Genomic DNA, 144,179 nt, shown 5'->3' on the forward strand with positions numbered 1-144,179 from the left:
TGGATAATTACAGGAGGTGCTTCAGGATTTGAGCACCACTTGTGATGACGGAGACTTTTGTGGACTCCTGAGAGATCACTATGAGCTCCCCTGGTGTTTGGAAGCATACATTACAGATGGAAATTTTCCATCTTGGTGTATGGAGAAGAGAGAGAGAAAAAAAAAGTACCTTATTTATTGGCGTTTATTGGCACTTTTTTCCCCTTAAAATCAGCGGAACCGATCCTCCGCGATTTCTGGGCGGCTTTCAGCCGCCTTCGGCCTTTCTCATCGGCTTCCGGCTGCCTTCGGCACTTCTTGCGGCTTTCGGCCGCATTCGGCCCTTCTCGCGGCTTTCGGCCGCCTTCCGCCTTTCTCTGTGACTTTCGGCCGCCTTCGGCCTTTTTTGGCTTTTAAAAGTAAAACCTAACACTGAGGGGAAAACGATGCACAGGCTGCATGACAAGGCTGCAATGAGGACAGGCTGCATGACAAGGCTACAATGAGGACAGGCTGCATGACAAGGCTGCAATGAGGACAGGCTGCATGACAAGGCTGGAATGAGGACAGGCTGCATGACAAGGCTGCAGTGAGGACAGGCTGCATGACAAGGCTGGAATGAGGACAGGCTGCAATGACAAGGCTGCAAATGACACTGACAAGGCTTCAGATGGACACTGATAAGGCTGCATTGATGGACATTTAAATGTAAGTTTTTTTTCCTTAAATTTCCCTCCTAAAAGTTTTTTTCCTTAAAATTCCCTCCTAAACTTGGGGTGCGTGTTATACGCCGGCGCGTGTTATACGCCAATAAATACGGTATTGTATATTCGATGGGAATCATGATGAGTCCAGTCATTTGGAGACTCCTTGATGATCAGCAGAAATATCTTAGCCCTTGTCCACACGGTCGGAGATTCCGACAGAATGTGTCCGATCGGACCATTTTGTCGGATATTCCGACTGTGTGTGGTCTCTATCGGACTGTTTCCGTCGGAGTATCCAACGGACCAAGTTTTCCAACTTGTTGGTAAAATTTTCCGACAAAATGCTCTGATCGGACATACTCAGATCATGTGTAGGGAATTCCGATCGGACAAAGTGCCACGCATGCTCAGATCAAATTCCTACACCAAAGCTATTGGCTACTAGCCTGAACGTAGTCCCGTCGTAACGAAATAATGTCATCACGTCGGATTTTCCGACAACTTTGTCCGACCGTGTGTATGCAACAGTTTCGGGCAAAATCCGTCGGACAAAATCCAACGGATTTGGTTGTCGGAATCTCCGACCGTGTGTACAAGGGCTTAGTCATCCTTGGGGAAATAAGTGTCCATCTTATGCTATCTTTAGGGCAATATCATACAAAAGCCATTCATTTTATGAATGTTGTCCTGCAAAACAGAAGAATCTTATCCTAGAAAATACAGTATTTGCAACATGATCAAGGACTTTCCCTTTGATTTCCACTCTGAGTTGGTGTAGAGATTATTATCCTAGTTTAGGCTTTTAACAGGTTCACTTTAGAAATTGATCAACAAACCAACCCTACAAACAATTCATAACTCATTATGGGTCGCAAGCTCTTTGCATGCTATGTGCACAAATACATAACAATAGTTACACTTAAACTGAATATGTGATTATTTACAAAATAATGATATTGGCGACAATGATGTCAAATTTATTTTCTAAAAAGTGTAGGGATTTCTGTGTGTTAATACTACTGGCAGCAGTAGGGTTAATGTATATGGAACCATTTATGTAACCATTGTAGAAATCTTAAAATACTCCGCTTTGGGTTCTAAAGAGCTGCTGATAACTCATTTGTCTACTCCCCATTGCTGTGTATTCAATGATAGCTTAATGATAGTGGGATGGAGAAAGTCAGTAATTTAAAGCAACTGAGAACAACGTCTTTGCTGTGTATGCAATTGTTTCTGCTTATATAGGGAATATAGAGATGTAAAGTAATTTTACACAAAAAACGGAAGTATATGTGTATGTGCGTGTGTAAATACATACACAGATCAGCATAATAATGGAGACTAGAGGGAGGAAAGCTTTACTAAAATGTATGTTCAAGGGCCCGTTCACACCACTATCCCTGCATTTTTCATGCAGTAATGCAAGTGTGGTTGCATGTGTTGTATTCCAATTTTACATGCATTACAATATTCCTTTTTTATTTTTTATTTTACAACCATAAAGCGAAATTGGGAGGAGGTGTCATTAGAGGAAGCAAACCTGTTATTTTTTTCACAGGTGATTTAAATGCATAGCATTGCATTCACATAGTCTTTTTTACTGTACTGTAATGCAAAACAATGCTGTGAACTACTCTAACTTGAAATCATTGTTTTGAACTGTGTATGCGACAGGAATACATCGATTGTGAATGGGCCCTAATCTAACTTATTTTTCGTTTTGGATGGAGTGGGGAAGGATTAGAGCCTCTGTTGAGTTTTTATTGATGTTGTGTGTCCCCGCTAGGTAGATTCAGCCTTAATATGTGTCACTTCTGACAACTGTCACCAAGACAGAATGTGGTAAATGAAAAATATCAGAGTTGTCAGCAGAGGAAGAGGTGAGAGTCAATATTCCAGTTGGAACGCCTATTCCGTGACAACTGTTTAAGCGGGGAATTCCCTTTTCTTTGTATTAATTTTCTCTAATTTCATGTTGGGTCTTCATGACAGGAAACAAAAGGAAATCTCTCCAGTGAGACAGAGGCAGGATTTTCTTATGCTTTCACTTTTAATGATAATAATACACAGGACAAATAGACAGGGTTATTCTTCCTAATGGGGGCACAGGGCAATAAAAGCGTAACAGGTGTTCCAATCCATACCCATTCTGCCCAAAACGTAAAAAAAATAAAAATAAACAACTTTTAGGGTCGGTTCACACAGACTTTCAACACGACTTTTGGAGGCAACTTGGACACGACTTGAACACGACTTGGACACGACTTGGGGCGACTTACAACACGACTTTAAGTCGCCCCAGGCCAGGCGACTTTTGCCGCGGCCAATCAGAGAATGAGCTCTCAAGGGGGAACTCCACGCCAAATTTAAAAAAAAAACAGCATGGGTTCCCCCTCCGAGACAATACCAGGCCCTTAGGTCTGGTATGAATTTTAAAGGGAACCTCCTACGCCGAAAAAATGCCGTATAGACGGAGATCCGACTTGGGGGCGACCTCCATTGAAATCAATGGATACCAGTCGCCTACAAGTCGGATTGAAGTTGTACAGGAACCTTTTCTGAAGTCGGAGCGACTTCAGTAGTGTGCATTAAGACGGCTCTCATTCACTTACATTGATTTTTACATGTAGCACGACTTAAAGGGGTTGTAAAGTGAATTTTTTTTTAAAATAACAAACATGTTATACTTACCTCCACTGTGCAGCTCGTTTTGCACAGAGTGGCCCCGAACCTGCTCTTCTGGGGTACCTCGGCGGCTGTCTCTGCTTCCTCCCTCAGATGCTTCTCACGTTCATGCGAGCTCCCTCGCATGGTGAGAAGCATCTGCGGGCGCGCTCGCTGTATCACACGGCCCTGCCCCCCGGCGCTCCGTGTCAGTGGATGTGATTGACAGCAGCACGAGCCAATGGCTGCGCTGCTTTCCATCCATCCACTCCAGCCAATCAGCGGCCAGGCTTAACGGTGGAAAGGACGTCGGGGGACGAGCGGTGAGGGGTGAGGTAAGTAAAACGGGGGGCTGGTGGTGCAGGCACTGTCAGATGTTTTTTCACCTTAATGCATAGAGTGCATTAAGGTGAAAAAACATTTACCTTTACAACCCCTTTAAGGCGACTAGGGGCGACCTGAAGTCGGATCTGAGTCGCCCCTGTGTGAACCGAGCCTTAGTTATACTTTAACTCTTTTGTTATTTTAAAATGTTACATATACTGTAAATATTTGCAACACAAGCCATTTGAAGTTTTATTTTTATTAAAAATTACCATTCCAATTAAGCCTGCATTCACTGTGATTTTCTAAAGTTCAAATGTCCCTTTCTTGTATAATGCAACCTTTGGACTTTCTGTTCATTGTATGTGTGCAGAACCTCCAAGAAATATATTTAATTCCTATGTATTTTTTTTACAGACTGTATTTATACGTTTTTATTTTGGTTTTGAAAACTATCACGTTTCACATTGTACTGATCTAGATTGATATATAAACAATGCATGCAAGATAAATACCAAATATCCTTTGTTTACTGGTTAGAGGGGTAAGTGGTGCTGGAAACTGGATAGATGCTAGGGCTCTGCTAGTTAGCTTGCGTTGTATTGTCATTGGTAGATGATTATATATCGTATTACTCATTATCTGGGCCCCGCTTCTAGGAATTCTTTTGTAAGGATAGGCTGACTAATTTTTAAAGAATTCTGAGAAAAAGGAGTTTCTTTTTGATGAGATACTTTCTAAAGCTTCTTCCACACTATATACTGTACATTGCAAAGACTATATACATTGCAAGGATTATAGCTATAACATTTGCAAATTAATACCGTCTTCTAAAAAAATATTCCTGTGTTTTACTCTGAGGACCACAGATAAGCCCCATCTCTGCCATTGATTTAGATGAGTCTCTGCAATATATATTTTTACTGGCACTTGCCACTTATGGGGGTACTATAGCGGTTCCACCAGAATTCTGGGGGTGGGGGTGGGGTGGAGTGCTATAAGACATCAAAGCACCCATTGGCAAATCTCTCCAGTGAGACACAGACAGCAAAAGTTAAACTGCTAGGAGTTTTAAAGTAGAACTATAGGCAAAACTTAAAAAAATAATAATTTGGGATAGAGAAAAGGAAGGTTATACCTTTTTTTATTTTGCCATCTGTGTCCTATGGGGGAAATTTACCTTCAGCTCCTGTCCCATAGCCAAAACAGGAAGTGAGAGGAAATCCCTGCAAATTAAGTGAATAACTTCAAGTCCCTCAGGTCACCAGAACTAGTGTCCCCAATTGAAGATTCCCCCTCTATAACTTTTCTCGGGAGAAGCCAAGGTTTGGGATTTTCTTATGCTTTCACATTCAATGGTAATGATAAACAGGACAAATAGGGTGACTCTTCCTAATGGGGCCACAAACAGCATCCATTGGCACTTCCATTGGCTGCAATAAATGACATTTTTGTTTTTGGGTTAAGATATGCCACACTGCATGCACATTGGGATTAAAATTTGCTGCTTTTACAGGAGTTTTGCGTTTTGCCTGTAGAGGCAGCTCAGTGTTATCCTATATGTCCATGCACATTAGGACGATTAGAGGCACATTTTAGGCTCAGCGTTTAGAAGCAGAAAAAAAAAACACTTCTAGTTTGCATTGTTGAGAGCAGTTTTCTGGCATAAGAAAATGCTAAACGCCCCTAAACACCTGTGTAAAAACACTATATCAGCATTTTGTTTTCTGCCAAAAGAACTGACTTTTTTTTAAGCCCGGTGTGCATGAACCCTTAAATTGTTGACAGTTCTTAAAGTGGTTGTAAACCCTTACAAACCACTTTGACCTACAGGTAAGCCTAGATTAAGGCTTACCTGTAGGTCCAAGAAATATCTCCTAAACCTATACGGTTTAGGAGATATTTACCTGAAGACAGCCACCGCTGTCTACGGCGCATGCGCCATAGACAGCGGCGCGCAGGCGCACTGGGTAAGCCGCAGATCGCGGCAATATGCCATGAGTGACATCATCGCTGCTCCGGCAAATCACAGCGCCGGAGCAGCGAGACCCACGGAGACCCACCAAGAAGATGGACGCTCTGAACTACAGGGGACAGTGGTGACTTCGCTGGCTCCTGTGTCAGGTAAGTGACACATAATGGGCTACTATGCGATGCATAGTAGTCCATTATGCTTTACCTTTGCAGGGAATCAAAGAGGAAGTAAACCCATCAGGGTTTACTTCCTCTTTAAGGTGTATCTATGCCATGACAAATAATATTACAGATTTACCGTTGGAGGTAATTGCTTGCCTACTTATAACGGGGTCTGATGACCTGTAGTCCATTAATATATTCGTCTATTCTTGAATGAGACTTCTGTTATTTCTTTATTTAGCAATAAATATCACATGTCATGCAGGCTTTAATCAGATAGAAATACTGGCACAGAAATTAATTTGGTATGACGCACTGAGCCAGACTATTATTTGTACGTAGCTTGTATTCTGTGAAATGTGCTTTTTCGGAACAGGTTTTCAAAAGATTAAATTTGAAAAGCTATTAAATGTGCTACACGCTATAAGAGAAGCAACAAATGTCAAACAAGCAGTTCTTTGCTTGAGTGCATCGACTTTGTTACAAATCCAATACTCACTGTCTGCACTTGCAACATTTGCTCAGAGTTCATCCTTACAACATTATGGAGATGAAAGCTTTGTTTTAGGTTATACCCATATGGTGATATTTCAAGATACAGCTTGGCTGTGTTACACTTTGGTGCAACAGAATGCTTAATACCTGATACTGAAGGCCCAAATGTATGTGTGCTGGGTTGTTCTTCCAGTGCAGAATCTAAGCATAGTGCCCATTGATGTTGAATGCTGATACCTAGGGCTGGATACATACCTGTGCTTAGCAATTTTATGGCAAAGCAAGAAGTTTGGTTTAGGACCCATCCCATATATTTACCTTTCCTTTGCTCTTTTGCTACTCCACTGGACACCTAGAGCCAAAAACAATACCCAGTACTTTCCAGGTATGGAGGAGCATGGGAGACATCCTCGTGAGTCTATAGTCCAGTGTAAGCTATAACTTAAGAAATGAAAAGCTTTAATGGGATTTTTTTTTTTCACTCCCTGAAGCTAAAGGAGAGGCAAGGGAGTATGGAAGATATTCACGTGCTGCTGGGGAAGTCTCCATTAAAGTGAGTCTGCTGCAGTTTACTGCATGTGAAAAGGCCCTATTCAATTTTAAGCTATTTTTTTGGGCATGATTTTCACACTACATTTGGGGTGCAATTAACAATGCTAGCAGTCCTTTAGCTGTGGAAATGTTTTAATCCTGGTTATTAGTGGCTATTCCACGTTGTCTTCTACTGGCCTCTGGAGCTGTGAGCCCCGAGCGCGTAGCCTGTATGTTCTTCACTTCGTTTCTGGATGTCCGCCGAGAACTGCTAACGCCACTTCTGCTTCTGCGTTCCAGGGTGGTTAGCGTGGAGCTTCCCATACCATGGACAACACAGAATAGCCGCTAATAACCAGGATTAAAACATCTCCACAGATAAAGGACTGCTAGCGGAGCCTGCACCCCAGCACCAGCACACCCTAGGACATTTCAACCCCTGATGGGCACCGCCACCTTGTGAACCTGTGAACCAGTAAGTCAAACACTAACAAGTATTTATGTGATAGAACTACTAGAGTTGGCGCCTCCAACCCCCTTCTTTTTCCCTTTGCTTGCCTACAGAAGTTATGGACACCCTCTGAGGATGGCTACCTCCTCATTTTTAAATAAATACTGATTGCTTTAAATGTGCTATTTAAGCTAATATTGCACCATTTTACCAAGACATTACAATTATTTGGAGCGCTGAAATCCCTTCCTTTTTTGGACTTCTAAATGTTGAAGCCGGACTGGGTTTAGAAGTGACAGTAGTGAACAGAATGCAAAGATCCATGTTCTGGCTGAAAAAAAATCCCTGACAATATTGATCTATAATGCTACTCTCAGATTTCTCTCTCTCTTTTTGTGATTTAGTGCTGTCTATTGTACATTTACTTGTGCTGGAGGAAGAGCAGCTACACTCATAATCGTTGATGAGAGTTCATTATTTACATTATTTTCTTGTATTTGTGTGCAATGATGCGTTCATATTTATCATTTGACATTCAGAAATTGCTGCTGTATTCTAGTGTGGCTTTAAATAAGTAACAGTAATTCGGATGGAACTGTACAATAATTGTACTAATTACTGTTTATTGAGTTTGGTGCTAGAGGAAATTAGTTTTTTTTCTCTAGTGTCCCTATCTCCTCCTCTATTCAGCACACATCCTGATCTCCAGTACCCCTGATTTCCTCCTCTATTCAGCGCACATCCTCATCTCCAGTGCCCCTGATTTCCTCCTCTATTCAGCGCACATCCTCATCTCCAGTGCCCCTGATTTCCTCCTCTATTCAGCGCACATCCTCATCTCCAGTGCCCCTGATTTCCTCCTCTATTCAGCGCACATCCTCATCTCCAGTGCCCCTGATTTCCTCCTCTATTCAGCGCACATCCTCATCTCCAGTGCCCCTGATTTCCTCCTCTATTCAGCGCACATCCTCATCTCCAGTGCCCCTGATTTCCTCCTCTATTCAGCGCACATCCTCATCTCCAGTGCCCCTGATTTCCTCCTCTATTTAGCACACATCCTCATCTCCAGTTCCCCTGATTTCCTCCTATATTGAGCACACATCCTGATCTCCAGTGCCCCTGATTTCCTCCTATATTGAGCACACATCCTGATCTCCAGTGCCCCTGATTTCCTCCTATATTGAGCACACATCCTGATTTCCAGTGCCCCTGATTTCCTCCTATATTGAGCACACATCCTGATCTCCAGTGCCCCTGATTTCCTCCTATATTGAGCACACATCCTGATTTCCAGTGCCCCTGATTTCCTCCTATATTGAGCACACATCCTGATCTCCAGTGCCCCTGATTTCCTCCTCTAGTCAGCACACATCCTGATTTCCAGTGCCCCTGATTTCCTCCTATATTGAGCACACATCCTGATCTCCAGTGTCTCTGATCTCCTCCTCTGTACAGCACACAACTTGATCTCCTGTGTCCCTTATTCTCTCTCCTCTATAACACATCCTGATCTTTGTTGCCTCTGTTATCTTTCTCTGTTCCCACCAGTGCGAAGGTCTGAGGCGTGGCTGATGGGATGTCAACATGTTTATGACCATACAGCACACATTCTGATGGCCAGTGCCTCATCTCTTCCTCTTTATACAACACACACCTTGATCTTCAATGCTCCTGATCTCCTCTCCTGTATATCATACACAACGTGATCTACAGTGCCCCTGATCTCTATAAATTTCACTCTCAGGCTACATTCAAGGAAGCAGGAATCAGACCACGTATGCTTTAGGTAAGGTTTATTACTGGTGAAACAAATCCATCCAAAGAAGCAAAGGGGACACATGCAATTACAATCTCCATTGCCTCATTTCTTTTCCTTTATACAGCGAACATGCTAATCACCAGTGCTCTTCATTTCCTCCTCTATATGTCCTTCTTTCCAGAAAATGTAGGAGAGGGGTTTTCCTGGGGCTTTCCATGATTTCACTTGCATTACCACTTACACGTCCACTATATTTGCCACATTTCCCATTACAGCACACATTCTTATCTCCAGTGCCTGTGATGTCTCCGCTATACAGCACACATTCTGATCTTCAGTTCCTCATCTCTTTCCCTCTAAATAGATCTCTCTGATCACCAGTACCTTATTTCTTCCCTTCTATACAGCACACATTCTAAACTCTAGTGCCTCTGATGTTCTTCTCTATACATCTCATATTCTGATCTCCAGTGCCTCTGATGTTCTCCTCTATACAGTTCATGTTCTGATCTCCAGTGCCTATGATCTCCTCCTCTATACAGCACACATTCTAATCTCCAGTGCTTAATTTCTCCTCCTCTATATAGCTTACATGTTAAATACCAATGCCTCATCTATCCTCCCCTCTACAGCTCACATGTTAATCACCAGTGCCCTGATCTCCTCCTCTTATCCATTATACTACTCACTTTCCAGTGTTCTAGATAATTTAGGAGAGGTGTTTTCCTGGGGCTTTCTATGACTTCACTTACACTAACTCCATATTTGTAATACTTCAGCCATCCACCATATTTGCCACATTTTCCCATTAAAGAACAAATATTGGTGAATGTTAGCTGTTCTAGTGAATTTGCAGGCTAGTCTGACCTTTGAATGCCCTTCTAAAGTTTCCCAATTTGACACGTCTAGGTGTTCTAGGTGTGTCGAATGTCTTTCTTCTGCTTGTGCCGAATGCCTCTCTACTTCCCTCATTGCACTTAAACACAGAGCACAAACTCATGATTTGTCTATTGATAGGGCAAAGGCTGTGTGTAAGGGCAGCAGGGACACACTAGTTGCATAGCAGCTGGAAGAAGCAGCACTGAATGTGGGGGAGAGACAGGCATCCAACTCACCTGGCTTCTGTAGCTGCTAAATCATACAATTTAAATTCAACAGTGTGGCTAATGATGAGTGGGACATTTACCTTTTCTAAGGTAAGGAACGACAGGGGGAGCAGGTACCCAATTTTGATAGGTACCTGCTTCCACTTCTGCTCCAACCGCTTAGGCGATCAGAAGTTGTGGTTCTCCTCCCTTCCTCCTTCCCCCCCCCCGGAGTCTTCTGGGACACGTGGCAGGTCCCAGTTGACTGCTTGACCATTCAAATGCACAACGCTGCTCATGCATGCACAGTAGGGACAGCTTGCAGCTTCACAGCCGGGTGCCCATAGTTAAGATACCAGTGTCGAAGGAAAGAAGACAGCAGGTGAAACTGGCTGGGGTGAGCACACTGCTGGATCAGGTGAGTGGCTGTTTTTAAAAGTCATCAGCTACAGTTTTTGTAGCTGCTGACTTATTTTTTTCACAGGAGACTGGAACTCCTCTTTGAGTTCTGCATTAGTGCATTACAGACAATATTGACACCTTTCAGAATAATGTTTAATAATAGAAAAGGTAAAATAGTGCAAAAAATATATTTTGTTACAAATAAATGAACACAGAAACAATAAGGCAAAATGTAAAAAGAAATTAAGGGTGAAAATACTTAACAATCTCCTGGTTCTGAGCATTCAGCAGAGTCCAATCAATGAGCATAAGATGGATCAGTGGCTCTCATAGATTTTGGCTGATGTTCCTTTTTTTGAATGTAAAAGGAGAGCTCCCGACTGTGGATGCAGCCCCACTTTTCTGGTCCTTGAAGAGGGTGTGGACAGAAACGATCCCACCAGTGCGAAGGTCTGAGGCGTGGCTGATGGGATGTCAACATGTTTATGACCATGTAGTGGACACTCCAAAAATGCATGTTTTATGCGGGCATTAATATCTTTGAATACTTGCAGGTTGCATTTTGGTAACTTTATATAATATTGTCAAGCAGGAAATTACCCTTTGAATGAATACAAATATGATGGGTATCGGATTTCTCTTTCACCTACAAGAGGTGATATGTTCACTTTGCCTTTAGTACCTTTGAATATGCTGCTAATCGCCTGATACAGGTAAACATGTTCTTGTTCTGGGTGTACTTTTATCAGCATAGGAGTTATGAAATACACTGAACTTTTGATTCTTTGCTAATAACAAGTAACTAGAAATGAATGCGTATTCGGCTGTTCTACCAGCTGAGATATTTTTGACATGTGATAAACAGATTTTAGCGAAGTGGGATGTTTGTTAAGCTTCAAGTTACTCAAACCTGAAGGCTTGAATATTTTGAAATGCCACAAGACTGAGATTTGGATTGTGTTAGCCCTTGTACACACGGTCGGAGATTCCGACAACCAAATCCGTCAGATTTGGTCTGTCGGATTTTGTCCGATGGATCTTGTCCGAAACTGTTGCATACACACGGTCGGACAGTTCCGATCTTTCAGAACGTGATGACGTAATTTCGTTACGACGGGACTACGTTCAGGCTAGTAGCCAATAGCTTTGATGTAGGAATTTGATCTGAGCATGCGTGGCACTTTGTCCGATCGGAATTCTCTACACATCATCGGAGTATGTCCGATCGGAGCATTTTGTCAGAAAAAATTTCCAGCAAGTTGGAAAATTTGGTCCGAGGAATATTCCGGCGGAAACAGTCCGATGCAGACCACACACAGTCAGAATATCCAACAAAACATTCCGATCGGACACATTCCGTCTGAATCTCCGATCGTGTGTACAAGGGCTTAGAGTCTGTTAATCCTATCAAAGTACTGATAAGGGTGTTTGGAATGCAAAGTTTGTTAATTGTACAAGATGCCTTCCTGGGATTATGTAAAGGGAAAAAGTGCTTTTATGTGTCTCCTAGTGTTACACAATGTCATGGCTGACTTAGGAATTGTGAAGAACATGGCTGCCTTGGCCCTCTCATACAACCTTTTGGGGTGCCCGATTTGCATTATTATCGCATGCATCAGCATGGTGGCAGGGCCATATCTACGACTGTAAGCAGATATAAGCTACACTGTTCTTTGCTAAAAAACACACCATCAGGACAGTGACCAGGCTTTCACCAACAGCCTCCTGGTTACTGTTTCTGATAGGGTGACAGTGGGTGGGGCTCCTGATTACTATGATTGCTGCGACAGTCAATCACAGTGGTTAAATGATCACAAACTTTTCCACTCCATCTGGCTAAACAACAACAAAAAATAAACATGGATGACCCGCTCAAGAAGTCAAAATAAAATCAGAGGTTTTATCCCCATATTTTTTGTTGCTTAGTAACTCAAGCAAGAGGGTTGGCATGAAAGTCAGGTTACTGGGATTCACAGAAGAGGAAGTCAGCAGCCTCCCTGTTTTTCTTAGGAAAGGTTTCCTTGAAAAGACTTGCACAACAAAGATTTACAAGCAGAATTCCAGTGGGAGACATAAACATCCTAAAAATCCTGTTGAAGGCAGGCACTGTGTATATGTTTGTGTGTTTTCTGCATGGAGTCTGTAATATTCGCCTGCAGTTCTTTAAGCCGTTTCTTACTCTTTAATAACATTTACAGCTTTGTCAGTGAAAGCTAAAGCTACTTAACGACTCGCTGTGCTTTTAAAATCAATATTAGCCAGAGTGGCCTAGATAATTCTAACTGTGCAATATCATTGAGAGAATAAATAATTATATGTGTGTGCTTGAATGGCTGCGCAGTTTGTAGTGAATGGAACACAGTCTTTAGAGATGAAACATTTTGATACTGAAAATTCAATACTGGCTGAAAGATGGGTCGATAAAGCACATGAATGATATTTAAAGAGAAGCTGTCATAATTTGCATGTGCATCTGTGGAAATTGTAAGCACGGTCCATTAACATTTTCAAACTTTTCATTTTGTTGCATTGTATTACTATTGTACATGGGGATGTCAGATTTGCTTACTACATAGTATGCTATCTTGTAGTATGGTTTGCTGTGAACACTGAGGAAAGTCTATGGAAGGAAATTGGATTTCTATGAAGGCTGTTGAACTGCCTCTAATGCCACGTACACATGATTGGCCTGCCGGACTTTGCAGCGAAGGTCCGCTAGACTTTCCAAATGAGCGGACCTGCCCACACATGACCGGACTTTTGAAATGAACGAACTTGCCCACACACGGAGTAAAGTCCGTTAATTTTGTACGTGGCTCCAGGTAGACAGAACTAGCGAAGGGATGACCCCGCCCCTTATGATGTCAGTCCCAGGGCTGTGACAGCATAAGGGGCGGGGTCACCATGTGACATCACCCGGTCACCCTGCCCATTGTCCCTATATAAGTCGCCGAACAACACGTTCCTGCCATTACGGCCAGAGAGAGCGTCGTGTCAACATCGGAAGAAGGAAGAAGAAGAAGCAGAAGGCGGCGGCGACAGCGACAGAAGACCAGGCCAACGCTAGTAAAAGAGCTGGAAGAAGGAGGCGGAGGCCCGGGCAAGAAGAACTGAAGAGCAGGACAAGACCCCCAAAGTCGTAAGAAGACCCCCGGCCGTCGGCGGCGACGAAGGAGAAAGCTGGGCTCCTCCGCTAGTAAAAGAGCTAGTAAAAGACCAGAAGATAGTGGAGGAGTCCAGCGAGAAGACCCCCAAAGACGGAAGAAGAGAAGACCCCCGGAGCTGTCTAATAAAGTATTTTAAAAACCTGTGTTGTGTTTTTTTTAATGTACACTTTTTTTCCCCAGGTGAATGGGTAGGGGTACATTGTACCCTATATTCATTCACGTAGGGTGGGGGGCCGGAATCTGGGGGCCCCCTTATTAAAGGGGGCTCCCGGATTCTGATAAGCCCCCCACCCGCAGACCCCGACAACCAATGGCCAGGGTTGTCGGGAAGAGGCCCTTGTCCTCATCAACATGGGGACAAGGTGCTTAGGGGTGGGGGGGCCGCAGGGCCCCCTCTTCCCCAAAGCACCCCCCATGTGGAGGGAACGCGGCCTGGTACGGCTCAGGAGGAGGGTGGGGGGCGCTCGCTCATCCCCACCCCCTTCCCTGACCGGCCGGGCTGTGTGCTCGGATAAGGGTCTGCTATTAACTTTGGGGGGGACCCCACGCCGTTTTTTTTTGGTGTAGGGGTTCCCCTTTAATCCATACCAGGTGATGGGGCTAGCGAGGTGTCATTGACTTCCTTTGCTAGTTCCATCCACCTGGAGTCACGTTCAAAATGAACAGACTTTTCTCCGTGTGTGGGCAAGTCCATTAATTTCAAAAGTTCGGCGGACTAGCACACACACGGGTGGATTGACCAAGTCCACCGGCGAATCCAATCGTGTGTACGCGGCATAAGCAGCACTATTCCAACTTAGTTTATAAATCTTGGCCTTATTTGGTAAGGCAGTTGAAAGAGCAGCCATGATGTGCAAAGTGCAGCAGCTCATAACAACCAGTGAGATTTCAGATGACTAAGGCTAATCCAGATAATTGCCTTTAGCTTTCTAAGTACATTGTATTTTGCTGTATTGAAATAGATGCATTGGCTCTGTTTTAAGCTTCATATGGAAGGTGGTTGGCCATGTATGCTTCCATCTGACTTTTTTGTGGCTTCCTGTGCATGAAGAAGGGAAAGCAGGGGAGATTAGTGCAGTAGAGTTGGCAGATGCTGCCAATACTGCCTTTATTAGGGGGAATAGCATTGATCAGCATTGGTTTGTGATGCCAGCCTATTCAATTGTCACACTAGCCAGTGGCTAGGTAGATATAGATCATTGATACTAACTAGTGCATAGCTAAAACAAATGATGGTGTGCATACAGGACACACAGGACTTGTAGCAGGGTGGAGGAACCTGCACAAAATAGCGTGGATCTAGAGTAATGCTGCATACACATGAGCGGAATGTCCGACAGAAAAAGTCAGACAGGAGCTTTTCATAATATATTCCGATCGTGTGTATGCCCCATTGGACAACAAAAATTCTGACGGACCTAGAAATAGAATATGTTCTAAATATTTCCGATTGAACCAATTCCTATCGGCAAAACCGTTTGTCTGTATGCTGTTCTGACGGACCAAAAACAACGCATGAGCTGAAGCAAGTATGAGACGGAAGCTATTGGCTACAGGCTATTGAACTTCCTTTTTCTATTCCCATCATACGTGTTATACATCACTGCGTTCTTGACGGTCGGACTTTGGTGTGATCGTGTGTGCGCAAGGCAATTTCAGTGGAATTCCGTCAGAAAAACCTTAATGCCGCGTACACGCGACCGGACTTTCCGGCAGAATAGATCTGACTGAATCATTCCGTTGGATATTCCGGTTGTGTGTGGGATAATCCGATCGTTTTTCTTAAAAAAATGTCTGATGGACCTAGAAATAGAACATGTTTTAAATCCGTCCGACAGACTCAATTCCTATCCGGAAAACTGTTTGTCTGTATGCTGGTCCGACGGACCAAAGGGCAGCTATTGGCTACTGGCTATTGAACTTCCTTTTCTAGTCCCTTCGTACGTCATCACGTTCAAAACGAACAGACTTTCGAACTTTCGTAGTATAAATACAGCTGTTCTGTGAAGCCCTCAGAGGTTTGTTAGGGAACCTTAGTGAACAAATAGCATCATAAAGGCCAAGGAACCCACCAGAGAGGTCAGGGATAAAGTTGTGGAGAAGTTTAAAGCAGGGTTGGGTTATAAAAAAAATATCCCAAACTTTGAACATATCACGGGGCTCTGTTCAATCCATCATCCAAAAATGTAAAGAGTATGGCACAACTGCAAACCTACCAAGACATGGCCGTCCACCTAAACTGACAGTCCGTGCAAGGAGAGTATTAATCAGAGAAGCAGCCAAGAGGCCCATGGTAACTCTGGAGGAGCTGCAGAGATCCACAGCTCAGGTGAGAGAATCTGTCCACAGGACAACTATTAGTTGTGAACTCCACAAATTTGGCCTTTATGAAAGAGTGGCAAGAAGAAAGCAATTGTTGGAAGAAAGCCACAAGAAGTCCTGTTTGCAGTTTATGAGAAGCCATGGGGGACACAGCAAACGTGGAAGAAGGTGCTTTGGTCAGATGAGACCAAAATTTTACTTTTCAGAAAAAAGCAAAACGTGTGGCAGAAATCACTGTACATCACCCTGAACACACCATCCCCACTGTGAAACATAGTGGTGGCAGCATCATGTTGTGGGGATGCTCTTCTTCAGCAGGGAAAGGGAAGCTGGTCAAAGTTGATGGGAAGCTGGATGGAGCCAAATACAGGGCAATCTTGAAAGAAAACCTGTCTGCAGAAGACTTGAGACTGAGATAGAGGTTCACCTTCCAGCAGGACAATGACCCTAAACATACAGCCAGAGCTACAATGGAATAGTTTAGATCAGTGGTTCTCAACTCCTGTCCTCAGGCCAGATTTTAAGTATTACCTTGGAGAGATGCAGACTAGAATACTGCAATCATTGAGCAGCAAATTATATCACCTGTGATGTATTTCAGTTATCTTGTAAACCTGGTTTGTTAGCGGGTCCTGAGGGCAGGAGTTGAGAACCACTGGTTTAGATCAAATCATATTCATGTGTTAGAATGGCCTAATCAAAGTGCAGACCTAAATCCAATTGAGAATCTGTGACAAGACTTGAAAATTGCTGTTCACAGACGCTCTCCATCCAATCTGACAGAGCTTGAACTATTTTGCAAAAATGTCATTGTGCAAAGCTGGTAGAGACATCCCCAAAAAGACTTGCAGCTGTAATTGCAGCACAAGGTGGTTCTACAAAGTATTCTCTCAGGGGGCTGAATACAAATGCACGCCACACTTTTCACATATTTATTTGAAAACCATTTAGCATTTTCCTTTCACTTCACAATTATGTACCACTTTGTGTTGGTCTATCACATAAAATCCCAATAAAATATATTTATGTTTCTGGTTGCAACATGACAAAATGTGGAAAACGTCAAGGGGTATGAATACTTTTTCAAGGGACTGTACAATAGCAAATTTAGACAGCATGTACTGTAATAGAAATGTGGAAGAAAAAACATACAAACACGGAGAATATGCAAACTCCATGCAGATAGTGCCTTAGGCCGCGTACACACGAGCGGACTGTATGGCCTACTTAGTCCGTCATACAATCCGACGGACAGTCCGTCATACTTTCGAATGAACGGACTTGACCACACACGGATGCACAAACAGTCCGTCGAAAGCTTGCGCGCTGACGTGTACAGCACGTACGACGGGACTAGAAATAGGAAGTCCAATACACAGCAATGCACCCTTCCGCCGTGTAAATCCTTTCTGGGCATGCGCCATTCTTAGTCCGTCCAACTAGCACACTGACGACCGTATTGTCCGCTGAAACCAAAGTATGACGGACAGAATTACGGAAAATCCGAAATACTTAGTACGCCAGACTGCACGCTGAAAAAGTCTGCTGAAGCCCACACACGAGCGGACTGTCCGCTGAAATGTGTTTCGACGGACTAAGTAGGCCATACAGTCCGCCCGTATGTACGCGGCCTTAGACAAGATTCAAACTAAGGACCCCAGTGCTACAATGCAGAAGGGGGAAATAATAAGCCACTGTGCAACACTGCAACTCTTTAAATACATATTAAAAATGATGGCATCAGAATAGATGGTGAAGAAATGTTTTATGAATGCAGCTTCAGGTGGAAACCAAGGAGGACAGTCTTTCTCTAACGCCAAGAACTGAGAGATCCATATGACTGCCGATGTTATTTTTTCGGTCTGCTCGAAGTAGAGAGCAGAGAGCAATGACTGTCAGTCACCACTCTCCGCTCTGATCCTCCAGGGCTCATTGGAGGGCCAGGCAGAAGAGGAGACAGGAGTGGCTGGCTCCGGCTCCCATCCACACGCTGGAAGGTGGAGCCAGCTGTCAAACAGGCAGCTGAGTGGATCCTGACAGTATGGTCGGGATTTCTTCATAGCTTGGAGCAGCGACAGAAGGTAATATACGCTGACTCTGGGTCACAAAAGAGCAAAAGTAAGTACATTCCTGTGACCCACAAAAGAAATATGACCAAAAAATTTAATAAATATGTAAATGCGCACATATTCAGAAAACACTTTATTTAGTTCTATTCGATTATATAGACATTTCCTCTATACCTTCATTTATTTTAAAATATAGGGGTTTGTGTGCCTTATTTCTTCCCATAAATTATGTATTATATATTATGTATGATTGGATAATGCCAATGGTTCATTCTTTAAATGTAGAGACTGTTTTTCTTAAAAATATACCCGTTTGCACCAGTACATCAAGGAATCAATTATCATGATACATTTTACGTAGATTCACGTCTACACAAATGATTTTCTCATCTACAGTGCATTTTCTGTTTATGTGCTTAAAGCGCCATCTAGAGGCCATTTAACAAAGTGCTATATATATATATCAACCTATAATGTGCTTAAAGCGCCATCTAGAGGTCATTTAACAAAGTGCTATATATACATCAACCTAGAAAATATAATGTCTCCTAAAAATTCAAACTGAAATATTTACACGTAGCTGGCTCTGGAAAACATACCCACTCAAGTCGCCTGAAGCTAAATGCCTGAAGCTCAAAAAAGTTCTGGAGCTTCTTTTGTAGTTGTAATCGGGCAAATTGAAACATTTTTGGTGTGTTTTTATTCCCATGAAATGAATGGAAATGCACCATTTGAGCATTTTTGTGTGCATTTGCGTGTTTTGTCACATGTTTTTGCATAATTTTCTGCTCAAATGAAACCATTTAAAAAATATATAATAGATTATTATTATTATTATTATTAATAATAATAATAATAATAATAATAATAAAATAATAATAATAAACACCCAAACCCTACCCAAACTATTAATAATAATAATAATAATAATAATTATTATTATTTATTTATTGTTAGGGTTAGGGTGTTTAGTTAGGGCAGTGAGGGCAAAAAGAATTTCATCCTCTGCTGATTTTGTACGTTTGCACACTAACAAAGAAATGATAAGTCTATAATTTTAACTGTAGTTTTTTTTTTTTAACAGCGAGAGACAGAATAACAATACAAATATACAGAAAAACGCATTTCAAAAAAGTTATAAATTGATTTGCATTTTAATGAGTGAAATAAGTATTTGATCCCCTATCAATCAGCGAGATTTCTGTCTCCCAGGTGTCTTCTATACAGGTAATGGGCTGAGAATAGGAACACTCTCTTAAAGGGAGTGCTCCTAATCTCAGCTTGTTACCGGTATAAAAGACACCTGTCCACAGAAGCAATCAATCAGATTCCGATCTCTCCACCATGGCCAAGACCAAATAGCTGTCCAAGGATGTCGGGGACAAGATTGTAGACCTACACAAAGCTGGAATGGGCTACAAGACCATCGCCATGCAGCTTGGTGAGAGGGTGACAACAGTTGGTGCGATTATTCGCAAATGGAAGAAACACAAAACTGTCAATCTCCCTCAGTCTGGGGCTCCATGCAAGATCTCACGTCATGGACTTTCAATGATAATGAGAATGGTGAGGAATCAGCCCAGAACTACGCGGTAGAATGTTGCCAATGATCTTAAGGCGGCTGGGACCATAGTCACCAAGAAAACAATTGGTAACACACTACGCCGTGAAGGACTGAAATCCTGCACCGCCCACAAGGCCCCCCTACTCAAGCACATGTACAGTGGCATAGCCAGTCTCCAGACCGTAATCCCATAGAAAATATGTGGAGGGAGCTAAAGGTTCGAGTTACCAAACGTCAGCCTCGAAACCTTCATGAATTGGAGAGAATCTGCAAGGAGGAGTGGGACAAAATCCCTTCAGAGATGTGTTCGAACCTGGTGGCCAACTACAAGAAACGTCTGACCTCTGTGATTACCAACAAGGCTTTTGCCACCAAGTGTTAAGTCAAGTTTTGCAAAGGGGTCAAATACTTATTTTACTCATTAAAAAGCATATCAATTTACAATTTATAACTTTTTTGAAATGCGTTTTTTGTTGTTGTTGTTCTGTCTCTCGCTGTTAAAATAAACCTACCCCTAAAATTATAAACTGATCATTGCTTTGTCAGTGGGCAAACGTCCAAAATCAGCAGAGGATCAAATACTTTTTTCCTTCACTGTATTTATTTATTTATTTTAATTTTTTTTAGGGTTAGGGGTTAAGGTCAGGGCCTAATTATTTATATATTACTCCTAATATTCATTTTTTACATTTAGTTATGAGTATTTTTATTTATTTGTGTATTTATTTTACATTTATTTATTCATTTTATTATTATTAGTAGTGGTAGTATTATTAACACCCTAACCCTAACAACAAAAATAAATAAATAATCCTAAATAAATAATCCTAACCCCAACTCCTAATCCTAACTTAACCTTAACTCTAACCCCTTACCCTAACGAAAAAATAATAATAAATTAATAATAATAATAATAATAAAAATAAACGCTAATAGAAAAGCTAAAAAAGCTGATAAAAAAATACCTAGCAACAAATGATGCAACAAATAATAATTTTCTCTATTGGTTAATAAAAAAAAACACTAACAATGTGCAAGTTGTGCATAAAAACATGCCAAAATCGTGCATAAAAATGATGGTAAAATGCTTAAAGATGATACACTCAGGTGTGAGTGCAGCCTCACACTGGCATACACATGGCTGAGGAGTTGTGAGCTAGAGGTTGGTAGAGCCTGATGAGGAACTGAGAGACTAGCTCCCCATTAAGTCCTCTTTACTTTTGACTGACAGTGAATGGCAGTGGATGGATTCATAGCTGTTATTGGTCCAAAAAGCCTGCTGCAATTCACTGTCAATCACAAGCAAGATGGACTTGATGGGGAACTAGTCTCAGAGTTCTCCATCAGGCTCCATCATCCCAGTAGGCACAGTGGCTGTGAATGGTGGGCTGAACCGGATGTCAAACTCAGAGAACCTCTGCCCTAATGTCACCTTTTCCCTTCACTTAAGCCAATCAAGCGTAGATCATGCTTGTTTACCTGCTTACCCAACCACAGTAGCCGAGGAATGACAGCTCTGAACCTGGAAATGATGAAATGCTTGTCACTTCCAGGTTCATTAGTTGCAAAGGAGATTGGTGAACCAGTCTAGCTGGCAAGGTGGGGGCTGGCACCTTCTTAGTACTGTAAAAGTGATCACCTGGATCTACAGTTGTCCAGATTAATTTTAGTAAAAATCTGGTTGCAGACTGGTAAAAACTACCAAGCTTACGGCTGCAGCTCTAGCCAGGTCCAGGCCATTTATAGGCAGCCTATGGACAGCTAGTGGATAATAGTTAAGGGTTAGAAAGCATAATTTATATTTATATGGAAGAGTTCTAGTAACGTTCTCATTGTTGTGTAAAAGTGTTAGGGGTTTTATGACAGCTGGAAAATTTCAGGTTTTATTGAATATTTAAAGAGGGAGTCCGCCGTTTTTTTTTTTTTTTTTAAAGCCAGCAGGTACAAATACTGCAGCTGCTGACTTTTAAAATAATGACACTTACCCGCCCAGCGTGCCCACGATGTCGGCACCTGAAGCCGATCTCTCGATCGTCTCTCGGGTGCTGCCGCCGCCATCTTGGGTATGGGAATCAGGAAGTGGAGCCTTTCTGCTTCATTTCCCGGTTCCCTACTGCACATGCGCGAGTCGCGCTGCGCAATAAGGATGGTCCCCGCTGTCTCTGGGATCCGTGTGTTTCCCAACAGGGAGCGGGGGACCTTCGGAAAGGGGCGTAGATTCTGCGGAAAGGGGCGTACCTTCTGCAGAATCTACGCCGGAAGTGGGTGCAGATACCTGTACTGTACAGGTACCTGCACCCCCCTCCCCCCTGAAAGGTGCCAATTGTGGCGCCGGAGGAGGGGGAGGATTCCAATGAGCGGAAGGTCCACTTTAGGGTGGACCTCCGCTTTAACTTGAATTTACTATGTTGGTAAACATCTAACGGAAAGAACGAGGATTTTAACCACTTTGGTACTGGACACCTTCCTGCCCAGGCCAATTTTCAACTTTCAGCACTGTCACGCTTTGAATGCCAATTACTTAGTCAGGCAACACTGTAAATTTTTATCATTTTTTTGATACAGCTAGAGTTTTCTTATGGCGTATTGAATCACCACTGTTTTTTTTAATCTTATTTCTTGAGGACCTAAAAAATACCCCCAAATGACACCTTTAAACGTAGACAGTCCAAAGTATTTAGAGTCACTGTGAGTTTTTTGAAGTTGTTAGTTTTTTGTCATAAATTTCTGGAAAGATGAAAATAAAATTTGTTGTTTTTTTACAATTTTTTTTTTTTTTTTTTACATACTGTCACCAGAGCAGCACAGTGTCATCATAGTGATTTTTAAACTTTTTTTTCCATAATTTATTTTCTTTTTCTTTTTTTTTACAATCTGTTTTTACATACTGTGAGCAGAGCAGTACAGTGTTATCATAGTGACACTGTACTGCCCTGGGAAGGTGATCAAGATTTTTTTTCCAAATATGATGATCATCAGTATTACCTTGGAGAGATGCAGACTAGAATACTGCAATCATTGAGCAGTTAGGCTCCATTCACCGTTAGGCCCCTTTCACACATGCGGACGGTATGTCTGTATTTCATCCATCCGTTTGCGGATGAAATACAGACATACATGCATCCCTATGGGATAGCGGGTGTCATGCGGATGAACATCCGCAGACACCCGATATCGTCCGCCTCCGCTACTGTCCGATTCTGCAGACAGAGGAAAATCCTATTTTTCTATCCGTCTGCAGAGCGGATCGGATGAACACTGACAGACGGTCCGTGCTCATCCGATCCCCATAGAAGAGAGCGGAGAGCTGACAGGGCGGTCCCTGCACAGTGTGCGGAGACCGCCCTGTCCGCCGCCGGCTCAGCGGGGACAAACGGAGCGATCCCCGCTGAGCGAGCGGATCATCGCGGGGCGGATCATTACTGATCCGCCCCGTGTGAAAGGGGCCTTATAAGCAATAATTTTTATGAATGGCATCTATTTATTGCCAGTAGGTACTATTCTGTTTGGCCACAGCTATTTCATGATACAGATGTGCTGTGATTGGTCCTGCATGTACCATGTGATCACTGTGACCAATCACAGAGATCATACAGTAGTACAGAGTGGATGGTTATAAATTAAAGCCATTCATTGTGTACATCTGTCATGAATCACAGTGATCACATGGCACCGAGACATGCTCAGTACAACGATCTGTTATGCACCAAACACAGCGGGTGCCAGTTAGAACAGCAGCGTTGCTGCTAGAGTGCACAGGAGGCACGCAACTAGGAGGATGTCATATGATATCCACCCAGGATGGGAAAGCTGTTGCTTGGCTGTCATTTGACTATAGAATGGGCAGGAAGCAGTTAAAGCGGAGGTCCACCCTAAAGTGGACCTTCCGCTCATGGGAACCCTCCCCCCCTCCGGTGCCACAATTGGCACCTTTCAGGGGGGAGGGGGGTGCAGGTACCTGTACAGTACAGGTATCTGCACCCATTTCCGGGATAGCTCTCTGCGGAAAGGGGCGTAGATTACGCCCCTTTCCGAAAGTCCCCCCGCTGCCTGCTGGGAAACACACAGATCCCAGAGGCAGCGGGTCCATCCTTATTGCGCAGCGCGACTCGCGCATGCGCAGTAGGGAACCGGGAAATGAAGCCGAAAGGCTCCACTTCCTGATTCCCATACCCAAGATGGCAGCGGCAGCACCCGAGAGACGATCGAGAGATCGGCTTCGGGTGCCGACATCGCGGGCGCGCTGGACAGGTAAGTGTCACTATTTTAAAAGTCAGCAGCTGCAGTATTTGTAGCTTCTGGCTTTTAAAAAAAAAAAAAAAACTCGGACTCCCGGCGGACTCCCGCTTTAATGTTATTTTGCTGAAATAAAAGCTAAAATGTCCCCCCCCCCCCCCCTTTTTTCCTGCAGTGTGTATGGGTACAATATATACTTTGTTTCAATTTTTATTTTTAAGTGGAAAATATGTTTTACTGTGCAGGACTTTAGAGATTGTGTTTACTTAATATGTTTCTTAAACATTTGTTGCTAGATCTGCAATGAAGGTTGCTGACCTTATCATTTCACTGTTACAGCTTGCTGAAAATATCATAACACTTGTATCTTATTTATCTGTTTCAGTTGCCCTTTGATGTTTCCCGCAGCTGAGCTCAACAGGAAAATATGCCTTTGGTAAAGAGAAATATAGAACCCCGGCATTTATGCCGAGGAATACTGCCAGATGGAGTCACCAGTGAGCTGGAATGCGTCACCAATAGTACGCTGGCTGCCATAATAAAACAGCTGGGTAGTCTAAGTGAGTACATTGATTTTCTCTTTTCATTCATTTCTGTGATGTTATCCGCGGAGTATTTCTCTAGACAAGTATTAGTCATTTTTAATTTCGAATACAAACATTGTGGATAGAGCATTTGAAAAACTAGTTCTATGGAGCTCTTTTTTTTTTCCAGCCCTAACAGTATATATATATATACTGGTATGGATATTAAGAGGAACTCCACGCCAAAATGTAAAAAGAAAACAGCATGGGGTCCCACCCAAAACCCATACCAGGACCTTTGGGTCTGACATTGTTTTTAAGGGGAACTCTGCGCCAAAATTACAAAAAAAAATTGGCGTGGGGTCCTCCCCCCCAAAATCCATACCAGACCCTTATCCGAGCAAGCAGCCTGGCAGGCCAGGAAAGGGGGGGGGACGAGCAAGCACCCCCCTTCTGAACCATATTAGGCTGCTTGGCCTCAACATGGAGAGGGTGCTTTGGGGTCCATGTTGATGGGGACAAGAGCCTCTTTTGACAACCCTGGACATTGGTTGTCATGGTCTGTGGAATCTGGGAGCCCCTTTAACAAGGGAGCCCCCAGATCCTGGCCCCCCCATGTGAACGGGTATCGGGTACATTGTACCCCTACCCATTCACCAAAAAAAGTGTCAAAAAGTAAAAACCACAAGAGACAGTTTTTGACTAGTTACTTGTAAGTTACTAGTAACTTCTTATTAACTAGTTACCAACCGCCCGCCACAGCTGTACTGCGGGAGTTGACTCCCCTGCATGAATCGCCACCGTTGGTGCATGTGCAGCGATTTTTGGGCGCACGCGTGCCCATTCACGAGTGGGGGAGCCAACCAGCCAAACAGATCCCAGTTCTGTCAGGGGAGGAGAGAGAGATCGTCTGTTCCTAGTGATTAGGAACAATGATCTCTCTCCTCCTCCAGTCAGCACAGCCCCCATACAGGTAGAAACACCTCCCTAAGGAACACTTAACCCCTTGATCAACCCCTGATGTTAACCCCTTCCATGCCAGTGACATTTATACAGTAATCAGTGGCTATTTTTAGCTCTGATTGCTGTATAGATGTCAATGGTCCCAAAAAAGCATCAAAAGATCTAAATATTGCAGATCACCACATTACTAGTAAAAAATAAAAAATAAATAATAATAAAAATGGCATAAATCTATCTCATAGTTTGTAGATGCTATAACTTTTGTGCAAACAAATCAATATACGCTTATTGTGATTTTTTATACCAAAAATATGTAGCAGAATATATATTGGCTTAAACTTAGGAAGAAATTTGTTTTTAGTTTTATTACATTTTTTGGGGATATTTATTATAGCAAAAAGTAAAAAATATTGTTTTTCTTTTTTCAAAATTGTCGCTCTTTTTTTTGTTTAGAGTACAAAAACTAAAAACTGCAGAGGTGATCAAATACCACAAAAAGAAAGCTCTGTTTATGGGAAAAAAGGACATACATTTCATTTGGGTACAAAGCCATACGACCGCGCAATTGTCAGTTAAAGCGACGTAGTGCCGTATTGCAAAAAAAATGGCATTAGGGGGTAAATTCTTCCGGTCCTTAAGTGGTTAAAAAAGAAAAGTAAAAGTGTCCAGTAATGTCCATCCATCATTAATCACGCCGCTCGATGGACCCAAAAAATAGAAACATTTTTTAAAGTTCTGTCTCGATGGGAGGCCTCCCAGCTGTCAAAAACTAAAAAAAAAATCAGATTGAGACAGAAATACAGTTAAATCACACTTGTTTAATAATAAAAGTAAAAAGAACAAACATAGTCAAAACATAGCCAGAGTTCAGTAACCAGAACGGATAGTCAGCCAAGACAGAAGTCAGAGATAAAAGTAATGGAAGAGCATGCAGGATCTGGAGCCAGAAGAGATGTCAGCAAAGCCAGTTTTTAAACAGGAACACAGGAGATGTGTCAAGGCGAAGGCAGAGACCCTCTGGACTGGACAGCTTAAGTAGGCAGCACTAACGAGCAGGATATGAACAACAGCTGAGTAACTATATAAGAGCTGTCAAAGGGAAAAGACAGAAGTCGCCGGGAGGCCTCCCATGGCAGAGTTTTATCATTTTTTTTCTATTTTTTGGGTCCATCAGGTGGCGTGATTGATGATGGATGTACATCGCAGGACGCTTTTTTTTTTCTTTTTTAATAAAGGAATTGTCAAAAACTGTCTATTGTGGTTTTTACTTTTTCACACTTTTTTTGATGAATGGGTAGGGGTACAATGTACCCAATACCCATTCACATAGGCGGGGGGGGGGGCTGGATCTGGGAATCCCCTTGTTAAAGCCCCCCCACCCACAGACCCCGACAACCAATGGCCAGGGTTGTCGGGAAGGGCACCCTAAAGCACCCTCCCCATGTTGAGGGCATGTGGCCTGGCATGGTTAAGGAGAAGGGGGGGCACTTGCTTGTCTCCAGGCTGCATGCTCAGATAAGGGTCTGGTATGTATTTTGGGGGGACCCCATGCCAATTGACAGACTGGAAGGGCCTGGCATGGACGGGGGACGGGGGGTACACACGCGTTCTTTTGCTTGATTTTTTATCTATACTGCCAGGATCCGGCAATATTACAGCCACGAGCAAGTTTAGATTAAAATTTTCCTTTAGAAATTTTGTTTTTCTGTGGAACTTTTTCACACTTCACACAGATGCGCCACTTTACAGGCAGACTAAGGGGACACCCCGGGCATGATATTTAAAGAAATATTTAATTTTTATTGTTTCACTTTAAGCATTATTAAAATCACTGCTCCTGAAAAAACGTTAATTGTATATGTAATTTGCATTCATACATGACCCCTGGGGCAGTACCCGGGTCCCCATACACTTTTTATGGCAACAACTTGCATATAAGCCTTTAAAATTAGCACTTTTGATTTTTCATGTTCGTGTCTTATAGCCTTTAATAGGGTTTGCATGTTCGCTCAAACTTTTTGCCTGTTCGCATGTACCGCGGGGGAGGTGTTTAGCCCACTCCCTACTATATATACTGTATATACATAGTTACATTGGTCCAGCTTGGTATCCTACCTGGCTAATGCCTCTGGAAACAGAAGTCGCGGAAGAAGACAAAATAGAAAGTGGCCTGGTGCATGCAGTGATGTGCCTCCATCTATTCATTAATATCTCCATACAACCAATTTATTTGTCCTGGGACTGTAAATGAGGCACAGCACATACGGCCAATGAATAACTAGTTTCCAACATTGTTTACCATATACAAGCCATCTGGCAATACATAATTAACCCCTTGGTACAAGCCGCACTCAAATATGCGGCCTCTCAGCGGGCGGGTGGGCTTGGAGCTAAGTGGCTGCTTATTTGCTTGGATTGGGTCAAATATAGCTGTGCCGAGAGCGTGCTCCCGGGACAGTTACCGGCACCAACAGAAAGTTCCCTATCGCTGCTTGCGAATGGGAGTTTTCCGATAATGTGATTGCCATGAGAGCTAATCACGGCGGTCACATGATCATAAATCCCGCCTCCCTGCATCCTAAACCTCTTAACCGCACGCCGATATACGTCCTAACTTTGAAGAGGAATATCGTTGTTATAGCAGCAGCTAGCTGGTGATCGGATGCTTCTCCTTCCCCGCTATGGAGACGAGCGAGGGGAAGATGGCCCCCACCCGTCTCCATACCATTGCAGGGCGGAAGCAACGTTTCTTCGTGTAAATATGAGATCGGAGGTCTTTTTGACCCCAGATCTCATATTTAGGAGGTCCTGTCATGCTTCTTTTCTATTGAAAGGGATGTTTACATTCCTTGTAATAGGAATAAAAGTGACACCATTTTTTTTTAAAAGAACAGTGTACAAATAAAAAATAAATGTAAAATAAATTGAATTTATTTTTTTTTTTAAATGCGCCCCGTCCCGCCATGCTTACGTGCAGAAGCGAACGCATACTTCAGTAGCGCCCGCATATGAAAACAGTGTTCAAATCACACACATGAGGTATCACCGCGATCGGTAGAGCAAGAGCAATAATTCTAGCCCTAGACCCCCCTCTGTAATTTAAAACATGCAACCTGTAGAATTTTTTAAATGTCGCCTATAGAGATTTTTAAGGGTAAAAGTTTGTTGCCATTCCACAAGTGGGCACAATTTTGAAACGTGACATGTTGGGTATCAATTTACTCGGCGTAACATTATCTTTCACAATATAAAAAAAGTGGGCTAACTGTACTGTTGTCTTATAGTTGGGGGAGGATTAACATCTTAAAGGAGGCAAACCTTCCTAGTTTAGATAGGCCTGTTGTGCGCAGTTGGTTTAGTAGTTGGGAAAGCAGTTTTTGGAAGGCACGGTAGTTAAGATCATAGAGGTGAGGTAGTAAGGGGGCTAACTTCATCCCTAGGTATGGGATAGATTGACTCGTCCAAGAATAAGGAAAAGATCCTTCCAGTAGGGACTTTTGTCTGTTTGTGAGATTCAGCAGGAGGATCAGGGGTTGAAGAGTTTGGCAAGTTTCTTGTAAAATTCGTTAGTGTAGCCATCTTCTCCAGGTGATTTTGGGAGAGGGAGAGTATTGATTGATAAGCAGTGAGGCTGCATTGATGGGCACAGGTGAGGCTGCATTGATGGGCACAGGTGAGGCTGCATTGATGAGCACAGGTGAGGCTGCATTGATGGGCACAGATGAGGCTTCACTTATGGGCATTGATAAAGTTGTTGTTAATATTTATTTTTGTAACTTAATTCTGCATAAAACATTTAGGTGTCATTTCATGAGATAATTTATGAGGGCGTGTTAGGGTGGAATTAGGGGCAGGGTACAGGTTGGGTGGGGCAACTGGTGGCAAGTAACTCTTAGGGCCTGGATAGTAGCTCATGACTTTAAATTTTGAGCCCTGCCATTAGGTATGTTAAATGCCTGATGTTTTATCTTACAGATACTATGCATGCATCTACTCCTGAAGAGTGAACAAAGAGTCACGAAACGCTGTACAGTTACAATACAGTTCAATACAGGAGGAATCAGATTTTTGTTATGATTATGTATGGCCAGTTGGATTATATATAGTCGACACTATATTTAATTATGTATGAAATGCATTTATATGGATTCATTACAAATCAGCTTGTTACCATTTTATCCTTTTTTTGTATGCAATATTTATTCATTTATAAAACAACAATGTTGGAAACTAGTTATTCATTGGTTGTATGTGCTGTGCCTTCAAGTTCCAGGACAAATAAATTGGTTGTATGGAGAAATCGCTGAAGTAGACATGGCAACTCCAGTGTTCTCCACTTGCTTCTGGGTTCCGTGTTGAGCAGCCAGCCTGATGCATTGTGAATATAGGAGGTCAGATGCTTAGCACAGGTGCCATTCAGAGAATGCCTTATGTTTTCTGAATGAAGGCAAAGCATGCTCTGGTTGAGTAAGGTAGAGAGCCACCCGCCTCTTCACCTTATCCAATCAGAGAACGTTTACATTTATTCAGAACATGCAAAGCATTCTCTGAATGACACCCATGCCGAGCAGCCAACCTCCTGTGTTCAATAAGTGCGGCCAATTAGTGCTGGGACCCAGGAGCAAGTGGAGATCACTGAAGCAGCAGTGTCTTACTTAGTGATTCCCAGCTTCCAGGGGCATTGGCTAGTATGATATCTATACAGTTACATTTATTCAAGTTGGACCAGTATAGCTTTGTATAATATAGCCAAACGTGGAATTATTATTTGAGGAGAGTGCCGCTGATTTTCCAGGTCAATGCAAATATGGTATGGAAGATTAACTGAAAATGGCAGGGCTAGGCAGAAGCAGTAAATATAGAGCAGTCATGGCGAACCTTGACACCCCAGATGTTTTGGAATTACATTTCCCATGATGCTCAACTAAACTGCAGAGAGCATCATAGGAAATGTAGTTCCAAAACATCTGGGTTGCCAAGCTTCACCATCACTGATAGAGAGGAAAGGGACCCAAATAGCAGAACTAGGCATTGGTCAAGCAAAGGCACCACTGCTTAGAAAATCTTCTCCTCAATCATGCTTCACTAGCGAGATGATAAGCCCAGTGTGGACATTTTACCAGGTGATTCTAAACCTGTTTTACAACTGTGACATCACCCTAAAAAGACCCTTTCAGCACAGAAATATCAAAATTACTATTGCTGATTTTGAAGGTTTAGGGTCCTTTCACACTGATTAGGGTCCTTTCAGCACTGATCCGCCCCGTCAGGGCCGTCTTTAAGACAGGGCAAAAGGGGCAGCTGCCCAGGGCCCTGTCATTGTTGTGGGGCCCAAAGTAGCTGCCTCATACTTGACAACTATCCCAGTTTTCATTCCCTTGTCCCTTGAAGTTTTAGTCCTGTGCTGCTACTAATGCTGCCCAGCTCTGTCCTATTGTTGTGTACAGATGACTCACCTGCAGACCTGTGTTTACATGTAAATACTGGCATTCATATGTAAATAACAGTCACATGCATATGTAAATAGCTGAGGCCAACGGCATTGATATGTAAATAAAGGCAGCATTCATAGGTATATCATGCCCCCCCTGCAGTGAGGAGAAGATGTGCTGTAACCTATCGCAAACCAGTGAGCAGTATTACTGTACAGTAATCTCTAGCAGCCAATCAACAAGCAGAAATGTGCTGTAACCTCTAGCAACTAATCAGTGAGCTTTAAGGAGTGCTGTAACCTCTAGCAACCAGTCAGTAAGCAGTAATAATATACTGTAACCTCTGGCAACCAATCGCAATCGTTGCCTGATCTGATACAGTAAACTGGTTTTAAGTCTAGTTGCTATTTATTGTATGCCTCAGAGAAGGTGGAGAGCGAAATTGCATGGTGGGGGGGGGGGGCCCTAAGGAAATTTTTGCCCAGGGTCCAATCAATATTAAAGACGGCCCTGCGCCCCGTGGATATCGGCTTGCACAGCGTGGATCGCTGGAGCGATCTCCGCTGAGCAGGCAGAGGACAGGTCTGTCTCTGCACACTGCGCAGGGACGGACCTGTCACAACGCTGCTCTCCCCTATGGGAGATCGGGTGACGACGGACCGCAGTGTCCGTCATCACCCAAACTGATCTGATGACGGATGGAAAAATAGCCTTTTCCTCCGTCACACTTTTTCGGATCGGAGCGGCTCGGATGTCAGCGGACATGTCACCGCTGACATCCGACGCTCCATAGAGCTCTATGGAGCATCCGTTCAGGTCCGCCTGAAAGACTGACAGGCGGACCTGAACGGATCGTCCATGTGAAAGGACCCTTAGGCTTTAGAGCTGACATCCTAACCATTCCAGCACTTCTTGGGGAGTCCTCTTACCTGAAACAAGGGTGAACATATCAGGTCTCCTGTTCTCTAGTTGCATGCTTGTTCTCGGTATGTGACTCACCAACTAGTGAACAAGGATAATGATGACAGACTCTGTAGCTTGCACACTTCAAAACCAAGTCAGGAATAGCAGCTCCCATGTTTGCGGTGGTAGATTCCCTCTAAAGCCCCGTACACACGAGCGGACTTTTCAACATCCAAAGTCTGACGGAATGATTCCGGCAGACTATTCGATTGTGTGTGGGCTGCAACGGACTTTTGATTCGCAAAAGTCTGACAGACTTTAGAAATGGAACATGCTTCAAATTTTTCCGCCAGAACTCTGCCGGACCCAGTTCCTACCAAAAAATCCGCTCGTGTGTGTGCTATTCCGACGGACTAAAACCGACGCGAGGGCAGCTATTGGCTACTGGCTATGAACTTCCTTATTCGAGTCCAGTCGTACATCATCACGTTCGAATCTGTCGGAGTTTGGTGTGATTGTGTGTGGCCAAGTCCGCTCATTCGAAAAGTCCGTCAGAACTCTGTCGGAACTCCGTCAGAACTCCGTCGAAAGTCTGCCGGACTTAAGTCCTGTTGTGTGTACGCGGCATAAGGCATAGCAATGTGTGACAGGCAATATGATTTCAACCTCATTTCCAGCACATAGTTAACCAGCTTAGTTTACTTCCATTTTTTTTTTTCTTCCCTGTTACGCAGGTCGACATGCAGAGGACATCTTTGGGGAGCTTTTTAATGAAGCAAACAGTTTCTATATGAGGATGAATTCCCTGCAGGAGAGAGTGGACTTACTTGTCATCAAAGTAACTCAGTTGGACTCCACGGTGGAGGAAGGTGATTACTCACAGTTTAATACCACCATGGGTTATTATAGAACACTTATGTGTCCTGTCATTTAGACTGAAGCATCATTTCCCACAAAATGATTATGTTTATACCTCTTGGTACTTAGTTGTGTTGCGGAAACATTTTGGCACTGCTTCAATGTATGGAGAAGGACTAGCAACATTAACAGAGAGCACACAAGTGCTGTTATTTGTATCTTACAATAAAAAAGCATGTGCCACAAGAGGTCCATTAGAAAATTCAGTCACTCGTTGGGGACACAGGCACAAAAATAATTTGTCACAAAAAAAAAAAAAATTGGAAGTTATATGTGTTTCCTACATTTCTTTCTTTGCTAGAAATAATGAAACTTAAGGCTTTTGTGTGTTTATTTAATAAGACAGTGAAAAGATGATGACTCTTAGATGTACAGTTATCCATAGCAACAAACCAGCTTTTGATTTACTTCATTAAGAAATGAAATCAGACATCTGGTTACCATGGATTACTTCATTTTGCACATCAATATTGTATTTTGCACTGCTCTATCGGACAAGCCTCACTTTATTCATTGTAAAGATAATGTATAATTAATGATCATGATCAGTTATAAAACATAATTTCAAGTAATCGGTTATTGAAGGACAGACAGAAAATAGATGATGAATGAATAAATTAGACATGAGAAGGATATGAACAGATAAATGACTGAATGAACAATAACAATTACATAGTTACATAGTTGGTAAGGTTTAAAAAAGACACCAGTCCATCCAGTTCAACCTGTGGTGTGTATGTGCATGTGTTTAGGTCAATGGTAAATCGTATATCCCTGTATATTGTGATCATTAAGATGCTATCTAATTGTTTTTTTCCCTGCTGATACCACTGCTTGTGGAAGAGAATTCCACATCCTTATCGCTCTGACAGTAAAGAACCCTCTAAGCAGTTAAGACCCCTTTCACACCAGGGCATTTTGCAGGCGCTATAGCGTTAGAAATAGCACCTGCAATCCGCCCTAAAAAAGCTGCACCATTGTCTGTAGTGTGAAAGCCTGAGGGCTTTCACACTACAGCGGTGCGCTGGCAGGACGTCAGGGGAAAGTCCTGCCAGCAGCTTCTTTGGAGCGGTGAAGGAGCGGTGTGTTTATCGCTCCTCCACCGCTGCTCCCCATTGAAATCAATGGGGCAGCGCTGTAATACCGCCGGCAAAATGCCGCTATTGCGGTGTATTGCTGGTGGTTTTAACCCTTTCTCGGCCGCTAGCGGGGGGGTAAAAGCGCCCTGCTAGTGGCCGAAATGCGCCAAAAATCTGGTGGTAAAACGCCACTAAAAATTGCACGTTTTACTGCCGACACTATGGGCGGTGTGGTATGAAAGGGGTCTTAAGGTTGAACCGATTCTCTTCCAATTTCAGTGAATTGCCACATGTCTCTTTAAACTCTCTTCTAATGAAAATTTTTTTCCCTATGCTAGGGTCACCAGTAAGCTATTTGTACATCGCTATCATATCCCCTCTCAAGTGTATCCTCTCCAGACAGAATAAGTTCAATGCTTGTAGTCCTTCCTCATAACTGATGTCCTCTAGTCCCTTTATTAGCTTTGTTCTCCCTTCTTCTGAACTTTTTCCAGCACATCCTTCTTGAGGACTGGTGCACAGAACTGGACGGCATACTCAAGATGCAGCTGGACCAAAGTCTTGTAAAGTGGGAGAATTATCGTTTTATCCCTGGAGTACATCCCCTTTTTAATGCATGCTATAATTCTGTTGGCCTTGCTTGCAGCAGCTTGGCATTGCATGCCATTGCTCAGCCTGTCATCTACTAGGACCCCCAAGTCCTTTTTAATCCTGGATTTCCCCAGAGTAGTGATGGACGAACTTCCGACGGGACGTTTCGCGAACGCGAAACGCGAACGGACACAAACGTTCGCGAAAACGACCGTTCGCCGCGGGCTCCATTGACTTCAATGGGAGGCGAATTTCGCAAACCTTTAGGTCGAATTTGCGGCCACGGGGTAATTATTAGGGGGTAGCACGTAGTCCCACCACCTGGACAATAGCATAATACATGTATGAGGTGAATTTGGGATCGATAACTACAAGCATTTTTTTTTTATTTGGGAAATTGTTCTGACAATTCAGGACTATGGAGCTAATGAAGGCAATGGAGGAGAGGGAAGGTCAGGGACCAGGGTAGGCAAACAAGAGGGTGCAGGAGATACAGAGCACTGACAGCAGCACCGTAATACAGAGCACTGACATCAGCACCGTGACATACAGCGCTGACAGCAGCTCCGTGACATACAGCGCTGACAGCAGCTCCGTGACATACAGCGCTGACAGCAGCTCCGTGACATACAGCGCTGACAGCAGCTCCGTGACATACAGCGCTGACAGCAGCTCCGTGACATACAGCGCTGACAGCAGCACCGTGACATACAGCGCTGACAGCAGCTCCGTGACATACAGCGCTGACAGCAGCTCCGTGACATACAGCGCTGACAGCAGCTCCGTGACATACAGCACTGACAGCAGCTCCGTGACATACAGCGCTGACAGCAGCTCCGTGACATACAGCGCTGACAGCAGCACCGTGACATACAGCGCTGACAGCAGCTCCGTGACATACAGCGCTGACAGCAGCTCCGTGACATACAGCGCTGACAGCAGCTCCGTGACATACAGCGCTGACAGCAGCTCCGTGACATACAGCGCTGACAGCAGCTCCGTGACATACAGCGCTGACAGCAGCTCCGTGACATACAGCGCTGACAGCAGCTCCGTGACATACAGCGCTGACAGCAGCTCCGTGACATACAGCGCTGACAGCAGCTCCGTGACATACAGCGCTGACAGCAGCTCCGTGACATACAGCGCTGACAGCAGCACCGTAAGCAGCCCCAGGAGGAAGTCAGCACAGCACAGGGATGGTGTGATCCCCTCATAATAAGAACCCCCAGGAGGAAGTCAGCACAGCACAGGGATGGTGGGAGCCCCTCATAATAAGAACACCCAGGAGGAAGTCAGCACAGCACAGGGATGGTGGGAACCCCTCATAATAAGCAGCCCCAGTAGAAATATGACACCGCTCAACCTCTTCAAAGAGGAGGGTAGGGGCATATAGTACGGTGTGCTTTTTTGGGTCAGGGAAGTGAGCCAAATGAATTAAGAAGGTCTGTGTGCTTGATTCCAAAAATTGTTTATAGACATATACATGGTCTACTGATCACATGTGTTGAATTCCTCCGAGATCCATGCCTCATTCATTTTTAGAAATGTGAGGTAGTTAACACTGTGGTGAGCTAGGCGAGTACGCTTATCGGTCACAATCCCCCCTGCTGCGCTGAACGTCCTTTCGGACAGGACACTGGATGAGGGGCAAGCCAACAGTTCGATTGCAAATTGGGCAAGCTCTGGCCAGAGGTCAAGCCTGCCCACCCAGTAGTCTAGGGGTTCATCACTCCTCAGAGCGTCCACATCGGCCGTTAACCCAATGTAGTCGGACACCTGACGGTCTAGGCGTTCCCTGATGCTGGATCCGGATGACACCTGTCGATGGGTCGGCTGAAAGAATGACCTCATATCCGAAGTCACCAACACATCTTCAAACCGGCCTCTTCTTGCAGGCGCTGTTGGATTGGTACCCGCAAATCCTTCTCTGGGAGTGGGAATTGCTCCTCTGCCAGCGCACGCAAAAGCAGAATGCAGCATTTCTCGAAGCAAGGCCTGGAAGTGCTGCATTCTGACAGCCCTCTGCGACGGCGGTAACATTTCCGCCATTTTGTGTTTGTACCGGGGGTCTAAGTACGTTGCCACCCAGTACTGGTCCTTGACCCTCATGCTTTTTATACGGGGGTCCCTATTAAAACACTGGAGCATGAAGGCCCCCATTTGCACTAAAGTGGAAGCGGTGTGGTGGCCTGGCTCCTGCTCATCATCCAGGATAATGTCGTCCTCTTCATTCTCCTCTCCCCATCCTCGCACAACAGGGATCCCAGAAAGGTTTAAAGCATGCTCTTCTTGCTCCTGCTCATCCGCCCCGGCACCATCCTCCTCTGACTCCTCATCAGACTCCTGTTGTTGACTTGTCTCAGATAGAGTAGCCCCCCCTGGGAATTCATCCAGCATTGCGACTTCCTCATCTTCCCGCTCCTGCTCCTCCACAGCCTGATCAATGACACGACGCAATGCACGCTCCAGAAAGAAGGCATAAGGTACCATGTCACTGATGGCGCCATGGCTGCGACTGACCAGTTTGGTGATCTCCTCAAATGGCCGCAGAAGTCTGCATGTGTCGCGCATGAGCAGCCACTGGCGCGGTGAAAAAAAACCCAGCTCCCCAGAACCGTTTCTTTCGCAGAGTTCATACAGGTAGACGTTAACTGCACGTTTCTGCTGGAGCAGCCTATCAAGCATATAGAAGGTTGAGTTCCATCGCGTCGGGCAATCGCAAATAAGACGTCTGACCGGCAGATGGTGTCGCCGCTGAATGTCAGCAAGGCGAGCCATGGCCGTGTAAGATCTTCTGAAATGGGCCGAGATTTTCCTTGCCTGCCGCAAGATGTCCTGGACCCCAGGGTATTTGACAAGGAATCGCTGCACGACCAAGTTTAAGACGTGTGCCATGCACGGCACGTGCGTGATTTTGCCCTGTTTCAATGCGCTAAGCAGATTGGCACCGTTGTCACACACCACTTTACCAACTGTCAAATTGAGCGGTGTTAGCCACTCATCTGCCTGTGAACGCAAAGCTGAAAGGAGTGCCGGGCCAGTGTGGCTCTTTGCTTCCAGGCACAACAGACGCAGCACGGCATGGCAACGTCTCACCTGGCATGTGGAATAGGTTCTGGGGAGCTTGGGCGGTGCAGTGGAAGAGACGCTAGCAGCGGAAAAGGAGGAGGCAGCTGAGGAGGAGAGGGAGGAGGATGGAGTAGGAGGAGGAGAAGAAGAGTCAGGCCTGCATGCAATCCGTGGCGGTAAAACCAAATCTACACGGGTGCCACGGGTTACATGCTTGACGGCCGTCAGAAGGTTCACCCAGTGGGCAGTAAAACTGATATACCTTCCCTGCCCGTGTTTGCTAGACCACGTGTCTGTGGTCAGATGTATCTTGGCACCGACACTGTGTGCCAGAGATACATTCACTTGCCGCTGAACATGGCCATATAGCTCTGGGATGCCCTTCTCTGAGAAATACTTCCTTCCTGGGACCTTCCATTGTGGTGTTCCAATGGCCACAAATTTGCGAAAGGCCTCCGAGTCCACCAGTTTATATGGCAGTAGTTGGCGGGCTATGAGTTCTGACAAGCCAGCCGCCAACCGTTGGGCAAGAGGGTTATCCGGCGTCATCATTTTTTTACGCTCAAACATTAGGCCCACGGAAGCCTGCCTTTTTGCAGAAAAATGTGAGCTTGGCGTGATGGAAGGTGGAGTGGAGGACAATTGTGAGGAGAGAGGAGAAGGAGAAGTAGAAGACGAGGCTGGACGGTGAGAGCCTGCAGTGTGGCTTTGTGTGTTCCGTTGCTCCCACTGGGCTCGGTGATGGCTGCTCATGTGCCTTCTTAAGGCGGTCGTCCCTAGGTGAGTATTGGGCTTACCGCGACTAACGCGTTGACTGCAAAGATTGCAGATGGCAACGCTATTGTCAGCAGCGGACACGTTAAAAAAAGCCCACACTGCGGAGCCATGTGCCGGTGTCCTGGGAGCGCCAGATGTGACCGTACATGGTCGATGACTCGCTCCTGATACATTTGCAGTCTGCTTTGTCCCTGCTGTGCAATGTAAGTCATTGCTGCTTCTCCTCCCTATCTGCTGGTCCATATCTCCCTCTGAACTCCCCTCCTCTTCCTCTCTTGTGGGCACCCACGTGACATCACTAGACACGTCATCATCAACGTCACCTTCCCCACCGCTATAAGTAGAGTAGGCAGCAACACCGGGGACCAACCTCCTCCTTGGGCTGATCTGGGTACTGGCGTCAGACTGCTGAGTAGCGCTTGTTGCTACCTCCTCTTCCTGATCCAATACCAAGAGTGGCTGCGCATCAGAAATGTCCTCTTGATATGGATCGGAAAATAATTCCAGTGACTCAAGCGGAAGGTATGTGGTGGTGGTGGTGGTGGTCGTGTTGTTGGTGGTAGTGTCTTTGGGGGTGCACATAGCAGAGAGTGAAGAAGAGGGTGCAGATCGAGAGGATGAGGAGGGTGCAGAAGAGTAAGGCTGAGCGAGCCACTCAACCAAGTCTGGTGCATCCTTTAAAGTAATTGAACGCACCTTCTGCAACTTCCCACTTTGGCTCAAGCCTGTTGCTCCTGCCCTACCCCTACCACCCCTGCGGAAGGGCCTGCCTCTTCCTCTGCATGTCATTTTTTAAATGACCCTGTGACAAAACTCTTAGTCCCTATACCGCTGAAGGACTGCTGCAGTATAGGTGAGCGGTCAGCAGTGGTGCACGTCAACCCTATCTATTGTGGACCTATAGCGGTCCTTACAGAACAGCAGACTGTACCGCACTCAAGCCTATGTACCGTAGCACCCTATACCAAGTTACCAGTCCTTATAAGAACTTTTGTGGACCAAGCAGGTTGTGTATTAGTGTTTAGCAGACTGTACGTCAGTCCCTATACCGCTGAAGGACTGCTGCAGTATAGGGCAGCGGTCAGCAGTGGTGCACGTCAACCCTATCTATTGTGGACCGATAGCGGTCCTTACAGAACAGCAGACTGTACCGCACTCAAGCCTATGTACCGTAGCACCCTATACCAAGTTACCAGTCCTTATAAGAACTTTTGTGGACCAAGCAGGTTGTGTGTTAGTGTTTAGCAGACTGTGCGTCAGTCCCTATACCGCTGAAGGACTGCTGCAGTATAGGGCAGCGGTCAGCAGTAGTGCACGGCAACCCTATGTATTGTGGACCGATAGCGGTCCTTACAGAACAGCAGACTGTAACGCACTCAGGCCTATGTACCGTAGCACCCTATACCAAGTTACCAGTCCTTATAAGAACTTTTGTGGACCAAGCAGGTTGTGTGTTAGTGATTAGCAGACTGTACGTCAGTCCCTATACCAATGAAGGACTGCTGCAGTATAGGGCAGCGGTCAGCAGTAGTGCACGGCAACCCTATGTATTGTGGACCGATAGCGGTCCTTACAGAACAGCAGACTGTAACGCACTCAGGCCTATGTACCGTAGCACCCTATACCAAGTTACCAGTCCTTATAAAAACTTTTGTGGACCAAGCAGGTTGTGTGTTAGTGTTTAGCAGACTGTGCGTCAGTCCCTATACCGCTGAAGGACTGCTGCAGTATAGGGCAGCGGTCAGCAGTAGTGCACGGCAACCCTATGTATTGTGGACCGATAGCGGTCCTTACAGAACAGCAGACTGTAACGCACTCAGGCCTATGTACCGTAGCACCCTATACCAAGTTACCAGTCCTTATAAGAACTTTTGTGGACCAAGCAGGTTGTGTGTTAGTGATTAGCAGACTGTACGTCAGTCCCTATACCAATGAAGGACTGCTGCAGTATAGGGCAGCGGTCAGCAGTAGTGCACGGCAACCCTATGTATTGTGGACCGATAGCGGTCCTTACAGAACAGCAGACTGTAACGCACTCAGGCCTATGTACCGTAGCACCCTATACCAAGTTACCAGTCCTTATAAGAACTTTTGTGGAACAAGCAGGTTGTGTGTTAGTGATTAGCAGACTGTACGTCAGTCCCTATACCAATGAAGGACTGCTGCAGTATAGGGCAGCGGTCAGCAGTAGTGCACGGCAACCCTATGTATTGTGGACCGATAGCGGTCCTTACAGAACAGCAGACTGTAACGCACTCAGGCCTATGTACCGTAGCACCCTATACCAAGTTACCAGTCCTTATAAGAACTTTTGTGGACCAAGCAGGTTGTGTGTTAGTGATTAGCAGACTGTACGTCAGTCCCTATACCAATGAAGGACTGCTGCAGTATAGGGCAGCGGTCAGCAGTAGTGCACGGCAACCCTATGTATTGTGGACCGATAGCGGTCCTTACAGAACAGCAGACTGTACTGCACTCAGGCCTATGTACCGTAGCACCCTATACCAAGTTACCAGTCCTTATAAAAACTTTTGTGGACCAAGCAGGTTGTGTGTTAGTGTTTAGCAGACTGTGCGTCAGTCCCTATACCGCTGAAGGACTGCTGCAGTATAGGGCAGCGGTCAGCAGTAGTGCACGGCAACCCTATGTATTGTGGACCGATAGCGGTCCTTACAGAACAGCAGACTGTAACGCACTCAGGCCTATGTACCGTAGCACCCTATACCAAGTTACCAGTCCTTATAAGAACTTTTGTGGACCAAGCAGGTTGTGTGTTAGTGATTAGCAGACTGTACGTCAGTCCCTATACCAATGAAGGACTGCTGCAGTATAGGGCAGCGGTCAGCAGTAGTGCACGGCAACCCTATGTATTGTGGACCGATAGCGGTCCTTACAGAACAGCAGACTGTACCGCACCCAAGCCTATGTACCGTAGCACCCTAGACAGACCAAGTTACCAGTCCTGATAAAGAGCTTTGTGGAACAAGTGAGTTGTGAATGATTAGCAGACTGCAGCAGAAGGGCAGCAGTCAAGTATAATATTCTTTCTATATTTGGAAGAAAGAATATTATACGTGTACAAGCCTATTACCGTACCACTGATACCAGTCCTGAAAAGAACCTTTGTGGAACTAATAGTAACAGCAAGTCTTTAAAATTATCCTCACTGCCTGACACACTGCTTCCTGCCTGTCCCTATACAAATTGGCAAAAAAGAGTAGGCTGGAACGATTAGCTGGAACAGCTCTTTTGTGGACCTGATAGTAACAGCTAATGATGATGATGATGATGATGATGAAGAAAGACTAATCTGGCTGAGCTGTCCCTAAAATAGCAGCATACAGCGCTCTGTCCCTTTATCTAAACTGACAAAAGAAACTCAGGCTGCTGACCTAACACCTATACCAGTCCTGAAAAGAACTTTTGTGTACCAAATAGCTAGCGTTTTCTCTGTCCCTACTCCACACAGGATCCTTTCCCTACAGTGACAGAAGAAAGAATGTAAAATGGCCACCGGATCGGGTGTATTTATAGGTTAGGGGGAATGTCCAAGTGTCCATGAGCTGTCATGTCTCAATTGGTTGTCCTGTAACACATGATAAACGTGTCACGAAAGGTTAAAGTTCTTGTATACATTAAACACGTAAGTCCGCCGGGGCGAACGACGGAAAAAGGCGTTCGAACCCGCGGACGGCGAAAGTCGGAAATTCGCCGCGAAACGACCGCCGGGCGAACCGTTCGGCCATCACTACCCCAGAGGTTCTCCCTCTAGCAAGTAATTTTGTCCACCCCATTTTTTTTTTTTAGGTCTTCTTGTAAGGTTTTCAATTCCTGCGCAGAAGTTATTGCCCTGCTTAGCGTTGTGTCATCCGCAAATACTGAGATTGAACTATTTATCCCATCCTCTATATCATTTATTAATAAATTAAACAGAATTGGTCCCAGGACAGATCCCTGGGGGCCCCCACTTATCACACTGGACCATTCTTAGTACTCACAATTTATCACTATCTATCGCCACCCTTTGGACCCACCCCTGTAACCAGTTCTCTATCTAAGTACATAACCTATGGTGCCAACAAACATTTGTGGGGAACTGTATCAAATGCCTTTGCAAAATCCACATACACCACATTGACAGGCCTTCTTTTATCCAGATGACAGCTCACTTCTTAATAGAATGTTAACAGATTGGTCTAGCAAGAATGATCCTTCATGAATCCATGCTGATTACTACTAATGATACTATTTTCATTACATGAATGAATTATACATGTTAGATGCTCTAGTTTTCTATCATTTTTAGCAGTCCCCATCTTTTTTGCAATCTCTCACATGATTTTAAATTAAAAGAATATTCCAAAATAAAGCAAATGTAAATGGGTATATATGATTATTTGACCCAAGCTTGTGTTCGGAAAACTGGTAGGTTTGTTAGATTTGGACTGACATCCACAATAGTCACAATACAATATAGAGTCGGTAACCATAATGTCATACTGAATGGTGTCTCATGACTGCCACAACTAATGTCACTATACCTGTATATTGTTACCAACCAGAAAAAGTATTCCCTTTTGGTCACAAGAGATGACACACCTACCTTACTTCTAAGGACACCACTATGGATGTTCTTATTGGATTTACAATAAAGTCCTTGGAAAATATAGTGCTGGGTTTCATTTATGGATTGTATACCTTTCGTGGATTTCTGTTTTAATATGTTTATTTGAAATTCGAATAAACAAGAATAAACAAGAAAATACAATCTGCTCCTTGAGCGCCCTCGCAGGGGCTACAAAACATGAATACAAATCCAAAGGGCAAACCATCACATTGTACTTATAACAAAAGATAAGTAGGGGATGGTATCGAGACTGGCTACCGTACCGAACAACTTGTCCCCTTGTTGTCTCTGGGGGGAAAGCCCTTCTCCCACTACCCCCTTCCATGGGGGGCAGCAGTATTTGTTAGCAATGAGAGAGATTATAAAGAAGAGTGAAAGAGATAGGGAACAAAAGAAAGAAGGTTAGAGAGAAGAGAGGGAGGAGAAAGGAAGGGGGAAGCTCGGACGTGGACGCCTCGCTGAGGGGAGTCAGACCAAGCCCAGACATGCGGCTTGGAGCGCAGGGAACTCATAGGAGATCCACGGCTCCCAGATTTTTAGAAATTTAGCATGAGAATAATGTACAATACTGGACATGCGTTCTTGAAGTAGCATAGCAGTCATGTGGGTTTTAACCCCTTGGAAATCTACCCGTTGGGTCTTCCAGGCTTGGGCAATGGTCCGCTTGGCCGCTATAAAGAGATAGGTAGCCAGCTTCTGCTGAGGGCCTCGCAAACCAGGTATCGGACAATGAAGGAGAGCTAGCTTAGAATCCCTTCGGATCGTTAAGTGAAAGAGTGTCTACAGCAAACCAAAAACCCTAGACCAGAACCCCACCAGCCTTGGGCAGGCCCACCATGTGTCCTTTTTCGTGGATTTCTAGGGACTGCTTAACAGATATGCTAATCTCCTTAAGGCCTCCATTGGATAAATCTTTCAAAATCACATTTTCATGCTGTTGCTGCAGGCAATTACTCTTTTAGCAGTCCCATGAGTGACACGGTCCATAACACGATATGGCCCTTTTATTGGTACATTACCTTAGAAAGGAGTTTTGTTAGTCCATGCAAAACTCACTTTAGAGTGTTTGCGACATTATGTTGCGATGTATTGCAATATTATTATTACGATATGTTTAAAACCAACATTATGTTTTGATGAAGAAAGTTGTAAAACGTTGATAAAGACAATTCTCTTACAGAATGTCAGATTCACAGCTTTGTAAATATACCCAAATATATGCTGTGCCATTATTTACAATTTTTTTTATATCTATATCTTTTTTTTTCCTGTTTAACACAACATGAGAATTAAGAAGTTATACAGTACAGTATATTGCACATATCATACCTATCAACATAATAATGATATTTCCTATCTGTTTTTATGAATAATATATAATTAAAATAATAAAATAGAACAACTTGTTAATGGGAAACAGCTGTACAGGTTTATGTCTTAACAGTCACTAGCCCAAAATATCTTCCATCATAGAATCAAATTATTGCCAACTCGCACTTAGGAGCTACTATGAAACAAAATGACACATACGGTACATCCTACCTTCTGGGCTACACTGGATGTTTTAAAGAACATGTTAAAACTGGTTGAGGAATGTAAGAAAAATAAGACTTTGACATAAGATACCTTTTTTAAAAGAGTTTCAGTAAAATTAACAAAATTAAATGAAACAATTCCTCAGCTTTAAAGTGTGTCCAGCGTTGGTAAGTTAGACCATGGTGTGATGCTACAGCTTTGGTTGATTTTAGGTCCTGTTGATTAGAAAAAAATAAATGTGCTGTAATTGATATACTTCTATTTTCCACATATTATCACTGATCACAGCTTGTTTGAATGTTGAGAACCATATTTTTTTTGCTCATTATAAAAATGCAGGGGCATGGCTAGGTGTCAAAAGGACCAGGGGCTCCAGCCCGAAGTCCAAGGCCGGAAACGGGGGGGGGGGGGGGGGGGGCAGTTTTTTTTGGCTGGGCCGTGACACTGACAGTAGTGACCTACAAACACTGACCTACCTACACTAACCTACCTACACTGACGATAGTGACCTACCTACACTCACCTGCCTGACCTACATACACTGGACATTTACATACACTGACCTACATACACTAATGGTAGTGACCTACCTACACTGACTTGCCTGACCTACCTACACTGACTGACCTACACATACACTGACATTTACATACATTGACCTACCTAAACTGACATTCACCTACACTGACATTTACCTACACTAACATTAACATACACTGACCTACCTACACTGACATTAACATACACCGACCTACCTACACTGACCTACCTACACTGACATTAACATACACCGACCTACCTACACTGACCTACCTACACTGACATTAACATACACTGACCTACCTACACTGACATTTACATACACTGACATTTACATACACTGACCTACCTACACTGACCTACCTATACTGACATTAACATACACTGACATTTACATACACTGACCTATCTACAGTGAACTACCTACACTGACATTAACATACACTGACCTACCTACACTGACCTACCTACACTGACATTAACATACACTGACCTACCTACACTGACATTAACATACACTGACCTATCTACACTGACCTACCTACACTGACATTAACATGCACTCACCACATACACTGTCTGAGCTACCTCAGCCGTGGTGTGTGGTGTCACAGCAGCCAGTCCTCAGAGGAGGAGCCGAGGAGGAGAGGAGAGTGGCTCGCCCGAGCGCCAAGCAGGGATGTGGCGTGGCAGCCGCTTTGTAATTCCCGCCTTCTGGATCCAACAGCGCCTATGATGGACGTCACACGTCCCGCGGTTCCGGCATTGGACCAGTGGGACGTCCATCATAGACGTGCAGGCTCCAGAAGGTGGGACCTGCTATGGCACTCGGCCGCACTAAGCCACACTCGGCGTTGCTCGGGATCAGATGTCATGTGACCAAATGCTTCAAAGAAAGCTGATGTGAGAGGGGACAAGGGAGAGAGAAGGGAAGGACAGCCGGTGTTGGCTCAGTAACACCAGAGTCATTGCATCAAATATTGTATGACTGATGCCGCGTACACACGATCGGAATTCTCGTCGGAAAAGGCTCTGATGGTTTTCTCCACGGAATTCCAACGGAATTTGGCTCAAGCTGTCTTGCCTACACACGGTCACATCAAATTCCGATCGTTTATAACGCGGTGACGTACAACACGTACGACGAAACTAGAAAAAGGAAGTTCAATAGCCAGTAGCCAATAGCTTCTGTCTAGTAGTTGAATCTGAGCATGCGTGATTTTTGGCGTGTCGGAATTCCATACACATGATCGGAATTAGCGATAGAAAGTTTTTCCGCCCGGAAAATTGAGAACATGCTATCAATTTTTGGCTAGCGGAAATTTGGACAGCTAAATTCCGATGGAGCATACATACGGTCGCATTTTCCAATGAAAAGCTCTCATCTGTCTTTTTCTGGCCGGAATCCCGATCCTGTGTACGCGGCATTAACGTGTGGGGAAGTAGAAAAGTCAAATGCATGTTCAAGTGCTGGTCCTATAAGTTAGCGGTTAATTCTTCCATCCTCATATGGTTCAGTTTATCAGGGTGGGTAAGTATTTTTGTGATGGGATAAATCCTGAGGTTAGACATCGTCCAATGTTTCAAAACATTTTATGGAATTTCGTAGGATGAACACAACTTCCTTTTTTATTTTTGGAGCAGAGAAAGTATATTTGTAAAATAGAGACAGTGACTTACACCAGTGACTTCTGGAACAGGAGGTGTGGTGGATTTTTAAGTTGCGTTGCAGGCAGTGGCGTAACTAGAACCTTCAGGGCCCCGATGCAAGAAACCATGGAGGGCCCCCTGACCTCCAGCCAGGGATCTTCTGACTGATTCCGGGGGCAGCAGGACCTGGATAGGAGGGGGAACAAGTCCTCTCCATTTTCCTCCTGCAGTTACTTAATTCCTATCAGAGGGAGAGGAGGGGAAGCAGACTTTTAGTGGCTACAGGAGAAAAATGGAGGGGATGTGTTCCTCTAAATGCCCCCCTCCCCCATCTAGGTGTTCAGGGGCAACATGTGCGCTATCACAATTGTGAACCCTGTAGTTATGCCCCTGGGATGAGTGCCAGTGGTGGTGGTGGGGGATGGGATTAGTGGCAGCAGTGGTGTTTGAGGAGGGATAGGATCAGTGGCATCGGTGGTGGGGGATGGGATGAGTGGCAGTGGTGAGGGAGAGATGGGATGAGTGGCAGCGGTGGGGAGGATGGGAAGAGTGGCAGCGGTGGGGAGGATGGGATCAGTGGCAGCAGTGTTGGTTGGGTGGGGATGGGATCAGTAGTAGCGGTGGTGGGGAATGGGATGAGTGGCAGCATGAGTGGCAGTGGTGAAGGTGATGGGATAAGTGGCAAGAGTTGTGGTTAGGGGGTGGGATCAGTGATGGGGGGGTTGAATGGGATGAGTGGCAGATGTGGTGGTGGGAATGGGATCAGTGGCAAGGGTGATGGTTGGAGGGGGATGGGATGGGAGGAGTGGCAGTGGTGGTGGGAAGATGGAATCCGTGGTGAGGGTGATGGTTGGGGGGGTGGGATGGGATGAGTGGTGGGGAGGGGAATGGTATCAGTGGCAAGGATGGTCGTTGCTGGATGGTCATGGTGGGGTGGATCAGTGGCAGCAGTGGTTGTGGTGGTGTGGGGGGTATAAATGGTGGTGGTGTGGGGTAGGGGGAATCAGTGGCAGTAGTGGTGGTGTGGGGGGTATCAGAGGCAGTAGTGGTTGTGTGGTGGGTATCAGTGGCAGTAGTGGTGGTGTGGGGGGTATCAGTGGCAGTTGTGATGGTGTGTGGGTGGTATCAGTGGCAGTTGTGGTGGTGTGGGGGGTATCAGTGGCAGTTGTGGTGGTGTGCGGGGGTATCAGTGGCAGTTATGGTGGTGTGCGGGGGTATCAGTGGCAGTTGTGGTGGTGTGTGGGGGTATCAGTGGCAGTTGTGGTGGTGTGCGGGGGTATCAGTGGCAGTTGTGGTGGTGTGGGGGTATTAGTGACAGTAGTGCTGGTGTGGGGGGTATCAGTGGCAGTGTGCGGGGTATCAGCGGCAGTTGTGGTGGTGTGTGGGGGTATCAGTGGCAGTTGTGGTGGTGTGCAGGGGTATCAGTGGCAGTTGTGGTGGTGTGGGGGTATTAGTGACAGTAGTGCTGGTGTGGGGGGTATCAGTGGCAGTGTGGGGGGTATCAGTGGCAGTTGTGGTGGTGTGGGGGGTATCAGTGGCAGTTGTGGTGGTGTGGGGGGTATCAGTGGCAGTTGTGGTGGTGTGGGGGGGTATCAGTGGCAGTTGTGGTGGTGTGCGGGGGTATCAGTGGCAGTTGTGGTGGTGTGCGGGGGTATCAGTGGCAGTTGTGGTGGTGTGCGGGGGTATCAGTGGCAGTTGTGGTGGTGTGCGGGGGTATCAGTGGCAGTTGTGGTGGTGTGCGGGGGTATCAGTGGCAGTTGTGGTGGTGTGGGGGTATTAGTGACAGTAGTGCTGGTGTGGGGGGTATCAGTGGCAGTTGTGGTGGTGTGGGGGTATCAGTGGCAGTTGTGGTGGTGTGGGGGTATCAGTGGCAGTTGTGGTGGTGTGGGGGGTAACAGTGACAGTTGTGGTGGTGTGGGGGGTATCAGTGGTGTGGAGGGGGGATCAAGAGATGTGTGCCACTCACTTGTAGATCACTTGGTTCCCCCTCCTTGCTCGGTCTTGCTTGGGTGAGCAGGGAGGTTGGGCTGGGGCCTGTGATTGAAGGTGTGGACGGAGACGATGGGCGGAGCAAGCAGGGACAGAGAATTTGGGCGGAGACTGTGCGGGCAGAGGGAATGGGCGGAGAGGATGGGCGAAGCGGGCGGGGACTGTCCCCGATGAGTGCGGGAGCAGAGGATGGGCGGGGAGGATGGGCGGAGCAGTCGGAAAGGATGGGCGGAGCTTACCGGGACTCCGCGTAAATGACTATCTCCCGGGCGGCGGCGGGCCCCCTTACAGTGGCGGAGCTCAAGGGCCCAGTCGCAAATGCGACTGGTGCGACCCTGATAATTCCGCCACTGGTTGCAGGGTACTTTGGGGGCTCAATCACTACTGCCAGCCTTAATTGGAAGTAATGTGGGACTACATAATTCATTGTTACCACAATTATAGGATCATAATTAAAGTTATATGGGGGTTGAGGGACATATAGTTTCTTATAGATTTCGAGGATCAAGGCCTCACCAGCTGAAATGCGTTATTGGTTTTGTCATGACTAGATTTTTGCCGATAGTCTATAAACTGCTGTTGAAGGGTCTGTAACCGAGTTCCTTCTCTTTTCATCGATATGCTAAAAACTACAGATGAACCTTCCAAAACATCTGAAAAGGGCTGTCAGTAATTGGACACATCTGAATTTCAATTAATTCAGGCACTTCTGCCCTCTCCTCTCAGACACAGCGCCCAGACCCAAATGACCTACTTGTACAGAGCGTTATTTTCTAATGTGCCGCTCTGCAATCATTTTTAATTTATTAATCCGGGCCATGTGTTCATTAGGACACAATTAATCTGAAGAGGCGTAAATTGCATAGCATAATTAGTTATATTAAGGTTGTAAATAACATGCAGATCAAGGGGCCTTTACTGTAGGGGTTAAAATGGCTTAATAGAGACTGAATATGTCATATATATATATATATATATATATATATATATATGGATTGGTTGCATTCAGAATAGACATTTCTGTTTAGGATTATAGGATTAGGTCGTTGGGGTTGATTTACCAAAGCCAAATAGGCTGTTTACATTGCAAGGGAATTTTTCCTTAAAGTGGAACTTTAGGCCACAATTAAAATTGAGCGAACAGGCAGGAATTTGAATGCAGAAGAGACATGCTTTGCCTCTTCTGCATTAAAGTTGCTTACCTGCCCGAGCAGCTCACTGTACAAATTTGGAAATGCTGAATCTGACTGAACTTCCACACATGCACAAGGGTAATGTCATCCCTATCCAATAAAGGCGACCAGCGATCGAGACCCAGAAGTGGGGCGCCCGAAGATGTCAGTGGCCGGCCGGGAGAACTCGGGTGGCGCCTCATCTCTGAAGCCGAGGTGAGTATAGTTCCGCATTAACTTAGTGCATGAGGTGAAGCTCTGCTGACTTACGTCATCCAGTTTTGTACAATCAAAAATTAATTTTTTATGGTTTTTTTTGCACTGGATTGCGTGTTCTTTGCAAAGTGAATTTTCACTGCATTCACTAAGCTAAGAGAACATTCCTTTGCAAAGTGAAGGGCCATTTACCTTTTAGTAAACCAACTCCATTGTATCTTGCCATTTTGTTTTGGTCTGTAAAACGTTTGTAGCACTAGTAGTATTAGCAGTGTTTTGTTAAGGGGCCATTCACACCTAAGCATACATGTTGCTGTGCTCATGATATTGGGTATACAGTATATAGTTTCTCTTTAACAATACTGCAGCACAGATATCTGAACTAACCAAATGGAGAAAAATATGTTTTTTACCAGATAGGCAGTAAATTTCTGGTATTATATTGCAGAAGTAGTAGGCCCTTAAAGCAACCCTGTCATAAAAAGAAAATATATATATATACAACAGAAGCAACAATGTATAAAAGAAGGGCATGTCTTCCCTTTCTGGGCAGACATGAGTCAAACCTTTACTTTCTCGAAGAACTCCAAGTGTCACTACTATTTGTCAGTTGGGAGTGTGCTAGACAGAGCAAACCCTCACCGGTGCTCCTGTCAGCTGACATGTCCTGTACTGTAGGAGGAGCCACAGTGCCCAACAGGTGACAGTATCCAACATACCTGGGAAGTGTAGGATATTAGATAGTTCTCACTTAAAAACGTGCATTTGTTTAATTCCCTTTATCTAAGCAATACTAAAAGAAAAAACGAATCCTAAATCTGGGGTGATGTGGTGAACTACCTCACTGGCATTTAGAGTTCTCATGAGAAGTACTCTTGGACTCCAAGTCACATTACCTGTCAGGTCACTTGAGACTGCACAGAACATTCTGAAAAGTTCCTTATATTGCATAGGCTCCCAGCAGGCTGCAAAGTCTAAATTCCTATCATCATCATCATGAGTTAGACCGCTTTCACACTGAGGCATTTTTCAGGCGTTTTTCAGGCGCTTTAGCGTTAAAAACAGCGCCTGTAAAGCGCTTGAAAGAAGCCGCAACTGCAATCCCAATGCGAAAGCCCGAGTGCTTTTACACTGAGATCCCTTTCACACTTTGCAGCGCTTTTGGAGCGGTGAATACACCCACTCCTAAAGCGCCCCTTCCCATTGAAATCAATGGGAAGTGCCTGAAAAGCGCCTGAAAAGCGCCTGAAAAGCGCTTTTGGCAGCAGCATTTTGTGGCCGCTTTTAACCCTTTGTTTGGCTACTAGCAGGGGTTAAAAGCGCCCCAATAGCGCCCAAAAAACACTGGTAAAACGCTGCTAGTTTAAGCGGCGCTTTACGAGTGTTTTTTCAGGCGCTGACATTGTCAAAGGGCTCTTAAAGCACTCGGGCTTTCACATTGGGCTTCATAGGCGCATTTTTTAAACGCTAAAGCGCCTGAAAAACGCCCCAGTGTGAAAGGGGTCTTAATGTATGGATTATGGTCAAGGGATAGTTTAATGGTAAGTACCATACATGGGGATTATTTGTAATAATCTGGAGAAAACAAATGGGAAGAAACTTGGAATTTCCGTAAAAAAAGAAAAAAAAAAAAAAAGAAAAAAGAATAAACATATTAGGCAATCTTCTTTTTTTTTTTTAATGTTGCATGGCCACTACACTGTAGTTTCAATAACATTTGTGTACCTGTGTTCAGTTTCATTGCAGGACATTAATATGAGGAAAGCTTTTAAAAGCTCCACGGTGCAGAATCAACAAGTGGTGTCTCGGAATTCTATACCAAATCCAGTTATGGAGATGTACCAACGATGTGACAAGCCTCCACCTCTTAATATTCTCACCCCTTACAGGTGAACATTTGCCCTCTTAAAACACAATTTTCCAAAAGCCCAATAGATCTATTGAATCCTAATGTATTGGAAGTTTTTGGTTGATATACAGTTTTCTCCCACTTTTGTACATTCAGCCACAGGACCTGTGGATAACATCGGCATGTTTTGAAACACCAGAAATGTAATTGGTCATGTTGTTACCAGTAACTAAAAACTTGGAATTTGCAGTAATCAACTTGAAGCGTTAAACGTGAAAGTGGCAAGAGGGTTATTGTCAGTTATCAAATCTTACCACTTTAACTTCCAGTATTCTCTTGCATAGCAGAACTCAGTCTAAAGCAGCCCATAGATAATTCAGTTTTTTTTTTCGGTCAACCGCCATGTTAACTAAAAAAATAAAACTGACCTGATTTCCCAATCCACACATACTGTACAACACATTCAATGCGGATGGGGGAATCCTCCCCACTGAGCTATTGTACTCTGACAGCGGATAGACTTCCCCGCAGTCAGAATACACTGATCAGTGCTGCCGGCTATAGCCTGTGGCGCTGATTGAGCGGCATTCCAACAGGCTGGTTGCACAGAAGTCAAACGGTTGATTGACTTCAGTACAACCATTGTCCCCATACATGGATTGAAATTCAACTGATCCCTGCTGGACAAGCCAAATTTGGATACATGTATGGCTGGCTTAAGGAAGGGAAGCCCAGTAGTATAAGTTACTGTAATTGCTTTTTATACAGTGCTGTCAGTCTATATGCTTCAGGTGTTGAGCGCACAGAGATGCCCTGTTTAGTGTGCTGGTCATTGTCCAGCCAGCTGGCTAGTATAGGCAGGTGACAGCATAATAACCCTTAAAGCGGGAGTCCGCCGGGACTCCGCGTTTTTTTTTTTTTTTTAAAGCCAGCAGCTACAAATACTGCAGCTGCTGACTTTTAAAATAGTGACACTTACCTGTCCAGCGCGCCTGCGATGTCGGCACCCGAAGCCAATCTCTAGATCGTCTCTCGGGTCCTGCCGCCGCCATCTTGGGTATGGGAATCAGGAAATGGAGCCTTTTGGCTTCATTTCCCAGTTCCCTACTGCACATGCGCGAGTTGCGCTGCGCAATAAGGACGGTCCCCGCTGCCTCTGGGATCTGTGTGTTTCCCAGCAGGCAGCGGGGCACTTGCGGAAAGGGGCGGGCACTTGCGGAAAGGGGCGTAATCTACGCCCCTTTCCGCAGAGAGCTATCCCGGAAGTGGGTGCAGATACCTGTACTGTACAGGTATCTGCACCCCCCTCCCCCCTGAAAGGTGCCAATTGTGGAGCCGTAGGGGGGGAGGGTTCCGATGAGCGGAAGGTCCACTTTAGGGTGGACCTCCGCTTTAACTGTAGTGCAGGAATTTGTGATTTACAAAAGTGGCTAAATAGAGTCACAAACATTTTGGCAGGTGAAGCAGTTTACATATATATTTCTGTTTCAATATAGTTACATAGTTAGTAAGGTTTAATAAAGACACCAGTCCATCCAGTTCAACCTAAGCAAGTGTCTACAATTGTCCCTATCCCTGTACATTGCACACTCACATTGGTCTCCACCCTCAAGGAGCCCACAATCCAAGGTCCCCATTCATATACTAGGGCCAATTTTGGACAGAAGCCAATTAACCTACCTGCATGTCTTTGGATTGTGGGAGGAAACCGGAGTACCCAGAGGAAACCCACGCAGGCACAGGGAGAACATGCAAACTCCAGGCAGGAAGTGTCGTGGTTGGGATTTGATCCAGTGACCCCTCTTACTGCTAGGTGAGAGTGCTACCCACTGCACCACTGTGCCACCCTAAATATGTTTATTGTTTGTGATTAAATAAAATAGTGATTAAAGTATAATCATGTTGATGAGGATAAAGTGATTGTAAAACATAGGGATCATAATAAAACACCAAAATTCCATGTCACCAAAGTCTACTCGTGGTCTCCTGGGGGGGGGGGGGGGGCTCTTCTTCTGCAACCAACCCTTGGTGGTGGCTGTACGTATATATTTCAACCCTATATTAAAGCGGGAGTCCGCCGTTTTTTTTAAAAAAAAGCCAGCAGCTACAAATACTGCAGCTGCTGACTCTTAAAATAGTTACACTTACCCGCCCAGCGCGCCCGCGATGTCGTAACCTGAAGCCGATCTCTCGATCGTCTCTCGGGTGCTGCCGCCACCATCTTGGGTATGGGAATCAGAAAGTGGAGCCTTTCGGCTTCATTTCCCGGTTGCCTACTGCGCATGCGCGAGTCGCGCTGCGCAATAAGGATGGTCCCCGCTGTCTCTGGGATCCGTGTGTTTCCCAGCAGGCAGCGGGGGACTTTCGGAAAGGGGCGTAGATTCTGCGGAAAGGGGTGTACCTTCTCCAGAATGTACGCCGGAAGTGGGTGCAGATACCTGTACTGTACAGGTACCTGCACCCCCCTCCCCCCTGAAAGGTGCCAATTGTGGCGCCGGAGGGGGGGAGGATTCCAATGAGCGGAAGGTCCATTTTAGGGTGGACCTCTGCTTTAAGCGTTTTCGTTGGAGTTTAGCTTTAATGAGCCAGCAAGTTAGGAGGAATAAGGGAGAGTCAGTGACATCAAATGAAAGTCAAGACAGAAAAGGTTGTTTAGGATATGTTTTTTTATATTCAGTCCACACCTAAGCTTAAATTCTGTTGTAGTGCAAGCATTAAGGCTAATAGTAGATGAGTTTGTCTTCAAAGCGGCAGTAATAAGTAATAGCCATATGCAGAAATGTCCAACACAGCCAGTTTGATTTTTCTATTGTAATTATGTTCTGTGGATATTTGTGCTGGTCATTTCTGTACCGTTTGATGCCTGATAACTGTCTAGACATGTTGAGCTTATGTATGTATGAGCATAACCATACTGTATGTGTATGAGTATCATAACAGTCTACATCAGGGTCTCCAAACTGTGGTCCAGGGGCCACATCCGACCCGCTAAAAGAATTGATCTGACCTGTAGCTAAGGACAGTGGTGTATTCTCAATGTGCATAGACAGGATTCAGGTCAGAAGAGTCTGCCTATGATTTAATTTCCCCCAACCACCTGCAGTCTTCAGCACAGGTCCCCCCCTGCTGTGTTGTCATCATTATAAAGCCTGGTACACGCCACTACTTTTTTTTTTATTCAACCCAGTGGATTAAAAAAACAAAAACTGACAGCTCTGGTTGGAGCTGCTGCACTAACAATCCGATGTTAGTACAGTGATCTACCTTTCTGTTCTATTGTGTTCTGACAGGGGGATGGTCCCCTCACCAGAATACTCCACTCAGCACTCGCAGTTATTGGCTAAGAGCACTGATTAGTAGCCGGTCAGCTGCTGGTTTTCCAGCATGCACGTCCAACAAAAGCTGGCCGAACAGCTGGCTGCTGTCAGACCAGCTGCTATACACACACAGGCCGAATGTTGGCTGGTTTTTGTTGAAAATAAATTGGTTGTCTGGACTGCTACTAGCTTCCGGTGTCCAGACCTACTCCGCCTCCCAGCTCCCACCCTACTGCTACAGTCCTGTTGTAAGCCTTAAAGTAGTAAGGAGGACTATAAAAGAGGATCCAATGTAAGGGGAGACTCTGTCCGGGATCCTGATGTAGGGAACCCTGATGTAAATGGGGGATTTTGATGGGGTTGCTGGTTTAAGAGGATATACTGTTGGGGATCATGATGTAAGGGAGACTCTAATGGCAACTTTAATGTAAGTGAAGACTCTTTTGGGGATCCTGATGCAGGGAGGACTTTGATGGGAACCCTATTGGAAACAAGGAACTTTGATGAGGATCCAGATATAAATTAGTAGGGACTCTAATGGGGATCCTGATGTAAGAGGGAACTCAATCATTTATAAAATTTATTTTTTTTGACCCACTGCTATACACACATTTTTTGACCAGCTGCTATACACACACAGGCCGAATGTTGGCTGGTTTTTGTTGAAAATAAATTGGTTGTCTGGACTGCTACTAGACCTACTCCGCCTCCCAGCTCCCACCCTACTGCTACAGTGCTGTTGTAAGCCTTAGCCCTTGTACACACGGTCGGAGAATCCGTCGGAATGTGTCCTATCGGACCGCTTTGTCGGATAATCCGACTGTGTGTGGTCTGCATCGGACTGTTTCCATCGGAATATCCGTCGGACCAAATTTTCCAACTTGCTGGAAATATTTTCAGACAAACTGGTCCGATGGGACATACTCCGATCATGTGTAGAGAATTCCAATCGGACAAAGTGCCACGCATGCTCAGATCAAATTCCTACACCAAAGCTATTGGCTACTAGCCTGAACGTAGTCCAGTCGTAACGAAATAACGTTATGGTGTTCCGAACTATTGCATTTTCCGACAACTTCGTCCGACCGTGTGTATGCAACAGTTTCGGACAAGATCCGACGGACAGAATCCGTCGGATTTGGTTGTCGGAATCTGCGACCGTGTGTACAAGGGCTTACAGTAGTAAGGAGGACTATAAAAGAGGATCCAATGTAAGGGGAGCCTCTGTCAGGGATCCTGATGTAGGGAACCCTGATGTAAATGGGGGATTTTGATGGGGTTGCTGGTTTAAGAGGAGACTCTGTTGGGGATCTCGATGTAAGGGAGACTCTAATGGCAACTTTAATGTAAGTGAAGACTCTTTTGGGGATCCTGATGCAGGGAGGACTTCAATGGGAACCCTGTTGTAAACAAGAAACTCTGATGAGGATCCTGATATAAATTAGTAGGGACTCTAATAGGGATCCTGATGTAAGAGGGAACTCAATCATTTATAAAATTGATTATTTTTTGACTCACAAATATTTACAAACTATATGATGTGACCCTTCTACTAAAAAAAAAAAACTTGGAGACCCCGATCTACTGTACATAAAGATATATTTATGTTTAAATTAGTAGTCAATTGTAAGTGTAGTATATAGTACAGCTATCCACCACATGTTTCTTGTCTCTTCCTATATAAATATATTATTATCCCATAGAGATGACAAGAAAGATGGCCTCCGATTCTACACCGATCCTTCATACTTCTTCAATTTGTGGAAGGAGAAAATGTTACAAGCTACTGAGGACAAAAGGAAGGAGAAGAGACGACAAAAGGTAACTACACTGAGTCTGAACTCTGCAATCCAATTTCCAGTGCTTTAATGTGCAATAAAATATACAGACTTTTGAAATAGTAAGTGTTCAACTTAATATTATCTGCGTAGTAAAATTCCCCAACATTGTCTAAGCACAAAATGGGGAAAATGGACCTTAGCAGCACTGCATATACAGGCTTATAGAATAATTTGCACAAAATGCAATAATGTACAAAAATCTGAAAAAAAAAACCACATTTATAGCCTTTCTAGGGTTAAAGTAATCTGAACAAATATTGTCTATTTAATTTAATTTTATTTTTTTTATTTAATATCAAAATTCCAAAGTTCAACAAAAGCAAGATTGGATAAAATTATAATTTCAAGGTAATGCCTGCAGGACCTATGGCCTCACTGGACCTGTAGAGGTAGAGATTATATAGTAACTAAAGATCTGGATATGGATAGGTGGAAACATGGCATCACGTAGCTCTACGCGTTTCATGGCTGACTCATCAGGAGCATGCACGTGATAGTCTAGAATGGAAATTATATGTAAATGATCGATAAACATTAAGAACATAAACATAAACAGGGATAAGGTAAAACCACGGACAGCACTGAAGTGCGTACTTACTAATTGAGGTTCGCTAGTTAAAGGTGCGGTGGCGAGGCACCAAAAAACATCCGGGGGCCGTGGTGGACAGCCTGACGGGGACGACCCACACAAGTAGTCATCAGGGCGGACATAGGATTCAAGGCATATATGTGGGGGGAGTGGAGACTGGGGGAGTGGAGGTTAATTGAAATTAGGCTCTCCTTGTCCAGGGGCCGTGACATGCATTATGGACCTCCGCTTTTCCCCCGCCTCCTTTGACGCCTGGGCGGGGTGGATGCACCTTCACTGTGCGTCAACGCCAGGCACTCCACACTGTACGTGCAGCGTCCCTGGCGCTGTCACGCTTTTGCTGTCGGTTTTGCACACTCGTGAGCAACGGGGGAGCTATTCAGGTGCCAGTTGGCTGGAGAAGCTTTTCCGACTAACGGCGCCCCTCCCCCGAATCTGTGCTACACGGCGTGACGGTGGAGGGCTGCCCCCTGTGGTGAGACATATATGGGAGTCTCTCTGGGGCGGTCCTGACACTCAAGACTCCCTGCACATTCAACAGGAATCTTCCCAAAAAGTAATCACATTTAAAGGGATGCATGGCTCTGCATTGCAGCTGCTGGCAGGCTTTTCTACCAGACTGTGGCTGCTTTAGAAATAAAATGAACTGTTAGCCCTTGTACACACGGTCGGACATTCCGACAACAAAATCCGTCAGATTTTGTCTGATGGATTTTGTCCGAAACTGGTCTTGCATACACACGGTCGGAACGTGATGACATTATTTCGTTACGACGGGACTACATTCAGGCTAGTAGCCAATATCTTTGGTCTAGGAATTTGATCTGAGCATGCGTGGCACTTTGTCCGATTGGAATTCTGTACACACAATCGGACAAAGTCCGATCGGATCATGTTGTGGGAAAATTTTATAGCCCAGCTATAAAACTTTGTCGGTCGGATATTCCCACGGAAACAGTCCGATGGAGCCCACACACGGTCGGATTATCCGACAACACGGTCCGATCGGACATTTTCCGTCGGTATGTCTGACCGTGTGTACAAGGGCTAAGACTTCAAACACCTTTGTTTTGTTGCTGCTGGAATATATGTAGATGATTTACACTGTAAGTTCAACTGGGCATTAAGTTGTTGTACTGCCTGCATTTTCCTTTATGGTCCAACCTGTCTATGCCCTTGTACACACGGTCGGAGAATCTGTCGGAATGTGTCCTATCGGACCGTGTCGTCGGATAATCCCACTGTGTGTGGTATGCATCGGACTGATTCCGTCGGAATATCCGTCGGACCCAATTTTCCAACATGTTGGAAATATTTCCCGACCAACTGGGCCAATCGGACATACTCTGATCATGTGTAGAGAATTTTGATCGGACCAAGTGCCACGCATGCTCAGATCAAATTCCTACATCAAAGCTATTGGCTACTAGCCTGAATGTAGTCCCATTGTAACGAAATTACGTCATCACGTTCTGAAAGATCGGATTTTTTCGCCAACTTTGTCCGACCGTGTGTATGCAACAGTTTCGGACAAAATCCGACGGGCAAAATCCGACGGATTTGGTTGTGGAAATCTCCGACCGTGTGTACAGGGGCTATGTGTTGTGCCATTTGAGGTCTGAACATCAGTGAATGAAGCTCAAAGTAAATGTACTATGGTTTAAAGATTGTATGTTTTTTTTTCTTCTATAATCTTTAAATGCACACAGTTTCCATATATACTGCAATCTCTATAGCAATCGTTTAGCCCTCAGACTGATTGCCTTCAAATACCACAGCATGAAAAAAAGCAACTCTTTATGACAGTAACTGCAGTGTGTCTTTCACTGATGATTATATGTTATGATGTGTTGCCATCTTGTCACCCTGGGATGTCACGCAATGCTATTGTAATTTTAATTCTGTCCCAGCAAGACAGCCTCTCTGTCTGAGCGCAAGAAGCAGAGTTCAACATAAAGAGGGAATGTTGTGTCATTTTCAGCCAAAGGCAACTGTTTATGTTGTCTATTGGTTAGAACAATGAAACCTCCAGAATTCTAACTAACAGAATTCTAACGCTAACTTAAAGTGAGCCTCCGCAATGTGTTCTTACATGTGCTCTTTCTCCAATGACACCCAGCTTTTTTTTACTCTATTTTTGCTGCAGCCGGCAGTATTATAAATAATATGACAGTGCAGTGAACCAGCCGCTCATGTTCATAAATAATTAATGCCCAGGGCTGGAAGTTTCTTATGCAGCTTTCCGCACAAGCTAACACCATGTTTTCTGGTTAAAACTCCCAGATTCGGTGTAAAATGTCAGTGCTTTCCTAAACTAAAGCTGGCCATACACCATACAAATTTCTTATTCAATTTCCTTTAGCCCTTGTACACACGGTCGGAGATTCCGACGGAATGTGTCCTATCGGACTGTTTTGTCGGATAATACGACAGTGTGTGGTCTCCATCGGACTGTTTACGTCGGAGTATCCGACGGACCAACTTGTCCGTAAAATTTTCCGACAAAATGCTCCAATCGGATATACTCCGATCATGTGTAGCCTACTCCGATGGACAAAGTGCCACGCATGCTCAGATCAAATTCCTAGACCAAAGCCATTGGCTACTAGCCCCAACGTAGTCCCGTCGTAACGAAATAACGTCATCACGTTATGTACAATCGGATTTTCCGACAACTTTGTCTGACCGTGTGTATGCAACAGTTTCGGACAAAATCCATCTGACAAAATCCAACAGATTTGGTTGTCAGAATGCCCGACCGTGTGTACAAGGGCTAAGATTTACCTTCAACTGTGTAGTACAAGGGCCTGCCTGATTGCACACAAACTAAAAGTGTTCAGATTTGACCTCATATTATATGGTTTTGGTAAATCTAAAGCAAATCTATAGAAGAAAATTGTATAATGTATGGCCAGCCTAAGGAGTCTAATGAAGTTTGAAGCATCAATGAGAAGAGACACTGCAATGTATGTTCAAATAGGTGTTACTCAGCCAAGGCTGATGCACAAGTAGTGATGACGGGGACACAGCTGAGGGTTGTTACTATGGGGTTGATTTACTACAGACATTTTTTTAAGGGAAGTTGCACTTTGCAAGGACATTTTCCCCAGAGTTTAGTGGATATGGTAAAATATCATTTTGCAAAGAATACCCAATCACGTGCATGGGAAATAAAAAAAATAAAAATAAATGTTGCTTGCATATGATTGGATGATGGAGGTTAGTAGAGCTTCACTTCATTCATTTATTTCTGGGGAAAAGTCTCCTCACAAAGTGCAACTTCACTTGCAAAGTGAACAGCCTATTTGCCTTTAGTAAATCAACCCCAAGGCATCCCCTTATTAACCCTTATATAACACTTAGGAGATTTTTTTTTTTTAACTCCTTTCAACCTTAGCTATTTTTGCTGATTTGTTCATACCATTAAAATGTAGATTTTTCATTACCGGAACCATTGTTTTGGTGGTTTTATAAAAGGGGCAAATCACAAAATAAAATTTTCACTTTTGATAACCTATAACCTGCCTTCTTTCCAAGATGGAAGACCAATTTCTTTTTCATCATAATGATATAGAAAAACTATGTAGAGATAAAGAATAAGCCTCTTATAGTGCAATATGTACAGGTAGTTTATTAAAATCGTTTAAAAAAATACACTTCACTTGTAAGTGTATTTTTTAAACAAATTTTATAAACTGCCTGTACATACTGCACTATGAGAAGCTTCTTCTTTACCTCTACATGGGCCGGTATGAGTACCTAGGAACCTAGGAGCATTGCCAGTGATAGCTTACCCCGCTCCGCTTTTCTTTTCAAGTGGAAACATCCAACTATGCTGTTTTTAACTACCTGTAATGGGGTCAATACGCTCTGGTGAGTAGAATACACATGTGAATGTTCATAAGAGGAGATACACAAAGTCATTAGTGTATTTGGTCACTAAGGCATTGGGACTTATAAGCACTTTAATTCACTTGTCACACAATTGAAGACATTATTGTTCTATTGATATATATGTACATTTTGAGAGCACGGTTTTTCTTTGGTTTGTTTTATTGCCAATCTTTTTTGCTTTACAACGTGCATCTCTCATTTGTTTGTATTTTTTTTAATTTTCAGCACATATATATACAATTAGGTCCATATATATTTGGACACAGGCACAATTTCTATGTCTTTTCAGGTATTTACCAAAACATATTAAATCTATGGTTATATAATGGATATGGACTGAAAGTGCTCACTCTCAGGTTTAATTGGAGGATATGTACATCCAAATCGGAGGAAGGGTTTAGGAATTACAGCACCTAAGAATAGCCATCCTCCCTTTTTTAAGGGACCAAAAGTAATTGGACAATTGAATCAAAAGCTGTTTCATAGCCAGGTGTGGGCTACTCCTTCGTTATTTCTTCATCAAGTAAATAGGTAAAAGGTCTGGAGTTGATTCTAAGTGTGGTATTTGCATTTGGAATCTATTGCTGTGAACCTACATTGTGTGTGCAAAGGACCTGTCTATGCAAGTGAAACAGGCCGTTGTAAGGCTTCAAAAACTAAACCAATCCATCAGAGAGATAGCAGCAACATTAGGACTGTCCAAACCAACAGTTTGGTACATTCTGAGGAAAGAAGAGCGCACTAGTGAGCTCAGCAACATAAAAAGGACTGGACGTCCATGAAAGACAACAGTGGTGGATGATTGCAGGATCCTCTGTATGGTAAAGAAAAACCCATTCACAACATCCAGACAAGTGAAAGACACTCTCCAGGAGGTGGGTGTATCATTGTCAAAGTCTACTATTAAGCGAAGCCTTCACAAGAGAAAATACAGAGGGTTTACCACCAGGTGCAAACCATTTATAAGCCTGAACAATAGAAAAGCCAGATTAGACTTTGCCAAAAAACATCTAAAAAAGCCGGACCAGTTCTGGAGAAGCATTCTTTGGACAGATGAAACTAAGATTAATCTGTACCAGAATGAATGGAAGAAAATAGTGTGGAGAAGGCTTGGAGCAGCTCATGACCCAAAGCACACAACATCATCTGTACAACATGGTGGAAGCAGCGTAATGGCATTGGCATGCATGGCTTCTAGTGGCAATGGGTCATTGGTGTTTATTGATGATGTGAGAGAAGACAGAAGCAGCCGGATGAATTCTGCAGTATTTCGAGATATACTGTCAGCCCAGATTCAGCCAAATGCAGCAAAGTTGATTGGACAGCGCTTCACAGTACAGATGGACAATGATCCAAAACACACTGCAAAAGCAATCCAGGAGATTTGAAGGAAAAGAAGTGGAATATTCTGCAATGTCCAAGTCAATCACCTGATATCAACCCAATTGAGCATGTATTTCACTTGTTGAAGACAAAACTAAAGGCAGAAAGACCCACAAACAAAGAACAACTGAAGACAGCTCCATTTAGAGCCTGGCAAAGCATCAGAAAGGAGGAAACCCAGTCTTTGGTAATGTCCATGGGTTTCAGACTTCAGGCAATCATTGCCAGTAAAGGATTCTCAACAAAATATTACAAATTAGCATTTTATTTATGATTATATTATTTTCCCCAATTACATTTCAGCCCCTGTAAATGGGGGGCTGTGTATTAAAATTGTTGCAGTTCCTACAAATTGTACTTTATATTTATGTTAAACCCCTTAAATTAAAGCTGGAAGTCTGCACTTATTTCATGTTATATTTATTCTGGTGGCATACAAAGTCAAAAGTAGGAAAATTGTGCCTGTGTCCAAATATATATGGACCTAATTGTATATTTTATTTTTGTGCAGGTGTTGGGTCAATTCACCTATTACATTCATTAACCATGTTGCAGCCTGCCCCCTCACTATCTTATTTGTACTTCCATTGACCAAAAGGTCGTAACCCTAGGGCTGATGGATATCAGCTGTCATTTATCTCAGCTCAAGGGTGGAACCACAATTTGAATTTTTCCTGGCACACTGTGCACAGGATGATGCTAAATAAGTGATGGGAAATAGGAATCATAGAGACTCAAAAGCTGCTCTAGCAAACTGGGTGCAATGGACTGAAGCATTGAAATCAAGTTGTAACTTTGGATACTAAGGCCATGGAGTAATATCTTCTTGCTACGTACACAGTCCTGTTTTTAGCTTTTGACAATTCTGGTAATATGTAAATAAAAAAGTGTTAAAACAAAATACTTGAAAAATACTACTACTAACAGTGTTTTTGAGTTTTTGGTATATTGTGAAGTTTTGATTATATATGGTACTGAATGTCAGCGACGATCATGCATTTCACACCTACTAACACCCATGAAGAATAACTTCTTTATCTGAAGAAAATTGAAAATCTGGTCAGAGCATATTCCTGGTGATTTTGACGCTTTTTTTAGGCATTTTTCAGGCAATTTACAAGCATTTCCAGATGTTTTCAAAGCATATTACAAGCATATTACAAGCATTTTACAGGCATTTTGCCAAAATTTGTTTCTTGAGCTGGGCAAGGGGAAGAGAGCTGTCTGTTAGGAGGCATGGAGTTCTTCAGCCAATAAATGCATGAAAAGGCCTGTAACATGTGTTTACAGGTACTCCTATTGAAGTGTAAATGCCTGAATACACCAAAAAAGCTCATGTATTTTTTTACAGTATAGACCAGCCTTTCTCAACCTTTTCAACATAGAGTAACCCTTGAAATACTAGTTCTCCGGTCTCGGGGAACCCCTGCTAAAAATTTGAAATCTACAACTCATAATACAATAGTGTGATGGTCAGTGGGAAGAATGGCCCTTACACTTGTGGTCATTGGGAAGAATTACCTCCTTACAGATACCTAAAAAGATCAATGGTGTCAGTGAGAACTTAACTGAGAGGCAGACATTGCCCAATGCTGAAGGAACCCCTAGCAACCTTTGAAGAAGCCTGGTTGGGAACCACTGGTATAGACTATAGAGCATAGGGTGACTGAGAGCCCAAGTATGAACAGCGATCATTTGAAAGAATGGAATTCTGCATAGTCAGGCATAGTAAGGTGTAGGGAAATGAGCAGAAAAAACCCTCAAGTGAGAATGGGGGCTCAGACGTTGGCAAAATGATTTGTATTATAAGAGTGTGAAATAGTTCTAAAAGTGGGTACTGCCTCTTTCTGTTTATGCTAATGCAAGTCTTTTTCTCAGGAACAGAGGCAGGTGGAAGATCCAACCCGGGAGGTGAAGAAGGTCCGGAAAGCCCGGAACCGAAGGCTAGAATGGAACATGATGGCATATGATAAGGAGTTCAGGCCAGATAACAGGTTCTCACCATCTCCATATCATGTGACTTCATCCGAGGGATCACTTTCCCCTGATAATAGGCAGGTTCCATGCACAGTATCATGCCCTCTATATTATACTAAGTGGTAAACAGATTTAATTTATGTAAACAGGAACATATGGTATGGTGTACATGAAAATACAGGCTTAATTAATATCAGGCTACAAAGAGCATTGGTATGTGAACTAACTCATAGGGCTTGTTTTTTTTTATTGAGAGCATTAGTGGAGCTGTTGCAACCAGTAAGATCACGTGAATCATTTTCCAAGTTCATGGAAGATGATTCCCTACTGGTTGATCAGGGTAAGGTTAAGTTGCTCTAGTTTTATGTAATAAACATAATAATCATCCCAACATTCAGGGACATGCAGAAAATAATTGCTCTTTGTTGGGATGTTACGCAAGGCCCATGTTACCCTTTCTGGTCATTACCAGTTTATTATATGTATTATGCGCTGGTTTTTATGTAATTCAATTGACTAATTTTCTAATATGCATTAAAATTGCACATAGTTTGTTTCATAATAACAAATAAAGCATGCTGTATGTACCTAAAGAAGTTTAAATGATACATTTTGGGGAGCTATTTTTATGGGTTTTGTTTTAGAAACTGGAACAATAATGGCACCCTTTTTATCCTGGGTGGGATGTCTACACATCATTTTTATAATGATTCTAAAATGATTGTTTTAAATGCCACTTTTAAAGTCGTTTTATTTTGCAACTGCAGGTCATATGCTTCAGAACTCGATCACTCATATCCTGCCAGCCCAAATCACCCTACTCAACAGATCCTGGCTGCTGCCCCTCACCTGACCCCAGAAAACAAGGAAATTATCCTGATGGCCAGTCAAGCACAAGAGCATGGCTACCGTTCCTCTGCTCCGGGTAGTCGACAGAACAGTCTAAACAGAGCCCAGCAGGCTCATGCCCCACAGCCCACAGAAACCATTCTTAATGGCCCTCGCCCTCAAGTCCTAAAGGATTATAGGTAAGTGATATGTTTCACCTATTATGAAGAATTCATGGATGCAAAATGCTATAACTGACTCTCTAAAATCTGAAATACGTGTGGATGTAGTGACTGTCCAGTTTTGTATACATTTGATCTAAAAGTTATTAGAAAAGAAAATCGGAACATAAACATTGTGAGCAAAATCGATTATTTTACACTTGTGACCTATACTATGGAAGCGTAGTAGTTCCTTATATCCCACATGGACTCCAGTTGTGCCTCAGCGATCCCTGCTCTTCTCCACTCCACTCTACACTAAACTAGCGATGCCATATTTCTGTGATATAAAAGAAGTGCAGAATCGTGTTAAATCCCTTGTAATGGCTTTAGAATGTGAGCCGTGCTGGGAATTCAGATGTAAGAATCTTGCTTGAGGAGCCAGGAGGATATTTGCCCTGCTGGCAACTTCCCAAAATGCCATTATTAATATGAAGTTGACTTCCCCACTTCTTTGGTCTGGCCTCAACAAACTCATCTGGATTAAATTAAATTAAATTAAATTGAAATGCCCAGTATAACCCATTAAAGCTGAATCTAAAGTGGAAGTAAACTCCCCGTTTTTTACCATGTTTTCATTTATGGAATCATAGGTGTGAGCAATCCATTGCATTAGGGTGTGCACTCCACAGTTCAAACACACATACGTGTGTGTGTGTGTGTGTGTGTGTATATATATATCGCGATCCGAGAGCGTGTGTGTGTGTATATATATATCGCGATCCGAAAGCGACCGAAAGCCGCCGAGAAGGGCCGAGGGGGCCGAAAGCCGCCGAGAAGGTCCGAGAGCGGCCGAAAGCCGCCTAGAACTTCCGGGCGCCACCGAGATACACAGGACATCTCGGCGGCGCCATTTAAAAAAAAATAAGCGGACATCACTAAGGCTACGGACAAGCTGCATGACAAGGCTGCAATGAGGACAGGCTGCATGACAAGGCTGCAAATGACACTGACGAGGCTTCAGATGGACACTGATAAGGCTGCATTGATGGGCATTTAAATGTAAGTTTTTTTTCCTTAAATTTCCCTCCTAAAAGTTATTTCCACAAAATTCCCTCCTAAACTTGGGGTGCGTGTTATATGCCGGCGCGTGTTATACACCGATAAATATGGTATATATATATATACACACTATATTACCAAAAGTAATGGGGCGCCTGCCTTTACACGCACATGAACTTTAATGGCATCCCAGTCTTAGTCTGTAGGTTTCAATATTGAGTTGGCCCACCCTATGCAGCTATAACAGCTTCAACTCTTCTGGGAAGGGTGTAGACATTAATGGCTGTGTGTTGAGTTATTTTGAGAGGACCCCAAATTTACACTGTTATACAAGCTGTACACTCACTACTTTACATTGTAGCAAAGTGTACTTTCTTCAGTGTTGTCACATGAAAAGATATAATAAAATATTTACAAAAATGTGAGGGGTGTACTAACTTTTGTGTGATACTGTATAGTGATGCTGTGTGCCCAGCTGCCTCTGCACTCCTTTACATAGTTACACAGTAAGGTTGAATAAAGACACCAGTCCATCCTGAGTGTCTACAATTGTCCCTATCCCTGTACATTGCACACTCACATTGGTCCCTACCCTCAAGGAACCCACAATCCAAGGTCCTCATTCATATACTAGGGTCAATTTTGGACAGAAGCCAATTAGCCTACCTGCATGTCTTTGGAGTGTGGGAAACCCACGCAGGCACAGGGAGAACATGCAAACTCTAGGCAGGTAGTGTTGTGGTTGGGATTTGAACCAGTGACCCTTCTTACTGCTAGGTGAGAGTGCTAACCACTACACCACTGTGCCGCCGCACTCCTTTGGGAAAGAACAAATAAACACTCACCCACATGAGCACACAATCTCAAATACAGGCACACCACACACACTCAGATACTTGCATACAAACATACATACATACATAAACACACACATATTATAGGATGCATCAGTGCAAACACAAGCTTTGTTAGTGTAAGAAGAACATCAGGAGTGTAAATCTCGCAATTACATTTTGGTATCCAAATAACTGCTCTAGGGCATGCAGGTGCCCGCTTAAGCTAGAAAACGTATGTCTGATTGGGTTTGCAGGCAGTAATGTGGAATGCTGGAGAAATTACACACAGTTCGGCAGGGTGGGAAGTACATTGAAAGTGCTACTTTTTTCTGTGTATCTCCTGAATCTGTGAACTCTCATGGAGAACTGGATTATGTGGGGATATACAGTATGTAGATGGAAAGTTAGTTGTTGGTGGCCAATCTCTGGTACAATGGTAAAGTTTTCTGACTGCCAGAAACAAGGAAGAGCAATGCTATCACACTCGTGGCAATGCCACGTGAGCGTTGCCAGGGCAACCAACCGGAGCGTTGAACATCTGCATTGTCACTGCAGAGGTAGATTAGACTGCACTGTGCTAGGTTGGTGAATGGACCTCTCCCTTTTATGGATATATTGTTAAAAGATGAATGAGTCTAACATGCAGTATAGTAAGCTTTTCCTAAATATAAGTGTCAGATGTTTGGACAAGGGCGCAATTTCGGTGCTTGCCATAGGTGTGCATACACCCCTTGGGGTGCACAAGATGATGCTACCTACCAAACTGCAGCCCACAATAATTTAGCACAATATAGCATAGTATAGCACCATAGAACAACTAACTATCCCCAGATGAATTGTCAGCTCTCCCTACACTGCTGTATAGAAACAGCAACTATAAGGACCCAGCATGACTGGCAGAGAGAGTGGTAGTCTGGAAACCAGGGGCGGACTGACCATTTGGGCACTTGGGCACCGGCCGAGAGCCCCATGTCACTAAGGGGCCCCATCAGGGTTGCCAGCCTCAATAAAACCAGGTACAGTATGTAAAAAATCTGTATAAAAAATATAAAAAAGGTTATGTAGCGCTGCCTCTTTTAAAATACCTACTAAATAACATGAATCAAGATATATATATACATAATAATAAATAAATGTGCAAATCTCAAATCTGTGTTTTTAAAAAAATCCCAAAATTATAGCTGTCCCGCCTCTCCAGTACCTTTTCAGTGTGTGTATGTGTATTCTGTGTGTGTATATTGTGTGTGTAGATTGCGTGTCTGTGTGTGTATACTGTATGTGTGTATATTGTGTGTCTGTGTGTGTATACTGTATGTGTGTGTGTGTATACTGTGTGGCCCCATAATCTATTGCCTGGAGCCCCTATAATCTCCTATTGCTTGGGGGCCCCATAATCTTCTTCTATTGCCCAGGGGCCCCATGCGTTGTCAGTCCGCCCCTGCTGGAAACTTTTATTTTATATTTTAAAAAAATAGGTGGCATGCTGCTTCTGGCAGCTCTGTTACCATAAGGCTTACACTATCTACGATGGCTTTGCAAATTGTGGCCCTGTCTAAAGTTAAGTATCTCCTTTTAGACCAAAAATGTTTTGTTTACGATGTTGGTATGGTTTTATTATTTTTTTTATGCACTCTCTAAAGGAAAGAACATAGAAATGATTTCTTCTGCCCTAAAATAGCAGCCGTCTGTTTTTGACCTTGTTTGTTATCCATCAAACCCAGAGCACTACAAAAGCGAGTCATGCCATGCGAATAAAAAGACATGTCAAGTAAGGGTGACCCCACTCCAGGTGCAAGTGGTGGAATCACTGCTATTCCCCGAAATAAAGATTTCTTTCTTAGCAGAGATTTTATTTAAAGCAACCTGTGAGCATAAACAAACTGTATCTGAATAATGTCTCCTGGGAGATTTATGACAATTGTCTGTTTTAATGACGTCATGAGGAGGAAATATATTTTTATAGATAAACAAGGGCCATAGTGATAATTCTTATCAGAAAACCCAAGTGCAACCCATATTTTTCTTTTTAGGTGTATCAGTGGTAATTTTATAAACAAAAAAACATATATATATATATATATATATATATATATATATATATACAAGCAGGGAAAAGCAAAAGGCTTTGCTTTAACACTGCCCCCCCCCCCCCCTGCTTTTTATGCTTTTCGAGTGCCTTGAGCTCAGCTTCTAGCGCATGTTCAACCACCAAGTGTCTAGGCAGTTAGCTTGTCCACCACTAGATGGCGGTGTTCCCAGAGGGAAATTGCTGATTGGGTGTAATGTTATTTTTGAGAAAACCTTCCTCTAGTGATGTTACGGAGTTAGTGCCTATATAAGTGCAAGGATGGGAGGGGCCCAGTGAGTTGAGGCATGGGAGCCAAACACCCCAGTGCTACTAGAATGTAATCAGCTCCTGGGCTACAGGGCCCTCTGCAGGGCTGAAGTGCCCCAGGTAAGCAGCATAGCTTTGTTCTCTGACAGCTGGCAACATAGGACCCATTAGGCACTGGGCATATCTTTTTTATTTTTTTTGTTTCACAAACGTTTTATTGAACATTTTCGTGGGTACAACAACAGACATTACAGAGATTGTATATGTATAAACATTAGCTAGTACAAACGCTTAAGCCTAATCATCTTCTCGAAGACTTGTTAATCAATCTCTTAAGGATACAGTAGCAAAAATAAACCCAGTGTTGTTAACCAACAGAGAACCAGAGAAACCAAAAAGTAGCCTAGAATCTGCAATAGTGGCCAGAAAACATTTGAATTCTAGTGAGCCCATCATCAGTTACTACTGTGGCTAGCTCCCTTGTGTCAGATGTAAACTTTCTAGTTGTCTTCCTATTGTAAAGTGAGACTATTCCGGTACATCCCTTCAAATATGATATCTTTTAAGACTGTGTATTAAAATCCGAATAAATCATTTTGGGACAGGAGAGGAGTCTGCACGGCAGGTCAAGACTGAAGGAATAACTGGCATACAATTAAAACAAATCACTAGTAGTAAAAAGTAGAAGATACATACCTTGCTCCGGATTTCATGCTGCTGTACCAAGGCGAGGCGAATAATCCAGCTTTTACACGGGCGATGGGAGGACCTCAATAATAGTGACTTTATTTTAGATACAAGCTCGGCTTTAGACAATTCTTTGAAAGTTCTGGTTTAACTTTTTGTTACATATTCCTCTAGTATTCAAACAGCTTATTTTTCTATTTGTGTTTTGGAAGGTCCATGTTAATAAGCACAATTACAGCTAATGAGCTCTTCAGGACCATGGAGAGCACACTATTGCTTTCTAGCTACACAGTGACAGCAGCTAGTGTTTAAAGTGGAGGGCCACCCTGAAAAAAAAAATACATTAAAAATTAGAAAAAAATCATTAAAAAAAAAATGAAACATTTTTTTTTTTTAATTTACCAGAAATGCCTATTGCTAGGCACATCATCCTAATCTGCCTCTTCCTCCTCCGCGGAGAGCTTCTTTCTTCTCTCCTCCGTGCCGTGTCTTCTGGGTAATGGGTCGCGCTGTGTTCTGGGAACTGTGTGTTCCAGAACACAGCGCGTCCCATTCACAAAGCGCTGCGTGACTCGCGCATGCGCAGTAGGAAACGGGCAGTGAAGCCGCAAGGCTCCACTGCCTGTTTCCCTTAGACAAAATGGCGGCGCTGGGCAGGGCCGCTGATAGAAATCATGGGGCCCCGTACAGCCTACCTGATGGGGCCCCCTTCAGCTCCACCCTGGCCCCGCCCCTGGTCCCTCCTTCAGCCCCACCCCTGCCCCCACCCATTGCCCCTCCCAGACCCCGCCTTGAAACAATTGGCGGGGTATGTATTGCAGAGTATTGGCGGGGTATGTATTGCAGAGTATTGGCAGGGTAAGTATTGCAGAGTATTGGCAGGGTAAGTATTGCAGAGTATTGGCAGGATAAGTATTGCAGAGTATTGGCAGGGTATGTATTGCAGAGTATTGGGTATTGGCCGGTAAGTATTGCAGAGTATTGGTAGGGTATGTATTGCAGAGTATTGGTAGGGTATGTATTGCAGAGTATTGGCAGGGTATGTATTGCAGAGTATTGGCAGGGTAAGTATTGCAGAGTATTGGCAGGGTATGTATTGCAGAGTATTGGGTATTGGCAGGGTATGTATTGCAGAGTATTGGCAGGGTATGTATTGCAGAGTATTGGCAGGGTATGTATTGCAGAGTATTGGCAGGGTAAGTATTGCAGAGTATTGGCAGGGTAAGTATTGCAGAGTATTGGCAGGGTATGTATTGCAGAGTATTGGCAGGGTATGTATTGCAGAGTATTGGCAGAGTATTGGCAGGGTAAGTATTGCAGAGTATTGTCAGAGTATTGGCAGGGTAAGTATTGCAGAGTATTGGCAGGGTATGTATTGCAGAGTATTGGCAGGGTATGTATTGCAGAGTATTGGCAGGGTAAGTATTGCAGAGTATTGACAGGGTATGTATTGCAGAGTATTGGCAGGGTATGTATTGCAGAGTATTGGCAGGGTAAGTATTGCAGAGTATTGGCAGGGTAAGTATTGCAGAGTATTGGCAGGGTATGTATTGCAGAGTATTGGCAGGGTATGTATTGCAGAGTATTGGCAGGGTATGCATTGCAGAGTATTGGCAGAGTATTGGCAGGGTATGTATTGCAGAGTATTGGCAGGGTAAGTATTGCAGAGTATTGGCAGGGTATGTATTGCAGAGTATTGGCAGGGTATGTATTGCAGAGTATTGGCAGGGTATGTATTGCAGAGTATTGGCAGGGTATGTATTGCAGAGTATTGGCAGAGTATTGGCAGGGTAAGTATTGCAGAGAATTGGCAGAGCATTGGCAGGGTATGTATTGCAGAGTATTGGCAGGGTATGTATTGCAGAGTATTGGCAGGGTATGTATTGCAGAGTATTGGCAGGGTAAGTATTGCAGAGTATTGGCAGGGTATGTATTGCAGAGTATTGGCAGGGTATGTATTGCAGAGTATTGGCAGGGTAAGTATTGCAGAGTATTGGCAGGGTAAGTATTGCAGAGTATTGGCAGGGTATGTATTGCAGAGTATTGGCAGGGTATGTATTGCAGAGTATTGGCAGAGTATTGGCAGGGTATGTATTGCAGAGTATTGGCAGGGTATGTATTGCAGAGTATTGGCAGAGTATTGGCAGGGTAAGTATTGCAGAGTATTGGCAGAGTATTGGCAGGGTATGTATTGCAGAGTATTGGAAGGGTAAGTATTGCAGAGTATTGGCAGGGTATGTATTGCAGAGTATTGGCAGGGTATGTATTGCAGAGTATTGGCAGGGTATGTATTGCAGAGTATTGGCAGAGTATTGGCAGGGTAAGTATTGCAGAGTATTGGCAGAGTATTGGCAGGGTATGTATTGCAGAGTATTGGCAGGGTAAGTATTGCAGAGTATTGGCAGGGTATGTATTGCAGAGTATTGGCAGAGTATTGGCAGGGTAAGTATTGCAGAGTATTTGCAGAGTATTGGCAGGGTAAGTATTGCAGAGTATTGGCAGGGTATGTATTGCAGAGTATTGGCAGGGTAAGTATTGCAGAGTATTGGCCGGGTAAGTATTGCAGAGTATTGGCAGGGTATGTATTGCAGAGTATTGGCAGGGTATGTATTGCAGAGTATTGGCAGAGTATTGGCAGGGTAAGTATTGCAGAGTATTGGCAGGGTAAGTATTGCAGAGTATTGGCAGGGTATGTATTGCAGAGTATTGGCAGGGTATGTATTGCAGAGTATTGGCAGGGTAAGTATTGCAGAGTATTGGCAGAGTATTGGCAGGGTAAGTATTGCAGAGTATTGGCAGGGTATGTATTGCAGAGTATTGGCAGGGTAAGTATTGCAGAGTATTGGCAGGGTATGTATTGCAGAGTATTGGCAGGGTATGTATTGCAGAGTATTGGCAGGGTATGTATTGCAGAGTATTGGCAGGGTATGTATTGCAGAGTATTGGCAGGGTATGTATTGGCAGAGTATTGGCAGGGTAAGTATTGCAGAGTATTGGCAGGGTATTGGCAGGGTAAGTATTGCAGAGTATTGGCAGGGTATGTATTGCAGAGTATTGGCAGGGTATGTATTGCAGAGTATTGGCAGAGTATTGGCAGGGTATGTATTGCAGAGTATTGGCAGGGTATGTATTGCAGAGTATTGGCAGAGTATTGGCAGGGTAAGTATTGCAGAGTATTGGCAGAGTATTGGAAGGGTAAGTATTGCAGAGTATTGGAAGGGTAAGTATTGCAGAGTATTGGCAGGGTATGTATTGCAGAGTATTAGCAGGGTATGTATTGCAGAGTATTGGCAGGGTATGTATTGCAGAGTATTGGCAGAGTATTGGCAGGGTAAGTATTGCAGAGTATTGGCAGGGTATGTATTGCAGAGTATTGGCAGGGTATGTATTGCAGAGTATTGGCAGAGTATTGGCAGAGTATTGGCAGGGTAAGTATTGCAGAGTATTGGCAGGGTATTGGCAGGGTAAGTATTGCAGAGTATTGGCAGGGTATGTATTGCAGAGTATTGGCAGGGTATGTATTGCAGAGTATTGGCAGAGTATTGGCAGGGTAAGTATTGCAGAGTATTGGCAGGGTATGTATTGCAGAGTATTGGCAGGGTATGTATTGGCAGGGTATGTATTGCAGAGTATTGGCAGGGCAAGTATTGCAGAGTATTGGCAGGGTATGTATTGCAGAGTATTGGCAGGGTATGTATTGCAGAGTATTGGCAGAGTATTGGCAGGGTATGTATTGCAGAGTATTGGCAGGGTATGTATTGCAGAGTATTGGCAGGGTAAGTATTGCAGAGTATTGGCAGGGTAAGTATTGCAGAGTATTGGCAGGGTATGTATTGCAGAGTATTGGCAGGGTAAGTATTGCAGAGTATTGGCAGGGTATGTATTGCAGAGTATTGGCAGAGTATGTATTGCAGAGTATTGGCAGGGTATGTATTGCAGAGTATTGGCAGGGTAAGTATTGCAGAGTATTGGCAGAGTATTGGCAGGGTATGTATTGCAGAGTATTGGCAGGGTATGTATTGCAGAGTATTGGCAGGGTAAGTATTGCAGAGTATTGGCAGGGTAAGTATTGCAGAGTATTGGCAGGGTATGTATTGCAGAGTATTGGCAGAGTATTGGCAGGGTATGTATTGCAGAGTATTGGCAGGGTATGTATTGCAGAGTATTGGCAGGGTATGTATTGCAGAGTATTGGCAGAGTATTGGCAGGGTAAGTATTGCAGAGTATTGGGTATTGGCAGGGTATGTATTGCATTTGCAGATGTTGAACTTCAAACCCCCCCCCCCCCCCAAGCAAGCATACACCTTACCTTGTCACCTGTAATTGTCCACAAGATCTCGACTCGATCGATTCGCCCGGCCCCTGCTCTCTCTGCTTGCCTGAGTTGCCTCTCACTCTGCTACTAAGTTCTTGTCACGCGGAGAGAGAGAGGATTGGGAATATCACTCCGCAACACCATAACATTATATGCTGGCCGGTACTTGTGCGGTGTGCGGAGCGGGTGCAGAAGACGTATTCTTCCACGCCCGAAATACAGGAAAGAGTCCCTCCCCTGCAGCCGCATACTGGAATGAACACAGCGCAATGAGCGCATAGCACAGTTAAAAAAAACAACTTTACCGAACAGGGGGGGGGGGGGAAGCAGGGGCGTACCTAGAGCATTTGGCGACCGGGGCGGATCCTATATCTGGCACCCATCCCCCCCACCATAAAATGTAAAAACACCCACTGTGTCCCCTGCATACCTCTGCATCCTTCAATATCTTTTTGTCACTACTGTGTACCCCCCCCCCTCTCCACAACTGCACCTCTGGACCCCTTTAAATTACACAGCACCCTGCACCTCTGGACCCCTTTACATTACACAGCACCCTGTAACTCTGGACCCCTTTACATTACACAGCACCCTGTACCTCTGGACCACTTTACATTACACAGGACCTTGCGCCTAAGGACCTCTTTACATTACACAGCACCCTGCACCTCTGGACCCCTTTACATTACACAGGACCTTGCGCCTAAGGACCTCTTTACATTACACAGCACCCTGCCCCTCTGGACCCTTTTACATTACACAGGACCTTGCACCTAAGGACCTCTTTACATTACACAGCAGCCTGCACCTCTGGACCCCTTTACATTACACAGCTCTTGTACCTCTGGACCCCTTTACATTACACAGGACCTTGCGCCTAAGGACCTCTTTACATTACACAGCACCCTGCCCCTCTGGACCCTTTTACATTACACAGGACCTTGCACCTAAGGACCTCTTTACATTACACAGCAGCCTGCACCTCTGGACCCCTTTACATTACACAGCTCTTGTACCTCTGGACCCCTTTACATTACACAGGACCTTGCGCCTAAGGACCTCTTTACATTACACAGCTCTTGTACCTCTGGACCCCTTTACATAACACAGCACCCTGAACCTCCTGACCCCTTTACATTACACAGCTCTTGTACCTCTGGACCCCTTTACATTACACAGCACCCTGCACCTCTGCACTCCTTTACATTACACAGCCCCTCACAGCTCTGGACCTCCTGCATGTTACACAGACCCCCTACAGTGCAGACCCCCCTCCCTACCATAGAGACCCCCATCTACAGTGTAGACCCCCCTACAGTACAGAATCCTCCCCTACAGTGCAGACCATCCTACAGTACAGGCCCCTCCACTCTACAGCGCAGACTCCCCTACAGTGCAGAATCCTCACCTACAGTACAGACCCCTCCCCCTACAGTGCAGGACCCCCCCTACAGTGCAGGACCCCTTCTACAGTGCAAGACCCCCCTACAGTGCAAGACCCCCCTACAGTGCAGAACCCCCATACAGTTCAGACCCCCCTACAGTGCAGGACCCCCCACAGTGCAGACCCCCCCCACAGTGCACAGACCCCCCACAGTAAAGAACCCCCCTACAGTGCACAGACTCCCCTAAGGACCCATAATGTACCTCGATTCCAAGGCAGCGGCATTGCAGGGGGGAGGTGCGAGCAGCACCAGAGTGGAGTGATACCTGTCGGCTCAGTGATCCGGGACCCGGCGCAATAATCCCCTTGTCTCTGTGGTCGCGTGACTCACGTCGCGCCGTTCTGATCAGTCTCGGCAGCGGCTGTCACTCACAGCCGAGTGAAGCCGCCTCCCCCTCCTCCTTTATGTCTACACAGTGCTGTGCATGGAGGAGGGGGAGGCGGCTTCACTCTGCTCGGCTGTGAGTGACAGCCGCTACCGAGACTGATCAGAACGGCCGCGCGACGCGACCACAGAGAGAAGGGGATTATTGCGCCGGGTCCCGGATCACTGAGCCGGCAGATGTCACTCCACTCGGGGTGCTACTCGCACCTCCCCCCTGAAATGCCGCCCACTGCCAGTGCCTCGAGCACTGATCGGTGGAGGAGGAACTTTTTTTTTTTTTAAACATAAAATTTTGCCTTTCAGGTTGCCCGGGCCCCCCTGCTGGTCAGGCCCAGTACAGCAGGGCCAGTTGTACTGGCCTATCAGCGGCCCTGGCGCTGGGACCCGAGACCGAGGGACGGGTCAACCTCGGACGGCCGACATCGCGGGCTCCCTGGACAGGTAAGTGTGCTTATTAAAAGTCAGCAGCTACAGTGTTTGCAGCTGCTGACTTTTAAATTTTTTTAAAGTGGTTGTAAACCCTTACAAACCACTTTGACCGACAGGTAAGCCTAGGTTAAGGCTTACCTGTAGGTCCAAGAAACCTATACAGTTTAGGAGATATTTACCCGAAGACAGCCACCACTATCTACAGCGCATGCGCTGTAGACAGCGGCGCGCAGGCGCACTGGGCAAGCCGCAGATCGGCGCGAGTGTCGGCTCCCGTGCGCATGCGCGGGAGTGACATCATCGCTGCTCCGGCGAATCACAGCGCCGGAGCAGCGAGACCCACCAAGAAGATGGACGCTCGGAACTACAGGGGACAGCGGTGACTTCGCTGGCTCCTGTGTCAGGTAAGTGACACATAATGGACTACTATGCGATGCATAGTAGTCCATTATGCTTTACCTTTGCAAGGAATCAAAGAGGAAGTAAACTCATCAGGGTTTACTTCCTCTTTAAAGCAGTAGTAAACAAAAAAAAAAGAAATTCTCCAGCAGGGCAATTGCATACTAGCACATTATGTGAAACTTACCGTAAAAAAAACAAAGCCCTCCAGCAGGGCGCTGTCACTGCAGACAGGACTTCCATCTTCACCTGGTCTTCCTTCCGGGTTCGCAGGCTCCGGTCCTTTGAATGGAGAGGCCACGATGATGTAAATCCTGTCGCTGTTCACAACACAGGGCTCTGCAGGAAGGGCATGGGTATGCTGTTCCTTCAGAGCGCATGCATCGGTGACGTCACTGGCAGCTTCGCAAGTAAATATATGCGCATGTTTAGGAGGTATTTACTGTACCCGGGGGCAGACTGACCATTGGGCCACTCGGGCACTGCCCGAGGGCCCCGAGCCACTAGGGGGCCCCATCAGGGTGGCTAGTCTCAGTAAAACCAGGGAAAGTATGTAAAAATCAGTGTTTTTTTTTTACATCTGTCTCTGAAATGTCCCTTACCGACATCCTTTTGGTCTAAAAATCCAGAGATTATAGCTGCCCCACCTCTCCAGTACCTTCTCAGCCAATAGAAACATGTCTGTGTATACTGTGTGTACTGTGTGATTGTATACTGTGTGTGTGTATACCGTGTGGCCCCATAATCTCCTAATGCCTGGGGGCCCCATAATCTCCTAATGCCTGGGGGCCCCATAATCTCCTAATGCCCGGGGGCCCCATGAGTTGTCAGTCCACCCCTGACTGTACCTATAGGCAAGCCTTATTATGAGCTTTTAAACTTTATAGGTTATTATCACTACAATGGAATATGTATTAGTTCTCTGTATTATTATGAACATGACTAAACAAATAATAATAATAAAAAAAAAATATATATATATATATATATATATATATATATATATATATATATATATATATATATATATATATATATATATATATATAGCAATTTAGGTACATAGGAAATAGTAGATTTAAATATAATGTAAGCTTCCAACTAGTCAGCATGTGGAACTTATTTTTACAGAGATCAATAATGTAAGGAGAAATCTACACATCAACATAGACATAGAATGACTCATAGACACATGACACATAGACATAAACACACATGACACATAGACATAAAATGACTTATTCCTTATCAGATAGCTCAGTCCAAATTTTCAATAAGAGAGATCCTCCCTAAAAGCAGTTGATTAGGGCTGTACTCTGACTGCCAGTGGAAGGGGGGGCTCAAACATTGATCGCCAAGGTAAAGGGGTACGCACACTGACCAATTCTGAGCAGCACAGGGGTACAAAGGGCACATTTTGACAAGCAAGGGCGAACACTGACCGCTAATGTAACAAAGGGTGCAGACACTGACCACCAATGTAATGAGAAGCAAAGACACTGACCAACAATGGAAGGGGGCACAAAAACTGACCACCAATGTTAGAGGGTACAGATATTGACCACTAATGTAAGGAAGGCGTAGACACTGACCATCAATGTAAGAGGGCACAGACACTGACCATCACTCTAAGGGGAGACAGATGCTGACCTTCGACATAAGGGGGATGCAGACACTGACCTCCAAATTATGAGGGACACAGACAATGACCACCAATGTAAGGAAAACACAGACACTGACTGCAAATATCAGGATTGCACATACACTGACCACCAATGTAACAGGGGTAGGGGAGACTTATCAGATTCTGAAAGAGCCCTTTTATGACCACCAATATAAAGGGAACACAAACACTCACCACCAACCCTGGGCATTTTTCCCCTCCCCCTGACCACTGATACCACACATATTTCCTATACCGTACCATCAACACCAGACATTTTTTTCCTGCCGTCGACCACAGACATTAGCCATCTTTACCTTCTGCTGGCCCTCAATTTAAGGGGCACTACAACATTTACTGACCACTGCACTCTAAACATATTGTGGTGTACATAACAAAGTGCTTACTGTTGTATGTTGCATATTCCTGACTTATGATGAGCAAATGAAGCAAAGTGCATGGGTAGCTGAGCACTGCCATGGAGGACACAAACCAATGCAAAAAAAAAAAATACCATTTACAAAGGAGCAAGTTTTACTATTAAGTCTTAAAGTGGTTGTAATCCCTTTATTTTGATTCTTACCTACAGGTAAGCTTATAATAAAGCTTACCTGTAGGTAAAATAAACATCTCATTTAGGAGATATTCTAGCGAGCAGCAGTGTCACTGGCACATGTGCTCTGAAGGTAGGGAATGAGTAAGGGGTACATAGACACAGACCCAGGCATGCAGCCTAACAGGCCAGGAAAAGGCAGCGCGTTTTGCCGCAGGTCTTTCACAGTCCTAAGTACACTCTTGCTGGCTGCCTGCACCTCTATTTTTTGAAATGACAGTGTGACTGTAAGGTCTCATTTACACGGGCAGGTGAGAGGTGGTAAAAATAGATCAGGGTTTACTTCCTCTTTAAGGTCTATTAGTAGATTACCAGCATAAGTTTTCTTGGAACCCCACTGAAAAACAAGGATCACTTTTCAGAGGGTGGTACAGCAGCAGCTGAAAGCTTGTTTTTTTTTTTTTAAGCCAAAGTGGATTTTGAATGGAAATATCACAATACAACCAAAAGCCAAGCGTTTGGCTCGCATTTGCTTCATGCACTTGTACTTGCAGGTTGCGTTTGGCAGTGGTAACGCCTGCAAAACACGACAGCTGGTTTAATGTTTGGAGCGCCACAATTGCGGTGATGTGTACTAACGTGGCTGATAGCTTTGCTAACTTGTGGATGTGTGGTCAGGGAAAGTAAAACCATGAGTTAAAAGCCTGATGAGTTTACTTCCTCTTTGATTCCCTGCAAAGGTAAAGCATAATGGACTACTATGCATCGCATAGTTGTCCATTATGTGTCACTTACCTGACACAGGAGCCAGCGAAGTCACCGATGTCCCCTGTAGTCCGGAGCATCCATCTTCTCGGTTGGTCTCCGTGGGTCTTGCTGCTCCGGCGCTGTGCCGCGATGACGTCACTCCCGCGCATGCGCATGGGAGCCGACACTCGCGGCATATCGCCGGGATCTGCGGCATTTTGCCGCGATCTGCGGCCTGACCAGTGCGCCTGCGCGCCGCTGTCTACGGCGCATGCGCCGTAGACAGCGGTGGCTGTCTTCGGGTAAATATCTCCGTATAGGTTTAGGAGATATTTCTTGGACTAGATTAAGGCTTACCTGTAGGTCAAAGTGGTTTGTAAGGGTTTACAACCACTTTAACTGCATTTGTTTCAATCTTTTTCCATTGTATTCATTTTCCACAACAGGCAAGACCAATTATTTATTTTAGATGCATACACTTTCTGTCATATAGAAATGTAGAGTTGGTATTCTGCACACCTTGGTTGTAGTGAGTTGTTTTTTGAGCTACTGTTGCCTTTCTATCATCTTGGACCAGTCTGCCTATTCTCTGACCTCTGACATCAACTGGGCATTTTCACCTATACAACTGGATATTTTCTCTTTTTTGGACCATTCTCTGTAAACCCTAGAGATGAGTATGTCTGAAAATCCCAGTAGATCAGCAGTTTTTGAAATACTCAGACCAGCCCATCTGGCACCAACAACCATGCCACATTCAAAGTCACTTAATTCCCATTTCTTCCCCATATTGATGCGCGTTTTAAACTTCAGCAAGTCGTCTTCACCACCTTTAGATGCCTAAATGCATTAAGTTGTTGCCATGTTATTGGCTGATTAGCAATTTGTGTTACCAAGCAATTGAACAGGTGTACCTAATAAAATGGACGGTGAGTGTACTTTGACAGCCATAAGCTTAGTACAACAATGGCAAATAAGAATACCTATAGACAATTATTTATTAATGTATTCATGTATTCATGTGTTGTGGAGTAAGTAAAGCTGGTCATATAAGCTGCATATAGAATAAGTAGTACTAGGCAGGTGGTCCAATTTATCATCATCTTCATTATCATTTTACCATTACTATTATTATTGTTATTGATCTTATTTTAACTACATTAAAGCGGAGTTCCACCCAAAAATGGAACTTCCACTTATCCGGTTTCTCCCCCCCTCTGGTGTCACATTTGGCACCTTTCAGGGGGAGGGGGAGCAGATACCGGTCTAATACAGGTATTTGCTCCCACTTCTGGCGATTGCCACAGAATCTACTCCATGTCCGGCCCCTCCTCTGTCTCCCCCTGCTGTCTTCTGGGAGACACACAGTTCCACTGACACACATGAAAACTGATGGAAACTGTTTGGACCCTGGGCAAAAATTCCCCCCCCTCCATTTACTTTTGCTCTCCACCTGCTCTGAAACATACAATAAATAGTAGCTAGACCAGTCTACTTTATCAGATCAGGCAGCAATTGCGATTGGTTGCCATCAGTTTCAGCATATCATTACTGCTTACTGACTGGTTGCTTGAGGTTCCAGCACACATTACGGCTCACAGATTAGTTGCTAGAGGTTACAGCAAATGATTTCTGCTTGTTAATTGGTTGCTAGAGATTACTGTACAGTAATACTGCTCACTGATTGGTTGCTAGAGGTTACAGCACATAATTTCCTCACTGCAGGGGGGCATGATACACATATGAATTCTGCCTTTATTTACTGCTCTGCCTTTAATACTGCTCACTGATTGGTTACTAGAGGTTACAGCACATAATTTCCTCACTGCAGGGGGGCATGATACACATATGAATTCTGCCTTTATTTACATATGAATGCCGCTGACTGCAGCTATTTACTTATGAATGCCGCCTCTATTTACATATGAATGCCGGTTATTTACATGTAAACACAGGGTCTGCAGGTAAGTCATCTGTACACAACAATAGGGCAGAGCTGGGCAGCATTAGTAGCAGCACTTCACACCGAGATATCGGGACACAGCACAGGACTAAAACTTCAAGGGACAAGGGAATTTAAACTGGGATAGTTGGCAAGTATGAGGCAGCTGCTTTGGGTCCCACAACAATGACAGGGCCCAGGGCAGCTGCCCCTTTTTCCCTGCCTTAAAGACGGCCCTGAAACTGATGTCATTTTATCCTTCCGTTTCCATCAGTTTTCATGCACGTATGATGTGAACGAGCCTAAGAATAGGGCTTAGAGAAAGCAGTTGGTACAACTGCAAGATTGTGTATTTTACTTGTGACTGGGACTGCATAGTACATTGTAGTGGTGCAGTAAAGGGTCTGTTTAACTTTTTTTTTTTTTTTTCTTGCAGTGGTCAACAAGTGCCAATGACAGAATATTTTGTTCCTCCTGCTCCCCCACCACCTCCTCCTGTGATCCCTTCTGCACAAACAGCATTTGACAGTCCAATTTCTGCCCCTGCTTCTGTAGCTCCTAATGTAACTGCTTCCTATACTCCTACCCCTCCTCCAGCCCCACCCTGTCCATATTCGGGTTCTCCTCCCCAAACTATATCCATGGGACCACCAGTTGCTCCCCCACCACCTCCACCAGGCCCTCCAACTCTCACAGCTTCTCCTGCTCACACCGCTTCCCCTCCCACTGTCACCGTGGAACCAAGAAAACCTCAGATTCCACTCATGCCTATAAGTGACGCGAGGAGTGACCTTCTGGCTGCAATTCGCAGAGGTAAGAGGGAGCCGTCTGCTTGGAAAACATCAATTTATAGCTTACCTACCCACTGGATTATTATAGAACGCAGGAGATGAGCATTTTTGATAGTCACAAAGCTATTCATTGTAGAGCTAATCCTGGAAATACTTGAAATGCATTGTTGCTTGGTTACTTAGTGCTAACTTTTTTTTTTTTGCAAGAAAACATTTTTTTATTAACCCCTTCATAACAGTCCAAGCATTACAATAATTAGCTTTATGAAAAGGATTTTGGGAAAGGTTTACCACTTGGATAGTATAAAAGAGACACTGAAGGAGGTAAACAAGAGGTATTTGCATTCCTCCTAGCCTCTGTTCTTTGCTATTTGACACTGTTAGCCCTTGTACACACGGTCGGACATTCCGACAACAAAATCCGTCAGATTTTGTCCGACGGATTTTGTCCGAAACCGGTGTTGCATACACACGGTCGGACAAAGTTGTCGGAAAATCCGATCGTTCGTAGCGTGATGACGTTATTTCGTTACGACGGGCTACGTTCAGGCTAGTAGCCAATAGCTTTGGTCTAGGAATTTGATCTGAGCATGCGTGGCACTTTGTCCGATCGGAATTCTCTACAAACGATCGGATAAAGTCCGATCGGATCATGTTGTCGGAAAATTTTATAGCCCAGCTCTAAGCCCTTGTACACACGGTCGGAGATTCCGTCGGAACGTGTCCTATCGGACCGTTTTGTCGGATAATCCGACTGTGTGTTGTCTACATCGGACTGTTTCCGTCGGAATATCCGTCAGACCCAATTTTCCAACTTGTTGGAAATATTTTCCGACAAACTGGTCCGATCGGACATACTCTGATCATGTGTAGAGAATTTTGATCGGACAAAGTGCCACGCATGCTCAGATCAAATTCCTACATCAAAGGTATTGGCTACTAGCCTGAACGTAGTCCCGTCGTAACGAAATAACGTCATCACGTTCTGAACGATCGGATTTTCCGACAACTTGGTCCAACTGTGTGTATGCAACAGTTTCGGACACAATCCGTCGGACAAAAATCCAACGGATTTGGTTGGCAGAATGTCCGACCGTGTGTACAAGGGCTAAAACGTTGTCGGTCGGATATTCCGATGGAAACAGTCCGATGGAGCCCACAACACGGTCGGATTATCCGTCAACACGGTCCGATCCGACATTTTCCGTCGGAATGTGTACAAGGGCTTATACAGGCAGTGGGTTGATTTATTGAAGGTAAATATTCCCTGAGTTTAGTGAACACGGTTAAGCTCTGCTGCATACCATCACCCAATCATATGTAAGCAAAAATGCAGCTTTTTATTTTCCTAATTGGGCATATCTTTGGGTATTCTTTGCAAATTTCATCATATTCAATAAGCGATTCCCTCGCAAAGTACAACTTCCCTTGCAAAGTGAACAGCCTATGTGCCTTTAGTAAATCAACCTAATTGTCTGAGGCTGAAGTAGAACTATAGGAAAAATTTCATTTTGGATACCGTAATGAAAGTGGCTGTAAACCTCAATTTTCAATTTGTACCTATAGATAAGCCTATAATAAGGCTTACCTATAGGTACAGTAAATATCGACCAAACGTGCACTGTTTAGGTGATATTTACTCTGTCCTGCGATGATGATGTCAGCGGCACATGCGCCGTGAAGAAACTGCCCTCCTTGCCAGTTCTTCACTATCGAGTTCACGTGACTCCGGCCAGTCGCAGAGCCAGAGCCCATGGCCCCAGTAGGAAGAGGGGCGAACATGAATGCGCCCTCCAGCGGGGACAGCGCGAGCTTCGTTTGCAGGTAAGTGCCACATAATGGGCTAGTGCAATGCATACTAGCCCATTATGCTCTTACTTTGCAGGGAACAAAAGAGGAAGTAAACCCCTATCAGTAATAGGGTAAATCTCACTAATGGGGGCACAGCAAAAAAAAAAAAAAAGTATTCTTTTCTCTTCTCTGACATGTATTCTAATCCTTCTACACTCTATTCAATACAAAAAAGGTTTTGCCATTAGATATACTTTAAGCAATTCATAGATTTGCAACTGGCAGACCTAAAACTTTATTAAACCCAAAAGCAAACTTTTATTTTATTGCAGCTTACTAACTCTTATGCCACGTACACACGGGCGGACTGTCTGTCCAACTTAGTCCGCCGAAACACATTTCAGCGGACAGTCCGCTCGTGTGTGGGCTTCAGCGGACTTTTTCAGCGGACAGTCTGGCGGACTAAGTATTTCGGAATTTCCGTAATATTGTCCGTCCAACTTTGGTTTCAGCGGACAGTCCGCTCGTGAGTAGGCTAGTTGGACGGACTAAGTATGGCGCATGCTCAGAAAGGATTTACACGGCGAAAGGTTGCATTGCAGTGTATTGGACGTCCTATTTCTAGTCCCGTCGTATGTGCTGTACACGTCATCGCGCAAACTTTCGACGGACTGTTTGTTCATCGTGTGTGGTCAAGTCCGTTCATTCGAAAGTAGGACGGGCTGTCCGTCGGATTGTCTGACGGACTTAGTTGGCCAGACAGTCCGCCCGTGTGTACGCGGCCTTAGATGTGATAGCAGCATCCATTCTCTTTTTTAGTGTTTCTTTCCTGTATTTCTATCCGGTGATCTGGACAGTAAGTCTGTTGTTTTTCAAAACAACAAGCTCTCCAGCAGCATGTATCAGTTACAGAAATTATTTAACACTAGCAGGAGTGCTTACAATTATCTACTTTTATTTAAATAACACATTTATCCCAAAAGGAAAAAAAACAGTTTGCTGTAACTGCGTATAAAGTATTATTTGGAGCTTGACTTCAGTTTGTTAGTGCATTTAAATCTGCTGGTACATCTACAACTCCTCTCTAACCCTCCCCCCCCCCCCCCCCCCAGACTGACAATGCTGCTGTCCAAAGGTTCCCCCTAACCTCCTTCATCTAGAGTGAGGGCACGCTAAGCCCTTGTACACACGGTCTGACATTCCGACCACAAAATCCGTCAGATTTTTTCCGACGGATTTTGTCCGAAACTGGTGTTGCATACACAAGTTGTTGGAAAATCCGATCGTTCAGAACATGATGACGTTCGTTCATTACAACGGGACTACGTTCAGGTTAGTAGCCAATAGCTTTGGTGTAGGAATTTGATCTGAGCATGCGTGGCACTTTGTCCGATCGGAATTCTCTACAAACGATCAGACAAAGTCCGATCGGATCATGTTGTCGGAAAATTTTATAGCCCAGCTCTCAAACTTTGTTGGTCGGACATTCCGATGGAAAAAGTCCGATGGAGCCCACACACGGTCGGATTATCCGACAACACGGTCCGATCGGACATTTTCCGTCAGAATGTCCGACCGTGTGTACAAGGGCTAATACAGTAGGTGTGTTACTGGCCAGATCACCAAGTCAAAATATAAGGAAAAAAAACATAAAAAAGGAAAACTGATGCAGCTACAGTGGTGTGAAAAAGTGTTTGCCCCCTTCCTCATTTCCTGTTCCTTTGCATGTTTGTCACACTTAAGTGTTTCGGAACATCAAACCAATTTAAACAATAGTCAAGGACAACACAAGTAAACACAAAATGCAATTTGTAAATGAAGGTGTTTATTATTAAAGGTGAAAAAAAATCCAAACCATCATGGCCCTGTGTGAAAAAGTGATTGCCCCCTAAACCTAATAACTGGTTGGGCCACCCTTAGCAGCAACAACTGCAACCAAGCGTTTGCGATAACGTGCAATGAGGCTTTTACAGCGTCCTAGAGGAATTTTGGCCTACTCATCTTTGCAGAATTGTCCTAATTCAGTTACATTAGAGGGTTTTCGAGCATGAACGGCCTTTTTAAGGTCATACCACAACATCTCAATAGGATTCAGGTCAGGACTTTGGCTAGGCCACTCCAAAGTCTTCATTTTGTTTTTCTTCAGCCATTCGGTGGTGGACTTGCTGGTGTGTTTAGGATCATTGTCCTGCTGCAGAACCCAAGTTCGTTTCAGCTTGAGTACACGAACAGATGGTCGGACATTCTCCTTCAGGATCTCTTGGTAGACAGCAGAATTCATAGTTCCTTTTATCACGGCAAGTCTTCCAGGTCCTGAAGCAGCAAAACAGCCTCAGACCATCACACTACCACCACCATATTTTACTGTTGGTATAATGTTCTTTTTATGAAATGCAGTGTTCCTTCTACGCCAGATATACTTGGACACACACCTTCCAAAGAGTTCCACTTTTGTCTCATCGGTCCACAGAATGTTGTCCCAAAAGTCTTGGGGATCATCAAGATGTGTTGTGGAGAAATTGAGACGAGCTTTGATGTTCTTTTTGCTCAGCAGTGGTTTTCTCCTTGGAACTCTGCCATGCAGGCCATTTTTGCCCAGTCTTTTCCTGATGGTGGAGGCATGAACGCTGACCTTAACTGAGGCAAGTGAGGCCTGCAGTTCCTTGGACGTTGTTGTGGGGTCTTTTGTGACCTCTTGGATGAGTCGTCGCTGCGCTCTTGGGGTAATTTTGGGCGGCCGGCCACTCCTGGGAAGGTTCACCACTGTTCCATGTCTTCGCCATTTGTGGATAATGGCTCTCATTGTGGTTCGCTGGATTCCCAAAGCTTTGGAAATGGCTTTATAACCCTTTTCAGACTGATAGATCTCAATTACTTTCTTTCTCAATTGTTCCTGAATTTCTTTGGGTCTCGGCATGATGTGTAGCTTTTAAGGATCTTCTGGTGGACCTTACTGTGTCAAGCAGCTCCTATTTAAGTGATGCCTTGATTGTGAACAGGTGTGGCAATAATCAGGCCTGGGTGTGGCTAGAGAAATTGAACTCAGGTGTGGACAACCACAGTTATAGTATGTTTTAACAAGGGGGGCAATCACTTTTTCACACAGGGCCATGATGGTTTGGATTTTTTTTCACCTTTAATAATAAACACCTTCATTTACAAATTGCATTTTGTGTTTACTTGTGTTGTCCTTGATTATTGTTTAAATTGGTTTGATGTTCCGAAACACTTAAGTGTGACAAACATGCAAAGGAACAGGAAATGAGGAAGGGGGCAAACACTTTTTCACACCACTGTACTACTGTACTTCTAATGATTGGTAAGCTGCAATATATTAAATTGTTATTTTAGGGTTTAATATTGCTTTAAGGGACCTCTGCCCCCTGGGTGAAACCGAGTAAGCCTGAACATACACAGTCATTTAAAAGTGAACCTGTGCCTAGACTATGCACAATAATGTATTTAAATATTCTGAACATTCTAAATCATTTCAAAATAAGGCATCGTTCATCTCTGTAGCTATAGGCTTGTGGAGAAATTAGTCTTCAAAGTATAGAACAGAAGAACTAAAATATTAGCACTTTCCCTGTTACTTTATATTGCAGCAGAATCTTGGTAGTTTGCCAGACTTCTAATTTAAACACACAGTAGATGTTTTGACATTTTTTGAAATAAACAGAAACTTTAGAGTCTTTGTTGTGATTTTTGGGATCTTTGAGAAAGAATTACTTCAAGGATATCTAAACCCCCCCAAAAAAATGTTATGAATTGTAGCTTACTAGTTCTAAGGCTAGGTCCAGACCTGTAAGCTGTGTCCTGCATGTAAGGCAGCCCTTTCATTTTAATGGGGTTCTCTACCTGCAGAAAAGGGGAGAATAAGTCCCTGACCTTTTTTTTTTTTTTTTTTAAAGGGGCACACCGAACCGCATGGTGCTGCAACACCATGTAGTTTGGCGCACGGACAAAATGTGCCACTGTTTCTGATGCGTGGGGGTGCCATTAAGAAATAATAGCACCCTTGTGCATCTGCTAAAGTGCAGTGCATTTCAGGAACGAACACGATTATGCACTTGTTCCCCAGCCACAAAAATGTGACCCTAGCCTTAGATGTGGTGGCTATGCTCATTTGGACACATGGGGGTCATATGATCACAATGTCAATAAAGCTGTTGTAAAAATAACAATAAATACATTCATAACAGCTGTGTTTCCTATGCTGTCACATGGTTCCTGGGCCAATCACAGCACTCTATTCCATGTGATTAGATGTAGCCAATAACAGATCACTAGTGATCACAGTTGTCATGAATGGTTAACCCAAACATGACAGTTGAAATCTTCATTGTAATAGCAAACAATGCGTAATTAAAAAAAAATGTAAATCCCTGATTACCACCTCAGAGTAGTACAGTGTTACTATGGTGACACTGAACTACTCCGAGGCAGTGGTTTTGCACAGAGCAGCCACGATTCTCCTCTTCTCAGGTTCCACCCCGGTGCTCCCGGACCCTCCCTCCTGCAGGGTGCCCCCAGAGCAAGGCACCCAAGCAGGTACGTTCCCGACCTGCGGCTTTGTGTGTCCATGCACACACAGAGCCGTGGCTCTGCCCTGCCCGCTCCATCTCCTGATTGGCTAACTGACTGTAAATGACAGCAGTGGGAGCCAATGGCTGCCAAAGCCAATCTGGAGTCCCCAGAGAGGCAAGGCTCTTGTGGACATTGCTGGATTGAGAAGGGGCTCAGGTAAGTTTTAGGGGGGCTGTGGGGACTGCTGCACATAGAAGGTTTTTTTTACCTTCATGCATAGAATGCATGAAGATAAAAAGAAAACCTTGTGCCTTTACCACCACTTTAAAGGCTTACTTCACCTTTTTCTGACAATGTTACATCCATATTTAGGGTTAACATGGTGCCAAGTGGACCCCCCTGTGAATTCATTAACTACAAGTCATGTCTTCCACCACAGCAGACGGAATCCTAATTTTCAGTTATACACAAGTTTAGCTATTACCGCCTTTGAAGGCGATTGTCACTTTCTCCAGCTAAAAAAACTGAAAGCTTGCACCTTAGTAGGGACATATAGCTGGAAGAAGAGTCTTCAAGGGTCTGCAAATTACAACTGTGAGCAACTGATCATGGCTGCAGTGCAATCTGGTGTTGATTTGGTGGGGGACCCCATGCCATTTATTTATTTTTTATTTTGGCATGGGGGTCCCCTACAAACCCATGCCAGACCTGAAGGGCCTTGTATGGATTTGGGGGAGGGGGGGGGGGGGGGCACACCGTCTTTTTCTCTCATTTTGTTTATTTTTTAGCCGGTAATTCTTTTTTTTTTACATTTAGCTGTCAGAGGGGAAGCTATATATACACAGTTACATACAGTGTTTTTAAAGGGGAAAATAAATCCCCGCAAAACACCTTAAAAAAACATCAAAAACGCAACACTTGCATTTTTGGTGCGACTCCATTGAAGTCTATTACACCCAAAATGCAATCTGCTGTGGGAAAAAAGTCCCTGACCCATTACAAAAATGCACCGTCAGAAAAACACAGCTGTGAAGGTGTACCACAGGAAACCATATCAAATGGACTGTACTGCATTTCTGCTAAATGGAAAACGCACAAAAAAGTGCATAGGTGTGAACGTAGGGTCAAAGCATCAACTGCCTTCTCATTAAGGATGATATATTTGCCCATAAGTCAAGGACAAACTGTAACGATGAATAAATAAATTAGGGTTGTCTTGTGTGTGACGACTAAGTTTTCCTTTACTTTCCTAAACTTGTCAGAAACGTTGCTTGCTATTAGGCCTTTGCTAAGATTGTTGACATTGGACATTGGAACCAGTTGACTACATTCAGTTCTCAGTTGCTGCTGTTCATTGGAGTCATATGAGCTGAGTTCTATCTTCAGCAATAGCATAGCTTTATGCATATGTAGAATCTAAATTTTCTCTAGGAGCCTCAAGATAAACTGGACCTGAAGGATTTCAAACTTCTCTGAACTTCAATAAGCACATTTAAGGGAATTTAGCATCAGATATATATTTTTTAAGTTAAATTTAAGTACAATATGTGTAATGTGTAAGGCCGCGTACACACGGGCGGATTGTCTGCCCAACTAAGTTCGTCAGACAATCCGACAGACAGTCCGTTCAACTTTTGAATGAACGGACTTGACCACACACGATGAACAGACAGTCCGCTGAAAACTTGCGCGATGACGTGTACAGCACGTACGACGGGACTAGAAAAACGACGTCCAATACACTGCAATGCAACCTTCGGCCGTGTAAATCCTTTCTGAGCATGCGCCATACTTAGTCCGTCCAACTTGCCTACACACGAGCGGACTGTCCGCTGAAACCAAGTTTGGACGGACAAAACCAAGTTTGGACGGACAAAATTACGGAAATTCCGAAAGACAAAGTCCGTCAGACTGTCCGCTGAAAAAGTCAGCTGAAGCCCACACACGAGCGGATTGTCCGCTGAAACACGGTTCAGCGGACTAAGTTTGGCAGACAATCCGCCCGTGTGTACGCGGCCTAATTGTAACACTGTGTAATGTGTAATTGTAACAATAACTTCAATAAGCACATTTAAGGGAATTTAGCATCAGATATATATTTTAAAGTTAAATTTAAGTACAATATGTGTAATGTGTAATTGTAATACAATTGTAACACAATTGTAACACAATTCCAAAAAAAGTTGTGAGCTTGTGTAAAATCTACATAAAAATAGAATGCAATGATTTATAAATCTCATAAACCCATATTTTAGTCATAATAGAAAATACGAAACATATCAAATATTTAAATGTTTAAACTGAGAATATGTTAAAGCTCTATCATGCAAAGAAGAAGCCATATCTAAACATGATCCAGAAATGCTCTCTGGGCCAAAGCTCATTTAAAATGGTCTGTTGCAAAGTGGAAAACTGTTTGTGATCAGACGAATCACATTTTTTAAAGTCAAGAATACGTTTTGTTGAAAATACAAAACAGTTAGCCAATTCCAGAACAGAATATCCACCAGAACATAGATCAGTGGTTTTGTGTACAGTGACCAATAGGCCGACCATAATGTTAACAGGTGGCACATCAAAGGAAAAACAGCATACGCAAATTGAAATTTTACATTCTTTTTTTGGCAACCTTGGGTGCCACGTTCTTCTGACTAAAAAGAAGAGGGACCTTCCGACTTGTTATCAGTGCTCAATTCAAAAGCCTGCATTTCTGATGGTATGGGGGGTGCATTAACGCGTATGAAATGGGCAGCTTGCACATCCAGAAAGGCACCATCAATGCTGATTGATATATCCACGTTTTAAAACAGCATATGCTCAGGTAATAATGGGACAACATTCCTCTCCCATAACTCCAGCAACTGGTCTCCTCAGTTCCCAGATGTTTACAGAGTGTTGTTAATTGAAGAGCGGATGCTACACAATGATAAACGTGGCCCTGTCTCAATTGTTTTTCAGACGTATGGCTGCCATCAATTTAAAAATTACCTTATTTTTTTCTTTAAATGGTACATTTTCTCAGTTTAAACATTTAATATGTTTTATATTTTCTATTGTGAATAAAATTAGGGTTTACAAGATTTGCAAATCATTGCAGTCTCTTTTTAAAGGAGAAGTCCAGCCTAAGCTCGTTTGGCTGGGCTTCTCCTATGGGTCACAGGAGTGCAATTCGTTTTGCACTCCTGTGATCTGTTTTCAGCAGAGAGTGGTCTGAAGTTCACATTCTGCTGACATCACAGGAATCAGTCCAGGCACCGCGTCATCATGACAATAAAGTCTGGATCCGCCAGGTGCCTGGACTGACACCCCTCTCAGCCTCTCAACGAGCCGCCGAGAGCCCGGGATGGCCGCTCGCCACCCCTCCACAGCTCAGCACTCCAGTGAGAGGGGAGGCGGGGGCAGAGCGGAGAAATTCTGATTGACAGTCAGCAGCTCTCTGCTCGGGGAGTTGTGAGAACCGAGTCATCAGCGATGTTCATTCTCTCGGTTCTCAGTGTAGAGGCGCCTGGGGAAAGGTGCAGCACTGGCCCGATGCTGCATCCACCTAGGTAAGTATGATGGGGGAAAAAAAAAACCTAAACCCAGACTTCTTTTTTAAGTAGATTTTACACAGCATCGAAAATCTTTTTGGAATTGTAGTTGTAGAAGTCTATTACCTCTCACAACGATCACAGTACTCTGCCCAAAAATATCTTCATCTGTTTTCTTTTTCTTTTTTTTTATTAGGAAGCACAGAGCCATCTTTTTAGGAATGACATGTAATACCGTTGCCTGTGCAATCCTTAGCTGTGTTCCAAATGTCTTACATACGGTGCCTTGAAAAAGTATTCATGCCCCTTGAAATTATCCACATTTTGTCATGTTACAACCAAAAACATAAATGTATTATATTAGGATTTTATGTGATAGACCAACACAAAGTGGCTCATAATTGTGAAATGGAAGGAAATGGTTTTGAAATTTTTTTACAAATAAATATGTGAAAAGTGTGGCTTGAATTTGTATTCAGCCCCCAAGTCAATACTTTGTAGACCCACCTTTCACTGCAGTTACAGCTGCAAGTCTTTTTGGGGATGTCTCTACCGGCTTTGCACATCTAGAGAGTGACGTTTTTGCCCATTCATCTTTGCAAAATAGCTCAAGCTCTGTCAGATTGGATGGAGAGCGTCTGCAAACAGCAATTTTCAAGTCTTGCCACAGATTCTCAATTAGATTTAGGTGTGGATGTTGACTTGGCCATAATGACACATGAATATGCTTTGATCTAAACCAGGGGTCTCCAAACTGCAGCCCGAGGGCCAGATGTGGCCCTTTGCTTGTCTTTATCCGGCCCTTGGAGCACTATTCATCCCACTGATATGAGACACTATTCACCAACAATGGAACATAATCCCTGCCTCTGACATCAACAGTGGGGCACTATTCCTTCCCCTAATACCAAAGATGGGGTACTGATGGCGGGAAAAAAATTCTATTCCCGCTGGCCACAGTGCGACCCCCCTAAAGTCTGTAGGACAATAAACTGGGTCTTTGTGTAGAAAGTTTGGAGACTCCTGATCGAAACCATTTATTATATCTCAGGCTACATGTTTAGGGTCGTTGTCCTGTTGGTAGGTGAACCTCCGCCCCAGTCTCAAGTCTTTTCCAGACACTTAACAGGTTTTCTTGATTGTCCTGTATTTGGTTCCATCCGTTTGACCCATCAGCTCTGACCAGCTTTCTTGTCCCTGCTGAAGAAAAGCATCCCCACAACACGATGCTGCCTCCAGCAAACTGAAAACAGGACTTCTTATGGCTTTCTTTCAACAATGGTTTTCTTTTTGCCACTCCTCCATAATGGCCATATTTGTGGAGAGCACAACTAATAGTTGTCCTGTGGACAGATTCTCCCACCCGAGCTGTGGATCTTTGCAGCTCCTCCAGCATTACCATGGGCCTCTTGGCTGCTTCTCTGATTAATGCTCTCCTTGCCCGGCCTGTCAGTTTAGGTGGACGGCCATGTCTTGGTATGTTTGCAGTTGTGCCATACTCTTTCCATTTTCAGATGATCAAATTTAAAAAGTGCTCTGTGAGATGTTTAAAACTTGGGATATTTTTTTATAACCCTACTTTAACCTTCCCCACATCTTTATCCCTGATCTGTCTGGTGTGTTCCTTCATGATGCTGTTTGTTCACTAAGGTTCTCTAATGAACTTCTGAGGGCTTCACAGAACAGTTGTATTTATACTGAGATTAACTTACACACAGGTGGACTCTATTTACTAATTAGGTGACTTCTGAAGGCAATTGGTTCTACTAGATTATAATTAGGGGTATCAGTATAAAGGGGGCTAAATACAAATGCACCCATACTTTTCAGATATTTATTTGTAAAAAAAATTAAAAGCCATTTATTATTTTCCTTCCACTTCACAATTATGTGCCACCTTGTGTTATTCTATCACATAAAATCCCAATAAAATGCATTTACGTTTTTGGTTGTAACATGACAAAATGTTGAAAATTTCAAAGGGTATGAATATTTTGTTCAAGGCACTGTAGATCACTGCTGCACTTTGTAACTTGTCACAAAGTTGCATTTTTTCAGTCTGACGACTTGGGAAAGGGGACTGGGGAAATGCTTCCTCCTGCTTGCAGCAGACTTATGACAGCATTTGAGCCTTGGCAATGTCTCTTGGCTGATGCTCAAGAGCTGCTTTTAATATTGTTGATCTACTCAGTGGCGTACTAAGTGGGGGGCAGGGGGGGCGGGCCGCAATAATCCCCTTCTCTCTGTGGTCGCGTTGCACGGTCATTCTGATCAGTCTCGGCAGCGGCTGTCACTCACAGCTGAGTAGAGTGAAGCCGCCTCCCCCTCCTCCTGCATGCACAGCACTGTGTGGACATAAAGGAGGAGGGGGAGGCGGCTTCACTCGGCTGTGAGTGAAAGCCGCTGCCGAGACTGATCAGAACTGCGTGACGTGAGTCACGTGACCACAGAGAGAAGGGGATTATTGCGCCGGGTCCCGGATCACTGAGCCGACAGGTGTCACTCCGCTCGGGTGCTGCTCACACCTCCCCCCTGCAATGACACTGCCTTGGGCTCGAGGTACATTATGGGTCCTTAGGGGAGTCTGTGCACTGTAGGGGGGTTCTTTACTGTAAGAGGTCTGTGCACTGTAGGGGGGGTCTTTACTGTGGGGGGGGGTGTCTGCACTGTGGGGGGGTCCTGCACTGTAGGGGGGTCCTGCACTGTAGGGGGGTCCTGCACTGTAGGGGGGTCTGCACTGTAGGAGGGGTCCTGCACTGTAGGGGGTCTGCACTCTAGGAGGGGTCCTGCACTGTAGGGGATCTGTACTGTAGAAGGGGTCCTGCACTGTAGGGGTTCTGCACTGTAGGAGGGGTCCTGCACTGTAGGGGGGTCTGCACTGTAGGGGGAGGGGTCTGTACTGTAGGGGAAGATTCGGCACTGTAGGGGGGTCTGTACTGTAGGGGAGTTTGTACTGTAGGGGTGTCTGTACTGTAGGGGAGTCTGTACTGTAGGGGGGTCTGCGCTGTAGGGTGGAGGGGTCTGTACTGTAGGAGGGTCTGCACTGTAGGGGAGGATTCTGTACTGTAGGGGGGTCTACACTGTAGAATATGGGGTCTGTATGGTAGGGAGGGGGAGCTGCACTGTAGGGGGTCTGTGTAACATGCAGGGGGTCCAGAGCTGTGAGGGGCTGTGTAATGTAAAGAGGTGCAGAGGTGCAGGGTGCTGTGTAATGTAAAGGGGTCCAGAGGTACAAGGGCTGTGTAATGTAAAGGGGTCCAGAGGTACAAGGGCTGTGTTATGTAAAGGGGTCCAGAGGTACAAGAGCTGTGTAATGTAAAGGGGTCCAGAGGTGCAAGGTCCTGTGTAATGTAAAGGGGTCAAGAGGTGCAGGGTGCTGTGTAATGTAAAGGGGTCCAGAGGTGCAGGATGCTGTGTAATGTAAAAGGGTCCAGAGGTGCAGGGTGCTGTGTAATGTAAAAGGGTCCAGAGGTGCAGGGTGCTGTGTAATTTAAAGGGGTCCAGAGGTGCAGTTGTGGAGAGGGGGGGTACACAGTAGTGACAAAAAGATATTGAAGGATGCAGAGGTATGCAGGGGGCACAGTGTGTGTTTTTACATTTTATGGTGGGGGTGCCAGATATAGGATCCGCCCCGGGTGCCAAATGCACTAAGTACGCCCCTGGATCTACTGCATATTGTGAATGTATTCACGCGGACTCCACTGTAATGGATGAACAGGATATATTGTAATAGAAGAGTATTTTGTTAAATCAAGACTGATAATTATGGTTTGTCCGCAGGTATTCAGCTTCGGAAAGTTCAAGAACAGAGAGAACAGGAAGCAAAAAAAGAACCTGTGGCCAATGATGTGGCCACCATCTTATCTCGCAGAATTGCAGTCGAATACAGTGAGTCGGATGATGACTCAGAACTGGAGGAGAATGAATGGTCTGATTAAGGATTTGGATTTCCTGTTTACTGAATTGTTTAAACCCACATTGTCAATGCCAATTCTCACTAGATCTCTGCAAATAACATGGTGTAACCCTCAGCCACCAGTATCACTTAGCTCTGCCTGCTTATGTCTATGGATACCTACACAGTTCAAACTCTGCACTAATAAGCCAAAACTTCTGTCTTTGAATATGGTCAAGTAATGTGGTCTTTTTATTTGTGAGCCATAGTAATAATTTATGATATGCACAAAGATACATATTTGCACTCAAGGATACATGAGCTGCACATTCGACTAATTATTTTTTTTACTCTTGACATATATGACAATGCAGGACTGGACTCGCTTCACTGGAGACTCCAGCACATTAACCTTTGCACAAGCCACGGGTCTTTTACACATAATATTTTCTAGGATTGTTGATTGTCAGAGAGTGGAATATTAGGAACAAATAAATCCTGGAACTCATTTTCCCACATTTCCAGTTCATATTCTAGAAAGATATGATTAAAAGAATGAATGGAAAAATGTTTTTTTAGTGCCTAAATGCAAATCTGGCTCCAAACAACACAAACCCCAGAATAAGTGGCAGAGGGCCCTTTATTCATAAAGCAGTGTACAGGCATACCCCACTCTTAAGTACATAATGGGGTTTATTTACTAAAGCTAGAATGTGCAAAATCAGGCTCACTTCTGCATAGAAACCAATGAGCTTCTACCCTTGGCTTGTTCAATTAAGCTTTGATAATAAAACCTGGAAGCTCATTGGTTTCTATGCAGAAGTGAACCTGATTTTGCACTTTCTAGCTTTAGTAAATAAACCCCATTGTGTACTTAAAAGTGGGGTATGCCTGTACATAGCCAGCCAGAACTAATGTATCATTGGCTTTACTACACTAAACAAAATATTTAGCCAGTATGATTGCACATCACTGCAGGGTTTTATTTCTTTTAAAGTGTGACGGGAAATGTCATTTCTGTTTAAAGGGAAACTATCGTGGTTTTGGGTCATTTCCATTTAGTTTTTTAGGTAATGTATTTAAGCTGCTTTTTTGTTTTTAATCTTCAGCATCTATTTTAAATCGTTATTTGCAAATAGACAAAGCTGTCCAGCAAATGTGGTATTTAGATAGTTGAGACAAACCATTTAACTCTGACAGGTGTGCTTACAGTGGTCAGCTTTATCCCAAAAGGAAATAAATGTTGCTGTAGCTGCTTGTGAAGTTTTAGCTGGAGTTTAGCTTGAATTTTTTAGTCAAACCTATTTAAATCTGCTGGTCTGGCACTACCCTCTCCTCAGATTGACAATGCTGCTGTCCAAAGGTGTCTCTGTTACTGCCTGGATCGCCAGGTGCAAATAAAGGGGGAAAAGGATAAAAAAACAAACAAATACAGCCACCAAATTTAAGGTCTAAGCCCTTGTACACACGGTCGGAGATTCCGACGGAATGTGTCCGATCGGACCATTTTGTCGGATATTCCGACTGTGTGTGGTCTCCATCGGACTGTTTCCGTCGGAATATCCGACGGACCAAGTTTTCCAACTTGTTGGTAAATTTTTCCAACAAAATGCTCCGATCGGATATACTCCGATCATGTGTAGAGAATTCCGATCGGACAAAGTGCCACGCATGCTCAGATCAAATTCCTACATCAAAGAAGCTATTGGCTACTAGCCTGATGGTAGTCCCGTTGTAACAAAATAACGTCTTCACGTTCTGAACGATCGGATTTTCTGACAACTTCATCCGACCGTGTGTATGCAACAGTTTCGGACAAAATCTGATGGATTTTGTAGTCGGAATGTCCGGCCGTGTGTACAAGGGCTACGTTTTTTTTTTTTTTTAATTAGCTCAATGAACGACACTTACATTGAATGAGAAGTGTCCCTTGTGCTGGTGGTTGCTGTCTTTGTTGAAATCCTCTGTCCTTTGCCCCCATCCCCAGTATAAACCCATGCAGCACCAGAGGCTTACCACTGCGGGGTTAATACAGCCATTGGACCTGTCATTGACAATTGTCAACAGTGCCAACTATGCCTGCTACTTCCACCCCATCCTCCATTCATAGAAACTGTACTATAGCTTCCATCAGCAAAAAGCAAGTTTGAGTGGAAGACAGATCTGGACTGGTGTCGCTGGGCTGCTTAGCGACAAGTTACTGTGTGGAGGGTATAGAAAGAATTACTTCTAATGGGTTGTATCCCCATTGTAGGTAGTAAGTGATAGACTCCAGTGGGGTGTAGGGCTGCTACCATTCCCATTTGATAACAAAAAAGGTCTTACTTGATAAATGTTATAATTCTTTATTGAAGATAAACAGGTAAACAAGTAGAAAAAAGTATATTACGCTACTGAGTTAGGGAGAAATATAATGTACCTTTGTCCTATCAATTCTACAAAAATAACTGAAATTGAGGCAACCTTGGACTTTCGTGGTATGGTATAGACTTTCAATGCTCAAACAGCTTTATATAAAATTATACTTTTATTGAAAAAAATCCATTTAAAAATACCTAAAAGGGCAGACATATGACATACAGAAATTACAAAGTATTCCATGATAGGAAATACCTTAAACAATTAGATTCCTCTGGTGTGAACTAGAAAGAAACTGATCTATCGACCCACGATGGGGGATTAGATATTTGTCTTTTTCCAGTTACAGACTCTACACGTTTCACGGAGATCCGCTTCTTCAAGAGTATAATTCAGGGAAAAGTTTATTCTAAAAGGAAAACATACACATAAGAGATATTCATATAACAAGACATGATAATATGGTAGAGCTGCAGAATTTAGACCGCCAGGTAACTGCCACAATAGTGAGACGCCTCACAGCTACGATCAAACCCACTACACATGGTAAATATGTACATTAATCCCCAGATGGGGATGCAGTTTTAGTAAATTAACCACTAAGACTTTGTTCAAACCATATAGGGAAAGGGTATTTAGCTGATAGATCCAGAAGGATTCCCTCTGGCACAGTCTAGTGAATCTGTTGTACACACGGTCGGACACTCCGACAACAAAATCCGTCGGATTTTGTCAGACGGATTTTGTCCGAAACTTGTGTTGTATACACACGGTCGGACAAAGTTGTCGGAAAAGCCAATCGTACGTAACGTGATGACGTTATTTCGTTAGGACGGGACTACGTTCAGGCTAGTAGCCAATAGCTTTGGTCTAGGAATTTGATCTGAGCATGCGTGGCACTTTGACTGAACCGAATTCTCTACACACAATCGGACAAAGTCCGATCGGATCATGTTGTCGTAAAGTTTTATAGCACAGCTCTAAAACTTTGTCCGTCGGATATTCTGACGGAAACAGTCCGATGGAGCCCACACACAGTCGGATTATCCGACAACACGGTCTTGGACATTTTCTGTCGGAATGTTCGATCGTGTGTACAAGGGCTTTTAGCTGATGGATTGTGGAACTAGTTCAGTGAAAAGCAATCTTTGAATGGAGAAGGTGAACCTTTTATTCATCCGCCTGTCCTTCATTCGTAGATTGCTTTTCATTGATAGTGGCAATAGAAGAGCTTTTAAGAATGGAGGATGGGGTGCAAAGGGTGGGCACAGTCAATACTCCTATGGCCTTATTTCTTGGGTGATTATGACCATTATGACTAGGGGTTGTAGTAACCCTCATAGCACTGGAAGATTACTGCTGTAGCAGTATGGGGGGTGCACAGGAGGGAGGACACTTCTCATTCAATCTCAGAATAAAAAACGAAAAAATATGTAACCAAACTTACTATAGGTTTTAAGAATTAGTAAGCTGCAGTATATTACATTTTTGATTTTGGGTTTAATGCTAGTAAGCTATTATGTGCCATACATCAGTGGTTCTCAACCTAAGTCCTCAAATACCCCCAACGGGAAATGTTTTCAGGTTTTCCTTTACTTTGCACAGCTGCTTTAAATCAATATCAATGATATGGTATTGGTAAGAGTTATTTTATCTAAGGGAAGTTCGAAAAACATGTCCCGTTGAGAGTACTTGAGTACTGAGGTTGAGAACCACTGCCATACAAAAATTACAAAAAATACAAAATTTTGAGAAGACTTAAAAAAACACTATTAATTGCTTTTATATAAATAAAAAGGTTTTGAGAATTTTTGTTGTTTATTTGTAATGTATTCTATGCTCAGTCCCGTTCTCCATGACACTATTGTGCAGAGAGTGCACAGTTATTAGTAATCAGACAATCCAGATTTCCTTCTGTATCTGTCACTTTGGAGACGACATGGGATAGCTCCTCCCCCTCAAACAGTTGAATTCACCCAGTCTCCTTGGAAACAATATTTCAGCTGGAACATCAAAGCGTTCCTGAATCCCTCTCTGCATCTTGTTGTGGAATCGTAGAGCGAAGCTTTAAATAGCAAGCTCCCCGCCAGTTATTTTTATTTTCCATTTTCACACCAAATTCTCATTCCATTTCTACAAAAACATGAATATGTGTTTCAAACAAGTGAACAGTTTTTTATCCTCTTAGCTGTTGTGGGGACTGTTATTTCAGAGCTTCTTCTCTCTGACAGTTGCTTGGAGGAAATGGTCCAGATGACAGTATGGTGACATACTGTAGATATACTATACCCTCAAGAGATAGCTTGTCACATGTGAGCCACAGGTTGGCATATAGAAAGAGATAAAAGTGTAAAAAAAATACTGCGCTGTGAAAAGATGTGCTCTACCCAGCTGCCAACACTACTGAAGGCTACACAGTCTACACTGAAGACTACACAGTCTACACTGAAGGCTATACAGTCTACACTGAAGGCTACACAGTCTACACTGAAGACTACACAGTCTACACTGAAGGCTACACAGTCTACACTGAAGACTACACAGTCTACACTGAAGGCTACACAGTCTACACTGAAGGCTACACAGTCTACACTGAAGACTACACAGTCTACACTGAAGGCTACACAGTCTACACTGAAGGCTACACAGTCTACACTGAAGGCTACACAGTCTACACTGAAGGCTACACAGTCTACACTGAAGGCTACACAGTCTACACTGAAGACTACACAGTCTACACTGAAGGCTACACAGTCTACACTGAAGGCTACACAGTCTACACTGAAGACTACACAGTCTACACTGAAGACTACACAGTCTACACTGAAGGCTACACAGTCTACACTGAAGACTACACAGTCTACACTGAAGACTACACAGTAAGATGCAAAAATTAAAACAAAACAGTGTGGCGCCACACTTTTTTGTTTTAAATTTTGGCATATAGAAAGAGAAAATCAAGTCTTCTAATTGTTCTCTATATCACTTTCAGAGAACGCAGCTGAGGTTTCCCATCCAGCGCTGTACACTGCTATTGATTGGCTCTTGGAGGCAGTATTAGTTGCAGGGAAGTCCGATCCTTATAAGTGACGCTGGGCATACCTGCTCTCCATTGAACAATCTCTGATTCCAGCCTGTGACAACCTCCAGCATTGCATGAGAGCCTCCGATGTGATAAGTGACAACTTAGTCACGAAGGGTTCACGTTATCCAAAAGTGTTGCAGTGTTTCATTTTTAGGGCTGCATCCAAAACCTTAATATCCTGAAAGGTATCACAGTTTAAAGTGGAGGGCCACCCTGAAAAAAAAAAAAATATTAAAAATTACAAAAAAATCTAAAAAAAAAAAAATGAAAAAATTTTTTTTTTTAACTTACCAGAAGTGCCTGTTGCTAGGCACATAATCCTAATCTTCCTCTTCCTCCTCCGCGGAGATCTTCTTTCTTCTCTCCTCCGTGCGGCGTCTTCTGGGTAATGGGTCGCGCTGTGTTCTGGGAACTGTGTGTTCCAGAACACAGCGCGTCCCATTCACAAAGCGCTGCGTGACTCGCGCATGCGCAGTAGGAAACGGGCAGTGAAGCCGTAAGGCTCCACTGCCTGTTTCCCTTACAAGGAATGGCGGCGCCGGGACCCGAGAGCCGAGGGACGGGTCAGCCTCGGGCGGCCGACATCGCGGGCGCCCTGGACAGGTAAGTGGGCTGATTAAGTCAGCAGCTGCAGTGTTTGCAGCTGCTGACTTTTTTTTTTTTTTTTTTTTTAACCACTTGCCGACCGCCTAACGCCGATGTACGTCGGCAGAATGGCACGGGCAGGCATAAGCACGTACATGTACGTGATTTGCCTCCCGCGGGTCGGGGGCCCGATCGGGCCCCCGCCCGGTGCCTGCGGCGGTCGGTTTTCGTTCGGGAGCGATCCCGGACGAGGGGACGGCCATTCATTCATGGCCACCCCCTCGCGATCGCTCCCGACGAATAGAAATCCCCGGTGACATCACTTCCTCTCCTGTAATGTAAACACAGGAGAGGAAGTGATGTATTCTCTCCTCCGTGTCGGTATTTTTCGTTCCGACACGGAGGAGAGCGGATCAGTGAGTTGCACCAACACATCCCACACACAGTAGAACATGCCAGGCACACTCACACCCCCCCTTTACCCCCCGATCACCCCCCCAATTACCCCTGCCCCCCAGTCACAGTGACACCAATGTCATTTTTTTTTTTTTTTTTTTTTTTTTTGCATTGGTGTCATTTGTGACTGTAATAACTGTTAGGGCAGTTAGAGTTAGCCCCCTTTAGTTCTAATGTACCCCCCTAACCCCCCCAATAAAGGTTTAACCCCGTGATCACCCCCCGTCGCCAGTGTCACTAAGGCTGGGTTCACATTGCAGCGGTTTATGAGAACGAATGTGATTCGCACCGCACTGCAGTGCAAATCACATCCGATCTCTGTGCGATTCGAGTTCAGCCATTCGCCGCACCCGCCGCACCCGCCACACCCGCCGCACCCGCCGCAAATTCGCACGGGACCCTTTTTTTGGCCCGCAGCAGAATCGGATCGCATGGGTGTTCACACCATGCGATCCGAGTTTGCAGATCGCACTGCGATATGCGAACTGATCTGGGGGTGTCAGTAACATTTCACTGACACTCCCAGCAGTTCGCATAGGGCAGTGTGAACTGCCGCCGGGAGGCATGCGATGCGGGAACCCGCCGCGGATTCGCGGCGTTTCCGCATCGCTCCAGTGTGAACCCAGCCTAATAAGCGATCATTTTTCTGATCGCCGTATTAGTGTCCCAGGTGACGCTAGTTAGGCAGGTAGGTATTTAGGTTCGCCGCAGCTTTTTATAGCGCCAGGGACCCCCATATACTACCGCATAAAGCCCCCTGATTGCCCCCTAGTTAACCCTTTCACCAGTGATCACCATATAACTGTTACAGGTGACGCTGGTTGGTTAGTTATTTTTTTATAGTTTCAGGGCACCCGCCATTTATTACCTAATAAAGGTTTAACCCCCTGATCACCCGGCGGGTGTCATTTGTGACTAATAACTGTTAGGGCAGTTAGGGTTAGCCCCCTTTAGTTCTAAGGTACCCCCCTAACCCCCCCAATAAAGGTTTAACCCCGTGATCACCCCCCGTCGCCAGTGTCACTAAGGCTGGGTTCAGATTGCAGCGGTTTGAGAACGGATGTGATTCGCACTGCAGTGCAAATCACATCCGATCTCTGTGCGATTCGAGTTCAGCCATTCGCCGCACCCGCCACACCCGCCGCACCCGCCGCAAATTCGCACGGGACCCTTTTTTTGGCCCGCAGCAGAATCGGATCGCATGGGTGTTCACACCATGCGATCCGAGTTTGCAGATCGCACTGCGATATGCGAACTGATCTGGGGGTGTCAGTAACATTTCACTGACACTCCCAGCAGTTCGCATAGGGCAGTGTGAACTGCCGCCGGGAGGCATGCGATGCGGGAACCCGCCGCGCATTCGTGGCGTTCCCGCATCGCTCCAGTGTGAACCCAGCCTAATAAGCGATCGTTTTTCTGATCGCTGTATTAGTGTCACAGGTGACGCTAGTTAGGCAAGTAGGTATTTAGGTTCGCCGCAGCTTTTTATAGCGCCAGGGACCCCCATATACTACCGCATAAAGCCCCCTGATTGCCCCCTAGTTAACCCTTTCACCAGTGATCACCATATAACTGTTACAGGTGACGCTGGTTGGTTAGTTATTTTTTTATAGTTTCAGGGCACCCGCCATTTATTACCTAGTCTCACTAGTGTACCCCTAAATTTAGGGGTGTCTACTTTCCAAAATGGGGTCATTTGGGGGGGGTTTGTGCCATCTTGGCATTTTATGGCCTTCAAAACTGTAACGCCCTTAGAAAGCCTGAAGGCGGTGCTTGGTTTTCGGGGCCCCGTACGCGGCTAGGCTCCCAAAAAGTCCCACATATGTGGTATCCCCGTACTCAGGAGAAGCAGCAGAATTTATTTTGGGGTGTCATTTCACATATGCCCATGGCATGCGTGAGCAATATATCATTTAGTGACAACTTTGTGAAAAAAAAAAAAAAAAAAAAAAAGTTTGTAATTTTCCCGCAACTTGTGGCAAAATATAAAATATTCCATGGACTCAACATGCCTCTCAGCAAATAGCTTGGGGTGTCTACTTTCTAAAATGGGGTCATTTGTGGGGGTTTTGTGCCATCTTGGCATTTTATGGCCTTCAAAACTGTAATAGGTAGTGAGGAGTGAAGTCAAATATTTACGCCCTTAGAAAGCCTGAAGGCGGTGCTTGGTTTTCGGGGCCCCGTACGCGGCTAGGCTCCCAAAAAGTCCCACATATGTGGTATCCCCGTACTCAGGAGAAGCAGCAGAATTTATTTTGGGGTGTCATTTCACATATGCCCATGGCATGTGTGAGCAATATATCATTTAGTGACAACTTTGTGAAAAAAAAAAAAAAAAAAAAAAAGTTTGTAATTTTCCCGCAACTTGTGGCAAAATATAAAATATTCCATGAACTCAACATGCCTCTCAGCAAATAGCTTGGGGTGTCTACTTTCTAAAATGGGGTCATTTGTGGGGGTTTTGTGCCATCTTGGCATTTTATGGCCTTCAAAACTGTAATAGGTAGTGAGAAGTGAACTCAAAAATTTACGCCCTTAGAAAGCCTGAAGGCGGTGCTTGGTTTTCGGGGCCCCGTACGCGGCTAGGCTCCCAAAAAGTCCCACATATGTGGTATCCCCGTACTCAGGAGAAGCAGCAGAATTTATTTTGGGGTGTCATTTCACATACGCCCATAGCATGTGTGAGCAATATATCATTTAGTGACAACTTTGTGTAAAAAAAAAAAAAAAATTTTTTTTTTGTCATTATTCAATCGCTTGAGGCAAAAAAATAAAATATTCAATGGGCTCAACATGCCTCTTATCAATTTCCTTAGGGGGTCTACTTTCCAAAATGGGGTCATTTGGGGGGGTTTTGTACTGCCCTGCCATTTTAGCACCTCAAGAAATGAGATAGGCAGTCGTAAACTAAAAGCTGCGTAAATTCCAGAAAACGTACCTTAGTTTGTAGATGTGACAACTTTTGCGCAAACCAATAAATATACAATTATTGACTTTTTTTTTACCAAAGACATGTGGCTGAATACATTTTGGCCTAAATGTATGACTAAAATTGAGTTTATTGGATTTTTCTAATAACAAAAAGTAGAAAATATCATTTTTTTTCAAAATTTGCGGTCTTTTTACGTTTATATCGCAAAAAATAAAAATCGCAGAGGCAATCAAATACCATCAAAAGAAAGCTCTATTTGTGGGAAGAAAAGGACGCAAATTTTGTTTGGGTACAACATTGCATGACCGCGCAATTACCAGTTAAAGCAGCGCAGTGCCAAAGTGTAAAAAGACCTCTGGTCATTTACCAGCAAAATGGTCCGGTCTGAAAGTGGTTAAACGGCCCTCCGCTTTAATGCCCTGTACACACGGTCGGACTTTCCGATGGAAAATGTGCGCTCGGATCGCGTAGTCAGAAAATCCGATCGTGTGTGGGCTCCATCTGACTTTTTCCGTCAGAATTTCCAACACACAAAGTTTGAGAGCTGGATCTAAAATTTTCCGACAACAAAATCCGATCGTTTAAATTCTGATCGTGGGTTGACAATTCCGACGGACAAAGTGCCACGCATGCTCAGAATAAATTACGAGACGAAAGCTGTTTATAGTCCCGTCGTACGTGTTTTACGTCAGCGCATTCCGAACGATCGGATTTTCCGACTGCTTTCAAGTGTGAAGGGATACTCTGGTTAGTGAGATAGAATCCCTAGAAAAAAAAATAATGCCAACTTGTGCCTGGATAGCAAATGACTTGATCATGGGTCGAAATTAAAGTACATAAGGATGAAATTAGCAAAATGGACTAGTTATTTTACCATGTTATTTTATCTCACAATCATTTTTTTTCAGAACCTCATGAAAAGTTTTTGTTTTTTTATCTCATATTCTTTTTTTTATATCCATTGAAACTCACTGTTATGACCAGCTTAATATACAAGGTGGTCTTTTTTTTTTTTTTTTTTATGTTTTTAAGCAAGATTCACACATTTTTCTAGCTGGAATCAATTGGAAAATGTGTGGAAGTTGTAGTAATCTTGTGTGAAAGAAAATTGAAAAAAAGGCCCTAACTGTGAACTGCAAACAATGCGCAGTAATGAAAAAATGTGACGCTGCTAAATTTGTCCTGTGTATCTAGGCATCAATTACCTCTGGTCATGAAAGGGTTAGAGTTAACCCCTATTAAATATAAGAAAGGGTTGGTATGTATCTTAATTACAGAAAAAATGATATTTTCGCTATCTTGCAGAAAGCATTCTAATGAGCTGGAATTACATTTTCTGCAAAAAAACTGTGAGAAAGTCTGCTAAGTGTAGATAAGTTACATAACACTATATTTATATTTAGTCCTGAAACTTCCCTCACATCTTCGGATAGTTGTTTTGGTTGTTAGTAAAATAAAATGGTCTCACTCTTTATTAGGCCTTCTTCCAAAAATCCTAGCTATCTGGCTGCTATGCTTATACCTGGCTCCAATGCTTTCAAAGTGTCTGTTCCCAAAAGGGGAAGCTCCACTTGTATGCATGCTTCCCCCCCCCCCCCCCCCCACTGCCACATTTGGCACTTTTTTTTGGGGGGGGGGGGGTACCTGGTTTTTACAGGTACCCACTCCTGCTTTCTGCTCAGATTGCCGCAGCGATCTACGATGATATCCAGCCCCTCCCCCCCCCCCCCCCCCCGCAGCCTATTGGGAGACATGCGGGTCCCATAGGACTGTTGGAACATTCAGAAAGTGCAGCACAACTCACGCATGGACAGTAGGAAACCGGCTGTGAAGCCAGAAGGCTTCACTGCCAGTTTCCCTTACTTAAGATGCCTGCACTCAAAGCCAAATGAAGGATCGGCATGGGCGTGGACATCCCTGGATCCCTGGATAGGTAAGTGTCCTTATATTAAAAGTCAGCAGCTACAGAATTTATAGCTGCTGACTTTTAATTGTTTTGGGGGAGATCGGAGCTCCTTTTTAAGTTCTAAAAATAGAAGCCATATGGTCATATGAACAGCCGAGAAGTAGGCTGTGATATGTCTCAAATTAATACTATACTAGAAAATACCCAAGAATGTAGAATGTCTTTCAAAAAGGCATATTAAATTGCATCCAGGCCTTGCCATACTTTATACTGTATTTGCGGAACACTTTAATGGATATAAATGATAAAATGTATAAATCTATTGTTTTGCCACTAAAGTGCAAAGTAAAGATACGATTACTGTATATAAAACCCTATGTATTTTGACAATATAATATTTAAAAACCATAAAGACTAGTAAGTTTTATTATAACTATTATTGAGATTTAATGTGGATGATTTTGTATACAAGTACCATGGGAGAAGGACAATATACATTTATTTTATAGACAGATACATTTAATGTAAAACTTGTGATCAACTGCAGGAGAAAGATTTTATAATGTTGGCAAAGGTGTGAAAATTTCCAAAGCAGACTATGGTTTGCTATGGGGTCCCAAAGCATAGGAAACCCAGAGCTGCCTTATTGGTTTTGCTATGGGGTCCCATTATGCATAGTTACAGCTCTAAATGTTGGTTATCTACAGAAAGTTTCAGATTTTATACCTTTGGGCCACAAGTAACCTTTACCATACCTAAGCCCTTGTACACACGGTCGGAGATTCAGACGGAAATGTGTCCTATCGGGCCGTTTTGTCGGATATTCCGACTGTGTGTGGTCTCCATCGGACTGTCTGCATCGGAATATCTGACGGACCAACTTTTCCAACTAGCCGGTAAAATTTTCCAACAAAATGCTCCGATCGGACATACTCCGATCATGTGTAGCCTACTCCGACGGACAAAGTGCCACGCATGCTCAGATCAAATTCCTAGACCAAAGCTAATGGCTACTAGCCTGAACGTAGTCCCGTCGTAACGAAATAACGTCATCGCGTTATGTACAATCGGATTTTCCGACAACTTTGTCCGACCGTGTGTATGCAACAGTTTCGGACAAAATCCATCGGACAAAATCCAATGGATTTGGTTGTCAGAATGTCCGACCGTGTGTACAAGGGCTTAGAGACCCACACTAATTCTTAACTAACTCGATAAGGCAGTAAAAGAGATCAATTGAACGCCACAAAATTTGCAGTTTCATTTTAGAAAAAAATAAAATCTAAAAAATATTCTTATTTATAATAAAAAAAATATTTACAAATATACATTTATACCAGCATTGTCTGTGGCTATGTTTGTGTATGACTTGCCTTGGTGGTGGTTTAAATAGTATTTTATTTTGTTGGGGAACATTTTGCAGTATTAGCTGACCCCCTTTTAGGCAACATAAAATGTAGCTTATTATTTACGAAGCAAAGCAGTAAAAACATGAAACTGTTATAGCAAGCTCCTTTTAAAAATACACGCACGGCAGTAAAAATGCAAGAAGATTGTATGTATAAAAGTGTATGCATTTCACCAAATCTAGCCAATTTTAAGCTTGTGCTGGCCCCATGATACTGCTTTGAAAAAGTTCAGCTATTGAATCACACAATAGAGCACCCTGATGTCTAAGCCCTTGTACACACGGTCGGACATTCCAACAACAAAATCCGTCGGATTTTGTCTGACGGATTTTGTCCGAAACTGGTGTTGCATACACACAAAGTTGTCGGAAAAATCTGATCGTTTGGAACGTGATGACCTTACTTCTTTACGATAGGACTATGTTCAGGCTAGTAGCCAATAGCTTAGGTCTAGGAATTTGATCTGAGCATGCGTGGCACTTTGTCCGATCGGAATTCTCTACAAACGATCGGACAAAGTCCGATCGGATCATGTTGTCGGAAAGTTTTATAGCCCAGCTCTAAAACGTTGTCGGTCGCATATTCAGACGGAAACGGTCCGATGGATCCCACACACGATCGGATTATCCGACAACATGGTCTGATCGGACATTTTCCGTCGGAATGTCCGACCGTGTGTACAAGGGCTAAAAGGTTTGGCTATACACACATAAGAGTTAATCTATAAAATTCTGATATTTGGGGTGATCTCCCAGATTGTACAGGGACACCGAAGTTCTAATGATCAAATACGCTGATAAATGCAGTCATCCTGTGACCTGATTTCCCATTGTGTAATATCTAAATAGGTAATAAGCCGTAGGAATCATTTTTCCTGCATGACTGATGATAGATTAGCCAGTGTACAGAAAAACTTGTAAAAACTGAGCACAAAAGCATCTGTTGATACTAAAGACATTTTGTAATGTTGCCCCACGCATTTTTTCTGCAGACTTGAGACTCTTTTTCAGAAGGTTTCTAACTTTAATTACCAAATCACGAAAATAACTTATTGCATGCTGCACTTTACACATAAGCAATGCCTCTAAATTTGTCATGAATTACAGCTTATTATTGATATTACATTCGATTATTTAAAGCCAGCTCTAAAGTGCTTGGAGGAGTTTGATCTTTTGTTGTGTGATACAGCTTCAAGTGGAAAGATCTCCATTAGGTCCAACTGGTGCAAGTGGCATTTTTTTCATATTGAGAGTTAAAATCCCTATAAATTATTTTCGTTTCCAGACAAATTTCTCGAGACAAGAAATAATCGAATGTAATATCAATAATAAGCTTGTCTCAAGAAATTTGTCTGGAAACGAAAATCATTTATAGGAATTTTAACTCTCAATATGAAAAAAATTGCCACTTGCACCAGTTGGACCTAATGGAGGTCTTTCCACTTGAAGCTGTATCACACAACAAAAGATCAAACTCCTCCAAGCACTTTAGAGCTGGGCTTTAAATCAGCAAACAACCCCCAATCCATATGGGTGCAGATGGAAAGCATTTCCATTTTCTTGTTGAAAGTGGAAATCCCTTAAAATTTTTAGTTGCTGACACTTTTATGCATAAACTTTTTTATAAATCTAAGATCAGTTATAAACCTAGAACATACAGTTTAAAGAGGAAGTAAACCCTGATAGGTTTACTTCCTCTTTGATTCCCTGCAAAGGTAAAGCATAATGGACTACTATGCATCGCATAGTAGTCCATTATGTGTCACTTACCTGACACAGGAGCCAGCAAAGTCACCGCTGTCCCCTCGTGTACGGAGCCTCCATTTTCTTGGTGGGTCTCGCTGCTCCGGCGCTGTCATTCGACGGAGCCGCGATGACGTCACTTCCGTGCAGCCGCCACTCGTGGCATATCGCCGTTAACAGCGGCGCGCTCAGTGCGCCTGCACGCCACTATCTACAGTGCATGCGCCATAGACAGCAGTGCCTGTCTTTTGGCAAATATCTCCCTAAACCGTGTAGGTTTAGGAGATATTTCTTGGACCTACAGGTAAGCCTTAATCTAGGCTTACCTGTAGGTCAAAGTGGCTTGTAAGGGTTTACAACCACTTTAAATATAAGCCAAACAGCTAAATAAACAGCTGAAATACACATATATGGACTGTCTTAACTGCCAATGGATTTGTAATTCTGCCCATGTCTGCTGGAAAGCACAGCCAGGAGGGTGGCATTGCTTTTTTTTCTGATAACAGGAATACAGTGGCGTCGCCTCCTAACCTGCTTGATTGGACAATGATGGAGGAGCAGCAACACGCTGATTAGTCCTTTTACTCTGCTTACTCTTTTTTTTCCCGCTATCATCATTTCCACAGTCAGTACATGTGCGGCACGGCCTGATTGGCTCCTGGTGCTGTCTACCAGTCTGAGCACTGCTGTGAAATTGGTGGCAGGAGGTTGGTTTTAAGATGGATATTTATATGTAAAGATGCAGTGAATTATTTAAAAAAAAATATATATATACAGCTGTATTAAATGTTTATTTTTCAATATACCTACCTTTCAGCTTTAATGCAGTCTTGTCATCTTAAATTCCGAAAGAGGATTGCAGTTAGCTATTTGTAAATCATTTAAAAGTTTACTTCTGTGAAAAATGAATTGCTGTCCAGTTCCAGACCGCAATAATATAGAATATGGTTAAGACATGAAAAGTAAGCTGTTTTCTGGAAAAGGAGAGCAGCTAAGATCTGGAGCATGTTGGTTTTGCCATGCCCACAGTAGTTACCTCAAAGTGACAAGTGGACCCGACCCCTATTTATGTGAAGGGGTTATTATTATAACTGTCTGGTGGCTCTTTAAACCTGTGAACTTGGTATATATGTTGCTGCCTGTATTTATCTCTTACTATAAACAGCTGTAAACTGTAAGTGCTCTGTGTAGTGGACTTGTGTATGCGCACACTTGCCCGGGATATGTACGGTACCAGTATAAGGTTTATTGCTGTATTATTTTTTCCATAGGACTACAATGAAATGCTGCTTGTTATATTATGTTATTTAAAGAGGTTGATGTATTTGTTTTAAGAACACAGAGCCAATGACACTCCATGCATGTGTTAATCTGCGCAAATAAAGATATTAAGCAGGTGTGTGGGTCTGGGTTAATGTGAAAGATGATCTGATGGTCTGTATCATACATATGCAAAGCAATCCAGTGATTTTGGTCTCATGCCCCCCTTTAACTGTGAAATGCCCATTATAAAAGTGTTTGAGACTCTTTTTTTTTTTGTGCTCCTAAACACCTTTCTATGTTGGCCTATTTGTCCATACACATATAGGCTTTTGGAGGAGTTTAAAGCCAGGGGTGTTTAGAGGCAGAAATTGGAAAATCAAGTTCAGGAGAGGAACGTTTGGGCAGAAAAATCACCCAATACGCCTAAACGTTAGCTCTCGAGCAGGGCCGTTTTTAAGGCAGGGCAAAAGGGGCAGCTGCCCTGGGCCCTGCCATTGTTGTGCAGCTGCCTCATACTTTCCAACTATCCTGGTTTAAATTTCCTCATCCCTTGAGGCTTTAGTCCTGTGCTGTATCCCAATCTCTTAGTGTGAAGCGCTGCTACTAATGCTGCCCAGCTCTGCCCTATTGTTGTGTACAGATGACTACCTGCAGACTCTGTTTACATGTAAATTACTGACATTCATATGTAAATAGCGGCGGCATTCATTTGTAAATAGTGTAGGCTGGGGCATTGATATGTATATCTTGCCCCCCCTGAGGTCATATCCACAGTAATCTCTAGCAACCAAACAAGCAGAAATCATGTGCTGTAACATCTAGTAACTAATCAGTGAGCCGTAATATGTGCTGTAACCTCTAGCAACCAGTCAGTGAGCGGTAATGATACACTGTAACCTCTGGAAACCAATCGCAATAGCTGCCTGATCTGATTCAGTAAACTGATTTTGAGTCTAGCTGCTATTTAATGTATGTCTCAGAGCAGGTGGAGAGCAAAACTGCATGGGGGGAGGGGCCCCAAGAAAAGTTTTGCCCAGGGTCCAATCAATATTAAAGATGGCCCTGCTCTCGAGCATTTATTTATTTCAATGACCAAAATAATATTCTGGCCAATCAAACCCTTGATGTGTCTGAATGCATCTAAACGTGCTTAAATGTGTTTCAGAATTGCGGCTTTAGGCGCGTTTTTAATGCTGCTTTTTCTACTGACAGGAAAAAGCGTTCAGAAGAGCCTAGTGTGTATGAGACCTTATGCCGCCTACACACGATCGGAATTTCCGATGGGAAATGTTGGATGTCAGACTGTTGTTGGAAAATCCGACCGCGTGTATGCTCCATCGGACAGTTGTTGTCGGACTTTCCGCCAACAAATACTGGCTAGCATGTTTTCAAATTTTCCTCCAACAAATGTGTGTTGTCGGATTTTCCCCATCGTGTGTACACAAGTCCATCTGACAAAAGTCTAAAAGTACAAACACGCATGCTCCGAAGCCGAAGCAGTCGGTCTTGTAAACAAAATTTGTAATGGTGCAATGGAGAATTGACATTCCTGACGTTATTTTTGAAATCTCCAAATGCAGCGCACATTCTCTTCTTCTTTAATGGGATAATAATGAAGCTGCTTTGCTGGTGATACTGATGGAGTTATTGCAAACAAATTTTCAAAGGCTTTTTTTTTCTAGTGATATCAAGAATAATATTATTATGTTTTTTCTTTTTTTTTGTGCTAGTTACCACAACACCATTATCCCATGGTTTTTAAGATCAAAGATACAACTATGTTGGTGTCCCTTGTCAATTTTTATTGTATTTTTTAAAATGTAACTGCCTACTCCCAAACTGTCATTTGAAGTAAAACACATAGCCAAGTATTATTCTACACGATTTTTTTTATTGTGCATTAAAAAAAAATTTTTAAAAAATTAGACATGCTATCTGCCAATAGAACTTAACCAAAACATGCATTCTATGCATCCAAAAATATACAAAATATACAAAATCAAATCATTATTCAAACAAAAATATAATGACAAAGCAATAACTCCAAGGCCAATAATAAATATCACATTATTTCCTCCGATTCAGCAACATGTCTGGTTGACGAACAGCCGTTCCAAAACGAACTGAAAAGCACCAAAATGAAAGGCGCAAACTGAAAAGCGCTGAATGAAAAATGCGAAAATAAAAGCGCGAATCAACGCTCACCGAACTTATACTAATACAAAATTAGCAGAAGGGGCCCAAAGGGTGGCGCTAAAGAGCTGAAAAAACACGTAGTACGTCTAGTACATCACTACGTTAGTAATTGTTGGCCAACATTTGTGTGACTGTGTGTATGCAAGACAAGTTTGAGCCAACACCCTTTAGACAAAATTCCACGGTTTTGTTGTTGGAAAGTCCAATCGTGTGTACGGGGCTTGAGAATGACCTGTGTCATTGGGCCAGCTCCTCTGTTTTTGGTGAGCTGGATGAAAGTTAAAATGGATGCAAACCCTAATCAGCCAGCACCTAAAATCAGAAATAATCATACCGCCAGGGAGGTTAAGCGGGTAATCACTCGCCTGTTAATATGAGCAAATTTGGGCAGCTCCCGCTCTTTGTACAGATCTGCAGCCAGGGTGACCCTGGAAAGGACATACAGTCTGAAAACTGCCCAAGATAGGACTGTGCAGGGGAGGCAAAGATTGGAATGGGGCAGTGTAATGTTAGAGAAGGGAGGGGGACACGACTGCAAGGGGCAAAGGAGATGAGGGCTATGATATAAAGGGAACTAGACTATAATGGGGCACTGGAATCATTACAGTGCAGTCCCCTTCATATCACAGTGCCCCTTTACAGTGCATTCCCCTTCCCATCACAGCCCCCCCCCCCCCACTTTACAGTGCAGTCCATGTTACATTAATGTAAAGGGGACTGCACTGTAAACGGGGGGGGGGGGGGCTATGATGTGAGGGGGAACTGTGGAAATTATATAAAGGGAGGGACAGGCTATGCTGTAAAGGGGGGTTGTGGTGTGAACAGAACACCCCCTCCCCGGTGGCTGGAAAAATTTGCTTCTACAAATCTGATCCCTGGTGCAAAAAGGTATGGGGTCTGCTGCTTTAAAGTCCTAGCACACTCACTGTCCTAGGGTGGCAACGCTACTCATCCACAGGACTTTTTTCCAGCTGGAACTTGGTGGAACTCAGTTCCACCACCTCTGGGTCTGGTATTTGCTCCCTGCTCATCATTACCGCTTGTAAACACAGAAAACTCCAAGTTGGGGCTGCAGTGCAGTCATGGGCGGGAGAGGGCACACAGTACGCTGCACCCCCTGTGAGCTACATTTTTCCTTGGTGCCTAGATGCTGATGTAGCACACCCACTTAGGGACTTCTGATGAACTTGGATCCCACACACCTGCACATCCAGGCACACTGAATTTTCACAGGTACTCCAGAGTCCAAGAATAGTTTGTGGCTTTGTTTTTGTTATTTATTAGGGGTTAATACCTTGGATAGGGATGGGAGGTTATGGGATGCCCACTTGACTTTAGCAAAGCTTCAGCAACAACTTCAGGAACATCTTTCTATATACAGTCTCCTCTACTTTCCTTCTGCACACTTTTGCACGCTGGCTCCAGCTGAATCATTGTTAGTTGATCTGACAGGCTGACAGATTTGAGCAATGACCTTTTATAGGCAGAGACTCACAGCCCCTTGTTGTGTAGCAAAATTACAGTGAAACAGCTTGTACTTCTCTTCTGTGGCCACTAGTCCTAGCACCACCTCTTCAGGCACTGCCAACCCACCTGGCTGCAGCTGCCTCTTTCACTAGCCCTCCAGTCTAATTCTCCACTCCAGACTGACACTCCAGTCCTCCAGACCAGCCCACCTCCATGACTCTAACCGGCCCACCTGGCTGACTCTCAGGAGATCTCCTGGGGAAGGATGAAGGCTTCAGCACACAGCTGTCTTCAGGGAGAACTAACTACACGTGGCAGTCTCCCCCTTGTTAGTCCCCCCAATCTACTCACTCTGTCCTCTTATGCTCTCGTGCCTCCAGGAAGGGCCTCCTCCTGTGTGTTGTGGCAGGATCTTTCCAGAACCCGAGCCCCGGCCCAAGGCAGACAGCCTGCTCAGCACTGTATCCCCATCTTCCATCCGACTACCCCTGCTGGCATGGCTCATGCCTACTTATGAGGTAAGCTCTGTAAGCACCTAGCTCTAGAACAGGGATATGCAATTAGCAGACCTCCATCTGTTGCAAAACTACAAGTCCCATCATGCCTCTGGGTGTCATGCTTGTGGCTGTCAGAGTCTTGCTATGCCTCATGGGACTTGTAGTTCTGCAACAGCTGGAGGTCCGCTAATTGCATATCCCTGCTCTAGAACATTCTCCAATGTCCCAGAAACAGGGGGAGGCACCAGAGGAGCTGTTAGGATGAGTCATTCAGGTCTGACTCAATGACCCCTGAACCAAATTCTACAGCTCAGGCTTAGCCCTGACCTTAAAGAGGAGGTCCAGCCCCCTCCAGGAAAAATTAAAAGTCAGCAGCTGCAAGCACTGCAGCTGGTGACTTTTAATATATGGACAATTACCTGTCTAGGGAACCCGCATGCCACCGCCATTCCTGATAAGGGAAGTGGGGAATGGTGCCTGTCAAAAACAGGTACCCTTTCCCCCTTCCCCGTGAAAGGTTCCAAGTGTGGCACCTTTCAGGGAGGAGGAGATGGATAAGCGGAAGTTAATCTAACATAAGCTTCACTACTTCTAGCACACACTAGAGGGTGCTACACTGATGTCCCTGCTGGGTGATCTCCCTGCAAGTGAGAGGTGGTGCAACCTACAGTGTGGGGGACATGGGGTTGTGGGGGGGGGGGGGCATAGCTGAGTTCCTGCACCTATTCTCCGAGGGAACAAAAGCCCTGCTCATCCATAGATACAATACAGCCAGTGAGCATTGTCACCTCTAGGACTGGATATGTGCCAGCATCACTAAACATGTTACAATCTGACTGTACATTCAACATTAGCTCTACCAAATCTATATCACATGAGGATGTACCTACACTATCCGTTCAACTTGTATCCAATCAGGCAGGCCCTTGCACTACATACTTGTTGGTAGATCTAAAGTAGATTGTTCAATTAGGCTGCTTTCACACTGGGGCGGTATTCAGAAAAAAACCGGCCCCTTTAACTCCAGTGTGAAAGCCGGAGGGCTTTCACACTGGAGCGATGCGCTGGCAGGACGGTGAAAAAAGTCCTGCTAGCCGCATCTTTGAAGCGGTGAAGGAGCGGTGTATTCACCACTCCTAAACCGCTCCCACCCATTGAAATCAATGGGACACCGCGGCAATACCGCCGGCAAAGCGCCGCTACAGCGGCGCTTTGCGGGCGGGTTTAACCCCTTTTCGGCCGCTAGCGGGGGTTAAAACCACCCCGCTAGCGCCCGCACACCGCCGCTAAAACGACGGTAAAGCGCCGCTAAAAATAGCGGCACTTTACCGCCGATGCCGCTCCCGCTGCAGTGTGAAAGCAGCCTTAGTTTGTAACATTTGTGGTATGCTTTACTGGCATGGTCACCAAGCAAATTTTTTTTTAAAGTAAGTAAAATCTGCAAAAAGACCACCTAGGGTACTTGCAGACAGTAGTGATGTTTGAACACCAGTATTCCTGGCCAACATTTCTTGCATTTATTTAGGAATTGTAACCTTTTTAAAATATACGTTTTATGATGAGTTTTTAGGCAACAGTGTGCAAGAGGCTTCATGCGCCCACTACATATAAGCCCTTGGAGATTCTTGGAGATTCTGACGGAATGTGTCCTATCGGAGCGTTTTGTCGGATAATCCGACTGTGTGTGGTATGCATCGGACTGTTTCCGTCTGAATATCCGTCGGACCCAATTTTCCAACTTGTTGGAAATATTTTCCGACAAACTGGTCCGATCGGACATACTCCAATCATGTGTAGAGAATTCCGATCGGACAAAGTGCCACGCATGCTCAGATCAAATTCCTACACCAAAGCTATTGGCTACTAGCGTGAACGTAGTCCCATCTTAACGAAATAACGTCATCACGTTCTGAACGATCGGATTTTCCGACAACTTGGTCCGACCGTGTGTATGCAACAGTTTCGGACAAAATCCGTCGGACAAAATCCAACGGATTTGGTTGGCAGAATGTCCGACCGTGTGTACAAGGGCTAAGGAAGATGCAATATTTTACATTTTTATTCTTGGTTTAGATGCACTTTAAAATAATGTAAGAACTGTTTGTGTGTTATGTAGGCCGTGTGGTAACTGTGCAATTAGGAATGGGTTACACATAAAAATAGGTCAATCATTTTTGGCACAGTTAGCATACCTGATTTCCTGAATGAAAATGCATTACGTGTTCCCTGAGAGCCAAGTGGATGCGCCTGTGGTCCTTCTGCAGAGCGATCAACATTCGGTGAAAAAAATGGTAAACCCCTAGAGCTCATTGAGCTTGATGTATTTTGCTGCAAATAAAAACTAAAATGCACAGATAAAATACATTGGGGACAATTTACTAAAGCTGGGGCAGACTCTTGAAAATGAAAGACAAACGCCGACTGGTTGCCATGGACAGCTGCTCCAGATTCTGGCTGTTTCAGTCTTTGTAATGTCATTGTGTTACATAGCTGGTGAGGTTAAAAAAAAGACACAAGTCCATCCAGTACAACCCATTTGGGCTTTTATGCTAATAGTACATAGTATATTCCTGTGTGTTGTGGTCGTTAAGGCGCCCATCGAAAAGTTTTTTGAAATTATCGATGCTGCCCACTGATACCCCCCCTTTGTGGAAGAGAATTCCACATCCTCACCACTCTTAACCCCCCTAGCGGTAATCCCGAGTCTGGCTCGGGTTGGGATTTCACTAACAGGAGCGGTAACCCCGAGCCAGACTCGGGATCGCTTCGCTGGATGCAGGGGAGGACACAGGGAGAGTTACTTACCTTGTCCCCTGGATCCAGCGATGTGCCCCGCACTGTGTGAGCGAGCTGTCCTCCGCTCAATTCACAGTGCCGAATGCCGCCGAGCTCCGTTCCCTGCGGCGTTACGGCACACGGGAGCGGAGAACGGCAGCAAATTCAAAAAAGTAAAAAGACACAAAGCACACACAGCACTGTAATCTTACAGATTACAGTACTGTATACAAAATTACACATCCCCTTTGTCCCTAGTGGTCTGTGCAGTGCCCTGCATGCACTTTTATATTATAAATACTGTTTTTTCTGCCTGGAATTTGGAGATTGTCCATAGCAACCAAAACGTGTCCCTTTTTCAGTGTTTTAGGATTTGATTACATTATTGATTAATTTTTATTATTCTTTATTATATTATAAACGTTATCATACCCGGGATGTCTGCTAGACTCTGGTTTGAACAGATTTAAGAGAGCTATTCCTAAGAATTACAGGACTACAATATAAAACGCCAAATTTCCATGCAAAATAATTGTACCGCTTTTAGCACCTAAAACCAGAACTAATCATACCGCCAGGGAGGTTAAAGAATTCCTTGAGATTCTTTTTACTCTACTCTGCTATGTGCCTTTCTTGTTCTATCTTAGTCAGCCTTAATTCCCCCCCCCTTCATTTCTTATTGCATTCTTTGTAAAGTTGTAATGCTGACAATGACCCCTCAGCTTTGTATTTTTTGAAGGCCTTTTCCTTTGCTTTTATATGCATTTTTAAGTTGGAGTTGAGCCACCCAGGATTTTTATTAGCTCCTTTACATTTATTTTTGAGTGGAATGCACTGGCCAATACCTATATTTAGTATGCTCTTAACCACCTCCGCCGACCGTCTGGGGTGCGTGCACCCCTGCAGCATCACTCGGGAGCCGCTGTGCGTGCCTGTCAGCCGCAATGTCCACTGGGCACCAGCGATTTCCGTTAACAGAGCAGGACCGCAGATCTTTGTGTGTAAACACACAGATCCACATCCTGTCAGGTGAGAGGAGACCGATCATGCGTTCCCAGTACAGAGGAACACCAATCAGTCTCCTTCCCGTGTGAGTCCCCTCCCCCTACAGTTAGAATCATTCCCTAGGTAACATAATTAACCCCTAGTGTTCACCCCCTTCCCTACAGTTAGGATCCCTCCTTAGGTAACATAATTAACCCCTAGTGTTCACCCCTTCCCTGCCAGTGACATTTCTACAGTAATCAATGAATTTGTATAGCACTGATCGCTGTATAAATGTGAATGGTCCCAAAATGGTGTCAAAAGTGTCTATATCCGCCGCAATGTCGCAGTCATGATAAATATTGCAGCTGGCCACCATTACTAGGAAAAAAAAAATTATAAAAATGCCATAAATCTATCCCCTATTTTGTAGACACTATAACTTTTGCGCAAACCAATCAATATACGCTTTTTTACCAAAAATATGTAGAAGAATACATAAACTGCTTAAACTGAGGATTTTTTTTTTTCTAAATTGGGATATTTATTATAGCAAAAAGTTAAAAATATTGTGTTTTTTTTTTTCAAACATGTCGCTCTTCTTTTGTTTATGGCGCAAAAAATAAAAACCGTCAGAAATTCGGTGTCCTTGTATTACCCTTGTGAATAAATCTTGTCCCCTTCTATGATGTAATGTATGTTCTATATTAGTGCCTAGAACCAATCAGCTTCTAAATTCAGCTTGTTCAATTAAGCTTTGCCAATAAAACCAGGATTACTATACCCGATTGTGTGTGTGCCAGTTTTAGTAAATCGCACACAAATATTTTATTTTTCTAGTTTTAGGTAGAGTTCAGAAGATTTAGAGCCTCTGAAACATTGGCATTGCTGCCTTTGTCCACACTGGGCTCATTTTTCGACGCAACAGAAAGTGAGAGGAAATCTCCCAATAGTGAGGAGACATCCCTTCTATAGTTGGATTCATTAGAACATGTGTCCCCCTGCTAAATGAGACATTTCAGCACTTTATACCAATTGCCAATTTCATCCAGCTATTATAGTCAATAATTTCATGGACATGATTCTGTTGCTCTGCACATAGACTGCGGAGTTTATTGATAGAGGTGCTACAATATGAAGTCATTTCAGTGTCATGCACCCAGAGGAAAGATAAGTAGTGTGACTAAAGCCTAGTGCACATGAGTAGTTTTTAAAAACTAACAGCTTAGTCCTACTGCTGCTGCTGTACTAACTATCCGACATTAGTACAGCAATCTCCCCTGCAGTATTATTCTGTTCTGACAGGGGGAACACTCTTGTCTCAAGTCAGCGCCGATCAGAAGACCTTTTTCGGTCATGCCCCATAAACCGAAGCTGGCCAAATGGCTGGCTTTTGTTGGACCGGCTGCAGTACATACGGCCCAAATGTCAGCTGATTTCTATTGAACCCGTGTGTACTAGGCTTAATGCTTGTTTCTAAATTACTATGCACATTCAGCCTTGAAATTGTCCAATTCATAAAGCCAACCCTATTCTTCTTTCCTCTATACAAATACAAAGCAACATACTTTAAACATATTGGAGATAGGAAAACACGTATTGAAAATTACACTGCTAAGTGCCCGTTCACACTACCGCGACTTGTCAGGCGACTTAGCCGCCTGACAAGTCGCGCTCCGTTCTGTACTATGGAACCGTTCTAATAGGAGCGACTCAAGTCGCTCCGACTTAGAAAAAGGTTCCTGTAGTATTTTCGGGGCGACTTCAGGCGACTTGCATTGACTTCTATACAGAAGTCATTTTGCAAGTCGCCGCTGAAGTCGTGTGCAGGTCGCGTCTGTGAGACGCGCTGCAAGTCGCGTCGCCCCTGTGTGAACGGGCACTAAGTCTATCTAACAGGCATATCTTCCCCTACAAACAGATACACATCATTTATGTCTGTTAATAGAAGCAAATGTAGCACTGACCCCAGAAGGAGCAGCTGGTTTTATTGGGCTTACCATTACCTTCTTGACCTCGTGTGCGTCTAGGGGTTTCCCGAGGTAGATGGCCTAAAGAACTGCAGAGACTGACACTGAATCTACTTTTAGGATATTTATTTGACAACAAGTAGACAGAACAGTCTCTCAATGAATGAATAGAGGGTTGGGTAGGAAGTTCAGGTAGTCTTGGAACTGCAAAAAGATAGGAAGTCTCTCACTATAGAAATCCAGAGAATTGGCCACTCACAACTGGATTCTCACAGCCACCGGATAGACCTCCTCTCACTAGGCCTAGCAGCCAATAGAGTGCTTGAATAAAGCGAAGCCTCTGCCACAGACTTGCATATAGAACACTTGAACAAAGTCTCTGCCACAGACTTGAATGTAGAACACTTGTGAATAAAGTCTCTGCCACAGACTTGAATGTAACTGAAGGATGTAGATAAATTTAGAGAGCATCATACGGTACCAGTATCTCGTCCGGCGAGAGTGTAGATTCGCTTGGTGTCTTTCAACTGAGCCTCCAGGCTCTTTCTGAGAAGCCAGCCTTATGCGTGGCCTTCTCCCGAAGAGTCCTCCCTTGGTTGCTTTTCCAGTTGCTGGGCCTCTCCACAGATGAGACGGCACCGGACCACCTTTGAATCCTCCTTCCAGTTACTTTGCCCCGGGCTAGCCAGCCCAGAGACTTGGAATTGGATGGATCCGCACCCCAGGCCATGAGGGCCATGAGGGCTGGTCAGGAGGACCAGGACTAAACAGACAGAAAAATGGGCTGGTTCCGAGAAAGAATGGCACTCAATGCACTCAGCTAAACTGCGTTCTCACACTTGCCAGTGATGACAGCGCCACCTGTGGCCAAGCAGAAGATAGCACAATCCAGCTAGACTGGTACTGAAATCATAATTTGGTATAATTGACCCTAAAAATCCAACTGTGGTTTTAAGAATTTTAAATAGAGAAAACACATAGAGCGTGCTCTTCAGGAGCCGGTGTTCTGCCGTATAGTGTCCGGCCATCAAATAGTGTCAGGACCGTACTGCGCATGCGCAGTACGGAGCAGACGAAGCTTCGGAAAATCTCCGAAGCTGAACGGCGCCTGCGCCGTGAGTGGAGGTGGTAGCCCCACCATCCAAGCGGACATAGGGTTGTGAATATTAGAGGGCCCCTCGCAGACAAGCTTCGCTCGCCACGCTTCGGGCTCGGCCTCACTGCGCTCGGCTCTTTTTTATTCCTACTCTATGTCCACTTGGATAGTGGGGATAGAACCTGGACTCACGGCGCAGGTGCCGTTCATCCTCGGCAATTTTCGGAACTTGTGTTGCTGTGTACTGCGCATGCGCAGTACGCAGCGGACACTATCGGATGGAGGACGTTATTTGACAAGACACCGGCTTTACACAAAGTACATACACATCAAGGTTGATTTTTTAGAGGAGTAAAGCGTGTTCACATTGCAAAGCAAATTTTCACTGAGCATGGGAATTTACACTTAGCTTAGTGAATAAGGTGAACCTGTGCTATCTTCTATCATTTAATCATGTGCATGCTAAAATATGGTTTCTTGTTATTTTCTTTGCAAATAATTAGGTATTCTTTTCTGGGTGAATTTTTACCACATCGATTGAGTAAAAATGACCTTTCAAAGTAAAAATACCCCTGCAGAGGAAAAATGCTCTACTAAAGAAAATCAACCTAATATTACACCAAAGCAGATAATACATATGACATTCACATGGAAATCATTTAGAAGTGGTGTAATGGTATAGAATGGCAGTCTCTATATGTCAACTACTCCAAGCAAGAAATTAAAATAATGTAATGTTATCCACCAAACACCCCAACTGTCCTAAAGGGCCACTCATTTGGCATAACTATAAATATGCCCCCACTCCAGGCATGTACTGGCCATTGGGACTACAGGGAGTTTCCCGGTGGGCCGATGGCTCAGTGGGCCGGTCAGGTGCAGTCCTGGTGCCGCTCCTCAGTGAGTGATCGCGATTTCACTCCTGTTAGGTGGAGCAGCTGCCGTCACTTGCTGGAGAGAGCATTAGGCCTTCTGCTTCCTCCAGCCTGCAGGGGGAGATAGACAGCTGGCAGACGTTCCATTCTCTCTCCCCTTATCACTTGTCACTTATCACATGACTGGAGAGAGGAACGAGAAGCTGCCTTAAAAACTGAGTACACGTGGGAGGGGGAGGAAAGGGAGGACACTCTGATGTAAGAGAAGTGCTGATGGAGACACTCAAAATTAAAGTGGGCCAGTCATTATGAAGTCCAGGGCCAAATTTTTGTCCCAGTCCAGCCCTGCCCCACTCCCATATGTCAGTGCCCTGGCCTTGTCATTGGTTGAGGCACTGTCTATAGTACTGGTGGTTGCAGGGGGAAGGCGGTGGGGCTATTCTGCACAACACTATAGTGCAGATAATACAAGGGGGCTTAGATATTACTCTACACCAGTGCTTCTCAATTATTTTCTGTCATACCCCCCCCCCCCCCCCCCAGGAAGAAGAAAACATTTCACGCCCCCCGCGCGACTGTAAATAGTATCATTTGTCTATAAAATTGTTATAAGTACACCTCTACATAACACTGTATCCTTATTAACGTATATGAGAATAAAAAAAGAAAGAAATGTGGATCAATTTGCAAGAAAAAATAGCTTTATTAACTGTAGCAGAAAAGATTTAAAGGAGCACAGGATTTAACGGAGCACAATAAAAGCCTTTTCATCAGAACACTGACCTTTTTTGGCTGAATCAGCGGTGTCCCCTTTTATGTGTCTTCAACTCCTTTCTTTTAGGCGTTTTTTTGTACAGAGGACCGATTTCCGGGTCTAAAAGTCACACGGGCGGGTTTGGCCAATCAGGATAGAGCATCATGTCTATCCAATCCGGTCCTCTGCATGTGTCACGTGCGTTGGCGGTCAAGTGGTCCTCCGCGTCGGGCTGCTACTGGGGCTGCGCTGGGACAATCTCCAGTGTTCGCGCCGCGCTGGCCCCTCTCTCCAGCCGTAGAGTTGCTAGGCAACCAATGCCGTGTGGGATGCCGCTTGCGAGTGAGTCGGATGATCCGATCTAGACATCCAATATGACAGTATTTGCCGAGGTCAAACGAGCCCCCCTTTACGGAGCCCAGGGGGGGCGCGCCCCACTATTTGAGAAGTACTGCTCTACACACAAAAAGGTGCTGGTGGCTTTATGCTGTAAGCTCTGTCATGAATGTATTAGTTGTTTCTTGTTCTTTTACCACTGATTTACTCTAATCTAAATTATATGCAATCATATGTAGGTCCTGGGTGGACTGCAATCCCTTGTGTTATGATACAACAATGTACAATTTCCCTGAGTCAGCAACACTGCTATTTCACGTAAAAGAAAATCATTGCAATCTATATCAGTGAAACTGACAGTGAATGAAGCAAACTATAACACTGCAAGGGGTGCATGAGCAATGGAGCAGAACCATTTTTTTTTTCTTTTAGGGCTCGTTACTTATGTCTGAGCTACTTTTTCTCCAAAAGAAGTCAATTTTAATACTAAACCAAATTACGACAGCTCAATGCATTTCTTTGGTCAATATAAGTCACCCAAAGCAAAGGTGACCCGGTATAAGCACTCCTGACAGTGTTATAGTATGTCCCAACCCCAGTAAGTCACATTTACTGGACAGTTTGAACTGAATGTAAATGTGAAAAATGCAAATAAAGGTATGTAAAATTCTATTGCATGTATTACCTGCACACAGTTACCAAAATGCAATATTTTTCATGGTAGTCACTCTTTACTTGAAGGTCAAAATATGTTCAGCATTTCATCACCTTCATCCCCCTTCAGAGGCCCACTAGGTCTCACTCACACCCCTGTATTTAAAAAAAATGAACATTTAAGTTGATCTGATTTTTTTAAATACAGTTGCAAAAAAAAGTATGTGAACCCTTTTGGAATGATGTGCATTTCTGCACAAATTGGTCATAAAATGTGATCTGATCTTCATCTAAGTCACAACAATAGACAATCACAGTCTGCTTAAACTAATAACACACAAAGAATTAAATGTTACCATTTTTTTATTGAACACACCATGTAAACATTCACAGTGCGGGTGGAAAAAGTATGTGAACCCCTAGATTAATGAGATCTCCAAGAGCTAATTGGAGTGAGGTGTCAGCCAACTGGAGTCCAATCAATGAGATGAGATTAGAGGTGTTGGTTACAGCTGCCCTGCCCTATAAAAAACACACACCAGTTCAGGGTTTGCTTTTCACAATAAGCATTGCCTGATGTGAAAGAGCTCTCAGAAGACCTACGATTAAGAATTGTTGACAATTGTTGCATATAGCTGGAAAGGGTTATAAAAGTATCTCCAAAAGCCTTGCTGTTCCTCAGTCTACGGTAAGACATATTGTCTATAAATGGAGAAAGTTCAGCACTGCTACTACTCTCCCTATGAGTGGGCGTCCTGTAAAGATGACTGCAAAAGCACAACGCAGACTGCTCAGTGAGGTGAAGAAGAATCCTAGAGTGTCAGTTAAAGACTTACAAAAGTGGCATATGTTAACATCCCTGTTAGCAAATCTACGATACATAAAACACTAAACAAGAATGGATTTCATGGGAGGATACCACAGAGGAAGCCACTGCTGTCCAAAAAAAACATTGCTGCACGTTTACAGTTTGCACAAAAGCACCTGGATGTTCCACAGCAGCACTGGCAAAATATTCTGTGGACAGATGAAACCAAAGTGGAGTTGTTTGGAAGAACCACACAACACTATGTGTGGAGAAAAAGAGACACAGTACACCAACATCAAAACCTCATCCCAACTATGAAGTATGGTGGTGGGCGCATCATGGTTTGGGGCTGCTTTGCTGCGTCAGGGCCTGAACGGATTGCTATCATCGAAGGAAAAATGAATTCCCAAGTTTATCAAGACATTTTGCAGGAGAACTTAAGACCATTTGTCCATCAGCTGAAGCTCAACGGAAGATGGGTGTTGCAATAGGACAACGACCCAAAGCATAGAAGTAAATCAACAACAGAATAGCTTAAACAGAAGAAAATATGCCTTCTGGAGTGGCCCAGTCAGAGTCCTGACCTCAACCCGATTGAGATGCTGTGGCATGACCTCAAGAAAGCGATTCACACCAAACATCCCAAGAATATTGCTGAACTGAAACAGTTCTGTAAAGAGGAATGGTCAGGAATTACTCCTGACCATTGTGCACGTCTGATCTGCAACTACAGGAAACGTTTGGTTGAAGTTATTGCTGCCAAAGGAGGTTCAACCAGTTATTAAATCCAAGGGTTCACATACCTTTTCCACCTGCATTGTGAATGTTTACATGGTGTGTTCAATAAAAACATGGTAACATTTAATTATTTGTGTGTTATTAGTTTAATCAGACTGTGATTGTCTATTGTTGTGATTTAGATGAAGATCAGATCACATTTTATGACCAATTTGGGCAGAAATCCATATCATTCCAAAAGGGTTGCAACTGTATATGTAAAGTTTCTGCTAGTGATGAGAGCTTAGAACTCATCTCAGGTTTTTATGGCTGTCTGTGCATCATTAGGAAATGTTACTTCCTCTATGAGTCCTAGTGTAGCGCAACCTCAGAATAAGCTGCTTATTGATCACGATGATAATGACACCGATCATAATAATGGTCAGGGTTCTTTTCCAATAGCGCACTGGCTGCAAACACACCAGAGCACCAATTCCAAGCACACTGACAAAAAATCTAGGGGAATGTCATTGTAGTAATTTATTGCTAATAACTTCAACAGTGGGTGAAGGTTGAGGGTATGGGATACCCCAGGCTATTATACTCAAAAGCAAGAGGACACTCTTCTCTGAATTAAGCTTCTCTAAAGCAATTTCTCTGCTGAGCTACAGTATACAGTTCCCTTCGACAGACTACGGGAAGACCAAAAACAGGGATCCTGTGTGAGCAGTCCCCTTGAGAGAGCTACAATGGCACTATGTCCCTATAGTACACCGCCACCGGGATCTTGTATTACAGTTAGTACTCACAGGGCCATAAAGCAGCTGCAGACTCTTAGCTTCCTCCAGGTGCCTTTCAGTGAGATTGTTCAAACCAGATCCGCCCATTGAAATGTCAGAGATGATTCAGATGTAAGCAGTGGTGCATTTTGGTTTCGTACTGCAGAGGGCAGGGCCAGCGGAGCAGGGGATAGGGTCAGTCAGGCAGGCTATAGGGTCAGCAGGGCAGAGGATGGGGTCAGTGGGGCAGAGGATGGGTCAGCAGGGTAAAAGCCAGGGGTCAGTAGGGCAGAGCATGGGATCAGGGGATGGAATCAGTGAGGCAGAGGACAGGGTCAGAAGATGGGATCAGCGGGACAGAGGACAGGGCCAGTAGGTTAGGGGATGGGGTCAGTGGGGCAAAGGACAGGGTCAGCAGGACAGGGGATGGGGTTAGCGGGGCAGAGGACAGGGTCAGTAAGGCAGAGCATGTGGTCAATGGGGCAGAGGATGGGGCCAGTGAACTATAGGACGATGATCTCATACCTGTAACCAAAGATTGCAGTATGGTCTCAGTAAGTATATACAATGTGTTGATTGTGTCTGGAAGTTTAGTTGGAGAATTTTTCCCTCCTACCCTCCAGTGACAGGCAGCAAGGACACACACAGACTGCAGTGACCTCACATTGTCCCATCTTCAGTCACCTTGTCCCCATCCCCCCAGGTATCATCACTGATCTGCCAGGCACTTCTCTCGGATGTTCTTCCATAGCAGGTCCCAGGTTTTGTTGGTGGAGTCCTTTAATTGCTCACTCAGAGACCTCCTTTATTTGGCAGACCTTTTCCTTGTCATAAATCCCTCAGCAGCAGCATCATCATCTTCATCATCCTCATCCTGGCTCTTTCTGAAGATGGCTCTGCATGTGTGTGACCTGACAGGAGGAGAAGGAAGAGGAGAAGGAGGTGAGAGGCTACACCTGAGCCCTGCACTGCTCAAGTACTGCACACATCATCCAGTTTGGCTCTGCTCTGCACACAGCCTCCCCCTAGCCAGCCTCCTTCTGAGGATCGGCACTGGGACTGAGCAGAGCCCCCCAACACAAGCAGCTGAGCCCTGGGTGGGCGGAACAGAGGTAGGGGTCAGGGAAACAGGGGCTGATAATCTCATAAGAAGGAGGCGGGACTGGGCTGGGGAACAGAAAGTTGTGAAGAAAGGAGGGGGTCGTGTTTTCCTTTGCTCCTCCAACATGGCTGTGTTGGAGGAGCAGGATGAGTTTGCAGGCAGCAGCGGTGAACAGGGGCCCGGGGTGGATGCACAGACAGGTCACGGCCTTTATGGATAACCAGGTGAGAGGATCGAGGCTGGGAGTTGAGGGTTGCTGTGCATGCGGAGGTTGCGGCCTCTGGCACTCTGTTTGCATCAGGGCCCTCATTCGGGGCCATGCGCCAGATGAGGAGCCCTCTAGGGGGAACAATCCGGTCCCCAGCAAAGAATAGCCAGCCGTCTGCCTGAGCAGGGTCCGGGCGGACTCCACACCGCCTGCCCACCTCGGTGGGCGGGTCATGGGCCATTATGACACTGCTTCCCCGCCCGTGAATCACAGGACTAATACCTCCTCTGCCCTCATCGCTGTGTGGGGAGGAAGGCTCAGTGAGGGAGACTTATTAATACAGCCGTCGGGCCACTTATACAAAAAAAAATTTGAAGGGGTGGAGCTCCGCTGGTGGGCGTGGCCTATACGGGCGGCGCGAGATGGCACAAGATGGCGGTGGAAGGACGAGGTTGACCATCCAGGTCACAGTATGTGAGGGCATGTGTGGAACCGTGGCAGGAGGCGGAGTTTCAGGGGTGAGACGGGCACTACAATGGTGGGACTCCACGGCCCCCAGGACCTCTTTGCCTGGTAGGCTGATGACACCACCTGTCCTGGTCTAGGACGACAGGACGTTAAGTGAGCTGTCAGTGTGCGAGGAGGAGGAGCTGCAGGGATGCGAGCCAGCGATGGAGGCAAGCGAGGCGGCTATTGGGGTTCCAGTCAGCTGGTAAGTCAAATAATGTCTAAATGTTTTTCGTTTTAAGCTGCATTGCGGGATTTGTTGGGGGGTTGTTAAGGGGGGTGCAGTCCGGGATACGATTTGAAAAGCCAAGTGTGTGGAGATCTTCTCATTATGGCCCCCTTTAAAAAAAAAAAAAAAGAAGAAGGGGAAATTAAATTTTAAGTGTATAGGGTCAAGCAGGAAGATTAAGGAAAAAAGGATGAAGGTAAGAGGAGGTACCGATTGATTTTGCAGAAGGCGGTCGCCATTATGCGATTGTCATGTGGGGAAGAACCCGAACATGGTTGGGCGTTGTTCTGTTATATGTAGGCCATTGCTAGGTGCACATGTTCAAAAGACCACTGGAGACAATTCATATTTCAAAACTCTGTTATAAATAAGGTCAAACATATTTATTGTACAATGCATTAGACAGACCATACTACAAGACTGTGAAGAGTGGGGTTGATTTACTAAGGGCAACGAGACTGTGCACTTTGCAAAGGTCAGTTGCTCTCTGCACTTGCAGTTGCTCCAGTGTTTAGTACATGAGGTAAATATTGACTTTGCAAAGAGTACCCAATCACATGAAAGGAAAATACAAAAAACAGCATTTTTGCTTGCACATGATTGGATTATGGAAGTCAGCAGAGCTTCTTCCCATTTACTAAGTTCTGGAGAACCTGCACTTGCAGAGCGCAACTGCCTTTAGTAAATCAACCCCAGTGTGTCACTATGCCAAGTGTTTTTTGTTGCCTGCAACTGTCAGTCTCATTCAGACTTTAGATGCTCTGTAATTTCCAGGGCACAGTACAGTAAATGTCAAGTACACATATTATAACTAAGTACGGCAACTACACAAATGTAAATCCTCTCATTTCAAGGACTTGATTGGAAAAGGGTATAATATTCCCAGTATGACATCATAACATGGTTCATGTAGGAACTGTTGTTCCTCGCTCCTGTGGGCAGGGATGACAGTTCATAAATGTACTCATCTATGAAGTGGAGGAGCAAGTTTTTTTTTTTAAAGCAATGACACACAGCAGATAAAAAGGAGGGGGATGTTATCAAAGGATGCGTTTATATAAGGATTCACTAAATGGGCTCCGATTTAGTAATCAAATGTTGAGTGATATTTTTTTAGTTTTTAAGAGTCTTTTTCTACTAGAAGATTTTGGTGCTAGTTTGAAATAAAGCTGAACCCCAGGCAGATTTAAAAAAAAACACAATTTGTTGCAGATGTGCAATTGTTAACCACTTACAGACCGGACCATTTTGCTGGTCAAAGACCAGACCACTTTTTGCGATTCGGCACTGCGTCGCTTTAACTGACAATTGCACGGTCGTGCGACGTGGCTCCCAAACAAAATTGACGTCCTTTTTTTCCCACAAATAGAGCTTTCTTTTGGTGGTATTTGATCACCCCTGCGGTTTTTATTTTTTGCGCTATAAACAAAAATAGAGCGACAATTTTGAAAAAAAAACGCATTATTTTTTACTTTTTGTTATAATAAATATCCCCCAAAAATATATAAAAAAACATTTTTTCCCCTCAGTTTAGGCCGATACGTATTCTTCTACATATTTTTGGTAAACAAAATCGCAATAAGCGATTATTGATTGGTTTGCGCAAACGTTATAGCGTTTACAAAATAGGGATAGTTTTATGGCATTTTTATTAATATTTTTTTATTTAATTTTTTTACTAGTAATGGCGGCGATTTTTATTGTGACTGCGACATTATGGCGGACACATCGGACATTTTTGACACATTTTTGGGACCATTGTCAGTTATTCAGCAATCATTGCTATATAAATACAGTGATTCCTGTGTAAATGACACTGGCAGTGAAGGGGTTAACCAGTGGGTGGCAGTGTAGGGGTTAAGTGTTCCTAGGGGTGTGTTACTAACTGTGGGGGGGTTGGGCTTTCATTTAGTGAACACTGATCTCTGCTCCAATCACATGGAGCAGAGATCAGCATCACTAGTTGCTAGGCAGAATGGAGAAATGTTGTTTACAACGGCACTTCTCCATTCAGCCGTCCCGTGAGACGATCGCGGGTATCCCCGCGCCGAACGAGTCCACGGGACCCGCGTCCAGACTCACGGGGGTCCCGACCGGCACGTGAGCGCGCCGCCGCGCTCGTGATGGCAGCGCGGCATTGAAGATTGGACGTACCTGTACGCCAATATGCCTGCCGTGCCATTCTGCCGACGTACATCGGCGTGCGCTGGTCGGGAACCGGTTAATATACTAAAAAAATATATTTTTTAAATGTAAGTATCTAAATTTAAAGCGGAACTTCAGTAATTTTTTCATCATTCCATCTATTAAATCCTCTGCCCTTGTTGGTTTAACTTTGGATAGTAAAACATTTTTTCTGCCAGTAAATTACCTTATACAGCCCACTTCCTGTTTCTTGTCTATTAAAAAACCTAGGCTTATGACATCATGCACAGCTCTCTCTCTCACTGTCATAAGAGTTTGCTAGGAAGGCAGGGGGGATGAGTCATAAGAGGACCAATGAGAGCTGCAGAGCTGGAGGTGTTCCTCTGTGTGTCTGTGTAAATCCAGGAAGTGAACAGGCAGCAGCTTCAGCTGCCCACAGTTAAAATGATTGCAGCCAGACTTAGTGGGGGGAGATTTCTGCAGTATATTTGACAAATACAGAATCACAGTATGTATAAAATAATATGCAAAGTGGTTGGAGGGAAGCTTCAAAATGGCAAAGATGTTTTTATTACAAATTATGTGAGCAGACTACAATTCCTCTTTAACATAATGCCAGCCTCTTGAGATCCCTGTACAGCAGGGCTGGATGATGAAAGGAAGATGTAGCTCTAGAAGCATGTTGATAGCAAGAGAAAGCAGAGTGACAGAGAAATGATCTCAGCACCATTCGCCGAATTTAGAACATTATGGGGTGTTCATGGGAAATTCGAACGCCACGGAATGCCCCATAATGAACGAGGGACTGTCAATGCACTGCAAGGTACTAGGGCATTGATGACTGCTGATTGGTCAAAGTATGCACCTGACCTGCATGCTTTGGCCAATCACAGCACGCTCTGCTGTGAGAGCCATAATTGGCCAAAGGCAGGATGCCTTTGGCCAATCATGGCTCAGGGGGCTGAGTCCAAGCCCCACACTATGTTAGGCTGCTTACATAGCGGCCGTACATAGTTTTATGAATGAGAACAGCAAAATTACATTTGTAAAAGAAAAATATAATTTATAACTGCTCGCGGCTACAATGCATTGCCAGATCCCGGCAATATACATAAAAATTATTTTAAAAAATGGCATGCGCCCCCCCCCCCCCCAGTCCATTACCAGGCCCTTTAGGTCTGGTATGGATTTTAAGGGGAACCCCGAGCCAAATAAAAGATGGCAAGAGGGTCCCCCAAAAATCCATACCAGACCCTTATCTGAGCACGCAACCTGGCAGGCCACAAGAAAGGGGTGGACAAGAGAGTGCTCCCCCTCCTGAATTGTACCAGGTCACAGACCCTCAACATAGGGAGGGTGTTTTGGGGTCCCTCATGTTGATGGGGACAAGGGCCTCTTCCCCACAACCCTTGCCTGGAAATTATGGGGGTCTACGGGGGGGGGGGTGACTTATCAGAATCTGGAAGCTGGCCTTTAACAAGGGGAGCACCAGATCCCGGCCCCCCCATGTGAATGGGTATCGGGTACATTGTACCCCTGCACATTCACCCAAAAAAGTGTTAAAACTGTAAAAATGACAGGAGACAGTTTAGGACAAGTCCTTTATTAAAAAAAAAAGTCCCCGATCTCCGTCCATCTTACATCTTACGTAACGTCACATGATGTCATAAGGGGGCGTGGTCACCTGCTTACATCACCGGGTGGCCCTACCCTCAGCTATATAACAGCTGTCAAAGAAAAAAGGCTGCAGACACCTCGCATTGGGGCAGAGTTTTTCAGTTTTTCTTCTCGGGTCATCTGCGCTGAGATTGCTGAACTTTTTTTTGTCCTAAACTGTCTACTGTCATTTTTACTGTTCTGACACTTTTTTTGGTGAATGTGTAGGGGTACAATGTACCCAATACCCATTCACATAGGGGGGCCGGGATCTGGGGTCCCCTTGTTAAAGAGAGCTTCCAGACTCCGATAAGCCCCCTACCCGCAGACCCTCACAACCATTGGGCAAGGGTTGTGGGGAAGAGGCCCTTGTCCCCATCAACATAGGGGCAAGGTGTTTTGGGGGGACCCCAAAACACCCTCCCCATATTGAGGGCATGTGGCTTGGTACGGTTCAGGAGGGGGGAACGCTATCTCGTCCCCCCTTTTCCTGCGGTCTGCCAGGTTGCATGCTCGGATAAGGGTCTGGTATGGATTTTGGGGGGACCCCCATGGCATTTTTTTTTTGCCGCAGGGTTCCCCTTAATATCCATACCAGACCTGAAGGGCCTGGTATGGATTTTGAGGGGGCCCCCATGCAATTTTTTAAAAATTTTATTGCGGATTTTCCCTTAATATTCATAGCAGACCCAAAGGGCCTGGTAATGGACTGGGGGGGAACCCATGCTGTTTTTTTCAATGATTTTTTATGTATGTTGCTGGGACCCGACAATACATTACAGCAACGAGCGGTTTTAAATGAATTTTTTTCCTTCACAAATGTCGTTTTGCTGTGGTATTGTTCTAAACACAGGAAATATGCTCTGTTTTACAGGCAGACTAAGGAGTCTCCCCAGGCACGATATTTAAAGAAATATTTCATTTTTATTGTTTCACTTTAAGCATTATTAAAATCACAACAAACCATCAATAAATATTCTGTGAATGTATAAAATAAGATCTGTCAAAAATCTATAAGAAAATCTATAAAAAATATTTTGGTATTTACCGTGAAGTGATAAAAAATAAATAATATTTCCCCTCTATTAACGCGAGTCCGGTCGCTGCGGGGATACCTGCGATCGTCTCACGGGGTGGCTGAACGGGGAGATGCCGTTGTATACAGCATCTCCCCATTCTGCCTAGCAACAAGTGATGCTGATCTCTGCTCCATGTGATTGGAGCAGAGATCAGTGTTCACTAACACAAAGCCCAGCTCCCCACAGTTAGTAACACGCCCCTAGGAACACTTAACCCCTACACTGCCACCCCCTGGTTAACCCCTTCACTGCCAGTGTCATTTACACAGGAATCAATGCATTTGTATAGCACTGATTGCTGCATAAATGACAATGGTCCCAAAAATGTGTCAAAAATGTCCGATGTGTCCGCAATAATGTCGCAGTCACAATAAAAATCGATGATCGCCGCCATTACTAGTAAAAAAAAAAAAATTATTAATAAAAATGCCATAAAACTATCCCCTATTTTGTAAACGCTATAACTTGTGCGCAAACCAATCAATAATCGCTTATTGCGATTTTTTTAAATGAAAAATATGTAGAAGAATATGTATCGGCCTAAACAGAGGGAAAAAAATGTTTTTTTTATATATTTTAGGGGATATTTATTATAACAAAAAGTAAAAAATAATGCGTTTTTTTCAAAATTGTCTCTATTTTTGTTTATAGCGCAAAAACTACAAACCGCAGGGGTGATCAAATACCACCAAAAGAAACCTCTATTTGTGGGGAAAAAAAGGCCGCCAATTTTGTTTGGGAGCCACGTCGCACGACCGCGCAATTGTCAGTTAAAGCGACGCAGTGCCGAATCACAAAAAGTGGTCTGGTCTTAAGCCAGCAAAATGGTCCGGTCTGTAAGTGGTTAAGCCCCGTACATGCAAACAGAATATTGTAAAAAAAATATCTGATCGTTAGTACACAGCTTTCATTCGAAACTTTCTGATGGGACAAACACAAAAAAAGTTTCTCATACGTTACCAGATCGTACGATTTACGTTTAACCAGTACGTTTTTCGTCCAAAATATAATACAAATACATTACATCACTTCCAAATTTTTATTCTGTCATATGAGAATTTTCGTACTTTAGTAATCTATTCCCTTTAGATATGGAGACTAGCATAAAAAAAAAAAAAAAACAGACGATCATTCGTCCGATAATCTACTAGGCTTTAGAGACACAAAAACCGGCAAACAGTCATTTCATTTTTTTTAAATGAAATTCAATTTGTGTTATGTGTTTTTGTCAGTTTATATACAAAGTGTGCTTAGTGACCTTATTTAAACCTTTTATTTGGCAGTTAGTGAAAGTTTTCCTTCTCCTGTTTTGAAGGTCAAAATCTTTATTCTGCGGCACCTTCTTGTAAGACTGTATTCATTGTGAAAAAGCAGCACGCCACCATCACATGTGCGTTTTATCTGATAGACACCACAAGTGATGTTTAATTGATGTTTCTGTAGCTGCAGGCCATTTTTTTTGCATTCTAAGCATTGTATAGTTATTTATAGGCACGGGCTGACACTACATTCTGCTTTTCAAGGTAAATGCTCAGGTGATCAGTATTAACTCTGCACAAGCCAAATACATAGAGCATTTCAGCTTTGGACAACATTCTAGTGTGAAAGAATAACACATAGGGTTAAAGTGGTTGTAAACCCTTACAAACCACTTTGACCTACAGGTAAGCCTAGATTAAGGCTTACCTGTAGGTCCAAGAAATATCTTCTAAACCTACACGGTTTAGGAGATATTTGCCAAAAGACAGGCACCGCCGTCTACAGTGCATGCATCGTAGACAGTGGCGCGCAGGCGCACTGAGCGCGCCACTGTTAACGGCGATGTGTCACAGAGCGGCCGCCGAACACAGCCATCCTGTCAAATGACAGCGCCGGAGCAATGAAACCCACCAAGAAGATGGAGGCTCCGTACACAAGGGGACAGCGGTGACTTCACTGGCTCCTGTGTCAGGTAAGTGACACATAATGGACTACTCTGCGATGCATAGTAGCCCATTATGCTTTACCTTTGCAGGGAATCAAAGAGGAAGTAAACTCATCAGGGTTTACTTCCTCTTTAACTAGGAGATTTGTAAAAAGCCAAGTGACCGAGTTGTCCAAGTAGCACATTTCATAGCATTTCATAATAATTCTGGAAATTCTTTTTATGCTCCTTGCACCGTTATGTCACTAGATGGCTTGATTATCTTTGATTGGGCGTTTTCCAAAAATGCTGGAACTAAATTCATTGCTTGGTTGTGCTAATGAAGTCACACGACAATAAAGGAGACACAATGCCTGCAAATTGAAAGCCCCCCCCCCCCTTTTTTTTTAGGAAATTTAAAGATGCTAATAAATATCACAGAAAAATAATCCATTTTGTATAATAAAAACATCCTATTTTTTTTATTTGAGAACAAAAAAATATTTATATATACCTTAATACAGGGGCCATCAACCCCCGGTCCCCGGCCCACTACCGGGCCGTGGCCCTTCTGCAGGTGGGCCGCGGGTGCGGTCGGCCGCAAGACACATGCTGGGATACCGGTATGAGACCGCTGGGTGGATGGAAGAAGCGAGCGGGCGGGCAAGCAGAGATGATATCATCTCTCTCCGCCCCCTCTGCATCACCGCTCTTCCGCCCTCAAAGCCAGTCTGTGTCGGAGGTGCAGCGGGGAGCAGAGAGATGACATCATCTCATACTGCCTGCCCCGCATCGCCGCTCTCCCCCAGCTCCTCGTGTGTTAAAACTTAGGATTCCTTGTTCAGCGGCGCAGATTGCCTGCCCCCCAGACAGCTAATCAGGGATGGCAGAAGGGTGGAGCCAGAGATTGAGAGCCGAAGGAGTCCCGGACCCTCCCTCTGCCAGATGAGACCAGTTGCAGCATTAGGAGAGAGACACCCTGCAACATCCAGAGGGGCGATCCCACAGAGATGTGACGTCATCAATGACAGGTGAGCTGTGTGTGGGAGTACAGGTGAGGTGTGCTGGGACTTGTAGTTCACCCCCTCAGCTGTCCGCCTGACATACCACAAGGGGCGCTCCACTCACTCTGCATCTGGTGACAGGCAACGTGGCAGGTGGCAATCCACATCTTGTGGCAGGCAGTGTGGCAAGTGACATTCCGCTTCTGGTGACAGGCAGCGTGGCAAGTGACAATGCACATCTAGCAGCAGGCGGCAGTGGTAAGTGACACACTCAGGGCTCCCACTGATTCTACAGTATGGAAAGTTGAACTATTTAATTTATTACTGCAATGGAATAATAGAAATAATGCGCTTCAATCACCCCGACACCATATCAAGCATGATGCCTTGATGATTGAATCACTAACACCAGCCATTGCCTGTGAAAAATCCCCAACACCCCCCCCCCCCTGGTCCTTGGCACAATTGTCATCCACACAGCTGGTCCTCGGTGCCAAAAAGGTTGGGGACCACTGCCTTAATATACAATAAATTGAGCATTATGTTGTCTTAGAAAATCCCAGTCTTCAACAGATGCTTTGATTATTTGGATGAAAACAGGAACAAAGCAGCACCTTCTAAGGCTGGATTCACACCTATGGCATTTTTAGTGCTTTTTGCATTTTTCAGATTTGCTCTAGGGAACGTGTTCCATAGGAAACCATGTTAAATGGACTGTATGGCAAATCTGCAAAATGTAAAAAGCACTAAAACTGCATAGATGTGAATCCAGCCTAAGGCCGTGTACACACGCGGGGACTGTTCGCCCAACTTTGTCCGCTGAACAGTGTTTCGGCGGACAGTCCGCTCGTGTGTGGGCTTCAGCGGACAGTTTCAGCGGACAGTCTGACGAACAAAGTTTTTCGGAATTTCCGTAAAACTGTCCGCTGAAACTTGGTTTGAGCGGACAGTCCGCTCGTGTGTAGGCTTGTTCGTCAAACTAAGTTCCGCGCATACTCAGAAAGGATTTACACGCCGAAGGTTGCATTGCAGTGTATAGGACGTCGTTTTCTAGTCCCGTCGTACGTGCCGTTCACGTCATCGCGCACGGTTTCAGCGGACTGTTCGTTCGTCGTGTGTGGCCAAGTCCGTCCATGCTAATTTTGAGCGGACTGTCCGCTCAAACTGTTTGACGAACAAAGTTGGGCGAACAGTCCCCGCGTGTGTACGCGGCCTTAGTGTAGCAGTTGAGACATTTAATGAATTAAAATCATAATAGGAACAGTCACAAATGAGATGATCAAAGATTGTATGGCTCAGAGCAGTGGGAAATAAAGTTTTACTTTGGAAATTTGCAGTCGGGGTGTCCAAGCTGATGGTGTCCTCCCACACACCAATAGACAAACGGTCATCTGATAAAAGCAGTCGGCAACTCCATACCATCAAGCGTATTTATTTTCAAGCCTTCACAGGGAGTACAGTCAGCAGAAGACTAGTTTCGGCGATAAGCCTTGTTCTCACAAATGAGAGATATAAAACACCATAGATATCGGTGTCATCCACGCCGTCCCGGGAACTGGCTGGTGGCTGGTGTCACTGGCTGGAACGTCCGTGTGACTATCCTTTCTCCGGTTACACTGGTGGAGCCCAGCGCTCTCGGAAAGCTGGGACAGGGATTGGCGTTGCACAGGAACACGGCAGGGTGTCGTCACTTATGGGTACAGGGTCAGCGGGGAGGTGCTGCTTCTTCCTCAGGCTCTGCTGGGGGCCATCTTTGAAGATGATTTTTATATACACATAGACAAAGTACTAAGTGACTGGCTAGTAGACTTGTGCACAACGGAAAATTTTGTTTCGTTTCGGTTCGTTGTCATTTGTAAAATACATAATTTCGTTCTGTTGTATTCGTTATGTTACGTTAATAAGTTTTCGGATAATTCGTTATTATTCGTAGAGTGACGAATTCATTCGTTCGTATTTGTTGAAATTCGCTATTTATATATGTATAGACATTCGTGATAATGATTCGTAGTTTGGAAAGTCGTTTGTTTATTGAATCTTTTAACACACACAATGACAACGTCTCTTCTCCTCGGCTCAAATACAATACAACACCCTTCTCACTCAGTTCTCAGGAATGCATTTTGCCAGTAATCCAACCTCCGGCACAAAATTAATTAGCTGATTGGATTATAAGATTTACTTTAAGCTGACCTTTTGTTTCATTAGATCTTTAAAGAATTACCGAATCATGTCGAATTCATTCGTTATATTTCTTTCGTATTCGTTGTAATTCGTTATTTTTTTATTCGGACATTCGGATGCATCCGAATATCCGAAAGATGCAAAATTCGGGCGAATTTCGATTCATTACGAAACGAATTGCACAAGCCTATTGGCTAGACAGGTAACCATGGGAATAAGTAAACATTGAGGCAAATTACATTTCCACTAGCTGAACACACTATTTTGGCACTCTTGTACAATTTCACATGATTATGGCTAAAATTACCAAAAAAAATAAAAGGTGAAATGAATATGTTTAGAAAATTATTATTTAAAAATATACTTGAATTAATAAGATAATAAACTAAAATGCTTACAAAAAGTGACCAATAGTCTTTAGATCTATAATTTTGTACTCTATAAAAAAAGTAAAAAAAAAATCCCCCCTGACCCTGTACCCGGGATTAAGGACACCCTGACGTGTCCCTGGCACAGCTTTCCAGGAGCGCTGGGCTCCAGCAGTGTAACCGGAGAAAGGACAGTCAGTAGGCACCAGGCAGTACCCGGGAGGGCGCGGATGACACCGATATCTATGCTGTTTTATACCGCCAGTTTGTGAGTGTTCCTATTATGATTTTAATGAATTTAATGTCTCAACTGCTACATTTAACATGTTCCAGAGTTTCTTCTATCTGTAAGCTGGTAGCCTTCTTGGGATAAGCATTCCTTAAGGCCCGTACACACGATCTGACTTTTTGACAACAAACATGCAAATTAGCTGTTTTGGAGCAACATCCGACCGTGTGTACGCTCCATCGGACAAACTTTTTCCGTTTTCATCGGACTTTTGTTGGCTGTGCGAACGGACAAACTTTTTGACAACATAAGTCCGATGGAGCAAAGTCCGATCTTGTGTACGCAAAACCATCGGACTTTTGTACAAGGTACAAACACGCATGCTCAGAACCAATGCAAAAGATCAGACAACAATACAGAAGTTGACCATAGGGTGGCGCCTGAGTAATTGAACGTCCTCTTTTGAAGTGTCATCAGTACGTTGAAACGTCACTACATTCATGTTTGTGACAATAGAAAAGAACACACTGCCCAAAGGGCTCGGAGAGTGCTGCTCACCCCGAACAGACATAAAAAATGGAACAAATTCCCCCACAAAGGGGTTTTTAGGCAGCAAGACAATAAATGTATAACAGTATGATATAAAAGATTTCCAATATTTATTAATGTAGAAAAATATAGCACATAGGTTAAAACATGAGCTCCACTGAACAATTAGAGAAAATTAAATTCAAAATAATAATACAAGGAATATATAAAAAATAATAACAATGAATGTGCAATAGCAGACACGACTATTACTAACACTGTACAGATACGACAACAGTGAAGATATAGTCGTAACGCGTTTCAACCCACCAAGGGGTCTTCTTCAGAGGAATGGTCTGCTATAAAACAAAAATGTAGTAAATATATACAACAAATAATGCTTATCTATAATAGGGGTACCTAATAATTTAATATGATTACCCGATAATGCACATCCAAAGAGATGGAAGAAATAATTCCAGTGGAGTTCCCTTTTAAAACGGCCGCCTCAATTTCCCCCCACATATAGGGAGTCCCCAGATCCACAATGTCGCCAAATACCAAGGGAAGAGGTTAGGGTCCAGCGTTGTGGCTTACAAGAGGTCACACTAATCCCTCACCCCCTATAAAATAGGGAGTGGGTGCGGATGTTGGCGACCGGAAGGTGGGGCAGATCACACCTGCAGCAAAATTCCATATACCGTATTTGCCGGCGTATAAGGCGACTGGGCGTATAAGACGACCCCCTATTTTTCAAGTGAAAACATAGGTTTTGGGCAATACTCACGGTATAAGACTACCCCCCTTCTGAGGCAACACCATTTAAAAAAAACATTAGAACCATTAAAAAACACAAAGCAAGAATGCCAACTACTCATCCGCCATGCTGTGTTATGTCATAAAGTAAATCGAACAATAACACAAACAGAGATCTATTGAATGCCACAACTCTGGAAAGTAGAATTTTTCACTAACCAAACCTATACCACTTTTGGGTTACATTCTATGGGAATTGTCCACCAAAATGCATTTAATAACCCCCCTGTCATATGTCTCAGATTTACCTGTCCCTCTTGGGTGCCTGGGACCTCAAAGGCAAATAGCAGGATGTATAGTAGTAGGAGATCAGTGAATGAATTTACTCAGGGAAGTATGGTGAGCGGTGTATTATTTTAATGAATACAATGCCTGCTTGGATTGGCAGAGGCTGTAGCATCATCAGCCCTTGCCTCTCTCTCTCTCTCAAAGCCAATCCGAGCAGGCTACTTTATGTAGCCTGCTCGGATTGGCCAAGGTTGTTACTCCAATCCAAGCAGGCTCTGTATTCATTAATAGAATACATCGTTCGCCGGGATTGGCTCAACGGCGTATACTGTTGTAGCTGAAGCCACATACAGTATTAGCAGACATTTGGGGGCTGACAACCATCGGGCAGCATTGTATACCTGTATACCCGGCGTATAAGACGACCCCTGATTTTTGGGCATTTTTTTTAAGTGTAAAAGGTAGTCTTATACGCCAGCAAATACAGTAAGTATAGGGTTAATGGTATGCACTTAAAAATTCAATAAGAGGATATCTACAAGGCATGTTTGTTGCCTAAAAAGTCAGATCGTGTGTATGCAATACAAACTTGTGGGCTATGCCCTTTGTACAAAAGTCCACCGGAAAGTTTGTACAAAGTCCGATCGTGTGTATGAGGCTTAACAGTTTTACATGGACTATATGTCATGGACTTAAATACTGGTCATATTTACTGATCTCACTCCCATATTTACCTTTGTATAGCCTCACCCAAATGAACCCATTGTTTGATTATTTGGATGAACACACTAATGGATCTAATCTTCTGCGTAACTACTCTGTAACCTGCACAAGTGCCATATATTATTTCTTATTACACAGACAAATATGTTCCTGTAACAGGTAAATTGGAATAGCGTTGTTATTGGCAGAGTGCGGCCATCAATGGCTGTGAAATGCAGCTGGACTACTCTTTTTCCTCTGAAGATGTCATCCTTGTGTTAACCCCTTAGGACCCATACAAACCAAAACACAGTGCACCACAGTAAACGTATTTTCATGTTTTAAGGCGTATTGCGTTAGGCAGCCTATTCAAAATGCCCGAAAAAATAGGTCATGGTAGCTTACTGAAATGCACATCAAGAGGAGTTTATCAAAGCTGGAGCAGCCAGAATCTGGAGCAGTTTTGCATGGCAACCAGTCGGCTTCTAAAGCCTCGCACACACAATGTGATTGTTGGCAGAGGATTGTCTGTTGACAGACTGTTGTCCTAAAATCTGTCCGTAAAGCCTCGTACACACGAACGGATTTTCCAAGGGG

General features: G+C 44.1%; 1 protein-coding gene across 2 annotated transcripts; it reads left to right on the forward strand.

Annotated features, from left to right (window-relative positions):
- The first annotated feature begins 8,915 nt into the window (after positions 1-8,915).
- Positions 8,916-97,780, forward strand: LOC143961885 (actin-binding protein WASF3-like). Of its 2 annotated transcripts, none has more exons than XM_077472179.1 (9): positions 8,916-9,073; positions 24,277-24,451; positions 32,448-32,582; positions 51,616-51,769; positions 56,750-56,867; positions 64,632-64,747; positions 65,498-65,758; positions 82,953-83,329; positions 96,936-97,780. In XM_077472179.1, the coding sequence occupies exons 2-9, from the start codon at positions 24,319-24,321 to the stop codon at positions 97,091-97,093; spliced, it is 1,452 nt and encodes a 483-aa protein (XP_077328305.1). In that variant the 5' UTR covers positions 8,916-9,073; positions 24,277-24,318; the 3' UTR covers positions 97,094-97,780. The 2 variants fall into 2 exon arrangements, with proteins under 2 accessions (XP_077328305.1, XP_077327634.1); XM_077471508.1 differs by having other exon boundaries at positions 8,917-9,073; positions 64,632-64,807.
- Positions 97,781-144,179: the final 46,399 nt, after the last annotated feature.

The sequence above is a fragment of the Lithobates pipiens genome, unplaced genomic scaffold (assembly GCF_037356315.1).
Source record: "Lithobates pipiens isolate NorthernLeopardFrog02 unplaced genomic scaffold, aLitPip1_a1.2 Scaffold_1, whole genome shotgun sequence".
Classification (NCBI taxonomy): domain Eukaryota; kingdom Metazoa; phylum Chordata; class Amphibia; order Anura; family Ranidae; genus Lithobates; species Lithobates pipiens.

Coding starts and splice junctions, on each gene's coding strand:
- LOC143961885 (XM_077471508.1), top strand. CDS start 24,319: ATGCCTTTGGTAAAGAGAAATATAGAACCCCGGCATTTATGCCGAGGA. Junction 32,583..51,615: donor GGACTCCACGGTGGAGGAAG/GTGATTACTCAC, acceptor ACCTGTGTTCAG/TTTCATTGCAGGACATTAAT. Junction 65,759..82,952: donor CAAGTCCTAAAGGATTATAG/GTAAGTGATATG, acceptor TTTTTCTTGCAG/TGGTCAACAAGTGCCAATGA.